General features: G+C 43.3%; 1 protein-coding gene across 5 annotated transcripts; it reads right to left on the bottom strand.

The window, feature by feature from the left end:
* Positions 1-25217: 25217 nt before the first annotated feature.
* On the bottom strand, positions 25218-120133 carry SHLD1 (shieldin complex subunit 1). Of its 5 annotated transcripts, none has more exons than XM_030821952.1 (4): positions 120072-120112; positions 119497-119753; positions 96966-97147; positions 25218-26592 (listed from the first exon to the last, which is right to left on the bottom strand). In XM_030821952.1, exons 3-4 carry the CDS (start codon positions 97141-97143, stop codon positions 26153-26155), a joined length of 618 nt encoding a protein of 205 aa, XP_030677812.1. In that variant the 5' UTR covers positions 97144-97147; positions 119497-119753; positions 120072-120112; the 3' UTR covers positions 25218-26152. The 5 variants fall into 5 exon arrangements, with proteins under 5 accessions (XP_030677812.1, XP_030677811.1, XP_030677810.1 ...); XM_030821951.1 differs by having other exon boundaries at positions 120010-120098; XM_030821950.1 differs by lacking the exon at positions 119497-119753 and having other exon boundaries at positions 120072-120133.
* Between the last annotated feature and the right edge of the window lie 24046 nt (positions 120134-144179).

The following is a 144179-nucleotide window of genomic DNA, read 5'->3' as shown; positions in this document are numbered from 1 at the left end:
GGGAGAAATTAAAATTAAATTTTCCTTCTAGTCTAAAAGGACCACTCATTTTGATATAACAAGCATGAGTTGATTGTTATATGATGTGTATAATTAGATATAGATGTGCATGCAAAGTTTAGACCCCGTAGATATGGATGATGTAGATGGAGTGGATGGTGTCGATGGAGTTGACATAGATATTATAGATGCTGTAGAGGTAGCTGTCGATTACGTAGATGCCAATGTAGAGTGGATGGTGTGGATATATACACAGATGTAGACAGAGTAGATGCAACTATAGATGCAGAAGTGCCTGGCATAGCTGTAAATATGGATGCAGATGAGGTAGGTGACATAGGTTAGGGCTTCTCAACCTCAGCACTATTGATATTTTAGGCCGGATATATCTTTGTTTTCAAGGACTATCCTGTGCGTTGCAGGGTTTTGCAGTATCCCTGGGATTTAGCAGCATCTCTGGCTTAGATGCTGAGGGCATTTCTTCTCCCAACCCTGAGCTGTAACAATAAGAAGTCTTTCTGGAAGTTGCCAAATGTCCCTGGGCAAAGTTGCTCCAGTTGAGAACCACTGGTACAGATGGTACAGATGGTACAGATAAAAATGTTGATGTAGATATTGATGTAATATAAGCATAGGTATAGGTGGTGCAGATAGTAAAGATGAAAATGTAGCTGTAGATGATAAAGCTGTGAACACAGATGTAGGCAGAGTATGTGTAAATGTAGAGGCAAATGATGTCATAAGATACAGCTTATAGATAAATGATATAGCTGTAAATATAGACATAGATGACACATTTGATATAAATAAGGTAGATGTTATGAACTTTATGATCTGGGCAGAAAAATATAGGTGCTGATAATGCAGATGGCATTTCTTTGACCCCTCTTTTGTTTTGTCTTGTTTTGTTTTGTTTTGAGATGGAGTCTCGCTCTGTGCCCAGGCTGGAGTGCAATGGCGCGATCTCGGCTCACTGCAACCTCTGCCTCCCGGGTTCAAGCGATTCTCCTGCCTCAGCCTCCCAATTAGCCAGACTAGCCTGCTAATTTTTGTATTTTTAGTAGAGATGGGGTTTCATCATGTTGGCCAGCCTGGTCAGGCTGCCGTGAGCCACTGCACCCAGCCTGACCCCACTTTTGGAAAAATTTCCAGACCGTGGATAAGCAGCGCCCTGTTAGGAATAGTTTAAGCATGGTATAGCCTGGAGACCGAGAGACTGCCCAGGTGACCTATTAAGGTTCTTTTTGATGAAACCACCTGATCCTGAGATATCACAATTTCTATTAAAGGCTGATACTCAGGGTGAAAAAGAAAAAAAATAAATGATGAAAACCAGCAAGACATGACACTCAAAGATATCCTTTTATTAATATAAGATCACATGGCAAACCTCAGATGGTCTTTCAATTCCTTCAGTAAATCTTAGTAGGATGTTCATACACCAGACAAAACTAAGCAAGTGTTTCTGCTTTCACCACAATCCCAGCCTCGCAGACATCCCCAAGTTGCCAGCTCACAGCTAGCTGACCCACAGTTTAAGCAAATTCTATCCATAGTCCTGAAGGAACCCGACCTATGTCCCAGAGAAGAGAAACATTCATTCTCCCAAGGTCTTGGTTCTCTACCAATCCCAGACTCAACACATTTAGCGAATTGTAAACCTCTCCAAATCATTTTTCAGGACTTGCTGAAAGTGCATTTGCTGTGAACTGTGGCATTTCCAAATATCCAGGACATTTGCTGAATAGAAGGAAACGAGAGTTAGTCAATGAGTCAGCATTTATTCAGTTATGCCAGGGCTGCGGTCAGGGTCCATGGGCTGCTGATGGTTTTCTGGCAGGGTTGAAAGAAGATTAAACTCGAGTGACTCTGTAACATGGGTGGAGAGTTATTGAGCAGCAAATAGTGAAATAAGCCACCTGTACCAATTAGGAATCTGGTGGAGCATGTGCACCTCCTGATTGATTCTGGGAAGAATTTTTTTTTTTTTTTGAGATGGAGTTTGTTGCCCAGGCCGGAGTGTGATGGTGCGATATTGGCTCACCGCAACCTCTGCCTCCTGGGTTCAAGCGATTCTCCTGCCTCAGCCTCCTGAGTAGCTGGGATTACAGGCATGCACGACCAAGCCAGGCTAATTTTGTGTTTTTAGTAGAGACAGGATTTCTTCATGTTGGTCAGGCTGGTCTTGAACTCCCGACCTCAGGTGATCCACCTGCCTTGGCCTCCCAAAGTGCTAGGATTACAGGCATGAGCTACCATGCCCGGATGATTCTGGGAAGATTTATGCTGGGCTTTGAATGAGTGATGAACAGGAAGTTTGTCCACAAGTCTGGAGGATGAGAGTGGACACAGTACAGCAGATGCTTTGGGTGCCCTGCCCATGCCCCTCGGGCCTTAGCATTTTGTGCCATGGCACCTGACTTTCAACTGCCAGCATCTGCCTCTTTGCCTGAGGGCTTTGTCTGGTGGCCAGAGCTTGCTTTGCCCATTCACACAGCAAGCTGGAAGCACTGGGAAATTAGTGCCCTCCCAGTTTCAGCCTTCAACCAAAGATAGACGGGGACTGGTGTTTAAATACCCCAGCTGCCTTACTCCTTTTGCAGGATAACCTTGAAGCTTACAGTCTGCACTGGCTCCAGTAGGATTAAGTTCCAGGTGCCCACAGTGGTAACTTGCTTGCTAATGTACCTTTTACTGCTTCTTTCCCGCTCCCGTCTCAGTTCCTTGCTTTCCCACTCAAATAAACTACTTGCACTTGAATTTGTGCCTGAGAATCTATTTCTGGGGGGAACCTAAAACACACAGGCCGTGGATAGATTCTCTGAAGGTCCTTCTGGCTCCTTATTTTCTATCTTGTAATCCGTTAAGGCAAACAGAAAGCAGAGAAGGCAGGATCTGCCAAACTTTCTTACCTCAGCCCCGAAAATTCAAGGACATCTTTTCCTGGCAATGAAGAAACTCTGTGCCTTTGGGAGCAGCTGCCACAGTGTCAGCTCTGGCCTCATGTTACTTAACCACAGACATCAGCACCTCCCCTTATGGAATTTGAGAGGCATCAGAAATACACTGAAAGAACAATGGCAGAATCCTGGCTGTCACCTCAACACATCTCTCGTGTTCCAGTTCATCTCTGTCCCAGCCTGATACGTGGCAGCATGACATTAAAATGCACATCTAATCACTAATGGAACCCTTGGAGAGGAAGTTTCCATGCCCCTGGAAGCTAAAGTGCTGCACACTGAGCATCTGAGCAAAAGTCAAGTGGACAGATTGATCTTTGGTTTTCCCCCAGACATTGGGCCAGAAGGAGGCAATCGGTGAACTAGCGAGACAGAAGAAGAAATTCTTTCCCCTTCGGTGAGGTTAAAGCCCTTTGCAAACTCAGCACTTAGAACAGTGCTTTTTGTGGGGGGTGTAACTCATTTGAGGAGTGATAGGAAATTCCTCCATGTTTTGTAGTAATAAAGTAACTGCGAGGCACAGTGGCTCATACCTCTAATCCTAGAATTTGGGGAGGCCGAGGTAGGAGAATTGCTTGAGCCCAGGAGTTCAAGACCAGGCTGGGCAACACTGCAAGAGCTCGTCTCTAGAAGAAATTAAAAAATAAAAAACTAGCCAAGCATAGTGGCTCATGCGTGCAGTCCCAGGTACTCAGGAGGCTGAGGCTGGAGGGTTGCTTGTTCCCAGAAGGTCAGAGGCTGCAGTGAGCTGTGATAATGCCACTGCCCTCTAGCCTGGGTGACAGAGTGAGACCCTGTCTCAAGAAAAAAACAAAACTGTTGGTGATGTCTATATGCTCACAGAAGTCCAAATGGGGAGGTGAAATAGTCATTTGTGGTTGTGGGGGTTACTTAGCATCCTAATGCCCTTCCCTCTGTGATGAGGTCATGAAGGCAGGCAGGATCTACTTCCTACTACAGAAGGGAGCTGAGCCAGATGCCCTTTCCCTGGTCCCTGGCCACTAGAGGACGGTCATATTATCTAGTCTCAGCCAATCAAATGCTCTCACCCAGGATGAAGGGGTGGCCTGCCCCTCCACACCGGTGGGTATATCTTGTCAAGTGGGACGAGAGACTGAGGAAAGAAATAAGACACAGAGACAAAGTATAAAGAACAGTGGGCCCAGGGGACTGGCGCTCAGCATACAGAGGACCAGCACCAGCACTGGTCTCTGAGTTCCCTCAGTTTTTATTGATTACTATTTTCACTATCTCAGCAAGAGGAATGCGGTAGGAGAGCAGGGTGATAATAGTGAGAAGGTCAGCAAGAAAACCTGAGCAAAGGAATCTGTGTCACAAAGAAGTTCAAGGGGAGGTGCTATGCCTGGATGTGCACGTAAGCCAGATTTATGCTTTTCTCCACCCAAACATCTCAGCGGAGTAAAGAATAACAGAGCAGCATTGCTGCCAACATGTCTCGCCTCCCGCCACAGGGCGGTTTTCCTCCTGTCTCAGAATAGAACAAATGTACAATCGGGTTTTATACCGATACCTTCAGTTCCCAGGGGCAGGCAGGAGACAGTGGCCTTCCTCTTTCTCAACTGCAAGAGGCTTTCCTCTTCTACTAATCCTCCTCAGCACAGACCCTTCACGGGTGTCGGGCTGGGGGACAGTCAGATCTTTCCCATCCCATGAGGCCATATTTCAGACTATTACATGGAGAGAAACCTTGGACAATACCCTGCTTTCCTGGGCAGAGGTCCCTGCGGCTTTCCGCAGTGCATGTGCCCCTGGTTTATCGAGACTGGAGAATGGCGATGACTTTTACCAAGCATACGGCCTGTAAACGTTTTGTTAACAAGGCATGTCCTGCACAGCCCTAGATCCCTTAAACCTTGATTCCATACAACACATGCTTCTGTGAGCTCAAGGTTGGGGCAAAGTTACAGATTAACAGCATCTCAGGGCAAAGCAATTGTTCAGGGTACAGGTCAAAACGGAGTTTCTTATGTCTTCCCTTTCTACGTAGACACAGGAGCAGTCTGATCTCTCTTTCTTTTGCCTACACCAGGACTTTTAATTTAGACTCAGGGATAGTTTAGAATTTCAAGCAGCAGTGGCATCTGGCTCCTGTGTTCAGTTGTGTTGATGTCCAGCAGCCAGAGTGGCAGCAGAGCCACAGTTAGGGACACATCCTACCCAGACTGCCCCCGAAGCATGGTCTAGGCTGTGTCCTTGCTGCCCGACCTCCCTCAGAGCCTACCTGATTTCAAAACCTGGTTACCCATCCTGTCAATTCTGTTAGCCACCTACTATCCTTCTATTAAAGTCAGCCAGAATCCTCTTCTGTTATGTGCAACTGAGAACCCTGAGTGGCATAGAAATTGATATCCCATATACACAGAGCTTCCTCTGGAGGTCAGAGACCTGGGCCCTTGTCCAGGAGGCATCTAGATAGCTGTGGGGGCCTTCGTCTCCATCCCTTCAGGGGGCTTGACTGCAGAGTTGCTGAGATTATTTTTCTGTTCTATGATTTTTCTATGATTCTTCCTAAAATGTTGGCCAGTGAAGACCCAAAGCTACCTGAGCTTCTGTAGCCTTAGAGGTGAGGGGTATGGAAAAAGATGTCATTGTGTGACAGCCACAGATGGGTCTGGTCCAAATCAAGTCACTTGAGTATCTCAAGCCATATTCAGTTCCTCACTTTCCCACTATGCCCACTATATGTCTGTATAGGTCCCCAAAGAAATGAATGTACCTGGTAAACACTGCTTTGGCATATCAAGGGCAAGAACATCCATGGTTCATTTAATAGTATTCACAGATATCTGCTCAATGAATGGGCCCACTGGAGACAAAGAGAACCAGAGATGATGAGACCGTGAGAGTGACTGGCACTTTTTGAATACATGGTAATCTAAATAGTTCTGGCACCCCAGCAAAAAGTCTGGGTAATGTAAATGTGCCTCTAATAGGCATAGATTATGGGTATTTTTAGGGGGAAGAAGTAATTTGTTTTTAAGCCACAGTCACACTGTGGCATAAAGCAAATGCATGCAAAAACCGCTTGAAGCAATATGGGTCAGGAAACCTTTTATAGTTAATGGTAAACCAATCTATTTGGAGAGTGGCTTAAAAACAGCTTTTAAAGGAGAGACAGACTACTATAGTTTGGCTTAAAAGCTATGTCAACCAAATGCAAAGTCCTTGTTTGAATCCTGATTCAAACAAACCAACTGTAAGAAGGCATTTTTGAGACAATGGGGAAAATTGAATATGGACTAAATATTAGATGATGTTCAGGAATTATTGATTATTTTCTTGGGAGTATTATATTCTGGTTGTTTTTAAAAAGTACAAGGCTGGGCACCATGGCTGACGCCTATAATCCCAGCACTTTGGGAGGCCGAGGCGGGCAGATCGCTTGAGCTCAAGAGTTCCAGACCAGCCTGGGCAACATGGTGAAATGCTTTCTCCACCAAAAATACAAAAAATTAGCCGGGTGTGGTGGTGCATACCTATAGTCTCAGCTACTCGGGAGGCTGAGGCGGGAGGATCACTTGAGCCTGGGAGGCAGAGGCTACAGTGAGCCAAGATCACACCACTGCACTCCAGCCTGGGTGACAGAGCAACAACAACAAAAACATACTTATCCGTTGGAGATACATGCTGAATTTGCAGTTGCAATAAAAACGCCTTAGATTTGATTTTAAAATACTCTAGTGCAGTACTACTCAAAGTCTGAGGACTGGGGCCAGTTTGCAAATTGCGTGCTCTTGGTCTGTAGTAACAAGTGCAGAAATTGACAACAAGTATTTAGAAATGGCTATAGTACTTTGACATTGCCATGGCATCCAAGTAGTGATTGGTGGACTCTAATGAGAATAGAACTTAGTCTGGGTGTTGTTGAACCTGCATGGTGTGTTATGTGTGGCTTGGGTGTGAGCTGATTGGTCGATGGCAGATCGGAAATCTAACAAAAGAGTCCTTAGCTTGAGGAGCAGTGTCTTGGCGCGTGCGCGCACACACACACACACACACACACACACACACACACAGAGGGAGGTAGTGGTGGGATCTGCTGAAAAAGAATGGCAGAAAGCTGATGGCTGTTGAAGGTAGGTGATCAGTACATGGAGTTCATAATACAATTCTCTATATTTTTGTGTATATTTGAAAATCTACATTATTTGGTATATTGAAAAGTTTTAAGAATCAGCCTGTTGATGGAGATATTTAAAATATATACATTTTAAATGCATATATTTACACTGAAACATACTGTGTGTGTGTATTTCAAATAAAATAACATAGAAATGACACATAGAACACACAGCTCCCGGGGGTATTATACGTAATGATTCAAGTAAAACTTTCTTATTTTACAAAAGAAGGCTTAGGCAAACAAACTATGTCATTTGCCAGATCATGAGCTTGGTGAGCTTTTATTATATAATAAACTCTAATTACATAATAAACTTTTTTTGAAGCTATGGATCTGGTGAGATACAACTTCTGTGTCTCCATAGCACTCCACCCATGATACTGCAGAATAAATAGTGCCTATTAAACATTGGTTGATAAACAAACTCAGGAAATGAACTGTTATGGACAGCAGTTTAATTCGTGCAATAACTCCACACTGCTCAATTAATTTGAAAATTAGTTTCCCGAATCCGCCCTCTTAGAGATTTGTCACAGAATGTTTAAGCCTGAGGGGGACTGGGAGCTTTGTTAATGTCCTCATTTGCAGACACGGAAATGAAGTTCAGAGGAGGTAGATGAGCCTCACTGGACACCCTGCTTGTTAATGGAAGTGCTTTAGCCTCTCACGCCTGCAACTGGGCTCTTCCTTCGGCCATGATGTCTTTCAGAAGGTACGAACCCATCTCCCACACTGGCCCCTTGCTCTTGGTTTTAAAATTATAGTTTCAGTTGTAGGAAAGAGAAAGATGTTGTCAGGATGGCTCCACCAGGAAGCTGAAAAGGAAGTATGAATACAGAAAAAAATTATGTCTTGGTTGGTATTTACCCAGCACTAGTCTGTGCCTGGTATGGGTGGTATAAGCTCTCCAGCCTTCAAGAACTTTCTGCCTGTTCAAGGAAGGCAGATGTACACATGTTAACAGTTAAAGGACAGTCCTGCTATGTAGCAGTTAAAGTGCAAATGAGTAGTTGGGTAGAGCCGTGGGAGCTAGAGAAGGAAAGGAATGTTTTGGCGGGTCCAGTCTCAGAAATGTGGAGAGGGCAGAACATCTGGGTTTGATCAATGTGGACCTGTGGTGGGGTTTCCTTTTGTTGGCATTAAGGAGTTTTCTGTGGGGGATGAGATAGGATCCCCTCAGTGATTTGGGAAAATCAACGTGGTAGCAACAGTGCATGGAAGAGGCTGAAAAGGGGAGAACTGGCAGCAGGGAGAACCTTGAGGAGGTCCTTAAGGAGATGAAAATGATGCAGGTGATGGTGTTGGGAAGAAAAAGACAAGGCTGGTGTAAGAGGTTGTGTGTGTGTGTGTGTGTGTGTGTGTGTGTGTGTGTGTGTGTGTGTTTGAGACAGGGTCTCACTCTGCCCCCCAGGCTGGAGTGCAATGGCACAATCATGGCTCACTGCAGCCTCTATCTCCCAGGTTCAGGTGATTCTCCTACCTCAGCCTCCCAAGTAGCTTGGACTACAGGCACACGCCTCCGAGCCCAGCTAATTTTTTGTATTTTTTGTAGAGTCAGGGTTTTGCCATGTTGCCCAGGCTGGTCTCAAGATCCTGACCTCAAGCAATCTGTGCACCTTGGCCTCCCAAAATGCTCTCTGGCTGGGTGCGGTGGCTCACGCCTGTAATCCCAGCACTTTGGGAGGCTGAGGCAGGCAGATCATCTGAGGTCAGGAGTTTGAGACCAGCCAGATCAACATGGAGAAACCCCGTTACTACTTAAAATACAAAATTAGCCGGGCATGGTGGCACACGCCTGTAATCCCAGCTACTGGGGAGGCTGAGGCAGGAGAATCACTTGAACCCGGGAGGCAGAGGTTGCGGTGAGCTGAGATCACGCCATTGCACTCCAGCCTGGGCAATAAGAGCAAAATTTCGTCACAAACAAATTAAAAAAAAACATTATATACTAGGTGCTGTTCTGAATACTATATAGATGTTCCTTGATTTAAGATGAGGTTATGGCCCGATAAATCCATCATAAATTGAAAATATCTTAAGTCGCTTGATTTAGAATATTTTCAATTTATGACAGGTTTATCAAATTGTAATCCCATCAAAAGTTGAGGAGTGTACTGAATGATTTCATGCCACTGTAACGATAAAAAACCTTAAGTTGAGCCATAAGTCAGGAACTGTCTGTAAAAATCTGAACTCATTTGTGCCTGCTGAACTAAGCACTATTGTTATTCCTGTTTTACAGTTGAGGAAACTGAGGCACAGTCAGGTTAAATAACATGCCCAAGGACATACACTAATAAATGGCCAAGTCAAAATTCACACCCAGGCAGGCCACCACCTGTGTCTCAGCTCTTAACCACCACTTCTTGCTGTATACAGTGAGACATTTAGAAGTAAAAGTCATAATGAATCCACACTTCGACAAGCCTGAGTGACTTAGAAAATGTTAGTGCCATGGACAGATTAGAGGCATCGAATGAGAATATTAACTTGTGGGAAAGAGGATACATTTGATTTCTATACATTTTCTTTAAAGTGACAAGGACACATATAAGTAGAATGTTCCATGGGAAATTAGAGTTACACAGGACAGAACCTTGGTAGCGACTTGAAAATTGGCAGATGGATAACAGCTGGAGTTTTGACAGAAGGTAAATTCAGAAGAATGATGATATGGTTCAGCTGTGTCCTCACCCAAATCTCGTCTTGAATTGTAGCTCCCGTAATTCCCACGTGTAGTGAGAGGGACCAGGTGGAGATAATTGAATCACGGGGGCAGTTTCCCCCTTACTGTTCTCATGGTAGTGAGTAAGTCTCATGAGCTCTGATGGTTTTATAAATGGGAGTTCCCCTGCACAAGCTTTCTTACCTGTCACCATGTAAGATGTGACTTTGCTCCTCATTTGCCTTCTGCCATGATTGTGAGGCCTCACCAGCCATGTGGAACTGTGAGTCAACTAAACCTCTTTTCTTTATAAATTACCCAGTCTCAAGTATGTCTTTATTAGCAGCTTGAGAACAGACTAATACAAACGGCAAGTGTGAAGTTGAAGACTATGGAATTGCTAGTTCTTGGCTATTTTGACCAACAAAAATAGTGGTTTCATACAGATTAAGCAGGGCTCAAGATTGTGCTTCAGGGAAAAATGAGAGGTTGAGGTCAGGAGGGAGAGGGACTGCTTGGGAGACAGACATTAAACAGGGATTGGGGAAGATTTAGATCACACCCTTTTAGATTATTCATTTTTAAATTACATTTTTGTTTATTTTTGAATAGGCAAGACCGACATATAGCTGATAATTCAAAAAGAGATTTTTATCCACTAGCATTACCACCTGCAGACAACTGAATCCACTGCTGTAGGGGTGAAGGGAATTTTTCTTCCCCCTGCTTCTGAAGGTTCAATAATTTGGGTCTATAAAACAAATGGACAATAGATTAATAGGAGAAAAAGCATATAAATTTATTTACATGCAAATGCACAGAAGCCGTACAAAATATGAGACTCAAAGAAGAGCCAGACGACTGAAGTTCTTATAATATATGGAAAGAAATAGGAGCTTGAGGCTCCTGGGGGTAGGTGGTAACAAGTTATGGGAGGGTGAGGGGAAGAAAAGCAAGTCAAGCAAAGCCGGTCTTACTATGCAGATGAAATCTCTCAGGTAGCAGTCCTGAGAACAAAATAGATGGCAGCCTGTGGTAAAGGTTTCTCTGTCAGACCTTTAAAAGTATCAGGCTGGGCATGGTGGCTCATGCCTGTAATCTCACTGCTTTGGGAGGCTGAGGTGGGAGGATTGCTTGAGCCCAGGAGTTCAAGGTTGCAGGGAGCCATGATCATGCCCCTGTACTCTAGCCTGGGTGAGGAAGTGAGACCCTAACTAAGATAAATAAATAAACAAAAACACAAGTGTCAGACCACCAGTCTCATTTTCCTGTGAGTTACTCTTTCCTAGATATGGATAAGAGAACCTCAGAGAAAGCCTGTGCCTGCATCTCCTGCTTGCTTTACTAATGTAGATAGATGTAAATTTCTTTTGCAAGAGGGTAGCTTTTTCAGAGCTATTCCCATCTGCAGCTTTTCTGAATAACCAACTTGAAATATGCCAAAGAAGTATATTTTGGGGTGGCATATTTTGGTTTCCCACACCACTCTAGCTAATTTAAGGAAGAGGGATTTGCTAGAAATGCACCAAAATGTTGAAAGGGCTAGAAGAATAAGCTATAGGCTGGGATTATATCAACAACTTTCCAGCTCACACCACAGAACTAGAATGGCAAGGGAGATATGGCTGCCTCTGACTTCTGTACGAGGCTTCCTTCACCCTGGTCAGGAAACCACCCTCACCCTCACCAAGCCCTGAATCACACCACCTCTGCCACAGTCAAGCTGTTGTTGCCACCCCTCCAGAAATATGCTATTTCCAATTGCCTCAGCTTCAACAAAATGGATGCCCAGATGCCCTGCCTGTTTCTTCATAGGTAATCTCTGAGCCTCACACTTGTGTCTGGTTGGCAGAGCCAAGTCCTGTGTATGCAGCGCACTGATTGACAAGGGAAGCTGGGAAAGGTGTATTTCCAAGGCTGGGAAATATCTAAATGTGGAAAGGTGTTTAAAAATATGTGAGCAGGCTGGGCGCAGTGGCTCATGCCTGTAATCCCAGCACTTTGGGAGGCCGAGGCGGGCAGATCACCTGAGGCTGGGAGTTCAGGACCAGTCTGTCCAACATGGCAAAACCCCATCTCTACTAAAAAATACAAAATTATCTGGGCGTGGTGGCAGGCACCTATAATACCAGCTACTCAGGAGGCTAAGGCAGGGAGAATTGCTTGAACCTGGGGGGTGGAGGTTGCAGTGAGCCGAGATCGTGCTACTGCACTCTAGCCTGGGTGACAGAGTGAGACTCCATCTCAAAAAAAAAAGAAAAGAAAGAAAGAGAGAGAGAGAAAGAAAGAAAGAAAAAGGAAGGAAGGAAAGAAAGAAGAAAGAAAGAAAGAGAAAGAAAGAAAGAAGAAAGAAAAATATTCTCACCCTTTGGGGGAGATCATTTTAGAAATGGCTGCCAATGAATCACGCTTCCTTGTGTTACGTGCCCGTGTGTAGTGCTTTCCCATAATGACTCTGAGTATGGCCATGTGACTTGCTTTGCCCAGTGGGGCATGTGATGTCAGCAGAGGCTTGAAGAGTGCTTGTGTGGTGGGATATGCCCTCTAGGAACTCTACCTCTATGTAATGCCCCAGTCAACACCAGCCCTAACTACCAGAAATGCAAACAAGGCCATGTAGGAGCATTCAGCACCAGGTGATATACCAGATGACTGAAGCTGCATGAGTGACCCCAACTGCTCAGATGAAACTGGCCCAACTTTTTGACCCTCAACATTCTACAATTAAACTTTTTATTTTGAGATAAATGTAGATAAATGTGCAGTTGTTAAAAACTGACAGCGATCCTATTTATCCTTTACCCAGTTTCCTTCAATGATATCATTATGCAAAACTGTAGTATAATATCTACAACCAGGATATTGCCGTTGATACTGATAGATCTTATGCCAGTTTCTCCATTTTGACTTGTACTCACTTGTGCATATTTAGTTCTATGCAATTTTGTCCCATGTGTAAGTTTATGTATCCACTATCATACAGAATAGTGATATCGGTGATTTTTAGCTTATTTTTGAAGAACCAGCTTTTGGTTTCATTGATTTTCTTTTCTTTTTTATTCTTCTTCTTATTTTTTTTTTTTTTGAGACAGAGTCTCACAGTCACCCAGGCTGGAGTATAGTGGTGCACATGTGGCTCACTGTAACCTTAACCTCTTGAGGTCAAGCAATCCTCCCTCCTCCGCCTCTTAAAGTGCAGAGATTACAGGTGTGAGCCATTTTGCCTGATTTCCTGTATTGTTTTCTTTTTCTCACATTTGGCGATTTCTGCTCTTATTTTTATTATTTCCTACTTTCTGCTTACTTTGGATCTATTTTGCTCTTCTTTTTCTAATTTCTTGAACTAAGAACTTAAATTTGAATTTGTTTTCCTAATTTCTAATGCAAGCATTTAGTGTTATAAATTTTCCACTCAGCACTACTTAAACTGCACCCTTCTTTAATGTGATGTATTTTTTCATTTTAATTCATTTCTGTGTGTCTCCCCCTCAACCCTTTCAGACTTTACCTTTGACTCATGGGTTTAGAAGTTTATTCATTTGTTTAGAAGTGTGTTGTTTAATTTCCAAGTGTTTGAAGACATTCCTGTTATATTCTGTTATTGATTTCTATTTTGATTCTGTTATGGTTGAGGAAAATCTCTGTATGATTTCAATGATTTTAAATTTATTGAGGTGTGTTTTATCATTCAGGTTATTGTCTATCTTGCTGAATGCTTTTTGAGGCTTGTACAGAATGTATATTCTGCTATTACTGGATAGAATATTCTATAAATATAAGTAAAATCTTGTTGATTGATGGTGTTGTTCATTTCTTCTATATATTTGCTAATTTTACGACAAGTAGTTATATTAATTGCTGAGAGTGGGGTGCTGAAGTTCCTAAACTATAATTGTGGAGTTCTGTTGTTTGGTGCATATGTATTTAAGATTGCTTTGTCAGATTGATAATTGTGTAATATGTTTTCTTTGTTTTGAAGTTCATTTTATGTGATATCAATGTAGTCACTCCTGCTTTTTATTTATTTATTTATTTAGAAATAGGATCTCAGTCTGTCACCCAGGCTGGATTGTGGTGGTGCAATCATAGCTCACTGTAGCCTTGAACTCCTGGGCCCAAACAACCTTCCACCTCAGCCTCCCTAGTAGCTGGGACTAACAGGCATGTGTCACTATGCCCAGCTAATTAAAAAATATATTTTTTAAGAGACAGGGTCTGGCTATGTTGCCCAGGCTAGTCTCAAACTCCTGGCCTCAAGCAATTCTCTCTTCTTGGCCCCCCAAAGCACCGGGATTACAGGCATCACTCCCACTTTTTTACAGTGAACCACTACTCCCATTGTTTTTTACAATTAATTAATGTTAGTGTAATATATATTTTTCCATTCTCTTCATTTAAACCTACCTGTTGTTATATTTGAAGTTAGTTTCTTTTAGACAGTATATAGTAGGGCCATGGTTTTTTGTTTTTTTGCGGGAGGGGAGTATTCTGACGATATCTACACTGTAATTTACGGATTTGGACTGTATACATTTAAAGTGATCATTGATATGTCAAGGCTTAAGTTTGTCATTTGAGTATTTCTTTAATGTGTTTTTTTATTTGCCTTTCTAGGAGTTACTTGAACATTTTTAAGGGTGTCACCTTGGTGTTTTATTTATATGTGTTTGAATAAATCATTTTGTGTAGTTTTTTTTAAGTTGTTGCTTGAGGTGTTAAAATATATACACATATCTTATTGCAGCCTAGTATATTGACATTTTATCACTCAGTGACATACTGAAACTCTACTTCCATTTAGGTCCCTTTACCTGTGTGTATGGGAGGAAAAAATAAACTGATGGCTTTCTCCTACTCCACTCTCATACTCAACACACTACACACTTTGTGATCAGATACAAGAATGTTTTTCCTTATACCAAGCAATCCTCCAGCAGACACTGAGTGTGCTACAATTTAACTCAATTCTGACACTATTTACCTAGAGATAGCATCAGATCCCACAGGTTAAGGGCCCAGTCACCCAACACTGACCCCCACTTCAGTCACCAATCTCATGCCCCACGTTGTCACATATACTTCTAGCTATGAATTGAGATTTCCAAAACCCCCTCTCTAGGTTTGATAGTTTGGCAGCATGGCTCATAGAACTCAAGGAAACACTTACATCTACTGGTTTATTATAAAGTATATGACAGACTGGGTGTGGTGGCTCATGCCTGTAAACCCCAGCACTTTGGGAGGCCGAGATGGGTGGATCACTTGAGGTCAGGAGTTTGAGACCAGCCTGGCCAACAAGGTGAAAATAAAATACAAAAATTAGCCAGGCGTGGCAGTGCATGCCTGTAATCCCAGGTACTTGAGAGGCTGAGGCAGGACAATCGCTTGAACCCAGGAGGCGGAGGCTGCAGTGAGCTGGGATCATGCCACTGCACTCCAGCCTGGGCGACAGAGCGATACTCCATCTCAAAAAAAAATTAAATTAAAATTAAAGTATATGATAGAGAATACAGATCAGCAGGCAGATAAGAGAATCACAGGGCAAAGTCTGTGGAAAGGGCTGCAGAGCTTCCCTGCCTGCTCTGGGTACATCATTTTCCTTGCCCCACCATGTGTTCAGCAGCCCAGAAACTCTCTGAACCCTGTAGTTCAGGGATTTTTATGGAAGCTTCATCATGTCTGCATGATCTATTATTAACCCAATCTCCAGCTCCCCTCCCCTTCCCAGAGAATGGGAGGTGGGGCTGAGAGTTTCAAGCTTCTACTTATGGCTGGGTCTTTCTGGTCACCAGCCTCCATCTAGGAATCCACCAAGAGTTGCCTCAATAGAACAAAAGACCCTCCCATCCCCCAGGAAACTCCAAGGTATTAGGAGCTCTGTGTCAGGACCTGGGCTTAAATACCAAATATTAGAACAAAAGATGCACTTACCATCTCTTTTGCTCAGGACTTTACAATGGTTTTAGCAGCTCTGTGCAAGAAACTAGAGCCAGAGACAAAATATGTATTTTTTATTACATCATAATATCGTAACCTGCCTCTCTTTTTAAGTATAATTACCTCAAGTACTTCCTCTGCATCTATTAAGCACCACAATAGATGTTATAATTTTTGCCTCAACTGTCAAATATGAGTTAAGAAACTCATAAGGAGAATAGTCTATTATATTTTCTTTTCTTTTTATCCATTCTGTTGTTCTTTCTTTTCGGAACTTCCAGCCTTCTTTTAGCATTTCTTTTCTGTTTGGAGAGCTTCCTTTCGCATTCTTTAAGGGTAGGACTGCTGGCCACACATTCTCTTATTTCTCCTTCATTCTTAAAATACAGTTTCACTGTATGTAGAATTCATGGTTGACAGTTCTTCTCTTTCAGCACTTGAAAAATGCGGAGCCACTTCATTCTAGCCTCCCTGGTTTCAGATGAAAAATCTGTTCTCATTCAAATTGATGTTTGCCTATGGATAATGCATTCCTCCTTGGTTGCTCTTAAGATTTTTTTCTTTCTTGGGAAGTTTTCAGCCCTTATGTTTTCAATACTTGTTTAGCCTTCAAATCTTTCTGGAGTCTTTCTGGGTTCTGAATGTTAGGTCTTCTGTTATTGTCTCGTAGTTCCTTCCTTCCTTCCCACCCTTTACCTCATCTGTCTTCTCTCTGTTGATCAAATTGAATAAATTCAATGGAATTGTCCTCAAGGTCAGTGACTTTATCTTTTGTAATCTCCATGCTACCAATGAGCCCACCCAATGAGTTTTTAAATTTTGTTGCTGCACGTTTCAATTCTGTGGTTTCCATTTGGTTCCTTTTTAACTTCTATTTCTTTGCTGAGGTTTTCTATTTTTTCATATGTTTCAAAGGATTTTATAATTGCTTACTGAAACTACGTTATGGCAGTTGCTTTAAAATCTTTGCCAGATAGTTCCACCATCTGATTCATTTCACTATCAATGTCAGCTGTTGCCTTTTCTCGCTCCAGTTGTGACTTTCCTGGTTCTTGGTGTGACAAGTCATTTTCAATTGTATCCTGGACATTTTGCAAGTTATGTTACGAGACTCTTATTCTATATAAATCTTCTATTTTAGCAGGCAGCCGCCCTGTTTAGGTTTATTGTGTCAGTTTTGCCTGCTTTTGTGGGCTATAGTTTTAATGACAGTTGTGTTTTCTGAGCCTTCGCAGTGCTATTCTGGTCTGCTTTGCTCTTGAGGGTCTGCTTAAGCTCCTACTGGGTTGCTACATATGGTGTCTACAGAGGCAGAAGGCACTTCTCTAGGTTGACTGGTGTCATTATGTGGGCGTGGGGGATGCCCTAGGTCACCTTCTGCCTGTGCATGAGTGGCTGAAAGATACCAGGCCTGCTGGCACTGCTTGTGCAAGTGAAGGAGCCTACCTGCCATCGCCTGGCGTGGAGCAGTAGATGACCTGGCCTGCATGGGTTTCACTGTTACCACGGATACGGGCAGATTGAGCCCCCTGCTGCTGGTGGGGATGGGATGTGAAGTGGGTTGGCCGGTTTGGATTCTTTTGTTGCCACTGCTGCAGGGGTACTGGCCTGCTGCTGTCTGTGGCTGTGGAGTAGGGGAGTGGTTGGAAACTCATTTCTGCTGGTGCTAGTGCTGTGAGGAGATTGGGTCCACCACTGCCACTGGCTGTGGATCTCCTTACTGAGTTCTCCTTTCCTGGTCCCTTAGCCAGAGGGAGAAGAACTCTCTTTCTCTCTGTGTGTGTGTGTCTGTCTCTCTCTCTTGCCTGCCTACCTTCCTCCCTTCCTTCCTTCTTTCCCCCTTCCGCCTTCCCCCTTTCGTCTCCTCTCCTCTCCTCCCCTCCCCTCCCCTTCTTTCCTTTCCTTCCTCCCTTCCTTCTCTTTCTCTCTCCTATGCCTGTCTGTGGTTTCAGGCTGGCTGGTGCCCAGGATATATGGAAGATAAAGAAAATCCAGAAAACCGGCCGGGCGCGGTGGCTCACGCTTGTAATCCCAGCACTTTGGGAGGCCGAGGCGGGCGGATCACGAGGTCAGGAGATCGAGACCACGGTGAAACCCCGTCTCTACTAAAAATACAAAAAATTAGCTGGGCGTGGTGGCGGGTGCCTGTAGTCCCAGCTACTCGGGAGGCTGAGGCAGGAGAATGGCGTGAACCCGGGAGGCAGAGGTTGCAGTGAGCCGAGATCGCGTCCCTGCACTCCAGCCTGGGCCACAGAGCGAGACTCCGTCTCAAAAAAAAAAAAAAAAAGAAAATCCAGAAAACCAACTGTTCTGTTATTCTTCGAGTCCTGAGTCCCTAGTCTGTCCATCTTCTTTCTGCCATTCAGAGTCCTTTTGTGATTGCTGAATTCTTTCCATGGTACTTGGTTGTGTTTAACAAGAAGCAGCCAGAAAAAGTGAGTCTGTAACATCTTCTCCTGAAACTGGAAGCTGCCTCAGGATTTTTACCAAATGCTTGTTGGTTGAAGCCAGGGGTTCCCAACCTGGGTCTTCCAAATTCCAGCAGCTTCTTGTGTTTTGGCTGTGGGTCTAGAAGGTGGTACCAAAGGGGAGAGGAGAAGCTGAACAGAAGTAAACCATGATTAAATCAAGTTTTTAAAAGTGCATAGATATGTGTGTGTGTACAATTTTCTTAAAATAATGAAGACCTTTAAATATATGGTGAAAAAGAGAGAGGAAAAAGGAGAGGGCTTGAGGATATGAGATAGTGGGAAAATAATGTGAAAATCAGGGCAGGGTTAGAAATTTTTGCATCCAGGGATTCTAACCAGAGCAACTGACAATTGCACACCTGACATCCTAATGGTCCTTATGCCTTCTAGAGAAACAATGTGACAATAATTAATCAGGATCCCAGGAGGAGCTTGTAAGGGCAACCAGAAAAGTCCCACAGTTTGAATACACATGAATTACCTTCTCATGAAATGATAATATGTGCTTAAGGCATCTGACATTCAGCTGCAAATGCTGAAGGAAGAAGAGGAGAAAATAACAGAGAGGGCAGGAATGCTAAACCGTTTGCCTTCGTCAATGCACTGCCTACTGAGACAGCAGATGGAAAGGATTCACCTGGGAGGATTTGGAGAACTCTTGGTTCGGTTGCTGGTAAAACTGCTATCTCTGATGCACAGCTTTCGGGGATTTAAGAAAAAGGCAATGAGAGAATAAGGCCTTTTGGGTGTTAAACAAGCAAACAGGCCTGGTTTGGTCCACAAGCATATTTGCAGAGAGAATCATCTATCCCAAAGGGGCCATTATTCAGATGGCCTTAATATGTTCTTTCTCTGACTGTGACCTTGCTCATGAGGACTGAGTTCTCAGATACACAGGGAGGGTGATTTTCCACTAGAGAAAGCAAGCAAAGTGAGAGAGAGCCATGTACTGTGAAGTGACCTGAGAGAATGAGAATGGAGAGGGGAAAAGGAATAAACAAGTATTTTGAGACAAAATGCATATGCCTGTAATCCCAGCACTGTGGGAGACCAAAGCAGGAAGATCACTTGAGGCCAGGAGTTCAAGACCAGCCAAGGCAACAAAGCAAGACCCTATCTCTCTCTCTATAAAAAAAAAAAAAAAAAAAAAAAATTAGCAGGGCATGGTCGCATGCACTTGTGGTCCCAGCTACTTGGGAGGCTGAGGCAGGAGGATTGCTTGGACTTGAGATCAAGGCTGTAGTGAGCCATGATCACGCCACTGCACTCCAGTCTGGGTAACAGAGTGAGACCTTGTCTCTAAATAAATAGTTTGAAAATTTCATACATAGAAAAGTGGAAAGAATAGTTAACCTTCATATACTCATCAGCTGGATGTGATAACTTGTTAACATTTTGTCATATCTGCTTTATCTTGTTTCTGTTGAAATATATTTAATTTACAGGTGTTAAGATATTTTAGTCTAAATATTTCAATATACATTTCTAAGAAATAAGGATATTTTCTCACAAAACCACAATGCTTTTATCACATGTTTATGATATCTTTCACTCTAAATTTTAAATTTGGCCAGGTGCAGTGGCTCAGAACTATAATCCCCACACTTGGGAGGCTGAAGCAGGAGAATCACTTGAGCCCAGGAGTTCAAGACCAGCCTGAGCAACACAGTGAGACCCTGATCTATTTTAAAAAATAAGTTTAAAATTTTTATGTAGTTAAAACTGTTAGGCGCGGTGGCTCACACTTGTGTAACCCCAGCACGTTGGGAGGCCGAGGCACGTGGATCACCTGAGGTCAAGAGTTCGAAACCAGCCTGACCAATATGATGAAACCCTGTCTGTACTAAAAAAAAAAAAAAAAAAAAAAAAAATGCAAAAATTAGCCAGATGTGGTGGTATGCGCCTGTAATCCCGGCTACTCAGGAGGCTGAGACAGGAGACTCAATTGAACCTGGGAGGCAGAAGTTGCAGTGAGCTGAGATCTTGCCACTGCACTCCAGCCTGGACAGCAAGAGCTAAACTGTCTCAAAAAACAAAAAACTGTCAATCTTTTATTATTTTGCATTGCTGTTGGTTTTAGGAAGGCCTTTCTCATGCAGGACTATAAAAACACTTAGGTATATTGTCATCTGTAACTTTTATAGTGTTATTTTTTACATTTAGATCCTTAATCCATCTGAAGTTTTTTCTCTGTCTATAATGTGAGGTAGGGATCTCACCATCTATTGGATATTTAGGTAATTCATCCTTTACCAGCACTTAAAAATGTTAGCCATAAATTTCCATGAATTTGAACACCTATCTTATTCTCTTGCTTAAAATCCTTAAATCACTTCACATTGTTCTTAGAACAAAATTCAAATTCTTTCCCTTGGCCTAAAAAACCATAGCCTGCTTCTGAAATTCATCTACCCCTCTGCCTCTGAGGGTTGTCCTTCAGCCACATGGGACTCCCTTTATCCAGACACTTCAGCTCATCCCAGGCTGAGTTTGCACTAACTTTGCACATATTGTTCCCTCTGACTGGATGCTCCAGCCATTGTCTGCCTGGCCTTGTGACTCCTGCAGCTGAAAGCTCAAATGCCACTTCTTCGGAGTCTTCCTCACACCAGTCTGTCCAGAGTGGCCACCCCAGGCACCACCGCGTCATTCTTTATTATCCCAGAGTGCTTCTCACTATTTGAAATGGACTTGCTTTTGTCCATCACCCCTCACTAGGAGATCTTCCAGGTCTGGTTCACTGCTGCAGCCCTAGCTGTAGTAGAGATTTGGTCGCAGTCCTGGGATGACTACATCTAATCTGTGCTTTCACATAGATTACATAGCACAAGCCTATATAAATATTTACAATTTAAAAGTGGACTAAATGAACAAAATTAAATTTATAATAGTGCATGTGACATACAGGTAAGTAAAAAAGTATAAAAGTGGTGTACCCCAAAATGACTAAAGCTTGGAATTCAGTGGGATGAATTACTGAGTCAAAGATATCCTTTTAGGCCAGATGCCGTGGCTCACGCCTGTAATCCCAATACTTTGGGAGGCGGAGGCGGGTGGATCACCTGAGGTCGGGAGTTTAAGACCAGCCTGGCCAACATGGGGAAACCCCATCTCTACTAAAAATACAAAAAATTAGCCAGGTTTGGTGGTGGGCACCTGTAGTCCCAGCTACTCAGGAGGCTGAGGCAGGAGAATCACTTGAACCTGGGAGGTGGAGGTTGCAGTAAACCAAGATTGCACCACTGCACTCCAGCCTGGGCGACAGAGCGAAACTCCGTCTCAAAAAAAAAAAAAAAAAAATCCTTTTATAATTTTGATAGAGGTTGCCATATTCTACTTAGAAAAGCCATAGCAATTTACCTTCCCACTGAGAGTTAATCAGAGCATTTGTCTCTCTGCATCGTGGCCAGCACTAGATTCCTTTTAACTTTTTATAGCCCTACAAAATGTAAGAATCAAGAAACAAAATGCAAAAACAAAGACTATCTCATTGGTGTTCAAAGTTGTAGTTCCTTATGTTTGAATGTAGTGGCACGTGATTTCATGATCATTTTACATATATATATATATGTTTTTTTAACCACCTGTTCATGTCTTTTGTCAATGTTTCCATTCAGTTGTTTTTCTAATGATTTGTACAACTTGTTTCTTGAAAAAGTTCTCTCTGTTAGACGTGTTCTAAGTATTTTTCCTAGTTTTGATCTTACATATGGTTAGGCAGTCGTTTTTATCAAATTTGTCCTTTATGATTTTTAGGCTTTGTGTCAGTCTTAGAAAAATCTTCCCTGTTCCAATATATCTATATATAGATATCTCTATTTATGTATCCATATCACCTGTGTTTTATTCTAACATTTTTGTGATTTTATTTTTTTATTTTGAGTCTTTAATCCATCTAATATTCATTTTGATATGAGAAATAAGGTGGGGAATCCAGCCTTTTTCACTCTCCCTCCCCCAATGTGGGGAGCCAGTGACTAAGAGCAGTTGCTAAAACCTCCACCTTTTCCTTATGGGTTTGCAATGCCACCTTCGCCATATACTCAATTTCCACAGGCATTTATATCTATTTACGGACTGTACTCTTTTCTTTTGTCTATGCCTTTTTTGCTGCTTTAATTACTATAGAATTAAAAATGTTTTCACATTTGAGAAGGCTAGCTCCTTCTTTTAAATTTTTTGGCTATTCATGCATGTTTAGCCTTTTAAAAGAATTTGCACTGTGGCTGCAGGGTAAAGAGAGGCAAAGGTAGATATGGATTGACCAGATGGAAGTTTCTTGCAGTATTCCAGAAGAGCAATGGTGGGAGACTAATGGGGTATGATGGATCACCTATCCCACTTGATGTGGTTTGGCTGTGTATCCACTCAAATCTCATCTTGAATTGTAGCTCCTGTAATTCCCATGTGTCATGGGAGGAACCAGGTGGGAGGTAATTGAATCATAGGGGTGGGTCTTTCTCATGCTGTTCTCATGATAGTGTTGAATAGGTCTTGCAAGATCTGATGGTTTTATAAAGCGGAGTTACTACACAAGCTCTCTTGCCTGGCACCATGCAAGACGAGACTTTGCTTCTCATTTGTTTTCAGCCATGATTGTGAGGCCTCCTCAGCCATGTGGAACTGTGAGTCAATTAAACATCTTTCCTTTATAAATTACCCAGTCTCGGGTATGTCTTTCTAAGCAGCATGAGAACAGATTAATACACCACTGAATTCCAAACCTTAGTCATTCTCAGGTATACCACTTTCATACAATTGGACATATATGTTACCTGCACTATTATTAATTTTTAAATTAATTCAGTCCACTTTTAAATTTCAAATACTTATATTAGGCTTGTCCTATGCAATACATCTGAAAGCATGGACTAGATGTAGGAGTTCTATTTTTCTAACATATTAAACTGAATAGATTACCAATTAAAATAAACATTGTTTTTCCACGTAGTATCTAAAATTATTTGTGCTACCAGCAGTTTGAGAAACACTGGTCACAGCAAACTGTTCTCATCGGTTCTCTACTTAAAAGGGGGCCTGGGCTGGTGGGTAATATCTGCTGCTTGATCAGGATGCTGGCTACACAGGCAGGTTGTTTGTGAAAATCATCAAGGTGTTCACTTGTATGATATATGCATGTTTCCGTGTAATTATTATTATCCAATACAAAGTTTTAAAAGCTTTAAAAAGTTTAAAAAGCTGGCCGGGCACAGTGGCTCACACATGTAATCCTAGCACTTTGGGAGGCCGATGTGGGAGGATTGCTTGAGGTCGAGTTCAAGATCAACCTGGCCAACACAGCAAGATCCCATCTCTATTTTGTCAAATAAATTATTTTAAAATAAAAAAGCATAGCTCTATTGCTTTGTGCCAATTACTGGTAATAAGATCTGTTACATGGGCCTTTATATAGGTTATGCAAAGAAATAGACTAATGAAATGAGTACTAGCACACGAATTTAAGACATCGGTAGGAGTTCTCTTCTTAAGTGTTCTGATGTTTCTGTGCTCTTAGTTCTGATGTCTCACAAAGACCTGAAAAGAGCCACAGATGATATCACAGGCCAGTCATAACATGCATGCGATGGTATAATGTTGGTGAATTTATCTGTAGGGTAGAATTAGACAATAATGCCAAAGGCCAAAGCCTCAATATCCTTATCTGTTAGCCTTTATTAAAGATTCACAGAAATAAATGGAAAATGCCATCCTAACCTCACAGAGATCAAATTAAGCAGTGAGTTTGCAGGGAATCAAATATCTTGTATTGACCTGTCACAAACACTTATTCAGATGCAAGTAAACACATACCACACTCCTTTTAAACCTAAGGTGATTCTGGCTTTGAGACTTCTAAATTCTCTACTTTTGGGTTATCCTCTCACTGGGCACTCTTGGCACACATATTAATAAAGGTTATGAAATGTTTGACACTAAAATCTCATTGCCAAATAGAAGCTGCTGCTTCCCAACATGAGGATTCAAATAACTCGTATTTTTTGTCCTTTTAAAAACATCATAAAATAATCCAGTTTCCTTCTGTAGGTAGCCATGGAGACTAACTGCAAACATTGCACTGACTGAGTCATACTAAAAATGATAGCATTCTTCAAGGACATCTATTAATATGCTTCTCATTAAAAAAACAATAACGCTAGCTACCTTAAAATTTAATTGTCAGGTTTTCAATTATAAGTCCCCCTGGCTTCACGATTATTTGGGGGCCAGTAGAATAGGAAATGCCCACGGAGAAAGAAGCAGATGATTGCTTGTCAGAGGAAAACCTGAAGTCTTGTTTTCTCCAGTGTCTCTCAAAGACCTGTTCATTTCCTATTTCTACCATTTGGGTCTCCTTCCAGGGGGTGCCTCTACACTTCAATCTGGAACACTGTTTCTTACATCTAATCTCCCCAGCACTGGAAGACTGAGTGTGAGTGTGTCATTCCTAACCTTTAAAAGGCTTCTCTCTCCATCCAAGAGTCCCTGGGAGACCTTCCTGAGATGGAACACTCACTCTCAATGTATACTTTCAGGCCAATCCATTTGCATAATCCGCTTTCTAGAAAGCTTTTGGAATCTTAGGCCAATTAAATTTCACCTCAAGTGTCTCAAAATCTAATTGCTCAGGGCTGCCAGCTTCTTTTGTTGTTCCCCCCAACCCAAAGGCAATATAACCCTTTCGCCAATGCAATTTGTTGAAAGTGCTGCTGAGATAGGGATTAGCGTAAGGCTTCCAATTGCAGTTTCAGAGATCCCGGTGCCAGGTGATGTAATTCTACCAACTGAGTCTCAAATGGGGGTTCAGGACATGACCCGCAGAGTGGAGCATCTGCCAGTGCAAACCTGCACTGGCTATTTAAAGAGCTCCCTGGTGAGGAAGGGCTCAGGCCTGGAGGACAGGGACAAGGTGGCCAAGTCCTGCTCTGGGCAAGGCTTTGCAAATGGAGCTCAGGGTGTTGGAGGCAAGGACAGGGCAGGGGTGAGGGGCCAACCGTTCACAAGGTGACAGAGGGTGCAGGCAGGCAGAATACAAGAGAAAGTAGGGCCCCACCTGGGCAAAGGATTATTTATTCTCTTCAAACACAACTTGACAAGGCCACATGGCATCAGCCTAGCGTATCATAATTGTGCTTACATATACTGTGGTGGGTCGTGCACATTTGTTATCTTCTCACCTTTCACATTTGCAATCTGATAAGAGACAAAGAGATTTTAAAAAGAACTGTGAATTTTAGCTGTTATTTTAGATTGTCCAAATGTTCCTTCCACACCCAGTTAGTATGATAAAACATGGATTTCTAGCTTTGGAGAGGAGGCAAGGGTGTGATCAAGATGTGATATAAGTTTCTAAACTGTATTTCAATCTTTATATTATTTTAGGACATGTATTCTCAATTACATGGTCTCAGTTTTACAACTTGATATGATTCCTTATACCTGAGATTCAGTGTAGAGCTTTGTATCCTTCTAAAACCTCATCTCACAGAAGCATGTTCTCTCAGGCTGGATTCTCCCAGAAGTATACTCTGAGTCAAGGATTCAGATATAAGAGGTTTATTAAGGAAAGGCTCCCAGAGACACCAGTAAATAAATGGGAGGAGGAAAGGGAAAGGGATTAAGCCCAGCAAGGGTGTGATTTCATGTAATGTCCCGGCCTCAGGCTGATCTCAAGGAAAGGGAGTGCTAGAGCATAAATTACTCCTCAGAGAATGTCCTTCCTTGAGGCAAGGGAGCTGGGCTTTTGACTCGTAGCCCTTGGCCAAGAGGACGGAGAACTCGCAGACCCTGCTGGCTCTCCATATGGGCGGACTGGCTCCAATACCAGGTCACAGGTGCCAGCCTTTAACCTCAAAGCACTTAATTGGGATTGGGCATGCAGAGCTGGCCAGAGACCCTAGGGGATCTGGGTGGCCACCAACAGTGCTGGCCATGGCGCAGCACCTCCATTACTACCCTGCACACCGCCCGGCACCAGTTACGGGTCTTTCATTACATTCTGCTGCAAGAGGAAATGAATAATATGTTTTGACAGTCCTGGGTTTGGCTTTTCCTCATCCAGAGATGTACTTCCTTCCTCCAGTGGGTAGAAGTGGGTGTCCCTGGAATGCCTCTGTAAGACTGAGCAGCCGTCCCGGTTGAAGATGACCCGGGCCATTTGAAAACTGCGGAGGGCATACTTTTGGCTCTCCTGGCCTCTTAGTTGAGTGATTTTCTGAGACAGGCACTTGCAGACAGATGCAGAGAGTGGGTTTGCAGAGCCTGGCTGTGGATGGCCAAACATTTCATAGAATCTATCCAGGGATTTCCGAAGGCCATCGTTCTCTTCCTTCTCTGACTGGCCTTTCACAGCAGGGTCAAGCCAGAAGTTCTCAGAGGTCCAGGAGTTATTTTGTTCTATATTTAAGTTACTGGTGTCTGCAAGACAAAACATATTCCAATACTCAAACACACAATCAAAAATATCAGAAAGCAAGCCAAGAGCAGATGATGCCTATTTTCAGTTCAACATGCTTACTGTTCCTGAGTAACTGGCAATGGGAATTATCAGCTGATTTCAAAATCTGTTCTCACCATCCTGAGGTTATGCCACTTGCTTGCTCACAACAAGAACATATTACTTGCGTGGACCAAGGATTCTTAGCCCGATGTCCCTGTATAGAAATTTAGGGTGCCTGTGAACTTGGATGGAAAAAATATACATATGTATTTATTTATTTTCACTAACCACAACCTGAAATTAAGCATTTCCTCCCATGATGAATGTAGGCAGCAAATCACAGTATTAATAGCAGTACCTGTAACTTTGTCACCAATAGATCTCAGCTGTTACAGGAAAAACTTGGGACTGTAGTACCCACCCCCAAACTGGGAAGGTGCTGAAAGACCAAACAGTAACTTGGACAAGTCCAGCTTGATGAGTAGTTGAGTTTATTAGGACTTATAACAGGGCATTCCCGGGTGGCAGCAGGATAGCTTAGAGATCCGTGCGTGTGCACAATGGGACTGTTTTCCTTGGTAGGTTCTCAGATTCTCTCCGGGATGTCTGGGTTCTCGAGGACACCTACTCCTCAGCTGGGCACCATGGCCTTGGCTCACTGCCCAGCCTTCAGGCTTCAAGCAGCAGACATACACTCTTAAGTCACCTGGTGGGGGACCCACTACACACTACAACAACTATTTTCATATCATATTATAGTATGTTGGAGGTATTTTAAATTTTTACGCTATCACTATGCTATGGACTGAATTGTGTCTGCACAAAATTCACGTGTTGAAGCTGTAACCCCTAACGTGACTATATTTGGAGTGAAGGCTTTTTAGGAGGTAATTAAAGTTAAATGAGGTCTATAGGTAGTATCCTAATCTGATAGGATTGATAACCTTATAAGAGGAGGAAGAGAAAAGGAGATCTCTTTTTTCTTTCTATTTGCAAGCACTAAGGAAAAGCCATGTGAGCACACAGTGAGAAGGTGGCTGTCTACAAGCCAGGAAAGGGGCCCTCACCAGAAGCTGACCAGGCAGGCACCCTGCTCTTGGACCTCCACGCCTGACCCTGATATAAGCTTTTATAAATCACTAGCTTTGACATTTCCCTGCCCCTACGAACTCAATCAGTAGCTATAATAAACACATCTGTACTTACCAATGCTGAAGTAAGGTGCATGGTGCAGTGGGTGGAGCTTTAGGAAAGGAGGTAGGATTTTGGTTTGGGCCCTAGTTTTGCTACTAGCTGGAAATGACATCTTGGACATGTCATACAACCTCTCTGGGCTTCAACTTTCTCAACTTTAAAATGAGGGTTTTACTAAACAATCTCTCTTCTAGAATGTCTATGGTAATGTAAAGATCAGAGAAAGAGATTACCCGAAAGTATCAGCACATTCTAAAAGAATATGGACATGTGTTCTTTGAGTCACACACAGGCCTACACATTGACAAGCATTCACCCATTCAACACATATTTATAGAAAGCTGATATTAAGGCAACTCATTACAAGTTGTTGAAGATATACAGATGGATGCTGAAGATCATGTCCCTCATCTAAGGTACCTGGAACCTAAGCAGGAAGAAGAGACATCATTACAGACATTAAACAACTGAAATATAGTCACAGGATGTACATAGATATGAAATGATGTAGTGACATTAACTGGGACACTGTGGACTCAGTGGAGACATGCAGTGCAAGGGTAGCAGAATGAGTGCATGCTCCCTCTTCAGAGGAGGTGACCTGCAATCTTATTCTGAAAGGACCATGGCAATGGAGAGGCAGGGTTGATGAACAGAAGGCAAGTGGCAAGAAGAAATAGAAACTAAATGGAGATGGCTGGTTCCAGTTCTCCTCCTCTGCCAACTGGCCTTTCTTCAGCAGCCTGAGACCCAGCCTGGAGGCTCAAGGAGAGAGAGAACTCAGAGTGGCCAGGGGGCACCCAAAACAGAGAACACGCTTTGTAAAGAATTCGATAGCAGGGATGGTATTTCCACTACACTAGTTTCCAGAAAGCTTAAAGCTATGTCCCAGGCCCGTCTTTTTTTTTTTTTTTTTTTTTTTAAAGGAATAGTAAAGAAATGTTCCTTGACCTTGCTATGCCCAGAGCTTTTACCCAAGTTCTTCCCAAGGACACTATCACTAGACTGAAGACTCCAGGATGGGTGGAAGGGGAGGGAGACAGATGCTGGTCTCTTTCTTGTTCTGATGGCATAGAAGCAGCAGGAGAGGGGTTCTTGGCCTGTACTCTTCAGAAGTGCCAGGTTTGTGAAAACCAAGGAAGGACTGAGTTACTGTCCCAGAATGAAGGAGGCTAAAACAGCCGTGACAGCCAAACGCAAAAAAACACTTTTTTTAAACTTCATCTTTTCATTGTAAAGCACATTACTGGGGCAACTGGAGAGCTGTGAATGGGGTCTGAGGATTAGATGGTAGTAATGCATCACTGTTAATTTCTTGATTTTGATGATTTTATTGTTTTAGAAGACAATGTCCTCATTTGTAGAAAAATCAGGATTGGTGGCCTTCAAGTGAGCAAATCTCAAATAATTCATGAAAAAGGGCTCTTTGTTTTAAAAAATTGTTGTAAAAAAATTAAAACAAACCTCTAGGGTGACAGATGTAAAAACTTCCTTTGCTGGCCTACTTTAATATCAAGCACCCAATAAGAAGCCTTAGCTTGGGTAACTGCCTAACAAATGATGTTGCTGTGAGAAAGCTGAAGGGAGGAGAGGGAATGGGGTCCCGTGATGGCAGGATGAAGGGTCCCTTCCTATCTTCTTCCCCACAGATGACCTTGTCCTGGGTAGGGGTTGGGGGGTGGTGGCTGGAAGACAGAAGCTGGGAAGGGCCAATGGGGTGGGTGGGAGAGAGCGGGGGATCCCCACCAGCAACACTGGGAAAGTTGAACCCTCAAAACTGTCCACTTTTAATAGAAAACGCCAAGCAACATGGCACGTACTTGGTAAGTAAATTGTCAATGTGCTTTGATATGCAGGATTTAAAATTTTCATCTGTGTTTCATTTAATTTAAAAATTTTGAAATCCAGTGTCCACAAAAGAGGCTAAAAGCTAGCTGTCTCCTATGTTTTTCATGCACATGTCAGGCAGTCTGCCAGTCGTCTTCAGAGAAACAACCCTTCCCCTTCAGAAGACCAATGACATACGGGTTGAGTCATTTACTATGTCAGTTCTTTTGAATGCTGCCTGCAGTCCATTTAAGTTTTTAATTTCCTTTTAAAATTTGCTTTACTACCAACTATAAAGCCTCCTCTCTAATCATAAGGCTGTTGTAGCTTTTTGGATGTCACCATTTCTTTGCCAGCAAATGCAGCTAATTGCTTTTCCTTTCCTGATGTGCCTATGTGTGGAAAGAATGATGGGTACTAGTCAGTTCCTGCTCAGTGATGCATCCTCACAGCTACGTTCAAACCCCACCTTATTCTCTCTGTTGGTATATTCCAACCTTGTAGAACTGTCAAAGGGGGATAGCAATGTCTTCAGGGAGAGTCTAGGGATGTTTCTGTGTCAGGGATTGCAAAGTGCTACTTGCATTTAGTGAGTGGGGTCAAGGATGTAAACATTCTACAGTGCACAGGACAAACAAAGAATGGTCCATCTCCCAAATACCAATAATGTCCCCCCGCCCCTCTCCCTTCCCCTGGGTCAAAGGATGGATCTTGAAAGGAGTGGGAACTCAATGTTGAATCCCGCTGCACTGTAGTATGTTGATTTGCCTTGAGCTCCCTAAGAGACTTTTGCTGTTGGTCGCCATTCCCTGCACAGCACCCTTCTTGCTGGTACCTATTCAAGTTATGCATTTTCCCTTCTCAGACCCTGAGATGGCTTTTTTACCCCACAACAATGGTTGAGGGGAAAAACCATTGGCCCTGGTCCCAATGATTCCAGTATTATTTAAAATGAATGGAACTTCCCTTTTTATTTCAGTATATTTTCCATCATGAATAGGATTTCTTTAGAAATTTACAAGAAGAAGAGGAGGGCAGGGCTTGATATCACAATGCTTTTGCATGCATCCAATTGTTAAATTTTCGCTTTGCCAACAAGAAAAGAGATAACATATAGATACTTCAGATTCCTTTTGAGGTGAAGTCTTACTCTGTCACCCAAGCTGGAGTGCAGTGGCATGATCTCAACTCACTGCAGCCTCCACCTCCTGGGCTCAAATGATCCTCTCACCTCAGCCACCCAAGTAGCTGGCCACAGGTGTGTGCCGCCATGCCTGGCTAATTTTTTGTATTTTTGGTAGAGATGGGGTTTTGCCATGTTGGCCAGGCTGGTCTCAAACTCCTGGCCTCAAGTGATTTGCTCACCTTGGACTTCCAAAGTGCTAGGATTATAGGCATGAGCCACCACGCTCAGCCTGATACTTGAGATTGTTATACACCTAAAAATATTTTTATATATTTAGGAGTTGTAGGTGCTTATTTGAATTCAGAAGACAGTCAACTGGCATAGAGCACTTGAGATTAATGGTTGTGTTCTGCGAGAGATGCCATTAGCCTTTAGAAACCCAGATATCCAATGAGGGATTCTTCCAGAGAACTTTCCATGGCTATTTCTGTGGTTCATAAATGCACAGCAGGGTTTCATCTCCGTGAAACATTTTTGCCTTCAACTGTAACAAGTTTCTACTAAATAGATTTGATATTTAGAATTCTGCCTTCTGCATGCATCTGAATCAATAGCCACCCACCCACCCTGCTTGATTGTCCAGAGTTTCTTTTACTAGCAATTGCTGATTAAGAGGACCTATGTATGGTTTCAAGGATGTTACAGAACTGAAAGAAATCTAAGACTTTTTTTTTTTTTTTGAGACGGAGTCTCACTCTGTCGTCCAGGCTGCAGTGCAGTGGCACGATCTTGGCTCACTGCAACCTCTGCCTCCGGGGTTCAAGTGATTCTCCTGCCTCAGCCTCCTGGCTAGCTGGTACCACAGGCACCCGCCACCATGCCTGGCTAGTTTTTTGTATTTTTAGTAGAGACTGGGTTTCACCGTGTTAGCCAGGATGGTCTCAAACCTCCTGACCTCGTGATCCACCTGCCTTGGCCTCCCAAAGTGTTAGAATTACAGGCATGAGCCAGGGTGCCTGGATTTTTTTTTTTTTTTTTTTTTTTTAGACAGGGTTTTGCTCTGTTGCCCCCAGGTTGGAGTGCCATGGCGCAACCACAGCTCACTGCCTGAGCCCACATCCTGGGCTCAGGCGATCCTCCCACCTCAGCCTTGAGTAGCTGGGTCTACAGGTGCATGCCACCACGTCTGGCTAACTTTTTTGTATTTTTTTATAGAGACGGGTTTCACCACATTGCCCAGGCTGGTCTCAAACTCCTTAGCTCAAGTAATCTGCCCGCTTTGGCCTCCCAAAGTGCTGGGATTATAGGTGTGAGACACAGCACCTGGCCAAGACTTAAGTTTTTTAAAACGAAAAGTATCAGGATTTAAGGAAAGAAGGAGTATGTGGCTTATTAGATTTCCTTCTATGCTGCTTGGATGGGAAGCCGTCCCTTTTTCAGGGCCCTGCATGGCACACTCCTAAGTTCCCAGGCCCTGCTTCCTTGGTTGGTCTGTTGGAGGCTCCCTGGGCTTGTGTGGCTCTAAAAATAGTCATGGGTCCCCTTTTAAACTGATGTTCATAATGGACTCATATGTTTAAAACATTTTAATTTGGCCGGGTATGGTGACTCAGCACTTTGGGAGGCCAAGGCAGGTGGATCACCTGAGGTCAGGAGCTAGAGACCAGCCTGGCCAACATGGCGAAACCCTGTCTCTACTAAAAATACAAAAATTAGCTGGGCGTGGTGGTGGGCGCCTGTAATCCCAGCTACTCGGGAGGCAGGAGAATCACTTGAACCTGGGAGGCAGAGGTTGCAGTGAGCCGAGATTGTACCACTGCACTCCAGCCTGGGCAACACAGTGAGACTCCGTCTCAAAAAAAATACACACACACACACACACACACACAAAAAAACCAGAAACAAAAACAAACAAACAAAACCTTTAATTTACAAATTAAATTGCAAATGGGAACATAAGATTTAGTTTAGACTTACGTGAGTGGCAATACCAGTAAACTTAAATTACGTAACTTTTTGCAACCACAAATCCTGTAATACACTGTACAGTAACAAGTATTGGCATTATCAGTTGAACTGTAAATATAAAATGCTTCTTCCAATTAAAAAATAAAATTGAAAGAAAAATTTTTTAAAGTCACAGGCATGAAAAGAACAAGGTGAACCGGGGAGTAGGGGGCAACGTTCTGGTCATCGATGATCACTTATCAGCAACTCTAGATGCACTATTAATCTTATGACAGAAGTCAGACTTCAGAAGCCTCACCATGCCCAGGAAAAGGTGCCTCCACGGGTGACACTACCATTTTTAGTATGCGAGGGGCCATGGGACATGGATCTGGGCTAGGCTGCATCTCCCTGCTCCATGCCTCACTTTTTTCTCCTTCATTCCTTTTTCTACCCCCTCACTACTGCCACCCATTCCATACTCCATGGAGGAAAGGAGGAGGGAACAGAATCATTGGGCGAACAAGATTCAGTCCCACCTCCAGCCCGGCCCTATGGGCTGCATGAGAGTCTGACTAGCACCTACCACTCTGTCTGTTTCACTGCGTCCTTCGTAAATCTGGCTTCTTTCCTGAGCCTTGAAACAAACTTCTCTTTAGAATCTTTGCACTTGCTATTGCTCTGCCATCGAACATGCTTGCTCCACAGATCACCCCTCTAGGTCTCTACCTGATCAGATGTTACTCAGTGAGGCCTTCTCAGTCAGAATGGGCCAGGTTATGCTGCCTAACAAGCAAGCCCCAAATCTCCAGGGCACGAAACAGCAAAGGGTTACTTCTCATTACCCAGAGATCTGTGTCATACTACAAATATACATATATACAAGTAGATCTGTTCATCCCAACAGACCAGCTACTATCTCAACATTGCCTAGTGACTGTAGCAGAGGAAAAAGAGTATGGGGAAGCCAGCAGTGACTGGGAAAGCTCTATTACTTCTGTTCGTATTTCACTGGCTAACGTGAAGTCATATGGCCGAGCCTGATTTCAAAACGATGAGGATGAAAGATTATCCTGTAGGGAGAGGCAGAGAATATTGGTGAACAATAATTCAGTTTACCATACATTTCCTGGGCACACTATTTCAAATTGCATTTCTCATATTCACATTAGCCAAGAGTTAGAAGCAACCCAGCTATCAACAGATAAATGGATAAATAAAATGTGGTTGGCAGGCCAGGTGCCGCAGCTCATGTCTATAATCCCAGCACTTTGGGGGGCCAAGGAAAGTGGATCTCTTGAGCCCAGGAGTTCAAGACCAGCCTGGGCAACATGATGAAACCCTGTATCTACTAAAAATACAAAAATTAGCCAGGCGTGGTGACGTGCACCTGTAGTCCCAGCTACTCGGGTGGCTGAGGCACAAGAATCTCTTGAATGCGGGAGGTGGAGGTTGCTGTGAGCCAAGATCATCCCACTGTACTCCAGCCTAGGTGACAGAGCAAGACTCCGTCTCAAAAATAAAACAAAATGTGTTGGTATGTGCACACAATGAAATATTATTCAGCCTTAAAAAGAAAGGACACTCTGACACACGCTACAACATGAATGAACCCTGAGAACATTATGCTAAGTGAAATAAGCCAGTCACAGTAGGAAAAATACTGTATGATTCCACTTAGATGAGGTACCTAAAGTGGTCAGATTTATAGAGACAGGGTTGGGTGGTATGGCTCACACCTGTAATCCCAGCACTTTAGGAGGCCAAGGCAGGAGGATCACTTGAAGCCAGGAGTTTGAGACCAACCTGGGCAACATAGCAAGATCCTGCCTCTACAAAAACATAAAAAATTTTGCCGGCCATGGTGGTGTGTGTCTGTAGTCCCAGCTACTTGGGAGGCTGAGGTGAGAGGATCACTTGAGTCCAGGAGATCAAGGCAGCAATGGATTGTGATCACACCACTGTCACTGGACTCCAGCCTGGGTGACTACACAAGACCTGTCTCTTAAAAAAAAAAAAAAAAAAGAGTCACAGAGACAGAAAGCAGAATGGTGGTTACCAGAAGCTGGGGAGAGGGGAAAAGGTGAAAATGCAGATTTAGTGTTTAATGGGTACAGAGTTTCAGTTTTACATGATGAGTTCTGGAGACTGGTTGACAATACAAATGAACTTAATACTACAGAACTATATGCTTCAAAATGATTAAGACTTCATGTTATGTGCATTTTATCATAATTTTTAAAAATTACATTTCTCCCACTCCCCTGAGTCTTGGCTACTGCTATCTCCCTTCCCTGCCTTATATTTCTTACAAAGCTAATATCTAAAGTCCCACTCATAGCTTGATTGCCTTTCTTGGGTTTCTGTGTTCTGCTAGTTTAGAAGCCTTAGTAACTTAAAGAGGAATGCTTCTACCAAGGAACACAATTTTATCATAGCAGAAGTGGAGGCTGGGCGCTGTGGCTCACACCTGTAATCCCAGAACTTTGGGAGGTCAAGACGGACAAATCACGTGAGCTCAGGAGTTCAAGACCAGCTTGGGCAACATGGCGAAACCCTGTCTCTACTAAAAAAAATACTAAAAAACATAAGTCTGGGTGTGGTGGCTTACGCCTGTAATTCCAGCACTTTGGGAGGCTGAGGTGGGCGGATCACTGGAAGTCAGAAGTTTGACACAAGCCTGACCAACATGGTGAAACCCCGTCTCTACTAAAAATACAAAAATTAGCTGGGTGTGGTAGAACATGCCTGTAATCTCAACTTCTTGGGAAGCTGAGGCAGGAGAATCACTTGAACCCAGGAGGCGGAGGTTGCAGTGAGCTGAGATCACGCCATTGCACTCCAGCCTGGGCAACAAGAGCAAAACTCCATCTAAAAAAAAAAAAAAAAATTAACTGAGCATGGCAGTGAATGCCTATAGTCCCAGCTACTCGGGAGGCTGAGGCAGGAAGATTGCTTGAGCCTAGGAGGCAGAGGCCGCAGTGAGCAGTGGTCACACCATGCACTCCAGCCTGGGCGACAGAGCCAGACCCTATCTCCAAAAAAAAAAAAAAAAAAAAGTAGAAGTGGAGACTCTGCTACTATGAACAGGCAAATAAAAGGTGGTTGCGGTGCCGGGTGTTTATCAAAGATCGCCCTGAGCAACAGAGGCAGGGGCCATAGTGCAGGGAATCCCCAGGCAAACCTTCTGACACTAAGGGGCAGGTTAGTAGATGACAGCAGCCCAACCCTGGCCACACTACTGAGGGTATACTTACATCAGTAATAAACGTTTGAGCCGGGCACGGTGGCTCATGCCTGTAATCCCAGCACTTTGGGAGGCTGAGGTGGGCGGATCACGAGGTCAGGAGTTCGAGACCAGCCTGGCCAATATGGTGAAACCCCATCTCTACTATAAATACAAAAAGTTAGCCGGGTGTGGTGGCGCGTGCCTGTAGTCCCAGCTACTCAGGAGGCCGAAGCAGGAGAATCACTTGAACCCGGGAGGCAGAGGTTGCAGTGAGCCGAGATCGCGCCACTGTACTCTAGCCAGGGCAACAGAGTGAGACACTGTCTCAAAAAAAAAAAAAAAAAAATTGGATCACTCTGTCACCTAAACAACCCAATCAGTCAAAGCTTTAGATTAAGGAAAAAACAGATAACCGTGGCCTTGTAACTATTTTCATAAAAGGTCTTGAATGAAAAACAACAAACCTAATATCACCTAAATACACACACACACACACACGATTTGTTTATTATTTATTTATTTTTGAGATGGAGTCTCGCTCTGTCGCTCAGGCTGGAGTGCAGTGGAGCAATCTTGGCTCACTGCAAACTCTGCCTCCCAGGTTCAAGTGATTCTCCTGCCTCGGCCTCCCGAGTAGCTGGGACTGCAGGCATGCACCATCACACTCAGCTAATTTTTATATTTTTAGTAGAGATGGGGTTTCGCCATGTTGGCCAGGCTGGTCTTGAACCCTCAAGTGAGCCACCATGCCCAACCATTTGTTTATTTTCTATCTTCTCCTACTCAAGGATTTTTGTCTCTCTTGTTACCTGCTGTTTCCCCAGGGCCTAACACAGTATCTGGCACATGGTAGATACCCAGTATATTTAAAAATTTGTATGTTTTATTTGATGAGTTTTATTTTCACAGGCGTAATAAACCTTTAATACACAATAGACCTCTTTCCTGTATGTTTAATAATTCCAGAGCCCAGGAACTTGGTACATTTGTGGAATGAATAAACAAATGAATGAAACAAAGGTTAACCACTTCCGAATGAGAAACACAAGCAACAAAAGTTAAAAGTATGAGTAGCCAAACTCCTCTCTAGTCCCAACACACATACTACTCGGGGATATTTCCTAAAGACTGACATAGTTCAAGGATTTTTTAAAAAACTTTATAATAGCAATAAAAGTAAGGAAGTCTACACAGGCTAATGAAAGTGATTTGAGGCCAGATGCAGTGGCTCACGCCTGTAATCCCAGCACTTTGGGAGGCTGAGGTGGGCGGATCACTTGAGGTCAGGAGTTAGAGACCAGCCTGGCCAACATGGCAAAACCCTGTCTCTACTAAAAATACAAAAGTTAGCTGGGAGTGGTGGCATGTGCCTGTAATCCCAGCTACTCAGGAGGCTGAGGTGGGAGGTGGACGTTGCAGATCACACCACTGCACTTCAGCCTGGGTGACAGGGCAATACTCTGTCTCGAAAGAAAGAGAGAGAGAGAGAGAGAAGGAAGGAAGGGAGGGAGGGAGGGAGGGAGGAGGGAAGGAGGGAAAAAAGTGATTTGAGGAACAGGAAGGAGAAAAAGAAAGGTGATTTGAGCAACATAATGCATCTAGTGCATCTAGATCTGTGCTGTCCAATACAGCAGTCAGCCACTAGCCATATGTAGCATTGGGCACTTGAAATGCAGCCAGTCTGAATGGATCCATAAGCAGAAAATCACACCAGATTTCAAAAACTTAGGATGAAAAAATAATATTAGTCCATTCTTGTGTTGCTGTAAATAAATACCTGAGATTGAGTAATTTATAAAGAAAAGAGGTTTAATTGGCTCACTGTTCTGCAGGCTGTGCAAGCATGGCACTGGCATCTGCTAGGCTTCTAAGGAGGCCTCAGGGAGCTTTTATTAACAGTGGAAGGTGAAGCTGGAGCAGGCATGTCACACAGCCAAAGTAGGAGCAAGAGAGAGAGTGGGGTGTGAGAGGCTACACACTTAAACAGCCAGATCTCGTGAGAACTCACTCACTATTTCGAGGACAGCACCAAGCCATGAGGGATCCACCCTCATGGCCCAAACGCAATACTACTCAGGGATATTTCCTAAAGACGTTAATTAATTTAATTTTAATTAAATTAAAATTTAATTAAAAATTTAAAAACACCCCCCCCACCAGGCCCCACCTTCCAACACTGGGAATTACATTTCAACATGAGATTTAGAGGGGACAGACATCCAAATGATATCAAATATATATCTCAATAATTTAAAAATATCAATTACATGTTAAAATGAAAAGGCATTGGATATATTGAGATAAAACATATTATTAAAATTAATAGTTTAGGTTTCTATTTTTTCTTCTTTTTTATGTTTTAAACTGTAGCTACTAGAACATTTAAAATGACCTATGTAACTTACAAAATATTTTTATTGGACAATGGCTGGTGTAGACTTCTCTTTTCTTTCTTTCCTTTTTTTTTTTTTAGGAGACAGGGGTCTCACTCTATTACCTAAGCTAGAGTGCAGGGGCATGATCATAGCTCACTGTAGCCTCGCAGTCCTAGGTTCAAGGGATCCTCCCACCTCAACCTCCTGAGTAGGTAGAACTACAGGCATGCACCACCACGATGCCCAGCTAATATTTAAAATTGTTTTGTACAGATGGGGTCTCACTATGTTGGTCAGGCTGGCCTCAAACTCCCAGGCTTAAGTGATCCTCTGGCCTCAGGCTCCCAAGTAGCTGAGATTACAGATATGAGCCACCATGCTTGGCTAGACATTCTTTATAGTTGTGGTTTAAGAAAGCTTTGGTTCCAGTAATCTTTCCTGAAGTTTTGTGTTGAAGCTCCCAGAGATGAGGTGGCATTTGGATGGCAGCCATGTTGATTTATGCTGTGCTACAATGTCCCCCACGGTTAGAGAGGCATGAAATGTCCATACTGGTTGGTCTGTGTGCTGTATTGTCTTCCTTGGCCAGCTGCCCCTGGAGACCACTCCTGCAAAGAAGCAAGGACCAGCCTTCCACAGTGGCCCAGTTGTCCCTCCCTTTCATACTCAATAATTATGGAGCATCCACCAGCCAAGTTCCAGGAGGCAATGCAGAGTAAAGCCGGATGAGAGGTAAAGCTGGGACTGGGCACCGGGCACGGTGGCTCCCGCCTGTAATCCCAGCACTTTGGGAGGCCCAGGCAAGCAGATCACGAGGTCAGGAGTTCGAGACCATCCTGGCCAACATGGTGAAACCCCCGTCTCTACTAAAAATACAAAAATTAGCTGGGTGTGGTGGCACATGCCTGTAATCTCAGCTACTCGGGAGGCTGAGGCAGGAGAACTGCTCGAACCCAGGAGGTGGAGGTTGCAGCGAGCCTAGATCACACCACTGCACTCCCACTTGGGCGACAGAGCAAGATTCCATCTCAAAAAAAAAAAAAATTAAAATTAAAAAAAGCTGGGACTGGGAAGGCAAGTCATCCTCAGACAGACCAGGTCGAGGAAGAAAGCTGCTTCAGGGAGGGGAAGCCCAGTGCTAGGTGCAGACATGAGAATGCCCAAGAGCCTAGTGAGAGGTGGTCTGGAAGGTGCAGAGAATCCTTACAAGAGAGGAAGAAATGGGGTTAAGCTCTGGAGGGCGTGGGGGCTAGGCTAAGAAGCCAGGTAAACACTTCTGCTAACCTTTCAACTTCAGGCATTCCTTTCTATAAAAGTGTGCTCTTACTAGAGGGACTGGTACTCACTAGAGTGACTGGAAAGTTTGCCAAGGACAGTCCTGGTTTAGGCCTGTTGTCTCAGTTAATTATTATTAATTATTATTATTATTATTATTATTATAGAGACGGGGTCTTGCTATGTTGCCCAGGCTGGTCTTGAATTCCTGGGCTCAAGTGATCCTCCTGCTCTGGCCTCCCAAAATGTTGGGATTACAGGCATAAGCCATCACCCCAGCCTCAATGAATTATTAATGGCACCACTTTTCATTTCTAGAGGGCCCGTGATCACACAATTCATTACATGTATACATGTATTATGACACATTATGCAACCTGGTGCTGGAGGAGCGGGGCTGATATACCTGGGTTCACAGTGGAAAGTTCCTGCCACACAGTTATGTCCCCGAGGGCTGAGATTTGATGCTGGAAATCATCCCAGTCCATGTTATAAACAATAAGGTGTCCACAGACTTTTGTTTTTGGCTAAACCTTCATGGATTTGTCCTATGACACTCCAAGCCAATCCTCCTTTCCTTTTCCCTGTTTTCACTACTGGCATTTCTCCCACTTCCTAGCTGTACAAACCTTTTGGTTACTGTCCAGCAAGTGAATTGGCCCTGATTCACTCCGACCCATCGGCACCTCGCTTGAGTTCTCCTTCTGGTTTAGTCTGGCTTTTCCCTGCTGCGTCGTAACACCAGGGTTGGAGTTCTAGGGCACCTTACATCCTATCTCATTAATTACATAAAATTAGTGACAGAAAAACAATAAGCTTAAGCTTCCTTTTTCCTAATAGCAACCCTGCCATCCACGATTCATATATTTTAGAATTTGCAACTGTTCCTTTAAAGGACAAAACCACATCCTCACAAAGTGAGAGTGTGTGGATATCAAGATATTTAATACAAATTAACATTTCAAAGGGATGGGTGGTTTGGTCAGGTGCTTTTGAAACCCCAGTCTCCGTATTTGTTTATATCTGAAAGTTCAAACTGGATGAATCACCCAGAGGGCAAGTGGCATATGCTATGACCCTTCATCCTAATGACAAACAGATGCCATGAGCAGAGGGCGGGGCCCTCTAAGAGGCCACCATGGAGGAATAAAATGAATGCCGGAAAAAAAACAGAGACAGGTGTGTTTGGTGAATAGTCCTAAAAGTAGGTGCCAGGGCAATTTAATACGACCAATGTTCCGATTTGTAAGCAATCTTCTACTTTGGCATTTTATATTTTTCTTGAAAAATTAACAGAGAACTGTAGCATCCAAGCTCACACCACCCCAAACTGGCAATGAGCACATTGTCCTATTTGCTTCAAAACTTTCTTCTTATTATACACTTAAAGTTGGCTGTTTCTTCACAGATATTATAGGTTGGTGCAAAAGTAATTGCGGTTTTGACATTGACCAAAACCGCAATTACTTTTGCATGAGCCTAATAATTTGATTGCTTCTAGCCCCTCACCCCCGTTTTAAAAATTAATCTCGGCTCATTGCAATCTCCGCCTTCTGGATTCAAGTGATTCTTATGCCTCAGCCACCCAAGTAGTTGGCACCCAGCTAATTTTTGTATTTTTAGTAGAGAGGGGGTTTTGCCATGTTGGCCAGGCTGTTCTCAAACTCCTGGCCTCAAGTGGTCTGCCCGCCTCGGCCTCCCAAACTGCTGAGATTACAGGCATGAGCCACCGTGCCCAGCCCCCAGACCATTTTTTATCATATAAATATATACACACATACACACACATATATATATATATCCATATGCAAGAATGTTGCTTTGTGTGTGGTAGTCATTTTAACTTTCAATATGCAAAGTTTTGCGTTTTGTTTTCAAAATACAAAGTTTTGCATGCTACTTTATGATTTTTTACTTTTAGCCATTGTTGATTATGTAAAACTGCTTTATAGTATTCTAATATAGGAACATGCTGCATTATTTTTCATCCATTCTCTTCCTGATAGACAGGTAGGCTGTATTTAATTTTTCACTATCACAAATAAGGCCTCAGTGAGCCTCCTGATAAATACCACCTTGTGCACATGTATCAGGAGGAGACTTTCTCCGGAAATACGTCCAAAAGTAGAATTACGGAATCGAAGGGAATGTGCATTTTCAACTGGACTAGATCCTGCCAAATTGCTCTCCAAAGTGTTGCAGAATAACAATTACACCCCCACCAGCAGTATTTGGGTTTTCCTGTTTCTCCACATCTTTGCCAAATTCTGATACTGTCAGACATTAAAGTTGTATCTCCAATTTGGGTTTCCATTTCCCTGACAACTGGTGTAGCGGAGCTGCTTTTCATATAGTTAGGGGCCACTTGTGTTTCCTTTTCTGTGAACTGCTTATTCATATTCTTGACCATTTTCCTACTTTTTTTTCACTCTCTCTTTTTATCTTATTTCTTTTTAATGGCATACAAAATGAATTACACAGAAAACATTTTGTCTGATTTCTCTGATTAATCTCACAATTAGATTATTCCCGTCTCTTACATGGAAAGCGATAAAAAGAAGGTGAGGGTGAAACAAGGACCTCGGAGAAGCCACAGGGTTTGTTTTGTTTTCTCAAGCAAAACAACCCTCACGGCGTTGGCTTATCACTACCAAAAGGTGATACTGGTTTTCTATTCTATTTAATGAAGAAATCATGTACCAAGCTGGATCCAAGAGCAGGGAAAATATCCAGCTCTACTGTGTCTTATTTTCCAGTCACTGGAAGAAGGGGTTGGCAATTAGAACACAGAAAAGGTCTATCTGTTCATTAATTTTCTTCATTAATATGATCTTCATACCAAGATATGCAATAATTAACAACAAAGAAAAAAAAACCCTAATATGATCTTCATATGGCTATCATTTGACATCATTAGACCAGTGCTGGTGATGATGGGCCGAGCAGGGGAGTTTGAGGGCTTCCCTAAAGGATTCAGATAATAAAAATTTAGGAACTACTGGCTTACAGCATAAAAATGATTAATAATCCTCTGTCTTCTTTTCCATGAAACTGAGGCTTACCCCAAGGCTTGTTTTAAAACAGCGTGGTTTTGCATTTTGCAATAAACGAATAACCAAGTTAAAGGGTCAGAACCTAACACTTTATAGCTAGAAAAGCCATGGGGGATTATCTGGGTCAACTCTCCCACTTCCTGGACCTTGCAGCTTCAGCTGGAATAAAGCTATGGCTCCCCTGATCCCGTCCACGTGTGGGGAACAGCTCTCAGGAGGCAAAGCTGTCAGACAAGAGAACCAGGGAGGCAATTTCCTTCAGGAGCCATTTGGAGCCAGGAGCTTCACTGAAACACTTAAAACAATCATTCAAGGATGTTTTTCCCCAGTGGTTTTTCAACTTTCATTTCACACAGGAGGTTTCAGCAGATTTGTTTCATATCCTTGCCTAGATGGTAAGCAGCACTTGTGAGTAGAGAGGAAAAGCAATTGAGTTGGATCTTGGTTGCTATGGCAACATTGCTATTTTGATTACGACTGTTTACTGCAGCCGAGTTACATTAAATGTGAGCAGCTAATTAAGATGATGCTTCAAACGTCAACCTTACCGGTAAGAAAATTATAAGCGCTTTAAAAATGACACCAGAGTGTTGCTTGATACATATTCAGCAGAGAGATAATTCCCCATTTCCTGGGGAAGCAGAAACCTGATCCTTTTTCCTTCAAGAGGAGATTGTGGGCCTCCCACAATCTGTCCAAATCAACAAGTCAATATTTGGTAGTTCTAAGATTTAAAGAGAAACAGAACAAGATTTCTATCAAAACAGCCAGTTTCAGTGTTGACATTTGCAATAAGCCTTTCCCAGAGAAGGTAACATCTGTAACAGATGAGGAAAGTCTGGCGTTTTTCTATATGCCATAGAATTTTTGTTAGATGTGGATTTTTGTAAACAGATTTCACTCCATATCAAGTCGACATTAAGTATATCTATGAAGTCAGAGAATGGATTGTAAACAAACACACTAGAATGTACTGATACAGCCGAGCACTTCCCCTTTAAAGTAATCACCCCAAGGGCCGAGCTCTTATTCGTAAAATGACATCACTCAGAACCTGCTGGAGCCCCTTAGGAGTCTTCACTCCCTCTGGAAGCTTCTTATGAATGTCCTCATTGGTGACAAATCTCCATCCTCAGGGGACAGATTTCCTTTTTAGAAACTGTCAAGAGGCATGAGGAGTGAAATCTGTAAATAATGTAGGTGACCAGGCAGGATAACATGGCCTGGGGTGAAAAGCAAGGTTTGTCTACAAAAGAAAATTGATTTTCTTATGTTACACATGCTGCTTCTCAAAGCAGTTTTCGCAAAAGTATTCTAACGTCAGTTCTGTGCAATGCAGGCAACACAGTTTTACTTTCAAATATGTTACCTTGTCAGGTAGATTTAAGTTCTGGCCTTTGCGAAAGTTCATTGCCATAGATCAGAAATCTGGTTTTGTCCTAAGAGAAGAGATGTCTGTGAGCATGGACTTGGGAAGAAGCCTTGAGTTTGAGTCCTAGCAAGCCCTTTACTGGCTATGAGATCCTGGGCAAGTTACTTCACATCTCTGAATCTCCATGTGCTCATCCATAAGATGGGGATAATAACAGCTCCTACCTCACAGGACCCTTGTAAGGATTAAATGATTTATTAGCAGGAAGCCTAGCACATGGTAAGCGCTCAATAAATAAAAGATACTTTATAATTATTACCTTAGTAACAAGAATAGTACCCACAGAAGAGTTGTTAGAGTATTAAGGTACTTGTTCTTTAACATCTGGGATTTTTCAAAGTGAATAATGAATGCTTCTATTAATATATGTCTGGCCAGGCATGGTGGCTCATGCCTGTAAGCTCACCATTTTGGGAGGCTGAGGCAGGCGGATCACCTGAGGTCAGGAGTTCGAGACCAGCCTGGCCAGCATGGTGAAACCCCATCTCTACTAAAAATACAAAAAATATTAGCCAGGCGTGGTGGCGGGCACCTGTAGTCCCAGCTACTTGGGAGACTGAGGCACAAGAATCATTTGAATCCGGGAGGCGGAGGTTGCAGTGAGCCGAGCTTGCACTACTACACTCCAGCCTAGGTGACAGAGTGAGACTCAGCCTCAAAAAAATATATATATATATATATAGATATATGTCTACTACACAGTGATAGATATTATATCAAAAGGAAACTCCAGACAAAAAAGCATTTATTTGTAACTGGAAGGAACATCAACCTTACCAATAGCTACTGCCCCATCCTGGCATTAGAGTTGAAGGGATGAATCACAGTGAACATTGCACCCTCTGCAAAGTAAACATGATCCTAGTGTGGGCAGAAACAGCAGGTGCCTCAGTGTGTGGGAGTGTCAAACACAGAAGCCCAGGCTGGTAGAGCCCTCCAGCCATCCCCAAACACACCCCTCTAAAGGGGACCAGCACCAGGATGTGGGTGGGACTGAAATGACTCAACCTCCAGAGAGCCTGATGGTGGCAGTGGTTTTTGTAAGTTGATGACAGCTATGAATCAAGCAAAGAGCTTCAGGAAAAGTTTGAGTTAGTAAATACACTGAAGAAGAGAAACAGGCAGCATTAAATATAAAACAAAAAATTGTGAAAATAGGTGGAGAAGATCTAGAGTTCACAGAATGACTGCTGGCTGAGTCAGAATCGCAGCGCTGAATTAAACAGGCAAGACAAGAAGGAAACACCATGAGATCAGTTACAGGAGATCATTCTCAACACCCATGCCTCCCATTTACACTTGAATTTAAGGAGAGCAAAGCTTTGAGCCTTCTCTCCTGAAGCACATAACATTGGAGAACACAGAAAACTTAAAGAAGCTGGAAAAAAGCCACAAAATTCAAATTTTGCGTACTACAACTTATGCAGAAAAGGTATATGGACTGAAGACAAGTGAAAACTGAGGCTAAGTGACAGAGAAAGATGGGTTTGGGATGCATTTGTGTTGGGAAATTTTCTAACATGAGTTATTAAGGGCTAGAAGTGAGGAATATATGGAATTGAATTTCCACCTTCGCGAGGATACCTCTAGTGTGGTCACAGAAATAGTTACTTATTTTTGACAAAAGAATATGATAGACAAGATATTCTGAAAATCCTTCCTGTTGTTACCAAACATCTAAAAATGTTGGATAAAATATTTTTGAAAAATCTTTTAAAATGTGTGACTGAGCTGGTAACAAAGCAAGGAAAGCCTGTAGAGACCAAAAGCAAAATGAGAATAGAAGTTCTGAGAGGTCTGCAAACCCTGAGGTGGTGTCTAGACCTAGCATGTCAGCTTCAATGTCCACACAGGGTTCAGGACACAAAGCCCAGGGCCATGGCAAGGTGGGGGTGCTTAATAAGAAATCACCACATAAAGCTGAGAGCCCTGAAGTCACGCCACCAGAGAAAAAGTGAACTAGAGAAAAAAATACGCCTTGTAAAAGGTTATAGTAAAACAAAACAAACAAAAACTTGTCTTGGCCTTGGCTCTGGGTAGAGAGAGAGAGAGAAAAAAAGAAATATCTGCCCCAAGATTTAACCTGATAAAAGAAAATAAAAGGAAAAAAAAAAAGAAAAAAACAATTAATCATGCGCCAGAACTCACATGTGTTTGTGCTCAAATTGAAACTATTTTTGTGGTCTAAAAACCTCCAAGCCAGGTATTTATTTTAATACGGTTCCAGACTGACATGCCCTCATATGTCTAGTGAAAGCAAGTGTAAACCTTAGAGGGATGTACTTTCAACCAAACGTCAAAAGAAATCCTCCACACAGAGTTCCATTGAACATGAGCTCAAAATGCACAGGGAAAAAAAAATCTACTTTTACTGAGTGGGAGTAAGCAAAATTAGCCAGCAAACAAGACCCATAGTGGCTTCAGATATTGGCGTTAACACAATCAGGATATAAGGCAAATATGCTTAATATGTTAAAGAAATTAGGAAGTTGACAGTTTGAGTAAGGAACAAGAGACTACAAAAAATGAACAGGTAAATGAGAAAAACAAACAAAAAGCACAATGAGAAAATGTTAAGTTACAGAAAAAGAAAAAATATAGGAATTAGGTATTTATACCTCAGCAAATAGGTAAAACAAGACTAGAGTCCAGTGGAAAGATAATTAGAAAATAGAAATCAGAGTTGAAAATATTACTTATAATTTAGCATAGAGAGAGAGATAGAGAAAAAAAAAGAGATATGGAAGTCAAAGTGAGATGGTCCAACATGCATGTAATTGGAATTTCAGAAAGAGCTAACAGAGAGAACTAAGGAAAGGCAATGCACAATGAGACAACGAGTTAATGGGTGGGAATTTCTCAGAACTGATAAAGCACAAATCCTCAGATTTATTAATCACAATGTTCTGTAAGCAAGAAGGCAATGAAACAAGGCCTTCAAAGTTCCAAGAAAATAATTACCAACTTAGGGACGTGCAGGCAACGGTGAGGGAGTTAAGACATCAGTCTCTTAACTGGCCAGATCAACCAAAATAATAAATGTCATACCCAGATTGCCCTTATATCCAAAGCTCATTTTCTAAAACTGCTTGAAATAGACAATATTCACATCACTTAGGCTGATGTACAGAAATTTTATCTGAAGGTAGAGAAAGGAGCTACATAAAATTTGAAGGTTTTCTATTCCTTTAGTGACACATCTGCTTAATTCACCAAGGTAGTCCAGCTATCCTCGAAACAGTATTCCAATGCTAGACTTTGATCTCAAATCACACGTGATCATCTTAAAAGTATACAGTTCATCTCCACTCTATATTTTGTTTCTGAAAGTTTCATTCCATAATAAGCCAGTTATGCAAAATCATTCAACTTCAAAGTTGTTCTAGGTTGGTTTTATAAAAATTGTAAAGGCTATTAATGTTTTGTAGACAATGTTCTCTTTCTCCATAGTCAACTATTTCCATTTGCCTTTTAAGTAACTTTATCTTCCTAACTCAGCTCATGCATGCTGCTCTAACAGCTTCTGCATTGCAATACTGGGTGTGCAGCCACTGGCCCACAGACAAAGATATCTATTCCAAACACTCTTTTGGAAAAAAGGGAAAATAATTATTTCTACTCTTTCATGATATTCACTCTTTGAAGAGATCATGAGAAAGAAGCTGTTTAAGCTTCAAGAAAGCAGTTAAATGTTCTTCTAGTCAATAAATTATGCCAATCGTAAGATAAACAGAGGCAGAAATTATGAGTCATGGAGTTATTACTGATAACATTTACTGCCTTATTAACATTTTAGAATTTTCTGTTATCTAAGGTTCTCCTTAAATTTCATTTCACATATAAATTCATAAACCTAAAAAGGAATACAAATTTGAAGGATGCTATGAAGAAGAAAAAGAAACAGAAAAATAACCTAATTATAGTGGTCATTCTGGATGACTAAATTTTTTTGACCTCTAAGTGGCAAAACCTCAAATGCATTTGAAACTTTAGCTCCTAATGGGGCCCCCAAAACACCCATGCACACAATAAATCTTTCATGCAAATTTCTGTTTTTCTATATTTTGATCTAGGTAGTGGTTATGTGGGTATACACCCACATATATAAAAATTCACTAAACTGTAACACATAAGATTTATGTACTTTATGTAAATTGTATTCCAATTAAAAATACATTTATGTATACATATGCATGTGCACACACACACACACACACACACACTCGCTGTTTTCAGTAAGTTATGGATGTGGCATAGAAATTAAGTTTTTTCAAAAAGATTCCTAGATGGTTCTAATTGGTAACCACTATCCTAAGGCCACTGAAACATGCCTTGAATAGACAGTCACTAAATATTTGTTTCAGTGAATGAATAAATGAATGAATGAATGAACGAGGAAATTAATAAATATCTTTCATTTATGGTTGTAGGTGTTCCATTGACTAAGGCCAGAACAAGCCCTAAGAATATTAAGAAAAAAAAATTCAGATAATGTTCTAAGCACTTTAAATGCCTTACCTTATTACATCTCACAAAAGCCCTATTAGGTAAGTTGATTCTTCTGGGTTTTTAGTTACAACCAACATAAATCACTTTGGCTGCTTCAAGCAAAAAGACGTATTAAGGAACACATAGCTGACATCGTTAGGAGGGCTGCAGAAACGGACTTTAGGCCTAGCTTTTAGGAATTACTTCTTGAACCATTCAGCAGAACTGAACGGCCAAAGGGGCTGTTGCCTTGATCACCATTAAGAACCTAAAGAATTAGGAAGCTGCTGGTTCAGATGTTTCTCCAAACTAACAATCTGGAAGCTTCCCAATAAAAAAGCTGACTGTTAAATCAGGACGCTATCACTACAGCGACTAGTTCCAGAATGATGCTGCGTCTGCCACTATCCATACCAGCAAAAAATGAAGGTCCTATGTCCCATCTCTCATCCCACACAATCTAGGTCTGAATTCAAAGGTTTATGGAAATGCATTTAGTTAACAAACCCTGAACACTAGCTTCGAGGGATTCTGGAAATGGAAAGTTTCCATTCTCTGTCAGATGAAGAAAAAAATCAAGCTAAAAGGGGATTGGAATAGGTATTGAGTGGACTAATCAATAGATTCACAAATTATGAAACTGAGGCACAGAGATTAAGAAACTTGTTCAAAGGCATGCAGCTAGCTAGTTAAGTGGCAGAGCCAGGATTCAAACTCAAGAAGTATGGCTCCAAAGACTAATAACGCATGTAAGAAAATAACAATATGGTGAACAGGCAAGCTCATGGGGATGAAGTCTCTAGTCATATATACTTTTGCTCATAAATAGCAACTTCTAATTTACTGTACTCAATTATCCTGCTATTACCTCTAGGAATTAAAAGTCTCACAGTTTCTCATCTTCAAAATGCAAACAGATGTCATTAATTTACTTGAGCATTTTATTCTGGTCTAGAAAGTGTTCTCAAGTGTTGTGGGGGTGCAGGGACAACCGGAAAAAGGTTCTTCCACCAAACAGTGACTGGAGACATCCATTCCCAGGCTTCGATAACCACCTCCAACTGCCAGCTCCTCACATTAGTTCCATGGCACAAATGAAAAGAATACATAAAAGTATCCTGAAGTTATTTTAGGAGTTTCTAATGGAACATCTTACTAATCCTACATCAACAAAGTTTGGGAAGCTATGTTGGATGCAATAGAATGACAGTTATTTAGCCTCTGCTTTAGAAAGCTGACCATTCTATAAGCTTTTATGGTCTAGGGAGCTTGAGACTAAAGCTTGTAGTGTATTCTCTGTTATCTGAACATGTACTTCCACACATCTGTGGTATACTTTGGTTTGCTTTTCTGTCTGTCTCTATCTATCTATCTATCTATCTATCTATCTATCTATCTATCTATCTTCTAACTTATCCATTCATCCATCTCTCCATTTACACATTCATCTCTCTGTGACCCAGATATAAGAATAAAAACATTAAGCTGTATCCAAAATAAGTATATCAATATGTATAGGCTAAAGCTGGAGAGGAGTGAGAAGGGTCAGTTTCAAATCACAGGATAGAAATGTTGAATATTCCCCACAAAGGAGAATGTGTCAGCTATTTTTTAAAAGATAATTTTGAGCAGAAATCCTTCTGGGGCAAAGAAGAGAAAATATTTCATTTGACATGACAAGTTATAAAATGCAAATCTGCCAGTTTCGGAAGGATAAATATTTGCTGAAGATTAAGTACATGACAAAGGTACGTCATTAAATCTAAAGAAATTAAAGAGCTCAATTTAATATCACATGCATCTAGTCCATTTTTAAAAAGCATACAACCTCAACAAGCATGAGCCACAGTCCAATCTATCTCCATGGTGTAGGAGGAAATGATAAATATCTTCAGCATGACTTCCAGCAAGGTGAGTCTGAGTTAATTACTCCAGGAGCAAGTTAAAATGGATTTAGTTAAACAAATGAGCCTGACAAGGATGTGAGCCACATGCTGGACAAAATTTAATATTAATCAAATGTACATCAAACTATCAGTGACATGTACACAGAAGCAGGGCTGCTTAAAATTTATCTTTTATATTTATTTATTTATTTATTTATTTATTTTTGAGACGGAGTCTCGCTCTGTCCCCCAGGCTGGAGTGCAGTGGCACCATCTCAGCTCACTGCAACCTCTGCCTCACTGCAACTTCCACCTCACAGACTCAAGCAATTCTCCTGCCTCAGCCTCCCGAGTAGCTGGGATTACGGGTGCCTGCCAACACGCCTGGCTAATTTTTGTAGTTTTAGTAGAGATGGGGTTTTGCCATGTTGGTGAGGCTGGTCTTGAACTCCTGACCTCAGGTGATCCGCCTGCCTCGGCCTCCCAAAGTGTTGGGATTACAGGCATGAGCCACTGCACCCTGCCAAAATTTATCTTTTAATTCATAACTAATTTTTATTTTTATCTACATAATATATACTCATAGCTTTTAAAAGTCAGATGAGACTAAAAGTCTTACAATGAAAAAGAATAGTTTTCTATTCCTTCCATTTTCCTTTCCATTCCCCAGAATTCACTACTCCAACTTACTATTCCTTTTGGCTTTTAAAATCTTTTTTTTTTTTTTGAGACAGAGTCTCGCTCTGTCGCCCAGGCTGGAGTGCAGTGGCGCGATCTCGGCTCACTGCAAGCTCCGCCTCCCAGGTTCACGCCATTCTCCTGCCTCAGCCTCTCCGAGTAGCTGGGACTACAGGCGCCCGCCACCACGCTCAGCTAATTTTTTGTATTTTTAGTAGAGACGGGGTTTCACCGTGGTCTCGATCTCCTGACCTCGTGATCCGCCCGCCTCGGCCTCCCAAAGTGCTGGGATTACAAGCGTGAGCCACCGCGCCCAGCTAAAATCTTTATCTGTCTAATTATATGCTTATATATGGTAATGTATCAGCTTTAGACATTATGTGTCGATGTCCAATTACAGCAGGTAAGAATATAAGTCTCAGGCACACACATGCACACAAACTCATATATGCACAGATACGCAGATGCTTCCCTTGCCCCATTCTCTAAATATGCTCATATCCAATTTTTGTTCGGGCAATATTCAGTGTTTATACTATTATAACTATACAAAGATCGATCACTATGTTTCATTTACCGTACAATGTTATTGTTTCTGTGATAAGTAGGTATTTTTTGCCTGCTTTGTTTTGTAACTACAGCTGATCCTTGAACAAGGTGGGTTTGAACTGTGCAGGTCCACTTATATGAGAATTCTTTTCAATAAATATATTGGAAAATGTTTTGGAGATTTGCAACAATTCGAAAAAACTTGCAGACAAATTGCGCAGCCTAAAAATATCAAAAAACTTAAGAATGTCATGAATGTGTAAAATATATGTAGATACTAATCTATTTATGTTGTTAATCCACTGTTCATATGATCTGTAAGGCTTCTGGTCAACAGTAGGCTATTAGTAGTTAAAGTTTTGGGGAGTCAATGCAGCCATAAAAAGGAATGAGATCATGTCCTTTGCAGGGACATAGATAGAACTGGAAGCCATCATCCTCAGCAAACTAACGCAGGAACAGAAAACCAAACACCGCATGTTCTCACGTATAAGAGGGAGCTGAATGATGAGAACACATGGGCACATGGAGGGGAACAACACGCCGCGGGGCCTGTTGGAGGTGGGGGGTATGTGGGGGGAGGGAGAGCATCAGGAAGAATAGCTAATGGACGCTGGGCGTCATACCTAGGTGATGGGATGATGTGTGCAGCAAACCACCACGGCACACGTTTACCTATGTAACAAACTTGCACATCCTGCACATGTAACCCTGAGCTTACAATAAAAGCAAAAGAAAAAAAAGGTTTTGGAGAGTCAAAAATTATGCAGGTGGTGGGCGGAGGGGAGGCCAATACTCCTAACCCCTGCGTTGTTCCAGAGTCAACTGTATCCTGATTTTACCCATACCCTCCAATAGCCTCTCAATACAAATTTCCACATGTCAGCCTGTTGGGATAGCTCCTCAGGACCCCAGCCCTCCCGGAGAATCTTCTGTCCTATTGCTCCAGTTGGCCTGGCTGCCCTCCAGGCCTGCTCCATAGTCGCTGACCGGGGCCCCACTCAGTTCCACTCCTATATTTCTTGTATGATTTCTAGGATGCTTTCCTCTGCCCCATTGCCCCATTTTCTGTTTTTTTGTTCGTTTTGTTTTGTTGCAGATTTCTCCCGCTCCATCCTTGTCTCTGTTTCTTTCAAGTTCTTTATTTATTAGTCTTGGTCTCTATATTTTGTAATGGAGGATTTCCTTAAATAGCTGGTGATTTTTGGCTGTGAGTTCAAATCTAAGGGTGAGGCATTAAAATGCTCATTGGAAGCTCTTGCTATGGGTAGGGCTTATGGTCTGGGGAGTTTCATATAGGATGACTGAACTGTTTTTCCAGAGAGGGATCCTCCCACGTCCTGACTGGCCAATGAGAAGTAAGCATGGTGTTTTAGACAGGAAGGTCCAGGAGGAGAAAGTGGCATTGAATCAGAGACATAAATGCAAGGAGGGAGTGAGCAATGCGAATATCCGGGGCAGGCAGGTTGCAGGCAGAGGAAATGGCAAAGACCATGAGATGGGAACAGCTTTGCGAGGATGGGAGGCCACTGTGGCTTGAGCCGTGGGAGCAGGGGGAAGTGCAGGAAGGAGGACGTGCACTTCTGGTATATGGAAACAACTTTCACACAGACCTTGTCAGGGACATTAAAAAGCCAAATATTAAAATATTCCATGATGCTGTGTAAAAATGAATCGGAATCATTTTTTACAGTATTTGACATCAGACATGGAAAATCACCACTGATTTGCCTTTGTTTGGTTAATCAGGCAGGCTAACAGTTTTGTGCAATTATCTACTCTGTTCAACACTGAAGATTCTGAAAAATAAAAAATTGGTATCTCATAAACATTTACACTAGAGACTCTCTGAATAAGATATAAATCTGTACACATGTCTCAGCTCAACCAAAGGAGGCAGCTCATGTTGTTGAGAAAAATCAAAAGCTTAAAAAAAAAAAAACAGTTGTCAAGGCAACGAGAAAAAAAAATAGACAGAAAATAGTTTCTATCTCAACCACTGTTACACAGTGAAGCTGAATAACTCCTGGCCCTGCTTTGGAAGTTTTATTTAACCTCTGACCAGTCATTTTAGTAGATTGAGGCATGAATGGAGAATCCAGGGGCAACTTGCTAGCATAAAGCCACTTAGGAAAAATGTGAGCTCTGTGGTTTACAGGTGAAGACAGGAGAATGGTTTTCTTTCTCTAACAATTTTTCTGCAACTTTTCCTGTATAACACAATTTCGCAGAGAATTTCCATTTATCAGCTAGATACCAAATGGTTATTGAGAGACCAGAAGGTCAAATAACTTGTTGGAGGACTTCCAGATCCTTCTCTTCGAATTTCTGTAATTTCAGAGAGTGACTCAGAGTTGACTTTAAAGGCCATCTGTGCTCCTCCGCCAGCTCCCCCTGCTGAAAGCCCTGGCACTCACATGCTGCCAAACACATTCTCAACTCTCCGCTTCCCAGTTTTCTTCACCTGGAGGACTCCACTGCTCCCTGGGGACGCTGTGCCCATCCCCTCCCCTAGGAAGCCTTCCCCAGTTCCCCAGGTAGAGCTGGCCAGCCCCCACCCCAGCCTCTGCAGTGCTCAGTAGATGGTACTTGGCGGGTCTTACCTGCCATTGAATATCTGTGTTTGTCTGTTTTCTTATGGCACGGGGACTTCGCAGAGGCAGGGACCCTGTTCTAGCTATGGTCTCCTGGCACAGCGTGATGGTGGATATTTTTTAGTGAATGAGAATGAATGAATTAGTGTATAGCCCTAGCTTTGAATGTGAAAGAACAATCCCAAATCACCATCAACACAACTAGTGGGAAGAATCTGGAAAGCTAGATAGTACAAAGGGGAGGCAAATGTGTCTGTTCCCAGCTCAACCCCTAGCCAGCAGTGTAGAGCTAGACTTCTGTTATTTCCCAAACCGTGTCTACAGAATACCACCTATGTTCTCAGAGATGGTTGTGGGGGTTCCATGAAAAAAAGAGACTCCATTTTTCTAATAAGTTTGAGAAGCGTGGCCTGCTATCATCTGAATGTGTTCCCCCATTCATATGTTGAAATCCTAACCTCCAAGGTGATAGTATTAAGAGGTAGGGCCATTGGGAGGTGATTAGGTCATGAAGGAGGAGCCCTCATGAATGGAACTCATAAAGGAGACCCCAGAAAGCCCCCCTGCCCCTTCCACCATGTAAAGGCACAACTAGAAGGTGCCCTCCGTGAACCAGGAAGTGGTCTTCACCAGATGCTGAATCTGTTAGCACCTTGATCTTGGACTTCCCAGCCTCTAGAACTGTAAGAAATAATATTCTATTGCTTATAAGCCACATAGTCTACAGTATTTTGTTATAGAAGCCCAAATAGACTAAGACACAGGGTGAAAAACATTAAACAGATCTTTACCAAAGACCTTTGCACAACAGTATCTAGCCCACAGAACTGTAAGAGGATGGGATGAGGCAATCCAGGCAAAGTGCTACTAAGCTTGATTAATACTAACTACTGTTTTCATTACCATTACTCTTCTCAAACATCTGTACTTCTGTAGATTGTTTTTTCACATTGAGGACAAGTACTTTTAATTAAAAAAACAAAAAAAGAATGCTACTTGACTCAGCTCATTAGTCAAATTAGAATGCAACCCAGCTGGATGAGTTTGTAACATTTTTTTGCCTATATTATTATACAAATAATCTCTTTCCTAAGTTCTTCTGCAGAAAAGTCACACATGCTAATTTCTCTATTGAAAAAAATTAACTTGGAAAAGTTATGTTTGAAGAGAAGGACTCACAGGATAGGAGAGCCCACTCCTAGAGGCAGGAAGACTCTTCCGTAAACCTTTCTCATGGAGGCAGGGAGCTCTGTTCCCTGCTGCGTCCTGACACCCTCCTCCAGGAGAAGGCTCAGACAGGAATGGTAGCTCCTGATCTGCTTTCCCCAAAATTGAGCACTGTTCACTGACAATCAGCAGAACATAAATATCACATCTACAAAGTAGGCAGATATCTGGATCCTAAGGGTCACAAAGCTGAAGGGAATCAAATGTAAATACCACTTGAAGTTTCGTCTCCTCAATGCCAATGACAGAAGTATTATCTGAGATGAATGGGGTTCCAGGAGAGAGGGTTATAGGACCACTTTAGGTAACTGAATGTAGGCTAAGCGTTAGACCAATGGAAATGACAAAGATGTGAATCTAAATTATGTTTCTTTTCTCTTTTCTGGACAACTATTCCACCCCTCACCTGCCCCCCCCCTTTTTCTCCCTATCTCTGTCTAGACATGAATCCAAATTATGTTTCTTTTCTCTTTTCTAGAAAACTATTTTCTCTCTCTCTCTGTTTCTCCCTGTCTCTGTCTCTCTCTCTGTCTCTCCCTGTCTCTGTCTCTCTCATTCTGTCTCTCTCTGTTTCTCTCTGTCTCTGTCTCTCTCTATCTCCCTCTTCCTACAGGCAGCAGGACACTCAGTTAGATGGACTCTGTTCAGGACAGACAGTAATTTATAGCAACATAATTAAGCAGAGGCCTAGAGAGATAATGCAAATGTCACATTGCCCTCAACCAGGGCAGAGCGGAACAAACAAAACAAGGTACCCATTAAGGTCTTTTAAAGGTCAGGAGAAACAGTCTGTCAGGGTTGCAGGAGTGATTTTTCTTCTTACCAATGAACAACTTCATTTAAATGAGTATTATTTCAATATTTCGGTAGTCCGAAATAATCTGTACACCAAACCCCTGAGTCATGAGTTTACCTATATAATAAACCTGCACGTGTACCCCTCAACCTAAAATAAAAGTTAAGATATTAAAAAACGAACAAATATTTCAGGAGTCTAAAGCAAAGCTAGGCACAAGCTCAGAGGAGTCTGGTGGAAAAAAAGTCAAAAAGGAGAGAAGCTGAGGAGTCTATTTTAGGACTGTTTTAGGAGTCTATTTTTAGGAGGAAAGCACAAGAGTACTAGCACTGTATGGTGCATGCACCAGGAGCACAGCAGCCCGGGAGCTTCAGGTCAGGAGAAGGAGGGCACGTCAGCCATGCAACACTGGCCAGTCGCCGCATGGTTCCAGAAATGTAAGCAACAGCACAGCCTTGCACAAGTGCTCAGATACCCTCTACCTGGAAAAGCAAATCTTCTGTTATAATTCTCAGGAGAGGACCAGGATTAATGGGATTTTAAGGTCTAAAATATGTTGGATACCTGCTTGTTTCCCTATTTATTTATTTATTATTATTTTGATTTCCAGCTTTTAAGTTCAGGGGTACACATGCAGGGTGAGCAGGTTTCTACGATCCCGGCTTTCAGGATGAGACTGAGGATGATTATATTAGTAGACTGCATGGTTTTACCCCGGAAGAATACTTTTTTTTCGTGATTTGGAGCATAAGGTATATACTAGCCAAACTAATCTTAAAAATTTAAGCAGTAGCTGGGTGTGATGACACATGCCTATAGTCCCAGCTATTCAGGTGACTGAGGCAGGTGGATCACTTGAACCCAGGAGTTTGAGACCAACCCAGGCAACATAGCAAGATCCTGTCTCTAAAAAAGAAAATTAAATAAATAAAATTTAAGTGGTGAATAAGAGGAGTTGAGTTACAAATTATGGCTTACTATTTTCCAGCAAGACATGAAAGCCCCGATCTTAATCCAAGTTACACCTTTGTATTTGGAGTAAAGAAAACCAAAGTGGCAACACGTGCAGTTCCACTCTGCCCGAGGAGCTTTTAACGATGTGGAGAAGTCTGCCTCCTGGTTTCACTTCCATTATTCTCAAGAAATGAAGAGAAACCCAGCGCAGAGGCTCATGCTTGTAATCCCAGCACTTTGGGAAGCCAAGGTGGGCAGATCACTTGAGGCCAGGAGTTTGAGACCAGCCTGGCCAACATGGTGAAACCCCATGTCTATTGAAAGTACAAAAATTTGCCGGGCGCAGTGGTTCACGCTTGTGATCCCAGCTACTTGCGAGGCTGAGGTGGGAGGACCACTTGAACCAGGTAGGCGGAGGTGGCCAAGATAGCTCCACTGCATTCCAGCCTGGGCAAAAGAGCAAGGCTCCGTCTCAAAGAAAGAAATGAAAAGAAAGGGTGGGGAACACGGGGCAGAGAGCATGAAAGCACATGTATTATAGGAAAAGCCAAAGAAGGAAAAAAAAAAATACAACAAAATAGTAAGAGCTTCCCTCTGTAGAAGGATTATGAGTGTTTACTTTTTTCTTCTTTGTGCTTTTTTCACATTTCCTAATCTTTTACAATGAACAAGTAAGCAAGAAAATTGAGAGAGAGAGCGAGAGCAAAGGGATTTGGAAAGTCAAATGGAGACAACTCCAGGGAAGCAACACAACTACTGCCACTTAAAAGCAAATCTTTGCTGCTGCCTCAGGTAGGGCTTCTGTTCATCTTCCTATTTCTTCAAGGCCACAGTCCATCGCTTGTCCAGTATTTATTAAATGTTTGCCAAATCTTTTTTTTGTTTGTTTGTTTGTTTTTCTTGGTTCAAAAAGTATCTTTTTTTTTTTTAATTATACTTTAGGTTTTAGGGTACATGTGCACAATGTGCAGGTTTGTTACATATGTATCCATGTGCCATGTTGGTGTGCTGCACCCATTAACTCGTCATTTAGCATTAGGTATATCTCCTAATGCTGTCCCTCCCCCATCCCCCCACCCCACAACAGTCCCCGGAGTGTGATGTTCCCCTTCCTGTGTCCATGAGTTCTCATTGTTCAATTCCCACCTATGAGTGAGAACATGCAGTGTTTGGTTTTTTGTCCTTGCGATAGTTTACTGAGAATGATGTTTTCCAGTTTCATCCATGGCCCTACAAAGGACACGAACTCATCATTTTTTATGGCTGCATAGTATTCCATGGTGTATATGTGCCACATTTTCTTAATCCAGTCTATCGTTGTTGCCAAATCATTTAATAAATGTTTGCCAAATCTGGCCAGTCACTGCATTGTTCCAGAAATGTAAGCAACAGCACAGCCTTTCATGTCTCCTGAATGGAGATATGAAAGGTAGGCTGTTGGCTTCAACAAACTTGTGGTCAAGGAATATTCAAAAGAAACAAAATACCTAAAGTAGTATTAACTGCTAAGATATGCTCTTTTGATGGTGGCTGTAAATCAGAGCTTACAGAGAACAGAAGCTAGAGGTGCTATAAAGACTTCACCAAGCCAGGAAACCTGAGTTGACCCCCAAAGGAGGTGGGGAGTTGGATAAATGCTTATGGTTCTTCAGAAAAAGACCATGGCTAGGCTGAAGTATCTCCACAGTTTCTTTTGGTAGGTAATAAAGTTCTGCTTAAAGACAATTAAATACTTGTGTGAACCTTTAACCTTGGATCACTGTAATTTTCAATGGTCTGCACTGCTGTGGTGTTCTTTATCTCATAAGTCAGCACGAAGCACCCACCTAGAGGTGGAGCACAGAAGGATGGTGACCAACTCTTCCTTAAATTATTGCAATGCCTTATTTTCAAACTGATTTTTTTTTACCTTTTATTAAATTATAACATGCATATATCAAAGTGCCTAATGCATAATGTAGTCCCTAAAAAAATAAATAAATAAATAAAATTTAAGCGGTAATAAGAGGAGCTGAGTTACAAATCATGGTATATAATATTCATGGTATACTAAATCATAAGCTCTATTAACTTTCACAAACTGAATATACCCAGTATAATCAGCACTGAGATCAAGAAACAGAACAGCACCAGAACCCCAGAAGCCCCAGAAGGCCTCCTTTTGCCTCCTTTCAAGTATTACCTTCTAAGACTTACCACCATTCTAACACCTACATTGCTTTTTTTTTTTTTTTTTTTTAAGACGGAGTTTCACTCTTGTTGCCCAGGCTGGAGTGCAATGGTGCAATCTCGGCTCACTGCAACCTCTGCCTCCTGGGTTCAAGCAATTCTCCTGCCTCAGCCTCCCAAGTAGCTGAGATTACAGGCATGTGCCACTACGCCTAGCTAATTTTGTATTTTTAGTAGAGACAGGGTTGGTCATGTTGGTCCATGTTGGTCAGGCTGGTCTAGAACTCCCGACCTTAGGTGATCTGCCTACTTCGGCCTCCCAAAGTGCTGGGAGTACAGGCGTGAGCCACCGCACCTGGCCACATTGCTTTGTCTTTTATACTTTATATAAATGGAATCATGCAGTATGTACTCTTTGCTATCTGGCTTCTTTCACTCAACCTTATATGCATACAGTGGCAGTTCGTTCATTTTCAATGACGAATAGTATTCTGTGATGTGAACACACCACCATTTATTTATCTGATGAAGGGCATGTATAGAGTTTCTAATTAGGGCCATTATAATGAGTGTTGCTGTGACTATTTCAGTGCATGTCTCTCCATGAACATATGGATGCATTTCTCTTAGGTACTTACCTGGGAGTAGAACTGTATACGTATGCTCACTTTTGAAGATACTGCAAGTAGGTATAACAGCTTATCTGAAAACTGAGTGCCCAGTTCTGCTTTTGCCTGCTTTTAGTCCTAATGATGGGGTTCTATACCAGATCTATACCAAATCTGATCTTCTATCACCCAAGACTGAAAGACTCCCAAACCATTCTATTGCATCTACCTTAAAAATACTATCTTCACAGATATTGCCTATGTTTTTTTTTTCCTAAAGAAGAGGCTGTTAACCAAGAAGGGTAGAATAAATTATATTGTAGTTCAAGGCAAATTCTATTATAAAGGACAAGCTGCCTAGCAAAACACAACTTATAATTACATTTAGCTTCAAAATAAATCAAATTATTCATACAAACCCAACCACTCACTGGTAAATTAATGAAAAACATGACAGTATTGAGCTTTGAATTGCTTCTATGCAAACCCGCAAACTTAAATTTAGGTTATTAAGGCCGAAAAGAGGCAATTAATTTGCAACAAATGCGTCCGTAAAAACCTGTTACAACATGGCTGCAGCCTTAATCTTCTCTAAGTTTATAAAGACCATCTGCCCAATTTTTTTGCAGGTTTTCCTTTAGACAATGCTATTTAGACAGTCCCTCCAAACTAATTGCTTTCTTGCTTTTTGAGGGGAGAGGAAGATTAGTATCTTTTTCCAATATCTCCAGTATATAAGCTTCATAAGAGCTCTGTTATCTCAAATGTTGAGTTTAATTTCCTTTCCAGAACATATTTGTCAGAATGTTAAACCTCAAATAAAAAGATTAGTGAGTAATAGTAGGGCTTAAATAAATTAAGGCTTGTAGGCTATGTTGCTACTTTCTGTTTCCAAAAGATAATCTTTTTTCATGTTATTAAACATCATTTGTGACCTTTAAAAAGAACTCCCTGAACTCATTAATTAATAATAAAATCTGGGGCTGGGCATGATGGCTCACATCTGTAATCCCAGCACTTTGGGAGGCCAAGGCGGGCAGATAGATTGAGCCCAGGAGTTGAGACCAGCCTGGGCAACATAGTGAGACCCTGTCTCTACAAAAATAATTCAAAAAATGAGCCAGGCATGGTGGTGCATGCCTGTAGTCTCAGCTACTCGGGAGGCTGAGGTGGGAGAATCACCTGAGCCTGGGGATGTTGAGGCTGCAATGAGCCAACATTGCACCACTGTACTCCAGCCTGGGTAACAAAGAGAGACCCTATCTCAAAACAATAATAATAATAATAACAATAATAATAGAATCTGGCTAGACTATCACATTAGTGAAATGATATAAAATGACATAAAATCATGCCAATTTTCAATTTTAAGACCTGATAATGCCAATTACACATTTTCAAAATTACTAAATCGATTTGAAATGGTACAAACTACAATCAAATATATTTTACTTGGCACCATCAATTTAAGAAACTGCAAATCAGCACAATAAGGACAGTGAAATGAGAAGCAAAAGAATTGCAGAAAAAGAATAATTCCCCCAATATTACTATATTCCTTATGGTGACAGAAGGAAAAGGAAATTTGTTCTTCTTGGTACAAGACCTACTTCCATGCAGGTGGAACCGGTGGCTGCTCTAATGATGGCAGAATGGAGTCATCAAGAAATGACTCCTTCCAGCAGTAGGAAGTGGTTTGAGGGGTGTGGAAAGGAACCTCATAGGCCCTTCCATGGCACCTAGAGTCCCCACTCTGCAGGCCTTTAAGGTTACGATATGTTATAATGTATTATGACCAACATATTTATTCATTCAACAAACAGCTATGAAAGACCTATTATGTACTATACACTGTTCTAAGGTCTGGAGACTCTGTGATGACTAACACAGATATGGCCCCTGCCCTTATGGAGTTAAAGATCTAGAGGAGGAGGTAGAACCCAGGATAAATAATTACACAGATAAATTCTAATAAGTGACACAAAGGGTGTCCTCAGAGGAGACGGCAGTGACTAAATCTAGATGTATGTTGGGGGAGGCATGTCAGGGAGTGACTTGGTTACATACAACATGCAATGTAGTTAATCAGTGTTAAATATGCTGAATCTACTTTTTATAACTAACACCACCTTTAACCAAGTAAATGATATTCATCGTATCTTTGCATCAGTCATTTCAATGCAACTAATTTTTTGAGCACTTGTTTTTATTTCAACTACTTGGAGGTACCACAAAGGAATGCAGAGATAGCCATGGTGTAGTTTCTACCCACAAAGAGTGAATGATCTGGTCTATAGAGGAAGCGGTCCACAAATAACCGGCAAGACCACGGCATGAAGTGCACCCTAGTGAAGTACGCACTGTAATGAAGTACGCGTCGAATCAGCCGTAAGGGAAGCTAACTGGAGGCAAGGGAAATCTGCAGAGAGTAAGGGGATTCGGGCTGGATCCTAAGACTATGTAGCATTTCTCCAGGCCTAGGAGGGAAGGGCACTCCTGGGAAAGGGAAGAGGCGTGAAAAGTTGAAAAGAAGTGCAAAGGTCATTGTGTATTTGGTGAGCAGGCTGCAGACTGGCAGAATGGCAGGGGAGGAGGGTATGGGGGTGAAGGCAGGTGGGCCAGACTGCGGGGGCCCATGACCCCAGGCTGAGTGGGGGCTGCAGACCGGAGGTGCCATAGGGCACTGTGCAGAGCTCTTCCACTTGACCTCCGGTCTGTATCTGCTCTCCCCGTCTCCACCCTGCTCTGCCCTTGGGAGACGGACTACATGGACTGCGGCTGATGGCTGCCCTTGCCCTCCTGGCAGGAGGTGGAAGGAGGGAGGAGGCAAGGTTGGACTATTTACGTCCTTGGATCCCTTCCTGGGCTGGCGGCATCCCTCCAGCAGGCCCACAGTTCCCATCAGGCAGCCCCTCCACACAGCTGCTGCGAGTACACGCTCTCGTGGTGGCGGGCCCCAGGCTTTGTGCTTTCCCTGTGGGTGCCCACACCCATCGATGCCTTTGTACATAAGCTCTTCATTAAGCTCTCCTCACTTTACCTGGTTGGACTGTTTTATCTCTTCTCCACCAGGATTTGAGCTGATACAGTCAAGCAGCAAGGAAATGGGGTGGGAGTGGGGGCTACTGAAGGCATTAGGGGCAAATGCAGAGAGGGAGGGTCTGGGAGAAAGAGGGGACTGGGGGATGGTAGGTGGTGATGTGGTGAAGGGGGGGATATGAGGGAGGGGCGATGACAGACTAGCCACAGACCACAGCACTTACGTGAAACCTATGTGTGCCAGGCACTCTTCCCCAGGCTTTCACAGAATTCATTTAACCAATGAAGATTCTGTATGAGGCATCCTATTTAACAGATGAGGAAACTGAGGCACAGAGAGGCCAAGTGACTTGGTCAACCTCCCAAACTAGTAAGTGATGAAGCTCAGATTCAAACCCAGGAGAGTCTGGTACCAGAGTCGTATTCTCAACTACTGCACTGAACTGACTACTCTGATTGAGGTCAAGGAGGAGGACCTCAGAGCTGGAGATGTTGGGGGAGGCAAGGGGACTGTGATGGCAACTCCCAGGAAAGCCATCTGTGAGGACTGTCAAAGGAAAGCCACTTGGAGAAGATCTTGCTATCCTATACAAACTGCCTCAATGACAATGCATAATCTTTTTCTTTTTTTTTTTGACAGTGCATAATTTTGTACAGGTATCAGAATGGCAGTAATCCACAATGATTTGGATCTTTGTATTCAAATACATTACAATTAGCTCTGCTATAATAACTATGTTCCTAAGAACCTCACATTATAAAAAAATCATATAAATAACTATTTCAATATGGGAAATGGAGGGTTGTGGTTACAGAGTTGATAAAACTAGATAATTTTTTCCTACAGGAGCTTCAACAACAAACAACTTAATTATATTTTGTTACCATCTGCAAATAATAAACGGCTTGATCAGACCAACAAAAGAGAAATAAAAGCAAAACCTGAACAGCACAGAAAAATAACCTGCAGTCATATTCACACCCACTGATGGTAGAGAACAGTGCTTGATGCCAGCTGGGCTCCCACCACTCATACAGCACCTCAGTGTGGCCCTATACCCATGTGCAGCCCTTCCTTCCTGTGGGCCAAGGGACTCTCCAATGGCACTCACATCCCAACCCTGAGTGGTCCAGAAAATTCAAGCCCCACTCCCCATGTAGTCAGTTGCATAATACTCAGTTCTGAGAATGAAAACTTACACTGTCAGGAAAATATTGATCAATATCATTTAAGGTCTCTTGCAGCAGATAAGATCATAAAAACAACCATGCTCTGGAGAATAAGGAGTGGTTTATAAATGTAACAATAGCACAGCGCACCCTATTACTTTTTTCTTTTAGAGACAGGGTTCTGCCCTGTCACCCAGGCAGGAGCGCAATGGCACAATCATAGCTCACCACAGCCTTGATCTCCTGGGCTTAAGCCCAGACTCCCGCCTTGGCCTCCCAAAGCATTGGGATTACAGGCATAAGCCACTGTGCTGGCCTTGTTATTTTAAGCGGCATATCACCATCTTCACTCAGGTTGTCTTACAGCCACATGTCAACATGGCTATTAACGTCAGAAACTTCACAGCAATCACCTTCCTCTCTTTACGCAAAAAGACAGAAAGGGAAAATGCTCCCTAGTCAGACCTATGTATTTTTCATTTGCACTGCGGGCTGTTAAATGTGCTAGCTTAACCAAGACTGTAATGAGGACTCCATTAACCAGCTCTTAGAAACGTGGTCAGCTAGGAGCCTCCAGCCACCTGGTGGGCGTTCAATAACAGCTACCGACTGTATTGACTGGCCTCGACCCGATTCTGCTGTTTCTGAATAGCCTCATGCTGGGTCCCACATATGTAAAGACAGGATGAGACAGAATGGTCCATTTCTGAAGCTGTTCACTCTGCGGCAAAGGCAGGTTGCCGCGATTATACGTATGCTCATTTTTTACGTGCAAGAGAAGGCAGTTAGCCGACGACACTTGTTAATCAATGATGTTCCATACCTTCATAGCCAGAGAAACCAACAAAGGCTGAATCTATTTTGAACTATTTATTCTTTCAGGTTCCAACTGCTAATAAAGGAGTACATCTTCTCTTTGGGGTATAACAGGAGGGACTCAGTAAAGTAGTTTGGAAAGGACGTGGTTTAGCTAAGCTATCCTGTGGTTTTGAAAAGGAAGCTTTGAGTGACCGTAGCAGTCAAAGTACGTACAGAAGTCACAAGAATTCATCCACAACTTTAGATCTGAAAAACAATCTGAATGTTAGGATTTGGAAAAAGCAGTATGAATTTTAGGATCTTCGAATAAAACTGGGAAGACACAAACTTCAATCCACGTTACAGAAAATTGGAGATTTTGTCATAAAATTGTTCCTTAGGTATATTTTTTTCCCTTAAAAATGCAACCTTTATTTTTCAGCATTTTTAAGGGGCTCATTTAATGCAATCCAACAAGCTCATCTGCTAAGGAGAGAAAGCAGCTCAATTCTCCCCCAGGGCCGCTGTCTCTCAGGCATGAATGGCTTCTGGAACCACAGAAACCCCCAAAGAACATAAGTGATGAAAAAGAACACTGGAGCAAATTCTGGATGTTTCCTTCCAATCCTCTGGTGTTGTGTGTCATTAGAAAAAGTAATTTTGGGGCTGGGCGCAGTGGTTCATGACTGTAATCCCAGCAATTTGGGAGGCCAAGGTGGGCAGATCTCTTGAGCCCAGGAGTTCGAGACCAGCATGGGCAACATGATGAAACCCATCTCTACAAAAAATTAGTGGGTGTGGTGGCATGCGCCTGTGGTACCAGCTACTCAGGAGGCTGAGATGAGAGGATCACTTGAGCCTGGGAGGTAGAGGTTGCAGTGAGCTAAGGAAATTGCACCACTGCACTGCAGCCTGGGTGACAGAGTGAGACCCTATCTCAAAAAAAAAAAAAAAAAAAAAGAAGAAGAAGAAAAAGAAAAAGTAATTTTGGAAATAAAGAACTTACCTGAAAGGGTGTTAGCAATTTTACCTCAAAAGTTAAAATCTAGCTGAAAGTAGACAAGTCATTCATCTTTTTCAACTTTGGAATTATGTTAAAGAATTAATTCAATTCTATAGGGACTGTACTCGGAAGAATTTTAAATTCTAGAACACTTAACAAAAAATATACGGATATTCCTAAATAAGCCACCACTGAGTGGTCAATATTTTTCTTTAAGATTCTTGGGTCCCATAAGACAATTTCACAGATGAAGTTTACTTTTGCCAGTGTGAGTAAATATTTAACACTTTCAAAGATGCTTCCTGGATTGATACCCAGGCAGCCATAAAGGAAAAGCAGTAATAACAGGTGTTTTGAGGGGCCGGGCACGGTGGCTCATGCATATAATCCCAGCACTTTGGGAGGCCAAAGTGGGTGGATCGCTTGAGCTCAGGAGTTCAAGACCAGCCTTGGCAACATGGAGAAACCCCGTCTCTACAAAAAAATACAAAAATTAGCCGGGCATGGTGGCACACACTTGTAGTCCCAGCTACTCTAAGGCTGAGGTAGGAGAATTGCTTGAACCAGGGAGGCGGAGTTTGCAGTGAGCTGAGACTGTGCCACTGCACTCCAGCGTGGGAGAAAGAGTGAGACCCCTTCTCAAAAAAAAAAAAAAAAAAAAAAGAAAGGAAGAAAAAGAAAAAGGTGTTTGAGAAAAGCAGGCTCGTGTCTTAGTTTAAAAGCCACTTAATTCAGTTTTTTGTTTGTTTCATTGTTGCTCTATAAATGGAGGAAATAGTGCCATAAGTATGTTACTATTTCTCTTGCTCTTTTCCAATATTTGCATTTTCTCCTCTTCCACAGAAAGGTAATAGAAGAGGCACTTCATCAGAGAATTAACTTTATAAGCAAAAGAAAAATGTATTAATTTACTCCTTTAATACCAAAATTCTTCCAGACTGTACACACACATCGCCTTATCAGAGAGGCCTATTCAGGCCACCATATTTTAATCACACCCTTCATCTCTAACACTGCTTTCCTTTCTTCACAGCACCAGCTGATACAGATTTCTTTTAGTGTCTATATACCCCTTCTGCCCCTTCCAACCATGATCCTAAGAACTAGAATTATTTATTTATTTATTTAGAGACAAAGTCTCTCTCTGTCACCCAAGCTGGAGTGCAGTGGCACAATCTCGGCTCACTGCAACCTCCAACTCCCGGGTTCAAACAATTCTCCTGCCTCAGCCTCCCGAGTAGCTGGGACTACAGGCACGTGCCACCATGCCTGGCTAATTTTTTTGTATTTTTAGTAGAGACATGGTTTCACCATGTTGGTCAGGCTGGTTTTGAACTCCTTAGCTCAGGTAATTCGCCTGCCTCGGCCTCCCAAAATGCTGGGATTACAGACGTGAGCCACAGCACCCAGCCAAAGAACTAGAATTTAAAAAGCCCTTTAAAGACCAGGCATGGTGACTCACCCCTGTAATCCCAGCACTTTGGGAGGCCGAGGCGAGTGGATCACTTGAGCCCAGAAGTTCGAGACCAGCTGGGGCAACATGGTGAAACCCCATCTCTACTAAAAATAGAAAAAAATAGCCAGGCATGGTGGCACACACCTGTGGTTCCAGCTACTCAGGAGACTGAGGTAGGAGTGTCACCTGAGCCTGGGAGGTTGAGGCTGTGGTAAGCCATGATTATATCACTGCATTCCAGCCTGGGTGACAGAGTGAGACCCCGTCTCAATAAAAAAAATAAAATAAAAAGCCCCTTAAAGAAAGGCAGAGCCTTTGTCTATTTTGTTCACTGTGTATCTCCAACCCTAGGAACAGGGCCTGCAGCATAGTAGATACACAATAAGCATTTCGCTAATGACTGAATGGATAACATTCACAACCTTTCAAAGAAGCTAGTCATCGGGGTTCAGGTGAACAATCTAATATAATATGGAGAAAACAGAAAAGAACTCTGCATTTGGTGAGGCATAATAGCTGGTGAAAGTAATACACATGGCAAAGCTACTTCTCATTCATGATGATTTATCTGATAAAGCAAAGACACAATTGTACTGAGCTCCTGAGGACTTGTGGCTCTGTTGTCTCACAAGAGACCACTCGTTCACTTGTTCAAAAATTGTCGGAATTTTTAGAGATGGAAAGAAGGACTCTAAAGTTTCATATATCAAAACCTCTAAGTGTCTGTTATTAATAATATCTCTTACCATCTTCCAGTTGCCTGTTAAGCACTGAGCACAGTAATGTGCATTGTATGCTAGATACATAAAAGTTTTCCAAGCAGTGGCCTATGGACTCATGCTAGGCCATGATGAAACCCTATAGTCCATGGATACATGAGAAAAAAACACTAGGGACTACAGAAAACTGATCATTATTTTGGGATTAGGTCCTTCTTTCATTTTGAATGTTAAAATATCCTTTCTTTTATGAAATGCTAATAGATTTGTGGAGATAGTAGTGTAGGTCGTTTTTAAGATTTTTGCTTGGCAAAATAAAAGGTTGGGTCCTCAAAAAAAAAAAAAGAAGAAGAAGAAGAAGAAGAAGAAGAAGAAGAAGAAAAACAAGTTCCTAGGCTAGGCTTCACAGATACATATTATCCCACTTACGCTTCATAGCAATCCTATGAACTAAGTATTAGTAATCCCCATTTTACAGATGAGAAAATTAAGGCTTAAGAGAAAGTAACTCGCCTTGGGTCATACAGTAGGCAGTAGTGGAGATGGGATTTAATGCAGGTGTTCAACTTCATTTTTTTTTTTTTTTTCGGAGACTCGGTTTCACATTGTTGCCCAGGCTGGAGTGCAGTGGCACGGTCATGGCTCACTGCAGCCCCGACCTCCTGGGCTCAAGTGCTCCTCCCACCTCAGTCTCCCAAATAGTTGGGACCAAAGGTGTGCACCACCACACCTGGCTAATTTTCAAATTTTTTTGTGGAGACACAGTCTCACTATGTTCCCCAGGCTGGTCTTGAACTCCGGGGCTCAAGCAATCCTCCCTCCTTGGTCTCCCAAAGTGCTGGTTTTCCAGGCGTGAGCCACCACACCCAGCCTCAGGTCTCCAGCTTCAAAGCACATGTTTTTTTGTCTACCATTCTACTGCCAGAAGAGACCAGTCTGGCCCTAATACACTTAATGTCAGAGATACATTATTTAGAGAACTGGAAGAGAAGGGAATTAAAAAGCTGTCCTTTTTAATTAAAACTCCTGAGGTTTGTGTCTATTTTGTGAGATTCCACCTTTCTGGCACATGTTTTCTAATCTGATAAGTAAAGTTTCCAATCTCAGTTGCTGGCTGTGGCTCTCCTGTCCTATGACTTGGCAAGATCACAGAAGAAAGGTGCTCTCTCCAAGAATTTAGGGAGTCCTGGAAACATCTGTCCTGGAACTGTCACTTATGGAGTCATATGACCTGGGACATCTCTCTGAGCTGTGGTTTCTGCTACATAATTTGGAGAGAATAAGCCTTTTCCTGCCTGGCTTCAGGATTACTATATGGATCAAATACTTGGCAGCGATCAGCCCTCAGTAAATGTCTGATCAAAAGTAGATGTATGAATGAACTAATGCTGTATATTATTGTTGCTGGAAAATGAAGTGTCACATGTGATATATTATTATTAGGTCATCAGCACTTCTCAGCATTGGATGATCATACAGGATGATCTTAAAGCCAGGACATCTGCAGAGTTAACAAAAGATTATGTAACAGAATTATGTCTTTTTTTTTTTTTTTTCTGAGACAGTCTCACTCTGGAGTGCAGTGGCATGACATCTGCTCACTGTAACCTCCACCTTCTGGGTTCAAGCGATTCTCCTGCCTCAGCCACCCAAGTAGCTGGGATGTCGTTACAGGCATGCACCACCATGCCTGGCTGATCTTTGTATTTTTTGTGGAGACATGGTTTCACCACGTTGGCCAGTCTGGTCTCAAACTCTTGATCTCAAGTGATCTGCTGACCTCAGCCTCCCAAAGTGCTGGGATTATAGGCGTGAGCCATCATGCCAGGCCTACAGAAATATGTCTATTGGTAGGGGAAACAGAAAGAATCAATGGAACACCTGTATGTACCTACTGTTCATCCTTATCCCACTTAAAAAATATATGTGCAATGGCAGAGTAATGGAATATTTTAAGACTCAGAAAGACTCTAGGCAACTTAGGCAAATGCTCTCATTTCACAAAAGATAATTAAATGGCTCGGAAGGTCCCATAGCTAATTAGAGGCAATAATGAGATTAGAACACCTATCTCCTAATTGCCACCTAGCCTAATGCTAATATCACTCTACCACAATGTCAGTCCCCTTAGTTACTCGATGTCTAAAGTGGTCCATTATTGAACAATACAATTTTTTTTTTTTTTTTCTGAGACAGAGTCTCACTCTGTCACCCAGGCTGGAGTGCAGTGGCACAATCTCGGCTCACTGCAACCTCCACCACCCGAGTTCAAGCAATTCTCCTCCCTCAGCCTCCTGAGTAGCTGGGATTACAGGCACGCACCACCACACCTGGCTAATTTTTGTATTTTTAGTAGAGATGGGGTTTCACCATGTTGGCCAGGCTGGTCTCAAACTCCTGACTTCATGATCTGCCTGCCTCGGCCTCCCAAAGTGCTAGGATTACAGGCATGAGCCCTGCGCCTGGCTGAACAATCCAATTTTTGACAAAGGTGTAGTATGTGATAAACTAGATATGCCAGAAAACTGAAATAACAATGAGACCTCAGTATGTGACATCTCCGTGTACAGCAGGGTTTCATACCCTCAGCACTATCGGGCTAGATAATTCTTTGTTGGGTGGGGGAACTATTCTGTGCATTGCAGGATATTTAGAAGCATCCCTGGCCTCTCCCGACTAGATGCCAGTAGCATCCTATGGCTTTAACAACCAAAAATGTCTCTAAACTACACCAAATGTCCCCTGGTGGTGGCAGCATGGGGCAATTGCCGCTGGTTGAGAACCAGTGGTATAGAGGAAATATTTAAGTTGTCTATACAACTGAGGAAGGATGGATGCAGTTGTACAATGTGGGGTAACAGTGGTTAGAAGATAATTCATCCAGCTAGAGCTGGAGCTGCTAAGCTTTGACTGTATGGGGTTGTTTTCGGTGGCAGAGTGACAATAACCTCTGGAGCAAGCTGGACTACAGAACTGGGGACCCACCTCATGGGAGGCAGCCGGCTTTTCCTTTCAGGATGCTGCTAATCAGACACTTGGCGGTAGGGTGTGACATAAGGGGAAATGAGGATTTAACTGTAAGCTCAGAGCAAATACATCTAATTCTAAGGGTCTATTTAAGGAGAGCCATATCTATGAATGCTGTCAAGATTCACTGTAAACCATAGTTAGTATTTGTTTCATGGAATTAAAATGAGTTTCTTATTTTTGTGCAAACATGTACGTTAAGATCCTTTCAACTATTTAGTCATACACTTAGTTCTTTGGTGATTTTTAAAAGCTGTCCTTTTCATCACTTATGAGCATGGTTTTAGAAAGAAAAATCCACCCCCATCATTTCTCACCTCCTCTTATGAGAAATTATTCTTTTTTAGTTCTACCTCTGGAAGTACATTCTCATGATGTATGTGCCACAACTCTGTAGCTGCCACTATGGAAACTCATAAAAAATGCCACCCCCTTAAATTCCTTCATGGCATATTAATTTGATGTTCTAAAACAAACATTTTACTGTGAATTAACTCCTAACCGATAATATTAACCCAACTAAACTGGCTTCTGTAACACTTTCACCATCTGTAAGTATGTTTCTTGTGCAAATAAAGGTGATCTTTTGTTACTTAGCCATTAAATTTCATTAAAATATTTTCTGCTAAAATCTACTAAATCACTAATATTCAAAATACAACAATATAGTTACCAACTTTGACTCCATGAATGAGAATATTCATTCACCAAACGCATTAGGTAAGCTGTGTAAGAGGAGATTCCCCGCAAGATTGTTTGTGAGTAAAAACATGGGTCAATCTAAGCATCCATCAATAGACATCTCGTTAAATAAATTATGATCCAATCATACAATGGGATATTATGCAGACATTAAAAATATGAGAGAGCTACATGGACCAACATGGTGAGTTGCCTTATTATAGCAATAAGTGAAAAAAGGGCAAGATACAAGATAATATTATGGTAAAATTCCATTGGTATTTAGAAAAAAAGATACACGTGCTGTTTGTGTGTGTACAATATACACATGTATATGTGTATGTGTGTCTATGTATATAGATCTGTAGGTATGTATATGGAAGGATACACAAAAGTTACCTACAATAATTACCTCTGGGGAGAAGCATGAAGACCTAGGACTTTTTTTTTTTTTTTTTTTTTTTGAGACGGAGTCTTGCTCTGTCGCCCAGGCTGGAGTGCAGTGGCGCGATCTCGGCTCACTGCAAGCTCCGCCTCCCGGGTTCACGCCATTCTCCTGCTTCAGCCTCCCGCATAGCTGGGACTACAGGTGCCCGCCACCTCGCCCGGCTAATTTTTTGTAGAGACGGGGTTTCACCGTGTTAGCCAGGATGGTCTCGATCTCCTGACCTCGTGATCCGCCCGCCTCAGCCTCCCAAAGTGCTGGGATTACAGGCGTGAGCCACTGCACCCGGCCGACCTAGGACTTTTATGTTTCTTTTTTTTTTTTTTTTGAGATAGAGTCTTGCTCTGTCACCCAGGCTGGAGTGCAGTGGCGTGATCTTGACTCACTGCAACCTCTGTGTCCCAGGTTCAAGGGATTCTCCTGCCTCAGCCTCTCGAGTGGCTGGAATTACAGGTGTGTGCCACCATGCCCAGCTAATTTTTATATTTTTAGTAAAGACAGGGTTTCACAATGTTGGCAAAGCTGGTCCCGAACTCCTGGCCTTGCAATCTGCCCGCCCTGGCCTTCCAAAGTGCTGGGATTACAGGCGTGAGCCACTGCGCCCGGCCTTACGTTTCATTTTATACTCTTTTGTACTATTTATATTTATAATGATTTTTTAAAAGAAAAGGATGATTAGTGCTTTAACATTAAAAATAGGCTAACCGTATCACAAGTGTCACAACAATGATACATATACCCAACTGGGGACCTTCATCCAAAGACTGGTAGCAGTAAGTCTACAAAAAGAAGAGAGATTTCCTCTTTCTAGCTCATTGCTTGAAATCACTTCTGGTTTCTAGGGAGCATAAATTCTCAGGCTACATTCTCCAAAAGGAAGTTGAAGGGGTACCTCTTTTCCAACAACGTTAAAGTCATTCTAGGGTTAATGTTTTGCCAAATTGGGAGATTCCACAGAAATATGTCCCAGTGACTCAGGAGGCTGAGGTGGGAGATCACTTTAGCCTGGAAGTTTGCAACCAGCCTGGGCAACATGACGAGACCTCAACTCTATGAAAAAATGTAAAAACTTAGCCAAGCATGGTGGAACACACCTGTAGTCCCAGCTACACAGGAGGCTGAGGCAGGAGGATGGCTTGAGCCCAGGAGTTCAAGGCTGCAGTGAGATATGATCACATTACCAAAAGACAGCAAGATCCCCAATTCAAAAAAAAGGATAAAAGAGAAAGAGGAAGAAAGAGAGAGAAAGAAAAGAAGGAAAGAAGGAAGGAAAGGAAGGAAGGAAGAAGGAAGGAATGAGAAGAAAGGAAGGAAAAAATAAATAGGGTTCTGTAACTTATGAAACTGCTTTGAAAACTGGGATGGGTATTATGAGAAATTTTCAGAAGTTAGGAATTAATACTACATTTTCAGGTTTTTTTTTAATTAGGATGATATAATTGTGCCAATTTTGAATCACAATTTGAGCATAATCATACATAACCAAGAGTTGCCCTCAGCCCAGCACAAGAGAGGTGTACCAGGCAAAGGCCACCCAGGAGGGCAAAGCCCTGCAGGGCTCCTGTTGAAAGCAGTGGGCATGGGCCTAGCTCACAGCTACCAGCCAGCTGATTTCAAAGCCAGTGCATTGAGGAATAAAATGAGAATTCAAGGCCAAGACTGCAGGTACAGGTTACACAACCACTCACTCAAGTCCTTCAGTGGAAATACATAATACATGGCATTCTAGTGGAGAGGGTGGTGACAGAGGGCTGGCAACCATCACTGCCACCACTCTGTTCACATCCCTTGGGTGCACAGAAACAACAACACAGGATGTAAATAAGAAATGTTGGTATCTTAACTGATCAGCACGTCACGGGCAGCCAAGGTGGTTAACAAAGCCACCTCTCCCTTCATTCTGTAATGACATGGTGATGCTGAATCTCTCTGTCCACGGCCAGAAGCCGGCGCCACTGCCCTCAACAGCTCCTGGGACAACACTGCAGGCCTCTGCTCCACTTCTATCAAAATTCTATTGTTTGGTTTATTTTAGGTTCAGCCTAATTCCTTCAGAACTTGGGAGGCAGTTTATCAAAACTGCATGCCTGACTGGTAGGAAAGGAAATGAACACAAGGCATTTATTGCAGGTAATCCACTTCCCCACAGTAATATAGGAAAATGATCAGTGCTTCAAAACCATCACAAAGGATGGGGTAAGTGATAGAGGGAAGGGAGATAAGCAAATGTTCTAGTTTTCAAATGGAAGGAAGAAGACACAATCCACAAATCCATATACTGTGGACGATTAGCATGATGCTTAAGCACCAGTTTTAAAGTTTGTGGGTGGAGATTCTCACTTACGTCAGCTACTATGTGCTGGGACTGGGACTATATGGGACTTTACACACATTCTTCTTCTTCTTTGAGATGGAGTCTAGCTCTGTCACAGACTGGAGTGCAGTGGTGTGTTCATAGCTCACTTGCAGCCTTGACCTCCAAGACTCGAGCAATCCTCCCACCTCAGCCTCCTGAGTAGCTGGGACTACAGGCACACGTCGCCATGCCCAGCTAATTTTATGTTTTGTAGAGACGGGGTCTGACTATGTTGCCCAGGCTGATCTTGAACTCCAGAGCTCAAGCCATCCTCCTACCTCAGGCTCCCAAAGTGTTGGGATTACAGGCATGAGGCACTGTGCCCAGCTTACATACATTATTCTTAATCCTCACAAGAGTATAAAATGTAAGCATACTAATCACTCCCTTGCTCCCCTCTCCCTCTTTCCTTTCCTAGCTCCTTTCCTTCCCCCTTTTGTTTTTCCTTATTTTATCAAGAAGAGTAGTTTTAAATTTTTAAAATCACAGCATCCATTGTTAGATGAATAAATCTTCCTATCATTACTTTGGAGCAAAAAATAGAATCCAGAGCTCTGTGTCTGTTTTTCTTCTAATTCTTCCTAATATGCTGAGAGATATTCAATAATACTTCTCATTTTTCCTGGCTTGTTACAAACTTCAGCTTCTCATGCCTGTTGAAAATTGAGTTAATATTTGAAAAGTGATATGCCGATTTACAGTCTAAAACTGTAGACTGTAAAACTGCAGCCAATTATCCTTTAACTCACCTCTCCACCTTTTTTTTTTTTTTTTTTCTGAGACAGAGTCTTGTCCTGTTGTCCAGGCTGGAGGGCAGTGGCGCAATTATGGCTCACTGCAACCTCCGCCTCTTGGGCTCAAGCAATCCTTCCACCTCAGCCTCCAGAGTAGCTGGCACTATATGCGCATGCCACTCTGCCTGGCTAACTTTTCGTATTTTTTTGTAGAGACGGAGTTTCTCCATGTTGCTCAGGCTGGTCTCAAACTCCTAGACTCAAGTGATCCACCCGCCTTAGCCTCCCAAAGAGCTGGAATTACAGGCATGAGCCACTGTGCCCAGCCTCATCTCCCCCTTTCTAACTCACCCTGAAAATCTTTCAAATTCAAATTTATTATTTGAATTAGCTATGGGTTTTAAAGCAGAGATAAAGCAATGAAAAACCATAGGGTGCCTTTCATATAGCCACAAAAGAAAAAACTCTAGAGGGGCAACTCAAATCATAGTTTAGCAATTATCTGTTTCTTATTATGATTTCTCTATGCCTTTCTATAATAATATATTAATAACATTAATATATTAATAATCATTAATGAATGATTAAATAAATAACATTGAGACAACTGGCTTCCATTTGGAAAACAATAAAGCTATCATCTTGTTTCATACTTTACCCTAAAATAAAGACTTCAAAGTTGAAAATTAAACTTTTAAAAAATACTAAGAAATGGAGGTGCCTATTTATATAATCTTGGAAAGCAAGAATAGTTTTCCTAATATTATGCTAAAGCAGAAGCACTGATTGATAAACTTGACTATATAGGAATCTAAAATCTCTATACATCAAAAAAACCCACAACATGAGCCACTGTGCCTGGCCTAATGTGGAATTTTAAAAGGCAAGTTGCAGAACAGCACGTTTTTGTTACAGGTTTTTTGTTGTTAAAATCTATGCATAAACAAATGTACTAAAATACATAAATTTACATGTACATATTTATCCACACTAAAATATATTTATGGGTACATCAAAAAAGAATACATACAGACCTCCAAATAGCAAAAACAATTCCGAGGAAAAAAGGTTGGAGGACTCACACTTCCTGATTTCAAAACATAGCTACAGTAATCAAAACAGTGTGGCACTGTCATAAAGACAGACATACGGACCAATGGAACAGGACAAAAACCCAGAAATAAACCCTCACGTATATGCTCAAATGATCTTTGACAAGGGTGCCAAGACTACTCAATAGGGAAAAGAGGGTCTCTCCAACAAATGGTGAGGGGAAAACTGCATATCCACATGCAAACGAACAAAGTCGAGGCCAGGCGTGGTGGCTCACGCCTGTAATCTCAGCACTTTGGGAGGCCGAGGTGGGCAGATCACTTGACATCAGGAGTTCGAGACCAGCCTAGCCAACATGGTGAAACCCCATCTCTACTAAAAATACTAAAAATCAGCCAGGCACATTGGCACACACCTGCAATCCCAGCTACTCGGGAGGCTGAGGCCCGTGAATCTCTTGAACCCAGGAGCCAGGGGCTACAGTGAGCCAGGATCACGCCACTGCACTCCAGCCTGGGCAACAGACCAAGACTTTTTTTTTTTTTTTTTTTTTTAAAAGAGCAGATCACCTGAGGTCAGGAGTTCGAGACCAGCCTGGCCAACGTGGTGAAACTCTGTCTCTACTAAAAATTCAAAAATTAGTCAGGCGTGGTGGTACACACCTGTAATCCCAGCTATTTGGGGGACTAAGGCATGAGAATCGCTTGAACCCAGGAAGCAGAGGTTGCAGTAAGCCGAGATCATGCCACTGTACTTCAGCCTGAGGGATAGAGTGAGACTCTGTCTCAAAAAAACAAAAACAAACAAACAAAAAGATAAAAAGAACAAACTTAAAACCTTATCTTACACAATATACAAAGATTAATTCAAAAATGGATTAAAGACCTAAACATAAGCCCTAAAACTATAAAACTCCTAGATGAAACCACAGAGGAAAAGCTTCATGACATTAGACTTGGCAATGATTTCTTAGATATGACACCAAAAGTACAGGAAACAAAAGCAAAAATGGACAAACAGTACAACATCAAACCCAAAAACCTTTGCGCATCAAAGGACACAATCAACAGAGTGAAAAAGCCATCTACAAAAAGGAAGAAAATATTTGCAAATCACATATCTGATAAGAAGTTAGTATCTAGAATACGTAAAGAACTCCTACAACTCAATAAAAAAAAATCAACCCAATTTTAAAAATAGGCAAAGGATTTCAATAGATGTTTCTTCAAAGATGGTATGCAAATGGCCAATCAACATGTGGAAAATATGTTCAATGTTACCAATCATCAGAAAAATGCAAGTCAAAACCACAGTGAGATATCACCTCACACCCATTAGGATGGTCACTATCAAAAAAGTAGAAAATAACAAGTGCTTCCAAGGATGTGGAGAAACTGAATTGTGTATTGACCTGTAAAAGTGAATTGCATTTTTTTTTGAGAGCTGAGTTTTGAGAGTTCTTTACATATCGTAGAAACTAGTTCTTTGTCAGGTACGGGATTTGCAAATATTTTCTCCCAGTCTGTGGCCTGTCTTTTCATTCTCTTCACATGGGCTTTCACAAAGCAAAAGTTTTTAATTTTTATGAGGTCCAATTTGTCAATGTTTGGCTATCATATTTTTCAGCTCTATCATTTATATCATTTCCTTTGCTTTTTTTTTTTTTTTTTTTGAGACAGGGTCTTGCTTTGTGGTCCACGCTGGAGTGCAGTGGTGCAATTATGGCTCACTGCAGCCTCGACCTCCAGGACAATAGCGACCCTCCCAGCTCAGTTACCAAAGTAGCTGGGACTACGTGAGTGCACCACCACACCCAGCTAATTTTTGTATTTTTTGCAGAGGCGAGGTTTCGCCATGTTACCCAGACTGGTCTTGAACTCCTGGGCTCAAGCGATCTACTGCCTCGGCCTCCCAGAGTGCTAGGATTACAGGTGGGAGCCACTGTGCCCAGCTGACTTGCTTCTTTTTATAACTTTTATTTATTTGCTAAGATTTTCTGTTTTTTTCATTGTTTCAAGAGAACTTATAATTGATTGTTGAGGCATTTTTATAATGGCTGCTTTAAAATCCTTGTCAAATAAGGCATTTCTCTGTTGCTCAAGATGGAGTGTAAGTGGCACAATCACAGCCCACTGCAGCTTTGAACTCCTGGGCTCAGGCAATTCTCTTGCCTCAGCCTTCCAAGTAGCTAGGACTAAAAGTATGTGCCACCCTGCCTGGCAAATTGTTTTATTTTTTGTAGAGACAGGGTCTTTCTATATCGTCCAACGTGGTCTCAAACTCCTGGCCTCAAGTGATCCACTCACCTCAGCCTCCCAAAGTGCTGGGAGTACAGGCATGAGCCACTGCACCCAGCCGTGACTGTCTTTCTTCATTCAAGTTGTAATTTTTTGGTTCTTGGTATGACAAGTGATCTTTAGTTGTATCTAAACATTTTGTCTATTACATTTAGAGAATTTTGGTCCTACTGAAATCCTTTATTTTGGCCAGGCATGGTGGCTCACACCTGTAATCCCAGCACTTTGGGAGGCCAAGGTGGGTGGGTCACCTGAGGTCAGGAGTTCAAGACCAGCCTGGCCAACACAGTGAAACCCCGTCTCTACTAAAAATGCAAAAAAATAGCCGGGCATGGAAGCAGGTGTCTGTAATCCCAGCTTCTCGGGAGGCTGAGGTGGGAGAATAGCTTGAACCCAGGGGCGGAGTTTGCAGCTAGCTGAGATCGTGCCATTGCACTCCAGCCTCCATGACAGAGTGAGACTCCATCTCAAAAAAAAAAAGAAAGAAATCCTTTATGTTAGCATGCAGGTCCTGGCCTACTTTTGTGATTGTGGTTTCAATGAAAGTTTAATTTTCAGTGTTTATGCTGCTTCTTTTGATCTGTTTGATTTATCTGGAACTGCTGAGGTTTCCACAGGCCCCTGCTGGTGCTGCCTGAAGGAATGGAAGATGTTTTCCCAGGCCTCATCCTCAGGGTATGGGAATCTCTTGGGGAGGAAGGAAGTTTCAAGCTCCCTGGGAGGAAGAAGGTCCCTGGGTTGGGCTGTCTGATGTAGTGGGATCCCCTCTGCCAGTGCCCCCCAGCTCCCCAGTGAATGTAGGCAGGGGAGGGAGGCTCTGGCCCAAGGGAACAAAGAGGCTTCCCAGGCCAGATCATTTCTTGAACTGGCAGAATCCTGCCACATGTGCGTGCTTGCCATAGAGCTATCACTCAGCAGGGGGAGGAAGTCCCAGGCCCTCTGAAGGTGAGCACTTCCTCTGGCTACTTAGTGGTCTCCTATTAATCTCCCCCTCCCGGGGGCTGGGCTTTCCTGGTCATGTCGGATAGATAACCTGTCAGTCCTGGGGAGAAGGTACCGGGCCACCTTCTTGTTGCTCGGTTGCAGGTTAGGATGCACTGGGTCTGGGTTGCCTTCTTCAGTTGGGTAGGAGGACAGAAGACACTCGGACACCATATTGTTCCTCCAGTCCTGGGTCCCCAAACCAATTCACCTTCTTACTAAATCTCCAAGTTCTCCTTTGGTTGCCTCTTGCATTTCCAGGGTTCATAGTTGCTTAGCAGGGAAGAACAAGGAGAAATAGTTCCATGCCATCTTATTAGATTACAAGTCCTAAAAGCTTGTTTTTCTTTCAATTTTGTGATTACTGTTTTTTGTTTTGTTTTTTTTAAATCAAGTTTTGCTCTTGTCACCCAGGCTGGAGTGCAATGGCACAGTCTCAACTCACTGCAACCTCTGCCTCCTGGGTTCAAGCGATTCTCCTGCCTCAGCCTCCCTAGTAGCTGGGATTACAGGTGCCCACCACCACGCCCAGCTAATTTTTGTATTTTTAGTAGAGACAGGGCTTCACCATGTTGGCCAGGCTGGTCTCAAACTCTTGACCTTAGGTGATCTGCCCACCTTGGCCTCCCAAAGTGTTGGGATTACAGGTGTGAGCCACTGCACCTGGCCAATTATCCTTTAATGGTACTATAATTTCATCAAAAAAGTAAAATTTAAATTCCTTGGTCTTGTCTTTGCCAAAAAAAAAGCACAACTTTTATTGGCAAATGTATAAAGAAAAATCAGACGTCACTTTTTCTTTTCTTTTTTTTTTTTTTTTTGAGACAGTCTCACTGTCTCCCAGGCTGGAGTGCAGTGGCTCGATCTCAGCTCACTGCAATCTTCACCTCCTGGGTTCAAGTGAATCTCATGCCTCAGCCTCCCAAGTAACTGGGATTACAGGTGCATGCCACTATGCCCAGCTAATTTTTTGTATTTTTAGTAGAGACAGGGTTTTTTATACCATGTTGGCCAAACTGGTCTCGATCTCCTGATCTCAAGTGATCCACCTGCCTCAGCCTCCCAAAGTGCTGGGATTACAGGCGTGAGCCACTGAGCCAAGCCAAAAAATTAGACATCACTATTCATGTGTGTGTTCTAGCCGGAAATCAACCCAGCTGGATAAATGAAAAAAGATCTCAAATTATATAATTCATGTGCAGTGAATATACCTAACAGTGGTGACCTTAAGAGAAATTACCTTCTTGGATTTCAGTTGAGTAAAATAATCTCTGAGAACTTTTAATTCTACCTGGAGTAGGCACAGAACTCTGCAAAGAATAAATGAGAAAGGTTTAACAAACATCTGGTACGTTTAAATTCTTTTTCTCAGTAAGGCTCAGGAAAGTGTAAAAAGTAGCCACCAGAGGGCAGTAGACTCAAACACTGCCTGATAGCAAGAAATTGCCAGGCACCACCTCCCGGCCTAGGCTCAGAGCAGCTCTCTGGGTATTATTGGCTAAAAACATGCAACATTATTTTAACCAATTTTTCCTCAAACTCTACTTCTAAAATGGTGTTAGTCTGTGGGTCACATCCTCATCTTATTTATACTGCGCTTAACAATCCCTAATATTTTCCAAGAGTTCTTTGTAAAAGAAAATTCTGGACAAAACAACAACTACTGAATATATTATGAAGAAATAGGGGTACACCTCTGTTTGTTTTTTTTTTATAATTTATTTAAATTTGCCCCTCAATTGTATTATTTTTAAGAAGGAAAAAACCTCACATGCTTAAAATATGGAATAGAGTTTTCTTAAGAAAATAGCTTTGAAAGCAATTTAGGGGTATCCTTAAAGCCATAATTGCATACATGGTTATTACAGAAATATTTGCTAAAAAAGAAACAACTCCACTAGGAACATGCTTTCTTCATGATGGGGAAATGTAGGAATAATATTCTATTCTCAGTAGCATTATATCTCCTTACAGCTGTTCATTTCTCTACTGTTTTCTTTCCAAGGAAAAAAAGCCAGGGGCTTTTAAGACAGACTAGTTGACTTTCCAGTCAAGAGTTAAACAAATCTGCAGGGCTTATGTGATAATATATGCTTTTAACTTAGAAATGTTAGATTATCCTACACAGATCACACAGAGCTTTCAATTTTATGATAGTGCTACAAATGGATGAGCAAGGCACTGTGATAAATACTTAATGTCCATTTTTAAACCTTATCAAGTTTCATTTATATGTGTTTTTCATTTATTCATTCACCAGCCTTTACTGAGCACCTACCATGTGCCAGGAACTGACCGACCCTTATTCCCCACTCACACCAGGGTCTAGGTGTAGCAGGCAGACGCTGCAGGCATTGTGTGATTAGGCCAGGCAGAGGGCAAAATATGAACCTGGTCAGTCAAACATGGGGGACCCAGGAATTAACATAAAAGCCTTTATCCTTAAAAGTTATGTTCTAATAAGCTGGGTTTTTGTAACTTCAAGCATGTTACCAAAAGCCAACTATCAAAAACTCCAGGGAGCTAAAAGGTTGGCCAAGGGCAGCCACTCAGCAGACAAACAGCAATTTCAAGGGCAATGAGTCAAGAATAAGAAGAGTTCTGGCACCAGACGAGAAAATTTCTTCTGGGTAGAAAAAGTGATCAAGGGCTTCATTTATTCCAGCAAAGGGAGTTAAAATTCCTGACTTGTTTTCTTCCCTGGGTTTTCACATAAGAAGTTGGATCCTACCCGGTGTGAGAAATTGAACTGAGAAGGCGATGCCTTTGTGGAGACCAAGGCCCTTGGCCCCCTGGAGGTTTGTTGAAAATCACTGACATGAGGCAGATTGATTGATGGGAGAAAGGCATACAAATTTATTTAATGTGTGTACACCGAAGGCTTCAGAATGCAAACCCAAAGATACAGGGGAAATTGTCCCTTTTTATGCTTAGGTTCAATAAACTATGGACTTTGTTGTAGAAATATGACTTTCATATTTCTACAACAGCAAAATAGCAGTGTGGCCAGGAGGCACACATGAGAGGATCCTGCCAATTCAACAAATGATCTGGCTTGAGAAGCCTTTTTGTCTTCCTGGGCCAGAGATTCCCCTTCCCTGCCCACATTCACTGGGGCAGATGGGGGGCACTGGCAAAGGGGACCCCACTACATCAAAGTGTAGAAATATGATTGAACATAAAAGGTAAGATCTAATGTTAATAGATTCAGTGGGGAGCCCAGCAAGGCCTGTCTGTCTAGATTCTTCTTGGCCTCTCTGAGCAGCACTCCTTCCTTCGAGGCATGGGACAGGACCTGCTCTGAAATGGGGGTCTTATCACCTACAGTCAAACAAGGTAGGTCAGATAACTTTTCTTTCTTTTTTTTTTTTAATGTAAAAGAGATGAGGTCTCATTCTGTCACTCAGGTTAAAGTGCAGTGGCACGACTGTAGCTTACTGTAGCCCCAACCTCCTGGGCTCAAGCAGTCCTCCCACCTCAGCCTCCTAAGTACCTGGGACTACAGGTGCATGCTACCATGCCCAGTTAATTTATTTGTAGAGGCGAGGTCTTGCTATATTGGCCAGGCTGGTCTCGAACTCCTGACTTCAAGCGAACCTCCCGTCTTGGCTTCCCAAAGTGCTGGGATCACAAGGGTGAGCCACTGCACCCAGCCAGATAATTTCTTTATGGCCAAGTTTTACCCAGAAAGGCAGAGGGAAAATTAGAGTAATATTTTTAGGTTCTATGGCTGGTTTGGAGAAAGGGGGTTCTGGTTTCTATGACCCGCCTTGGGGAAGAGGGATTCTAGCTTCTACGGCTGGCCTTGGGTGGAGAATGAGACTGAGACAAGAGGGCAGACCAAGGTTAAAGGAAAACTTTTGCTTCTGAGGCTGCTGCAGAGACCTTCCTTTTGGGGTACTGCTTTCTGAGCCCCAACACCTTCTCTCCAATTAGTGCACAAGTAGTTCGAGCTTCTTCCACAACAGGAAGATGGGAGAAATGGAAAGGAGAGCTCAGTGGACAGTGGACACAATGCTGGTCCAGTGGACCAGGAGTCACAGTCACCCTGACAAGGTACCAATGTCGGCTTGAAGATACTGACTTAGTAGAAAGATGCTAGCTCAGACTTAAAGAAGTAACTGCAAATATTTAAAGCTTATTCTTTTTTTTTTTTTTGGAGACGGAGTCTTACTCTGTTACCCAGGCTACAGTGCAGTGGCACGATCTCGGCACACTGCAACCTCTGTCTCCCGGGTTCAAGCAATTCTCCTGTCTCAGCCTCCCGAGTAGCTGAGACTACAGGCGTGCGCCACCATGCCCGATTAATTTTTGTATTTTTAGTAGAGACGGGGTTTCATTGTGTTGGCCAGGCTGGTCTCGAACTCCTGACCTCAGGTGATCCGCCCACTTTGGCCTCCCAAAGTGCTGGGATTACAGGCGTGAGACATCGTGCCTGGCCTAAAGCTTAATTCTTAACGCATAGTATGTAATCATACCTAGATGTCTGCATTTCTTTAAAGTTCTGCCTTTGCAGTCAACCTGACCCGGGTTTGAGTCTCAGATTTCCACCCGTCTGTGGGTAACATTAATATGAAACGAGCCTCTCTAAAACTCTGTTTCCTCATGAGTGACAAGGAGATCATAATAGGATTTACTTCTTGGGTGTGGCTGTGAGAATCAAAAGAACAATGTGTGTAAAATGCATAGCACAATGCCTGAAATGTAAGTGCACAACAAATGGAAAAACCATCCATCTTTTGGTCTTCCCTTGTGTATAGTCTTTATCTTATAAATACATAAGAATGAATGAAACTAGTGACGGTGTCTGTTTGAAATGGGAGTCTTATGGCCTACAGTCTTTGAGATTGACTATTGTAATCAAGTTGTTTCCTTGTATTTTAAGAAGATACAGCTGAGTAAAAAGTCAGATGAATGCTTACTTGAAGAAGCCCTTGAGGGGAGCTATCAGGCCAGAACATGAGGTCACACTGCTGTGCACCTGGACTCGGCAGATAAGTGCCCTGGAGGTGTGGCTTGAGACAGTAACACGGCCAGTTTTTCAACTCAGTTGGGATTTCTTTTTAAAACTGTGACTGCAGGCAAAGTACACAGAAGTAAATAAGCCTCTTCCCCCATAGCACGTGCCCTTGAAACTTAAAAGTGAGGAACAACAAGAGATGTCACAGGTGGCAAATAACATTCTTGAGCTTTTAAAAATAATTCTGGGCTGGGCGCGGTGGCTCACGCCTGTAATCCCAGCACTTTGGGAGGCTGAGGCGGGCGGATCACAAGGTCAGGCAATCAAGACCATCCTGGCTAACACAGTGAAACACCGTTCTACTAAAAATAAAAAAAATTAGCCGGGCATGGTGGCAGGGGCCAGTAGTCCCAACTACTCGGGAGGCTGAGGCAAGAGAATGGTGTGAACCCGGGAGGCGGAGCTTGCAGTGAGCCGAGATCGCGCCACTGCACTCCAGCCTGGGCGGCAGAGGAGACTCCGACTCAAAAATAAAAAAAAAATTAAAAAAAAATAAAATAATTTTATTATTATCCTCTCCAATGACTATTTAATGTGACACATAATTTAGCAGTACATATCGAAAGTTATAGAGAACTATACTTTTTTCGTTTTAAAGAAGGGATAGAGAAGTTACAGTTAGTCTGCACAGAGGGTCATCCAGAAAATAGGAGTTGCCAGGTTACTACATGGCCTTGGGTGATTTTCTTCATTATCCTGGGATTCAACTTTCCCATGTGGAAAATGAGAGGATTAGCTGAGCTCTGTGCTTTTCTTTTTTCTTTCTTTTTTTTTTTTTTTTAAGACAGTCTCACTTTGTCGCCCAGGCTGGAGTGCCCATGGCGCGATCTCAGCTCACTGCAACCTCCGCCTCTCGGGTTCAACAATTCTCCTGCCTCAGCCTCCTGAGTAGCTGGAATTACAGGCTCACACCACCAACCTGGCTAATTTTTGTATTTTTAGTAGAGACGGGGTTTTGCCTTGTTGACCAGGATGGTCTCGAACTCCTGGCCTCAAGTGATCCACCAGCCTCGGCCTCCCAAAGTGCTAGGATAACAGGCGTGAGCCACCGCACCCGGCCACTTAGTGGTTTTCGAACTCCTCCTGGTCCTGGCACCCTTTCTTTGGATGAATGCCTGCCTGGATGCATAAGGTAGAGCATCCAGGGCCCCACAAGCCCATGACCCCACTCAATCTCAAACTTGTAGTTCCTAAAGAGCTGTGCAGATCCACCAGCTCAGAGACCGTAACCTTCTCTAACTCTGTGAGCCTTAGTCATATACGCTTATGGTTTATCCTTCACACCTCAGGCCATACAATTAAAATTCACTGCTGCCTTCTAACAGCAGCATGCAAAGAGCTCAAAATCCAATTTTGGAGCTGAAAATTCAGTCTAGATAGCTGGATCTGCATAACTCAATCTAGGAGGCCGGGCATGGTGGCTCTCGCCTATAATCCCAGCACTTTGGGAGGCCAAGGTAGATGGATCAACTGAGGTCAGGGGTTTGAGACCAGCCTGGCCAACATGGTGAAACCTTGTCTCTACTAAAAATACAAAAATTAGCAGGGTGTGGTGGCGGGCTCCTGTAGTCCCAGCTACTCGGGAGGTTGAGGCAGGTGAATCCTTGAAACTGGGAGGCAGAGGTTGCAGTGAGCCGAGATCTCGCCACTGCACTGCAGCCTGGGTGATGGAGTGAGACTCTATCTCAAAACAACAACAACAAAAAACCCCAAATCTAGGAAGAGGCAACAAAAGCAGAGAAGCACTGCCACACAGAATATCCAAACCTTCCGAATAAAGCCCATCTACTTGGTATCTGATAAAATGTACCCAACTGTGTCCTCAGTTATTTCTCAGAGAATTGGTTCAATACCCATTGTTCCCTTCTTTCCTTTCCTCTCCGTACTCTCTGTATCTCAGGTCCAGTCTAGTGACTGGGTATTAGCCACTAGGTTGGATATCACTTACTGCACCGATAAAATGTCTTTAGCATTATATATATATCTAAAATATGCCCTGACTCCTATTTTAAAACTACAGCAACAACACATCAAGAATTTGACAACTAGTATATAAATTTTGAGTTTTTTTATCTAAGAGCTTATAATTCATTCCTTTTAGAAATAAAATTTTATAGAATTCCAAAGAAATATGAATTACAGAGAGGAAGACAACAAACATTTTTTTACTCTTAAATACTAAATTCCTTGGATGAAATGCCTAAATACACAAGTTACAAAATGGGCTTTGAAGAGTGGGATGTTGACAGATTCCCAGAATAAGACTAAAGGTGCATTAAATCACTATTTACTCTAAACTTATAACTGCCTGCCAGCTACGGCCTTTAATCATCAAAGACTTATTGTGTTTAACATTCAATTTGCTGTCTACATGCAACCGATTTCCCCGACACTGCTCTTAGGCAGAGGTTCAAGTTTGAGGAAACGGCTGATATTTCCTACATCTGTATTGTTAACGTCTAACAACGACTTCAGAGAAACTCCTTGTCCTATATTAGAAAGTACCTTGGATGCTCTCCAGGACAAAGGTTCCAGAGGGCGCAGGCGAGATACGCCACACGAGCTACCCGGAGTTTATCAAGCTCCAGCAGTACACATGGGACTGGGCCTTCGGGTGACCTTTGTGATCTTGCTTTTGAGAGGTTTAACCAAGATCATCTGTCTTTTAACTCAGCTCTTCCATTCTGTATACTCTATGCTTCCCTTGAGCCAAGCAGCAAACGAGAAAGAAAACAAGTATCTAACAGGCATTCAATTCGGCCATCGCTGGAGTGGACTGGAGTTGACCAGGGAGGAGAGGCACATTCCAGAGAGGGGAACAATGCAGCTAAGACATTAACAGTTGGCTCAGCCTAAAAGCAAACCCGACAGGACTGGCAGGCCTATGTTAACGTGCAGCTGGACAGCAGCAGGGGCCTCTATTCAGCTCGCATGCACCTGTACAGCCGTGCCAGTTGTTGAAACATTGCAATACTGCTGCGTTGGTTATTAAATATTTTGAACAAATATTCCAGGCAGCAGATTACACAGAGTCCTGAAAACAAGGCAGAGGAGCTTTTTGACTGGAGCTGGAAGGAAAGAAGTAGCGTAAGATTGGCGGGTGTGGTAGCTCACACCTGTAATCTGAACACATCGGGAGGCCAAGGTGGATGGATGACTTGAGGTCAGGAGTTCAAGGCCAGCCTGGCCAACATGGTGAAACCCTGTCTCTACTAAAAATACAAAAAATAGCTGGGCAAGGTGGTGGGTGCCTGTAATCCCAGCTACTCAGGAGGCTGAGGCAGGAGAATCGCTTGAACCCAGGAGGCGGAGGTTGCAGTGAGCTGAGATTGCACCACTGCACTCCAGCCTGGACAACAGAGCGAGACTCAGTCTAAAGACAAAAGTAGTGTAATATGACATCTCAAAGGGTCCTAAACAGAAGAATGTTATGGAAAAGGTGTTCCAGGAACACTCTATATTTTTCTTTCTTTAGAAAGAGGGTCTCACTCTGTCCCCCAGGCTAGAGTGCAGTGGTATGATCATAGCTCACTGTAGCCTCGAATTCCTGGGCTCAAGGAATCCTCCCACCTTGACCTCCCAAAGTGCTGGGATTATAGGCATGAGCCTCTGCACCTGCCCTCAGGAAGCCCTGTTTGGCAGCAGCAGGTCTTCTGCTATATCTCACTAGGAAGGGCTGAGGGGAGGATTTTATAATCCAGCACCTGCCTTAAGTGAAAAGTTGTTTATTTTACCATCATTTCATGAGGAATGGCTGGGTGGGAACTTCAGGCCAGATGGACTCTGTCTTTATTGGACATATATAGCCTAGTTTTACCCGTCTTTACATACTCAGACTGGAATCACTGGAATGACTGGAATGACCGGCTTTTGAGGTTTTTCTGACACTCTCAGATTCTTATCAGCCCAATAGTTTTCTGGAAAGTGCTCTTAAGTCGCATGTCCTTGCTACTAATCGCTCCTCCAGGGTATGAACAGTGATGCGGCAGTTGGGCACAAAGCATAAGGACAGAGAAGCGTCCATCCGGTTTGGCTCCTAGGGAAGATCACTGGCATCTGAGTAAGGGCGGGCTTAGTCCAGAGGGGAATGGAGGTAGAGGCCATGTGCCCGGGAATGAGGAGCAATCCTGAGATGAAGAAGTGAGGAGGAAGGCAGGCAGCCCCTTCAAAAAGCCTGGCTGGGAAAAGCAGGGCAGGGATAGGCCCATGGTCAGGGGCAGCTGCAAGGTGAAGTTAACACAAGTTAAACACAAGTTAAGCCGAAGCCTGGGCCCGTGTTCTCGTAACTGGGTTTTGCAGTGGTCCTTGCTGCATCCTAAATCTGAGGTCATCCTTCCTTGGCCTGCTACTCTTCCAGGGGTTAGAACTGTGATGCTGACTCCAACCTGGAAGCTGGGACCTTGCTACCCACTGAGAAGGTGACTGCACACTGCCTGCCACTGCCTGGATTTCTGGGTATTCTCTCCAGCGTGCCTGTTGCTGGCTTGTGCTGTGCCACCAGAAGACTACACCACGCCTCCACTGTGAACCCCAACCCCTTGCCAACTCTGTGTCTGGATTTTGACTGAAGAATTTGACAACAGATGATATGACTGAACTCTTACGGTCAAGCCAGGTGCACTGGCTCACACCTGTAATTCAGCACTTTGGGAGGCTGAGGTGGGCAAATCACTTGAGGCCGGGAGTTTGAGACCAGCCTGGCCAACATGGCAAAACCTTGTCTCCACTAAAAGTACAAAAATTAGCTGGGTGTGGTGGTGCACACCTGTAATCCCAGCTACTAGGGAGCTTGAGGCATGAGAATCGCTTGAGCCTGGGAAGCAGAAGTTGCAGCGAGCTGAGATTGCACCACTGCACTCCAGCCTGGGTGACCGAGCAAGACTCTGTCTCCAAAAAAAAAAAAAAAAAAAAAAAAAAACACCAGAAATTGTAAAAACTATGCCAAGTTAATAATGAATCCTAATGATCAAAGCTTGGCTCTATTTCACCCAGTAGCTGGGGGAGTCAGGTCCCAGGTTCACCCTTAGACCCCCATTCAGCTGTAAACAACCTGCCATACTCTGCCAGTTCTTGAGATAGTCACCTCTATTTTGAGCCAAGCACAAGCTACATGAAGGTAGCCAACAGTGTGTGCCTCACTGAGTAAATACCAGGATGGGCAGAGACCAATGGTGAGTCACCCTGAATGACCCTCCAACTGGAAACCTTGGCTATATTTAACAATCCCTGGAAGATCAACTTCCTTACAACACATAACAGCAAGTAAGCAAACCAAGAATATCAAACTGGCTTGGGAACTGGAGGTGTTAAGAATCTGAGATAGAATGGTGGCCATCAGTACCCCAGTAGAGATTAGTGTAAAGGTGGGCATGTCTCTGAGCAAACAATAGATCCAGAGTTATCAGAATTAGATTAAAATGTCGGCAAGAGCCTCCTGAAGGTCCATGGGGAGAGAACCCATAACTACAGCTACCTATGAACAAGAGGCATGGAAAAGAAAATGGACTCAACTTATAAATGAAAAACCCAGGCCCCTGGACAATTCTGAAACTTAAGGTGGAAAATGGTCAGGTCGGAGTAAACCAGGTTGGGCTGTTAGGGCAGTGACCTCCTTCAGAGTTTAAAGCTGTCACCTCAAGTTCATTGCTTGGTAATGGCCAGATTACCAGTGATAACCTCTCCTAACTGACTTTTTTTTTTTTTTTTTTTTTAGACAGAGTCTCACTCTGTTGCCCAGACTAGAGTGCAGTAGTGTCTTCTTGGCTCACTGCAGCCTCCACCTCCCAGGTTCAAGTGATTCTCATGCCTCAGCCTCCCAGTAGCTGGGATTACAGGCGCCCACCACCATGCCTGGCTGAGTTTTGTATTTTTAGTAGAGATGGGATTTCACCATGTTGTCCAGGCTGGTCTTGAATTTCTGGCCTCAAGTGATACACCTGCTTCACCCTCCCAAAGTGCTGGGATTACAGGCATGAGCCAGTGCATCCGGCCTCCTAACTGACTTTTGTAGATAATTTCTCACAAAAGGTCGCTCTGGAATGTTTACAGAAAAATCAACAGCCTTCCATGCTGTGTAGAAGTCTCCTAGTGATGTTAAAATGAAGTTCTCTTTGTGATAGATAAACCCGAGCATGTTTATTTCTGCTTAGGGTGATCTACTAGAGATGGTGTTATTAAATAACAGAATGGCTGGGCTTCCATTTGATTCTAGTGTATTCCCTGCTCCTGTCATGGCTGAAAGATACCATTCTCACTTAGTTCTTGGGAAGCTCTGGGTGATCTGGTCCTTTTTTTTTTGACAAGGTCGTGCTCTGTCGCCCAGGTTGGAGTGCAGTAGCACGATCATGGCTTACTGCAACCTCCACCTCCCAGGCTCAAGTGATTCTCCCACCTCAGCCTCCAGAGTAGCTGGAACCACAGGTGTGTACTACCACACCTGGCTAATTTAAAAATTTTTTTTTAGTAGAGACAGGGTTTTGCCATGTTGTCCAGGCTGGTCTCAAACTCCTGAACTCAAGGGATCCTCTCGGGCAGATCACGAGGTCAGGAGATCAAGACCATCCTGGCTAACATGGTGAGACCCCATCTCTACTAAAAATACAAAAAAAAAAAAAAACATTAGCCGGGCATGGTGGCGGGCACCTGTAGTCCTAGCTACTTGGGAGGCTGACGCAGGAGAATGGCATGAACCCAGGAGGCGGAGCTTGTAGTGAGCCGAGATCGTGCCACTGCACTCCAGCCTGGGCGACAGAACGAGACTCTGTCTCAAAAAAAAAAAAAAAAAAAAAGGGATCCTCCTGCCTCAGCCTCATAATATGCCAGATATGCCAGATAACAGGCATGAGCCACCACTCACAGCCCTGGTCCTTTTTAAAAACAAACCTGGCCGGGCGTGGTGGCTCACGCTTGTAATCCCAGCACTTTGGGAGGCCGAGGCGGGCGGATCACAAGGTCAGGAGATCGAGACCACGGTGAAACCCCGTCTCTACTAAAAATACAAAAAATTAGCCGGGCGCGGTGGCGGGCGCCTGTAGTCCCAGCTACTCGGAGAGGCTGAGGCAGGAGAATGGCGTGAACCCGGGAGGCGGAGCTTGCAGTGAGCCGAGATTGCACCACTGCACTCCAGCCTGGGCGACAGAGCGAGACTCCATCTCAAAAAAATAAAATAAATAAATAAATAAATAAATAAATAAAAACAAACCTAGTAGGTATTGTGGCAAAACATATAAAAGTACTACAGAATTGCAGAGTGCACAGCAAAATAAAAATCGTTTTAAAATGTTTAAGTTTGAATAAAATAGTATCAAAAAGTTAATATTCCTCCCTAAAACTCTTTCCACCTCTCCAAAATGTTTGTTCTATCAAGTTAACAAAACTTGCCTAAATTTATTTGCAGCAGTTCCTTGTCTCAGTGGTATCATCCTCTTGGTCACTTCCCAGGTTAGAAAAAGCTTTCTTTTTTTCCCAATAACAATGTGATTTTAGCTGGGTGTGGTGGCTCATGCCTGTAATCCCAACACTGAGAGGTTGAGGCGGGAGGATCACTTGAGCCCAGGAGTTCAAGACCAGCCTGGGCAACATAGTGAGATCCCATCTCTAAACAAAAAAAAAAAAAAATTTTTTTTTTTAATTAGCTAGGCAGGATAACACATGCCTATAGTCTTAACTACTTCAGAGGCTGAGAAGGGAAGATTGCTTGAGTCCAGGAGAACCACAATACTGCACTTCAGCCTAGGCAACAAAGCAAGATCATACCTCAAAAAAGAAAAAAAAAAGTGAAACATTTCCTTTGGATTCAGTCAGCTCTGTCATTTGCTAAGTGACACTGGGAAAGTTTCCCAACTTTTCCAAGTTTGTTTCCTCACTTATTAAATGGGAATGATTTCCACTTCTCAGGTTTGTGATAAGAATTAAAAGTGGTGATGTTTGGGCCGGGTGTGGTGGCTCACGCCTGTAATCCCAGCACTTTGGGAGGCTGAGGCAGGTGGATCACTTGAGGTCAGGAGTTCAAGACCAGCCTTGCCAACATGGTGAAACCCCGTCTCTACTAAAAATAAAAAATTAGCTGGGCATGGTGGTGCATGCCTGTAATCCCAGCTACTCAGGAGGCTGAGGCAGGAGAATTGCTTTAACCAGGGAGGTGGAGGTTGCAGTGAGCTGAGATTGTGCCACTGCACTCAGCCTGGGCAACAGAGTGAGACTCTGTCTCGAAAAGAAAAAAAAAAAGTGATAATGTTTGTGAAATATTTAGCATGGAGCCTGACAATACAAAACCTGACAAGTAGTAAATGCTCAATAAATGGAAGTGATCGCTACTAATGTGCCCTAAAACACTGCAGTGTGGAGTATGCAGAGAGCAATAATTACACCCAGAGCCTTCCACAGGGTAGGATGAGTAAACCAATGTGAATGTTTTATTTTTTTATGTTTATTTATTTATTATTATTATTATTATTTTTGAGTCGGAGTCTTGCTCTGTTGCCCGGGCTGGAGTGCAATGGTGCAGTCTTCGCTCACTACAACCTCCACCTCCTGGGTTCAAGTGATTCTCCTGCCTCAGCCCCCTGAGTAGCTGGGATTACAGGCGCCTGCCACCACGCCTGGCTAATTTTTATATTTTTATTAGAGACGGGGTTTTACCATGTTGGCCAGGCTGGTCTAGAACTCCTGACCTCAGGTGATCCACCTGCCTCGGCTTCCCAAAGTGCTGGGATTACAGGCGTGAGCCACTGTGCCCAGCTAGAGGTAATTAAGTTTTGAGGGTGGAAGCCTCATGATGGCATTAGTGCCCTTATAAGAGACATGAGAAAGAGGCTCTCCCTCTAGGCCATGTGAGGACACAGGAAGACGGTGGCTGTCTACAAATCAAGAACAGGGACAGCACCAGACACCAAATCTGCTGGCACCTTGACCTTAGACTTTCCAGCCTCTGGAGCTGTGAGGAGCCACCCAGTGTATGGTATTTGTGATAAAAGCCTGAGCTGGCTGGGCGCAGTGGCTCATGCCTGTAATCCCAGAGCAGTGGCTCATGCCTGGGATGACCACTGTGGGTGGATCACTTGAGGTCAGGAGTTCGAGACCAGCCTGGCCAACATGGTGAACCCCATCTCTACTAAAAACACAAAAATTAGCCAGGTGTGGTTGCGCTCACCTGTAATTCCAGCTACTTGGGAGGCTGAGACAGGAGAATCGCTTGAACCTGGGAGGCGGAGGTTGCAGTGAGCCGAGATCACGCCACTGTGCTCTAGGTGACAGAGTGAGACTCCATCTCAAAAAAAAAAAAACAAAAAAATCCTGAGCTGACCAGACAGTACTGTAGTGTGCTGAGCACCCCAGCTGATGAGGAATTGGATGTCCTGAGAGTCCACTCCCTGCCACACACTATGCCTCATGCACTACCTTGTACAACCTTATAACCTCCCCAACAAGGAGGTGCTGTTATCATCTCTATTTTACAAATGAGGAGACAGGTACAGAGGGGCTAAGTGGCTCGCCCAAAGTCAAACCAGGGCAAGAAGCAGAACCAGAATTCCAACCAGACTGTCTAACCCAGCACGACCACCACTAATACCACGTAAAATGGTTGTCTTAGCATTTGAGTACCCCTTCCCATGTTTAGACATGGGTTCCCCAAACAACCTTTCTGGCATAAGATATCCATATTTTTAACAAATACCCCTACATAAATATTTCAACATCCTCCTTATTTTGAGAGCTCTCAACCAATTCCAATTAATAACAGTTGCTTTTCTACAGATTAGTCAACTAACAGGCAATAAGAAGTAAAAACTGAGTCCACACTGAATTCCCTAAGGGAATAGAGCCATTGCCTTGAAGTATTTCAACATGCTAATACTTCTAAAGTTCTGTTCAAACTGGATATGGTTGCTCACTCCCATTATCCCAGCACTTCAAGAGGCCATGGTGGGAGGATCACTTGAGGCCAAGAGTTCGAGACTTGCCTGGGCAACAAAGCAAGACCCTGTCTCTACAAAAAATTAAAAAAAAAAAAAGCCACGTATGGTGATGTGAGCCTGTAATCTCAGCTACTTGGGAGGCTGAGGCAGGAGGATAGCTTCAGCTCAGGAGTTCAAAGCTGCAGTGAGCTATGATGGCACCACAGTATGCCAGCCTAGGCACAGAGCAAAACCCTGTCTCTAAATAAATAAATACATACACACACAAAGTTCTGTTCAACTGCCTCCATTCACTCATTCTAAGAAATGCTGTTGCTACCCAGGGATGATGAACAAAATCAGTTTTAGGGATGGAAAGTCATGTAGAGGCAGCAGGATGGCAGGGAAAAAAGGGAAGGTTAAAGGAACTAAGATGTTAAGTCTAGAAAGGAAAAGGATAAAGAATTATCTAATTCTTGGTCAGTGATATGGTTTGGATTTGTGTCCCTGCCCAAATGTCATGTGGAATTGTCATCCCCAGTGTTGGAAGTGGGGCCTGGTGGGAGGTGATTTGTTCATGGGGCAGTTCCTCCTAATTGGTTTATAGCACCATCCCCTTGGTGCTGAGTTCTCATGAGATCTGGTTGTTTAAAAGTGTGTAGCACCTTCCCCCTCTCTTTCTTCCTCCCGCTTCAGCCATGTGAAGTGCCAGCTTCCCCTTCGCCTTCCGCCCTGATTGATGGCTAGCAGGTGCTGCTATGCTTCCTGTACAGCCACTGTGAGCCAAGTAAACCTCTTTTCTCTATAAATTACCCAGTCTCAGGTATCTCTTTATAGCAGTGTGAGAATGAACTAACACAGTCAGGTACAAATTAAACAGGAGACTTACTGATCCTGATTACTCTATGTCCTCAAAATCAGAAGAGAATCCCAAAGGAGTTACATATTTCTCCATAGAATTCTTGAAGGCAATGACAGTTACACATCCTACCTGTAGTCATCACTGAATTCATCATCATTAAAGCCTACATTTGCTTAGTACCCACAATGAGTTCTTTCTAAAAATATATATTTGGATTTGTTTTCTGTTGTTGTTTGTTTTTTGTTTTTTGTTTTGAGACAGAGTTTTGCTCTTTTTCTCAGACTGGAGTGAAGTGGCATGATCTCGGCTCACTGCAACCTCCACCTTCCGGGTTCAAGTAATGCTCCTGCTTCAGCCTCCCGAGTAGCTGGTATTACAGGCGCCCGCCACCACACCTGGCTAATTTTTGTATTTTTAGTAGAGACAGAGTTTTGCCATGTTGGCCAGGCTGGTCTTGAACTCCTGACCTTAGGTGATCCACTCGCCTCGGCCTCCCAAAGTGTTAGGATTACAGGTGTGAGCTACCACACCTGACCATTTGGATTTCTTAATTGCCAGAACAACAACATTGACTGAGCACCCATCGATGGCAGAAAAACCATGCTAAGTACCTTACAGGTTTACCTTAAGCTAAACCTGACTGGGTGGAGCAAGCGTTCTGATCGCCATTTTGTAGATGACTCTGGAGCTCAGAGGGGTTAAGGAACACGCCCCAAGTCACATAGCCAGTAAGTGGCAGAGCTGAACTTTAAATCCAGGTCTGTGTGATAAACCTAGGGGATTAACCAAAACTAACAAGAAATAAATGAATAAATAAATACATCCAGGTCTGCGGGCCTCCAGACTCAGATCAGGTAATTAATATGAAAGAGAGGGCTTTACCACTAAAGACGGTCACCACCTACATCAGGGAATTATCATTAGTTTAAATAATAGATGTTTCGGCAATCTAGTCAGGAAACCTTGCAGAAAGGCTGTTACTTAAATCCAGAGCATACTTCATACAAGGAATGCTAAAGTCTCTATTTTTATTACTCATCACACGTAACAGGCCCACATTGCTATTTTCTGAAGTTTTAAAAGAACAAAACAAAAAAACAATTCCACTCTCTCTTTGTTGAACCAAATATTCCCCTGCTTCTGAATTCATTTTGAGGGAGATTAGAAAGAGACCTGAGATTAACAGCAACAATAACAAAAAGACATCCAGGAAACAGCTCCTTGTCATTGCTGTGCCAGGGAAGCTGTCCTTTGAAGTTCCTCCTGATAGCTTTGCTTAGGTAAGATGTTTTTCTGCCTAAGACAATGAGGCATTCTCAGAGATCTGCTATTGAAAGAGAGAGAAACAAACTATCACACACCCGTATGTTGTTTTTAAGTTAGTTTTTTTTAAACTCTGCTTATTACCTGGATCCACATCAGAAGAATAAGGAAAAGAATGGAATTCCAAAGAACTGAAAGCCTCGCTGTTGGCTTCTTGGCTGGGTCTCTGCAGGACATAATCTCTTATGTCACACGCTGATGGCAGGTCCAAAGCACTGCTCTCCTCTGACAGGCTGCCTGAAGTGGCGTCCCTGGCTGCCATAGTCCTGCCATGGAAAAAAGAAAACAATTCAATACAAAAGGCACCACATAGCAGGATCCTTCATTGGAGACAGAGCTTGAAGAATTTTATTTGTTTTTTATTTTTATTTTTATTTTTATTTTTGTAGAGATCAGGTCTCACTAAGTTGCCCAGGCTGGTCTTGAACTCCTGGGCTCAAGCAATCCTCCCACCTCAGCCTCCCAAAGTGATGCGATTATAGGTGTGGGCCACCATACCCACCCCAAAAATTTTAAAGGTCAAACAACAGTGAGATCAGAATGATTTACAGTAGTCCCCCCTTATGTGCGATTTTGCTCTCTGCAGTTACAGTTAATCTCACCCAACCATGGTTCAAAAATATTACATGGAAAACCCCAGAAATAAACAATGGATAAATTTCAAATTGTGCACCATTCTGAGTATTGTGATGAAATCTCATGCTGTCCCACTCCATCCCACTTGGGACATTAATTACCCCTCTGCCCAGTGTATCTGAACTGTACATGCTACCTGCCCCTTAGTCATTCAGTAGCCTTTTCAGTTATCAGATGGACTGTTGTGGTATCACAGTGTTTGTGTTCAAGTAACCCTTATTTTACTTACTAATGGCCACAAAACACAAGAGTAGTGATGCCAGCAAGTCAGATATGCCAAAGATAGGCCACAAAATACTTTCTTTAGGCAAAAAGGTAAAAGTTGGCCGGGCGCACTGGCTCACACCTGTAATCCCAGCACTTTGGGAGGCTGAGGCAGGTGGATCACCTGAGGTCAGGAGTTCAAGACCAGCCTGGCCAACATGGTGAAACCCAGTCTCTACTAAAAATACAAAAATTTAGCCAGGCGTGGTGGTGGGTGCCTGTAATACCAGCTACTTGGGAGTCAGAGGCAAGAAAATCCCTTGAACTCACGAAGCAGAGGTTGCAGTGAGCCGAGACCGTGCCATTGCACTCCAGCCTGGGCAACAGGAGCAAAACTCCATCTCAAAAAAAAAAAAAAAAAAGTAAAAGTTCTCAACTCAATAAGCAAAGAAAAAAGTCATATGCCTAGGTCACTAAGATCTACCATAACAATGAATCTTCTATCCGTGAAATTGTGAAGAAGGAAAAAGAAATTCATGCTAGTCTTGCTGACACACCTCAAACTGCAAAAGTTATAGCCACACGGAGGTTGTAGTGAGCCAAGATCGCACCACTGCACTCCAGCCTGGGCTACAGAGCAAGACTCTGTCTCAAAAAAAAAAAAAAAAAAAAAAGTTATGGAGTTATGGCCACAGTTCATAAGTGCTTAGTTAAGATGGAAAAGGCATTACATTTGTGGGTGGAAGATATGAACAGAAAGGTGTTCTGATAGCAATGTGTTGTACCAGAAAGCACAGAACCTACACAAAGACATCAGCAAGGATCCCCTGAAACAAGTGACACCAAGCCATTTACTGCAAGTAAGGGACAGTTACACAGATTCAAGAATAGGTTTGGGCTGAAAAGCATAAAAATTACTAAAGAAGTTGCATTTGCCAGTGAAGAAGCTGCTGCAACATTTTTAGCAGACTTGAAGAAGTAGATTAAGGAGAAAAGATACCATACACAGCAAGTCTTCAATTGGAATAAAACTGGCCTCTTCTGGAAGAAGATGACCAACAGAAACTACATTCATAAAAGTGCAAAGGAAGCACCAGGGCTTAAAGCATGGAAAGACAGATTAACTCTGGTACTCTGTGGCAATGCTGCAGGGCATATGATAAAGCTAAGCATGGTGTACAGAGCAAAGAACCCATGTGCCCTCAACAGCAAAACCAAAAATTATTTATGCTTGTGTTCTGGCCATATAATCAGAAAGTACGGGTGACAGCTGTCTTGTTTATAGAATGGTTCCACCAATGCATCAATGGTTCCCAGAAGTGAAAAAATATTTGAAAGAGGAAGGGTTGGAACTTAAGGACCTATTAATAATAGATAATGTACCTAACCATCCTGAATCTGTTTGCCATGAAAATGAAAATGCTGAGGCTGTATTTTTACCTGCAAATACAACCTCTTGCTTCAGCTGCTTGACTAGGACATCATTCATTTTCTCAAGGCCACATACATCTGCCTGGTATTTGATCACATTCAATCAGCAATTGATGCAGACCCTAAACTGGAAATAATGTAGTGCTGGAAATCATTCACTATTGCTGATGCAATAGCACTCATCAAGTTGCAATGGATGAATTAAACCACAAACTAAATGCCTGCTGGAAGGACTGATGGAGTGGAAGTTGTGAATGATTTTAAAGGCTTCCCTGAAATTGATAGAGGAGTTAGGAAAATCATCCATGCAACAAGACAAGTTGATGGAGAAGGATTTGCTGATATGCTTGATGAAGTAGAAGGACACATTGAAGGCCCTTGAGAAGTGTTAACAAATGAGGAATTGGAAGAACTTGTCATGTCCTCTACAGAGGAAGAGGAAGATGAAGAAGAAACTAAAGCAGAACCAGCCATGTGGACATTACTGAAATTTCCTGAAGTGTTTCAAATTGCACAGACATTAAAGCACAAAATTATGGCATTGATCCTCAGATGGAATGCAGCATTAAAATGGCCCGTGTGATCACAGATAGTCTACAACTTCGCAGCAACACTTCTATGAGTTACAGAGAAACACAACAACCTCTGATTACAATGTTCTTCCAAAAGTTTTCAGCAAAAAACACTATCAAGGATCCCCAAGCATTGAGATCTTCATGGCTCAATGATCCAGGATTGCCCGAAGCGAGGATCCTCCTTCTGATGTAACCTCAGAAAGTCAATAGTAGCCGAACACTAACAGTGCCTGTGCCATTCACCTCCCTTCATCTCATCACATAGGTATTTCCTTTTTTTTTTTTTTTTTTTTTTTTTTTTTGAGATGGAGTTTCATTCTTGTTGCCCAGGCTGGAGTGCAATGGCGCGATCTCGGCTCATTGCAACCTCTGCCTCCCGGGTTCAAGTGATTCTCCTGCCTCAGCCTCCCAAGTAGCTGGGATTACAGGCATGCGCCACCATGCCTGGCTAATTTTTGTATTTTTAGTAGAGACGGAGTTTTGCCATGTTGGCCAGGCTGGTCTCGAACCCCTGACCTCAGATGATCCACCCGTCTCAGCCTCCCAAAGTGCTGGGATTACAGGTGTGAGCCACCGTGCCTGGCCACGTAGGCATTTCATCATCTCACATCACCACAAAAAGAAGGGTGAATATAGTACAATAAGATATTTTGAAAGAGACCACATTCACATAACTTATATTACGGTATATTCTAATAACTGTTCCATTTTATTATTAGTTTTATTGTTCATCTCGTGCTGTGCCTAATTTATAAATTAACCTGTATCATAGGCATGTATGTATGCATAGGAAAAACATGGTACATATTGGGTTCAGTACAGTCTGCCGTTTCAGGCATCCCCTGGGGGGGTCCATAGTCCACCTCAACGGTAAGGCAGGACTGCTGTACTTTTCCCTGCTATTGATGGTCTTTAACTCAGTATTTGTTTACTCTGTTTTCTTTATCATGAGAAAGAAATGCTCTCAGCAGAAAAGAAACATTAATAATTTCAGATGGAAAATAAACTACATGTCTGAAAAGGGAAGGGTTCCATCAGAGAGCACTCTCTCAATGAAATACTACATAGCACCATAATTCAAGGCCTACAGGAATATTTGATAAGGCTGGGGGCAATGGCTCACACCTGTAATTCCAGCACTTTGAGAGGCTGAGGCAGAAGCATCACTTGAGCCCAGGAGTTGAAGACCAGCCTCGGCAACATAGCAAGACTCCATTTTTACAAAAGAGTTTAAAAATTAGCCAAGTATGGTGGCATGTACCTGTAGTCCCAGCCACTCAGGAGGCAGAGTTGGGAGGATCACTTGAGCCTGGAGCCTGGGAGGTCAAGGCTGCAGTGAGCTGTAATTGTGCCAATGCACTCCAGCCCGAGCGAGAGTGAGACCTGTGTCTCATCAAAAAAAAAAAAAAAAAAAAAAAGATTAGATGAGAAGGGGAACTCTCCATGATAACGTTAAATGTGGTGAGCATAGCTGCCTTCCAAGCATTTGACCTGGGTTTGATTCCTGGCCAATGTGCCCACGTGCATACACATACACAATATATTAAATGTAAAAAGGTTCTAAAACATTAAGTAGGGTTTGATCCAGATTATATAAAATAAAATGCCATGTGTAGGTTTTATGTGTGAGAAATATAGATAGATAAAGCTAGGAGGAAAAATGTCTAGAAGGGCATATCCAGTGAATTAATTTCACTAGTTATCTGGGTAATAGGATTACAGGTGATTTGCAGTTTCCTCTATGGACCACTCAAACATGCAGTCAGTCAATTATTTAATATGCCAGGCCTGGTGCCAGGCACTGGGAACACAAAGGTGAATGTCATAGACCCTTTCCTCCTAGTTTGGAGTGATCCAAACACAGACACATATCTTGTTAACACAGTGAGTCAAGACAGAAGAGCCCAGAAGGGGCAGGAGGCTTTCTGGAAGAGATTCTCCCCAAGCATGGGGCAGGCCAGCCATGGCTAGGGGAAAGTGTGCACTCAGGAAGAACCAGCTCGGACAAGCACAGTGCCACACAGGGTATCAGGGGTTTAAAGTGAGTGTCAAGAATTGGCTGGGCGTTGTGGCTCAAGTGCTGTAATCCCAGCAGTTTGGGAGGCCAAGGCAGGCGGGTCACCTGAGGTCAGGAGTTCGAGACCACTCTGGCCAACATGGTGAAACTCCGTCTCTACTAAAAATATAAAATTAGCTGGGCATGGTGGCATGCACCTGTAATCCCAGCTACTTGGGAGGTTGAGGCCCAAGAATCGCTTGAACCCAGGAGGCAGAGGTTGCAGTGAGCCGAGATCACACCACTGCACTCCAGCCTGGGTGAAAGAGCAAGACTCTGTCTCAAAAAAAAAAAAAAAAAAAGAACTGGTCACTCAGTGAGTAAATGGGAAAGGACAAACTCTGTGGTCTCAGCTGGATGGCTACAGAGCCCTTCTCCTGTAGCCAGCTCTGGGAAGGCCTGGCTGCTATCAGCAACTTGGATACAAAGACTCTTTAGTTGAGCTCTGGACACCTCCATTTGGACATTTCACTAGGTGTTCCCTACCCCTCCATTACTCTCTGACTCATAAGTTGCTGTCATCAATAACTCTTATGATAGCTGGCACCAGGTGTCATGACTGCCATGGGCCACCGTGCACATGCAGAGCAGTTATCAGGTCAGATTTGCAGATTTGGCAGCTGGGTAGCAGGTGGACTTGTCGCATTTAAGCCTGGTGGCAGGCAATCTCATGAACAAGAATTCATTCACCTGCAGTGGTCCAGGTGGGAGAGGAAGAGCACATGAATGGGGTCAGGGCCCCATGGGTCAAGAATAGATTAAGGGAGATTAAGAATAGATTTACTAACTGAAATGAGAGTAGAACTTAATAAGTGAGTAAAGAGGCTGGGCGCGATGGCTGATACCTGTAATCCTACCACTTTGGGAGGCTGAAGTGGGAGGATTGCTGCTCAAGAATTTGAGACCAGCCTGGGCAACATAGCAAGACCTTGTATCTACTAAAAGTTTAAAAAATATATGTTAGCTGGGCAGAGTGGTGCATGCCTGTAGTCCCAGCTACTCAGGAGGCTGAGATGGAAGATCTCTTGAGCCAGGCGGTCGGGGATACAGTGATGCAAGATTGTGCCACTGCACTCCAGCTTGGGTGACAGAGCGAGACTCTGTCTCAAAAAGAAAAAAAAAAGAAAAAGTGAATGGAGAAATGTGTCAAAGAGGAGCTGAGAGTCAACAAGGAGAGACAGTTTCAGTGACTGGGCTTTTTTATTAACTGGGTTAGAGGTGACAGGAAAATAAATAGTTTTCAGAGGAGGCAATATCCAAATTATGGCATCCTATGCAGCTGTTAAAATGACAGAACTTCAAAGCTCTCAAAAACATATGTTTGAATGAAAGAAGTAATTTCAGGCTGGGCGTGGTGGCTCAAGCCTGTAATCCTAGCACTTTGGGAGGCAGAAGTGGGATGACTTCTTGAGGCCAAGAGTTCAAGACCAACCTGGCCAACATAGCCAGACCCCAGCTCTATGAGAAAAAATATAATTAATTTTAAAAAGAAGTAATTTCAGAATAACATGAGCAGTGTAATCATACGAGTAGTTCCCATTTATTGAATGCTTGTTAGAGGCCATGCATTGTGCTAAGAGTTTCATCTGTCACAACCCTATGAGGCAGGTAATCCCTCAGTAACAGTCAGACCCAGACACAGAGAGAAGTAAAGTCACTTGCCCAGGGAAACACATCTCGAAAGCAGCCAAGCTAGGATGAACGCAGCCAAAAGTCCTCCCAGCATCCTGTGTCTGCATAGCCCCAGTGTTGCAGCCTGAACTACCACACGATTAGGCAAAGATAGGAGGCATATTAAAACAAATCAACAGTGAAACCTGGCAAGATCTTTTTGTTTGAGGACACCCAGTCACATGCTGTTGTGCACATTCGCTCAGGCCGAGAGTGAGCCAAGCTACCAGCTGATCGCTCTTGAAAGGAATGGAGTGATCAAGTTTCCTAAAGAAGCAAGAACATCCTGTCTTTTCACAGGTTCTATATTAGCCAACCAAGCCTGAAGCTTCAGCAAACACCTCTGCACCAGGCAACTTTGTCCTCCCCCTTCTCCCTTCATGCTACCTAACACTCTGCTCTGGAGGCTTCTGGAAGGGAATAAACGGGTCAATGAATGATGCTGGCATATCCTGCCTGCCTGCAAAGGTGCCTTGAAATCAACCATCAACTGAGAGCGTCATCAGCAATATGAAATGAATGGAATCCTTTTTGAAAACAAATAGCACATTGATGTGATACCTATATTTTCTTTGTTTTCAGAATCACTTAAATGCCAAGTACATCACAAACTGGGAACTGGATCACAGAAAGAAGATACGTCAGCTGCGCACAGTAGCTGACGTCTGTAATCCCAGCACTTTGGGACCCCGAGATGGGTGGATCACATGAGGTCACGAGTTTGAGACCAGCCTGGCCAACATGGTGAAACCTTATCTCCACTAAAAATAAAAATAAAAATAAAAATAAAAAATTAGCTGGGTGTGGTGGTGCACCCATGTAGTCCCAGCTACTTGGGAGGCTAAGGCAGGAGAATCACTTGAATCCGGGAGGCAGAAGTTGCACTGAACCAAGATTGCGCCACTGCACTCCAGCCTGTATGACAGAACAAGACTCTGTCTCAAAAAAAAAAAAGTGACCAGGCACGGTGGCTGACACCTGTAATCCCAGCACTTTGGGAGGCTGAGGCAAGCAGATCACCCGAGGTCAGAATTTTGAGACCAGCCTGGCCAACATGGTGAAACCCTGTCTCTACTTAAAAAAAAAAAAAAAAAAAAAAAAGGATTTGTGCATATAAAATACATTATTTGGGACACAGTGAATTTGTACAGAAGTAAAAAACAAGCAGTGGAGGCAGATTAAACCCTTCTTGTGGTGTGAACAACCTTGGGCCGGCAAGTAGAATGTAATGATTATCCTTTGTCCCAAACCTTTTGATAATGTGGTTCAACTTCCTTCTCTAGAAGTGCTTATTTTCCTCTCTTAAGTGTGATTTAATTACGTGGCCTGGCATGGTGGCTCACACTTGTAATCCCAGCACTTTGGGAGGCTAAGGTGGGTGGATCACAAGGTCAGAAGCTTGAGACCGCCCTGGCCCATATGGGTGAAACCCCATCTCTACTGAAAATACAAAAAATATTAGCTGGGTGTGGTGACGTGCACCTGTAGTCCCAGCTACTTGGGAGGCTGAGGCAGAAGAATCACTTGAACCTGGGAGGCAGAGGTTGCAGTGAGCTGAGATTGTGCCACTGTACTCCAGCCTGGGTGACAGAGTGAGACTCTGTCTCAAAAAATAAATAAATAAACAATATGAAAAAAAGTTATTGAACTATGCAATCTAAACATTCTTTTTTTTTCTGGGCACAGTGGCTCACACCTGTAGTCCCAGCACTTTGGGAGGCCAAGTTGGGAGGATCGCTTGAGGCCAGGAGTTCAAGACCAGCCTTGGCAACATAGCAAGACCTTGTCTGTAAAAAAAAATTAAAATAGTAAATAAATAAACACTCTTTTTCAATACTGGAGAGTCTATGGTGCCCTGGGTTGCAGGACCAAGAAGTCTCTAAGTATAGTGCATAAAAACCTGTTTACCAGGAGGAGACAGCCATTCTTCTATTACTCTACAGATTCTTACAGACCTACAAATACAAGTCAATCAAGGTACAAACAAGAAGTGATTTAACTTCACTTATTTTTCTTCCATTCAGCCACTTCCCTCCAAATATTTTGCATGAAAAGTTTCAAACATCCATAGAGCTACCCCCAGACTCTTACTATGATTTGCTTCATCACACGACGCTCCATCTATCTAACTTTCTACCCACTCATCAATTTATCATATTTTTAAAACACATTATTTCATTTATATCTTAATAAAAGCTCTGATGCCCAGGCTGGAGTGCAGTGGTGTGATCATAGCTCACTACAGCCTCAACCTCCTGGGCTCAAGTGATCCTCCTATCTCGGCTTCCTGAATAGTTGGGACTGCAGGCATGAGACACCACACTTGGCTAATTTTTTTTTTTTTTTTTTTTGAGACAAGGTCTCACTATATTGCCCAGGCTGGTCTTGAATTCCTGGGCTCAGGCCAGCCATCTTCCCACTCTGGCTCCCCAAAGTGCTGAAATTACAGGCATAAGCCACCTCACCTGGCCTTTACAATCTGCATTTTTGAACACTCACTCTGTTAGCTGAAGGAAGCATGAATTAGAGTATCATACTCATTTGTGGAGTTAAAGAGAATGGGTTTGAACCCCTGCTGTCACTTTTTAGCTGTGTTACTTTGGACAAGTCACCTAACCTGTTCTATAAATAGACAAAGAAATGTGTGTGTAGATATATATATATATATTTTTTTTTTTTTTTTTTTTTTTTTTTGAGACAGAGCCTTGCTCTGTCACCCAGGCTGGAGGGCAGTGGCACAGTCTCGGCTCACAGCAGCCTCCGCCTCCTGGGTTTAAGCAATTATCCTGCCTCAGCCTCCCGAGGAGCTGGGATTACAGGTGCATGCCACCATGACCAGCTGATTTTTCTATTTTTTTTTTTTAGTAAAGACGGGGTTTCACCATGTTGGCCAGGCTGGTCTTGAACTCCTGACCTCAAGTGATCCATCAACCTCAGCCTCTCAAAGTGCTGGGATTACAGGCATGAGCCATTGCGCCTGGCCAGTTTCCCTGTCTATAAAATGGCTTAATGATGTAAACCAAAAAGTATCTGAGACAGGTCTCAATCAGTTTAGAAGTTTATTTTGCTGACTTTAAGGAAATGCCCAGAAGAAATAAACACAGAATCACAGAAACTGTCTGTGGTCTGTGTCTTTTTCCAAAGATGAATTTGAGAGCTTCAATATTTAAAGGGGAAAAGTGGGCTTGGGGAAAGAGGAAGAGTATGGTCATCCATGTGTCACAAGAGAAAAGGAGCAGGCAGGAGAATTGTCAATTACACATTGGTCTCATGATCAGTAAATGGGCACTTTACAGAAGATAAGATGAACATACAGTAGCTACCTGTGGAGATATTTAACCTTTTACCTGTAGTATTCTACTTAGGAACAAAAGGAATGATGGCTTCTTGCATAACTCAGCTTTCAGCTTAATTTGTTCCTTCTGGCAGAGTGAACTGGGGTCCCGAGTTTGTACAATGATAATACTTATCTTACAGGCACAGTTTTTTCTTTTTTTTTTTTGAGATGGAGTTTCGCTCTTGTTGCCCAGGCTGGAGTGCAATGGCGCAACCTCCGCCTCCTGGGTTCAAGCAATTCTCCTGCCTCAACCTTCCTGGTAGCTGGGATTACAGGCATGCGCCACTACGCCTGGCTAATTTTGTGTTTTTTAGTAGAGACGGGGTTTTTGTGTGTTGGTCAGGCTGGTCTCAAACTCCCAACCTCAGGTGATCCGCCTGCCTCGGCCTCCCAAAGTGCTGGGATTATAGGTGTGAGCCACTGTGCCCAGCCACAGACACACTTCTTCGTGGCAATTAGGTGCTATTTTTTTTTTTTTTTTTTTTTTTTTTTTTTGAGACAGAGGCTCACTCTGTCACCAGGCTGGAGTGCAATGGCGCCATCTTGGCTCACTGCAACCTCCGCCTCCCGGGTTCAAACAATTCCCCTGCCTCAGCCTCCCAAGTAGCTGGGACTACAGGCACGCGCTACCACATCCGGCTAATTTTTTTGTATTTTAGTAGAGACTGAGTTTCACCATGTTGGCCAGGATGGTCTCTATCTCCTGACCTCGTGACCCACCCGCCTCGGCCTCCCAAAGTGCTGGGATTACAGACGTGAGCCACCGAGCCTGGCCTGTGGTGCTATTTTTACTTTCTCTTTCGCAGTCTGCTGCCTTCATATGGCAGGTAATGACAAGTGCCTCCCCCACAATAGCCAAGGGACTCAGCAAGTACCCAAAAAGTGTTGAGCAGGCACTGGTCCCCAAATCCTGCAGGTGAGAAAGACTAACATTTTTGTTATTAAATGTACCTGCTGGTTTGCTCACTTTTATTTCTGCCATTGGCCAAATGCTCACCCCTCTACATCATTACCCACTCAGAGAGTATGGCTGGACTCCCAGATCCAGTGGGGTTAATTCAGGCTAGGGTGAGTTTAGAAGTGACTTAGGCATCAGCTTGTTATTTATTTATTTCTAATTCCCTTCCCTTAAATGCATGTTGTGAAAAATCTAAAGAGAGAAGGTATTTCTAAACCAAAACAGGTGTCAATAAATAAAAGAATTTTTTTTTTTTTTTTTTTTTTTCTGAGACAGAGTCTCACTCTGTCACCCAGGCTGTTGTGCAATCTTGGCTCACTGCAACCTCTGCCTCCCAGGTTCAAGCAATTCTCTTGCCCCAGCCTCCCAAGTAGCTGGGATTACAGGTGCTCACCACCACACCCAGCTAAATTTTATATTTTTAGTAGAGATGAGATTTCACCATGTTGGTCAGGCTGGTCTTGAACTCCTGACCTCAGGTGATCTACCCACCTCAGCCTCCCAAAGTGCTAGGATTACAGGTGTGAGCCACCTGTAATTTTTAGTGGAAAAAAAAAAATACTTACCTTCTAGAGATGTCATAAGAATTTTATGAAATTAATACATGAGGCTGGGTGCAGTGGCTCATGCCTATAATCTCAGCACTTTGGTAGGCCGAGGCAGGCGGATCACTTGAGGTCAGTAGTTCGAGACCAGCCTGGCCAACATGGTAAAACCCCATCTCTACTAAAAATACAAAAATTAGCCAGGCATGGTGGTGTGTACCTGTAATCCCAGCTACTTGGGAGGCTGAGGCAGTAGAATCACGTGAACCTGGGAAGCAGAGGTTGCAGTGAGCCGATATCACACCACTGCACTCCAGCCTGGGCAACAAAGTGAGACTCTGTCTCAAAAAAAAAAGAAGTTAATACATGAAAAATATTTAGCACAGTATCTGTGGCTCACTAATGGCTAACTCTGATAAGTAAAATAGTAATCATTAAGAAACAAATTACAGGCTCGTATCTTCTCAGCCTGCCTCTAGTTCACTTGCTCCTCTGTTTCCCATCCAGGGGCCATTTTGTTTCTTTCATCCTTTTTTGTTTGTTTGTTTGTTTTTTTTAATTTTACTTTAAGTCCTGGGATACATGTGCAGAAGGTGCATGTTTGTTATGTAGGTATACATGTGCCATGGTGGTTTACTGCACCTATCAACCCATTATCTAGGTTTTAAGCCCTGCATGCATTAGATGTTTGTCTTAATGCTCTCTTTCCCCTTGACCCCAACCCCTAACAGGCCCCGGTGTGGGATATTCCCCTCCCTGTGTCCCTGTGTTCTCATTGTTCAACTCCCACTTATGAGTGAGAACATGTGGTGTTTGGTTTTCTGTTCCTGTGTTAGTTTACTGAGAATGATGGCTTCCAGCTTCATCCATGTCCCTGCAAAGGACATGAACTCATTGTTTTTTATGGCTGCAGCTTCTTTCATCCTTATCCAGTATGTTCTATGAACCATAATCTTGTTAATGTCCTAAACTTCCTTCCCCCTCCCCATTTTGTCTTTTCATCACACCCCTTTGGCAAAACCCCAGCCTAGATGAACTCAACCACCTCCCCACTCTCCATGTGAGTCACCAAACAGGGCAGATTGGCTGTGCTCTAGATGAATAAGTGTCAACCCGAAACAGGCTGTCTCACTAAATGAATACTAAAATGCTTATCTCATAACTGTCTCTTCTCCTCTCCTTGACCACTTCATGTTTTCTCCACTCTTCTTCAATGCAGACCCTCCTCCAACACTCACACATCTTCCTCCTCTTTTTCATAATCACCTTGATTTTTTATTTTATTATTATTTTTAGACACAGTCTTGCTCTGTCACCCAGGCTGGAGTGCAGTGGCATGATCTCGGCTCACTGCAACCTCCTCCTCCCAGGCTCAAGCAATTCTCCTGCCTCAGCCTCCCAGGTAGCCGGGACTACAGGTGTACGCCACCATGCCCGGCTAATTTTTGTATTTTTAGTAGAGACAGGGTTTTGCCATGTTGGTCAGGCTGTTCTTGAACTCCTGACCTTAGGTGATCCACCCGTCTCAGCCTCCCAAAGTGTTGGGATTACAGGTGTGAGCCACCAAGCCCAGCCTCATCTTGGTTCTTAATTCACACACACACACAAAAGCCAGCAGAGAGGCACTTCCTAAACTCCCCTATCAAACATAACAAAGGCTCCCACACCTGCACTCCACTTCACCTCTCCTTGCAACTGCGGAGCTGACCCTCCCCTAGCAAAGGCCCCCTCACACACACACACCTGGGTTTTACATCCCACTCTCTAGACCTTTCCAGAAGCCTTCAGCAACAACAATCCCTTCTCTCTTTTCTGTTCAACTGGACCTTTCACTTAAATGCTTCAACATACCCAACTCTCTCCCATTTTCAACAAAAAAGATGTTCATTGGAAATGCCACTTAAATATTTAAAGATAAGGAGACATGATGTCTGCAATATACTGTCAAATATAGACTGTGTGTGTGTGTGTGTGTGTGTGTGTGTAAAAATACAGAGACAGAGAATGATAAAGTAAATGGTTAAATGGTGCAAGAGTAGATAACTGGTGAATCTGGAAAACATTATTTGGGAATTCTTTGTACTAGTCTTGCATTTTTTTTAAGATATAAAATTATATCAAAATAAAAAGTTGGCTGGGCACAGTGGCTAATGCCTGCGATCCCAGCAATTTGGGAAGCCAAGGCAGGTAGATTGCTTGAGCCCAATAATTTGAGACCAGCCTGGGTAACATGGTGAAACCCCATCTCTACAAAAAAAAAGAAAGAAAGAAAAAACAATTAGCAAGTCGTGGTGGCATGTACCGGTGCTCCCAGCTACTCAGGAGGCTGAGGTGGGAGGATCACTTGAGCTCAGGAGGTCGAGGCTACAGTCAGCTGTGATTATGCCACTGCACTCCAGCCTGAGCAGCAGAGCTAGACCCTGTCTAAAAAATTTTTAGACCATAATCCCAGCACTTTAGGAGGCCAAGGTGGGTGGATCACTTGGGGCCAGAAGTTCGAGACCAGCCTTGCCAACATGGCGAAATCCCACCTCTAGTAAAAATACAAAAAATTATCTGGGCGTGGTTGTGCACACCAATAATCCCAGCTACTGGAGAGGCTGAGGCATGAGAATCGCTTGAAGCCAGGAGGCAGAGGTTGCAGTGAGCTAAGATTGCACCACTGCACTCCAGCCTGGGCAATAGAGCGAGACTCTTTCAAAAAAAAAAAATTAATTAAAAAAAGTTGTTGGCCGGGCACGGTGGCTCATGCCTGTAATCCCAGCACTCTGGGAGGCCGACGTGGGCGGATCACGAGGTCAGGAGTTTGAGACCAGCCTGGCCAACATAATGGAACCCCGTCTCCACTAAAAATACAAAAAGTTAGCTGGGCGTGGTGGCGGGTGCCTGTAATCCCAGCTACTTGGGAGGCTGAGGCAGGAGAATCACTTGAAGCCAGGAGGCAGAGGTTGCAGTGAGCCGAGATCGCGCCATTGCACTCCAGCCCGGTGGACAGCGTGAAACTCCATCTCAAAAAAAAAAAAAACAAAAAAAAAACAAACAAAAAAAACTTGTCAAGAAAGAAAGATGAGAAAAAAAAACAAAAATCACATTTGACATCTGCTCTCCTCATAGCCAGTCTCCTCTCCCCTGCACAAACTTCTCAAAAGACCCCACAGTTGGCTCATTTCCTCAACTCATAACTTGTAGGTACTTCTTTTCTTTTCAGGATGACCTTCCCAAACCGTCCTCCCACCACTTTGCCTGTTTCTATCCTCCATCTCAAAATGGACTTCCTTAAGACTTGGCCCAAGGCCAGGTGCAGTGGCTCACACCTGTAATCCCAGCACTTTGGGGGGTCGAAGTTGGTGGATCACGAGGTCAGCAGTTCGAGACCAGCCTGACCAACATGGTGAAACCTCGTCTCTACTAAAAATACAAAAATTAGCCGGGCGTGATGACGGACACCTGTAATCCCAGCTACTCAGGAGGCTGAGGCAGGAGAATCGCTTGAACCTAGGGGGTGGAGGTTGCAGTGAGCCGAGATCGTGCCATTGCACTCCAGCCTGGGCAACAGAGCAAGACTCCATCTCAAAAAAAAAATTAAAAAACAAACAAACAAACAAACAAAATACTTGGCCCAAAGCTCCTTTCCTTCCCTTCCCTTCCCTTCCCTTCCCTTCCCTTCCCTTTCCTTCCCTTCCCTCTCTTCCCCCTCCCCCCCTCCCCTCTCCTCTCCTTTCCTTTCCTTCTCTGAGACATTAATTACCACCAAGAAACATCTCTAGCCCAAATCCCCCCGCCTTAGCTTGTACCTTGGGCCCCCTCACTGTCCCTGCATCTGACATAATGGATTTCCTTCAGGTTCTCCAATATACCCTGCTTCCTCCCACTGCACTTGTCCTTCCTTCCAGCAGAGGTGCATCTCCCTCTCCTGGATAATGCTTCTAACACATGGAAGAGGAGGAAACGCTTCTCAATTCACTCTATGCATCCTGTATTACCCTGACATCAAAACCAGGTAAAGATAACGCAAGAAATCAAATCTAGCAACATATAAGAGGATCATACTCTATGACTATATGGACCTAATCCCAGGAATTCAAAGTTGTTTTAACATTTGAAAATAATTGATGTGGACTGGGCACGGTGGCTCATGCCTGTAATCCCAGTACTTTGGGAGGCTGAGGCGGGTGGATCACCTGAGGTCAGGAGTTCAAGACCAGTCTGGCCAACATGGTGAAACCCCATCTCTACTAAAAATACAAAAATTAGCCAGGTGTGGTGGTGGGCGCCTGTAATCCCAGCTACTCGGGGGGCTGAGGCAGGAGAATTGCTTGAACCTGGGAGGCGGAGGTTGCAGTGAGCAGAGATGGTGCCACTGCACTCCAGCCTAGGCAACAAGAGTGAAACTCCATCTCAAAAAAAGAAAAGAAAAGAATTGCTGTAATATGCTACATTAGTAGAATAAAGGACAAAACCCAAAACAGATACACACACACACACACACACACACACGTTTTTGACAAAGTCAAACACCCTTTCATGATTAAAACACTCCACAAAGTTAGAACAGAAATAAACTTCCTCAACCTGATAAAGGGCATTTTTGAAAAACCCATAGTTTATCAAGTAGGTTGCTAAGTAAAAAAATAAAAAATAAAGAGAGAAAAAGGCTGGGCATAGTGGCTTACACCTGGCACTTTGGGAGGCCAAGGTGGACAGACTGCTTGAGGCCAGGAATTCGAGACCAGCCTGGCCAACATGGTGAAATCCCATCTCTACTAAAAATACAAAAAGTAGCTGGGCGTGGTGGTGTACTTTGTAATCCCAGCTACCCTGTAACTCTCCTGCTGAGGCAGAAGAATCACTTGAACCCAGGAGGCAGAGGTTGTAGTGAGCCGAGATTGCACCACTGCACTCCAGCCTGGGTGACAGAGCAACTCTGTCTCAAAAAAAAAAAAAAAAAAAGGAAAGAAAGAAAGGAAGAAAGACCCATAATTAATACCATACTTCATGGTAAAAGACTGAATGCTTTTCCCTCAAAGATTAGGAACAAGATAAGGATGTCTACTCTTATCACTTCTATTCAATATTGTACTAGAAGCCTTAGCCAGGGCAATTAGGCAGGGACATTCAGATTGGAGAGGGAGCAGTAAAACTATCTCTATTAGCAGATATGATCTTACATATAGAAAATCCTAGGCCAGATGTGGTGGCTCACGCCTGTAATCCCAACACTTTGGGAGGCTGATGGAAGATGGAGGTTGCAGTGAGCCAAGATTGTCATTGTACTCCAGCCTGGGCTACAAGAGTGAGACTCCATCTCAAAAAAAAAAAAAGAAAGAAAGAAAGAAAGAAAATCCTGAGGAATCCACTAAAAACATCTCATAGAATTAATAAAGTTAAACAAGGTCACATGATACAAGATCAATACAGAAAAATCATTCATATTTATGTATGCTAGCAATAAATGATCTAAACACAAAATTAAGAACACAATTCCATTTACAATGGCATAGAAAAGAATAAAATCCTAGAAATATGTTACAGAAGTGTAAGATGTATACTGAAAACTATTTTTAAATGTTGGAAGAAATGAAAGATCTAAAGGAACGGAAAGCTATCCCATGTTCATGGATCAAAAGACTTAGTATTTTAAGATGGCAATATCCCCCAAATAGAAATATCTTTGATATTTAGGTCACTAAAGATCAATATAATTTTTAAAATTGTTTTAATTTTTTTTTTGTAAAGATGGGGATCTCACTATATTGCCCAGGCTGATCTCAAACTCCTGGGCTCAAGCAATCCTCCCACCTTGGCCTGCCAAAGTGCTGGGATTACAGACATGAGCCACAAGAAAACCTGAAAAACTAGTTCAGGCCATGATGGAAAGGGGGGTCAGAGATTTCTTCTTATACTTTTCTCTCTTTGAAGTGTAGGCACAACTGACCAGCCTTAACATTAAAATAGAGATCATAAGAGTGACAAAATAGATTCTTCATAGCAATAAGATACGCAACTCCAACCTGACTCTGGTATAGCATCACATGACAGCAGGCCCTGAAGGAAATCAAAGGATTTTACCCCAAAATATATTTTCTTTGTCATAGTTTGAAATGGCTCTGCAAAGCCATCTTTTGAGGGGACATTTGCATTCTATCAAAATGTTTTTCCTGCCGGGCGTAGTGGCTCATGCCTGTAATCCCAGCACTCCAGGAAGCTGAGGCAGGCAGATCACTTGAGGTTGTGAGTTTGAGACCACCCTGACCAACATGGAGAAACCCCATCTCTACTAAAAATACAAAATTAGCCAGGTGTGGTGGTGCATGCCTGTAATCCCAGCTACTTGGGAGGCTGAGGCAGGAGAATTGCTTGAACCTGGGAGGTGGAGGTTGTGGTGAGTCTAGATGATGCCATTCCACTCCAGCCTGGGCAACAAGAGTGAAACTCCGTCTCAAAAAAAAAAGAAAGAAAAAGAAAATGTTCTTCCCTTACTACAGCACCCCCAACCTTTGTGACACCAGGGACCAGTTTCATGGAAGACAATTTTTCCATGGACTGGGGGTGGGGGGACGGTTTTGGGATGAAACTGTTCTACTTCCGATCATCAGGCATTAAACTCTCATAAGGAATGCACAACCTAGATCCCTCGAATGTGCAGTTCACAATAGGGTTCACACTCATATGAGAATCTAATACCACCACTGATCTAACAGGAGGCAGAACTCAGAGAGTAATGCTAGTTCGCCTGCCACTTACCTCCAAACTGGTGCTGGTCTGTGGCCCGGGGATTGAGGATCCCTGTCTTAGTAGGTCTCATCCAGAAGACTCTTTTAAGGCCTCATAAGAGATATTTAGTACCTATTCTCTCTAAAGCCTGCTACTTAGAGGCTTCATCTATACAATAAGAACCTTGGCTCCCACAACCCCCCTTAACTCAAGCATTTCTTTTCTTTTCTTTTTTGAGACAGGGTCTTGCTCTGTTGCCCAGGCTGGAGTGCAGTGGCACGATCTTGGCTCACTGCAACCTCCACCTCCCAGGTTCAACCGATTCTCCTGCCTCAGCCTCCCGAGTAGCTGGAATTACAGGCATGCGCCACCACGCCCAGCTAATTTTTTTATTTTTAGTAGAGATGGGGTTTCACCATGTTGGCCAGGCTGGTCTTGAACTTTTGACCTCAGGTGATCCACCTGCCTCGGCCTCTCAAAGTTCTGGGATTACAGGCGTGAGTCACCGCGCCCAGCCCAATTCAAGCATTTCTTTATGCTGATTTCAACACTTCAGGCAAAGCAACCAATTGCCAGTCAGTTTGAATTCACCTATAACCTGAAACCCTCTCCCCAAACATTTATACATTTTGAGGCCTAAAATGTATAAAACCAAGCTGTAATCTAACTACCTTGGGCACAAGTTCTCAGGACCTCCTGATGCTGTGCTACGGACCATGGTCACTCATATTTGGCTCAGAATAAACCTCTTTAAATATTTTACAGAGTTTGGCTTTTTTCATCAACAATGGGGAAAGGAGGTCAGACATACCTTGTTATAACCACCTCTTTTTGGAGTTCAGGCACAACTGACCAGCATTAATGTTAAAATAGAGATCACGGCCAGGTGCAGGGGCTGACACCTGTAGTCCCAGCACTTTGGGAGGCTGAGGCAAGAAGATCACTCAAGCCCAGGAGTTCAAGACCAGCCTGTGCAACATGGTGAAAACCCAACTCTACAAAAAATACAAAAACTAGCCAGGCATGGTGGTGCCTGCCTGTAGTCCTAGCTACTCAGAAAGCTGAGATGGGAGGATTGCTTGAGCCCAGGAGGTTGAGGCTGCAGTGAGCTGAGATGACACCACTGCATTCCAGCCTGCGTGACAGAGCAAGACCCTGTCTCAAGAAAAAAAAAAGAGATCATATGACTGACAAAACAGACTCTGTGGCAATAAGATACCAAATTATGGCTAGGTGTGGTGGCTCATGCCTGTAATCCCAGCACTTCTGAAGCGGTGTCGTTTGTCTGGGGTAATACCCAAGGTTCACTGTCTCATGACAAGGAAGTCAAAGACGCTAACACACAAGGAGTGTGTTTAAGAGAGGGAAGTTTAACAGGGAAAAGAGAAAAGCTCTCCCATGCAGAGGGTGGGGGTTCCGAACGGATCTCCCCCATTTGGGGCAAGATGAGGTTGGTTTATAGATGAGCTTGAGGAGCCAGTGTCTGACTTACGCAGGGCACAGAGGGTTGGTTGGACCAGATGTGCCTTTAACAAAGCATGCGTGCAGGCTGGCCATCCCACCCTAATCTTCTATTATACAAATAGAGTTTTAACCTGGCCAGTGCCATGTTGCTTGTACACGTGGCGACAAAGGGAAGAGGAAACCTCTATGTTGAATATACCTGGCTTCCAGAAATCCCTTTTCTATTGGCACAGCTGCCGGCATTTACCTATGCAAGCTTCCAGCTCGCTTATCTATGCTTGCAGCTTGATTTTTCAGGCTGCTTTTTGTTAGAAATGATTTGGGGCTGCTTTTTATTAAAAGGAAAACTTTACCGAGGACTCCCTAACCCTCGCTAACTGCCTAATTAATTTCTTTTTAGCTTCTGTACCACTTTGGGAGGCCAAGGTGGGAGGATCATTTGAGACCAGGAGTTCGACATCAGCCTGGGCCACATGGCAAGACCCTGTCTCTATGTTTTATATTTATATATATTGTTTAAAAAGATACCAAATTATAAACAAGACCTAGGCCATGCAAGACATAGGTTAGGATACACCCTACAGACCACAAAATCTTGTTAAACGGGATTTTTTTTTTATTAACCTGGTATAATGTGGCTTATCTTCCAACCTGACACTGGTATAGCATCACATGACAGATAGCAAACCCTGAAGGAAATAAAAATATTTTATGTCAGCCAGGTGCGGTGGCTCACGCCTGTAATCCCAGCACTTTGGGAGGCAGAGGCACGTGGATCACTTGAGGTCAGGAGTTTGAGACCAGCCTGGCTAACATGGTGAAACCCCACCATCTCTACTGAAAATACAAAAAATTAGCCAGGCATGGCGATGCGTGCCTGTAATCCCAGCTACTCGGTAGGCTGAGGCAGGAGAATTGCTTGAACCCAGGATGTGGAGGCTACAGTAAGCTGAGATTGCGCCACTGCATTACAGCCTAGGTGACAGGGCAAGACTCCATCTCAAACAAACAAACAAAATACAAAAATTAGTCAGGTGTAGTGGTGCGCACCTGTAATCCCAGCTGCTCTAGAAACTGAGGTGGAGAACTGCTTAAACCTGGGAAGCAGAGGTTGCAGTGAGCTGAGATCACACTACTGCACTCCAGTTTGGGTGACAGAACAAGACTCTGTCTCAAAAAAAAACCCAAAATATATTTCTTTGACATATTTTAAAATGGCCCTACAAAGCTACAAAGCTGTCTTTTGTAACAGAAATTTGCATCTGTAGAGAATCTCCATTAATGCAGCCAGGATTTCCTTTCCTAGGCCTTTCCCAGATCCAGGAAAGATTAATTCTGACACCTAAATTTCCAAAAAGAGACATTTAGCATCTATTCTCTCTCTTTTTTTGTTTTTTTTTTTTTTTTTTTTGAGATGGAGTCTCACTCTGTCATCCAGGCTAGAGTGCAGTAGCACGATCTTGGCTCACCGTAACCTTTGTCTCCTGGGTTCAAGCAATTCTTGTGCCTCAGCCTCCCAAGTAGCTGGGATTACAGGTGCATGCCACCGTTCCTGGCTAATTTTTTTTATTTTTAGTAGAGACGGTGTTTCATCACGTTGGCCAGGCTGGTCTTGAACTCCTGACCTCAAGTGATCTGCCTGCCACGGCCTCACAAAGTGTTGAGATTACAGGTGTGAGCCATGGAGCCCAGCCCATCTATTCATGGCGCCTGGCCCATCTATTCTCTGAGGCTGCTACTCACGCTTCATGTACGTAACAAGGACCTTGAACCACACAACTCCCTTATCTTAGTTCAAGCATTATTTTCTACTGACTTCAAGTCTTTAGACAAAGCTTAACTCTCTCAAGCAATTGTCAGCTAAAGAATCCCTAAAATCCACGTAAGACTTCTAAGACCATCCTTTGAGATATCTGCCTTTTTGGGTCTAACCAATGTATACCTTCCATGTATTGATTTATGTCTTTGCCTGTAACTCCTGTCTCCCTAAAATGTAAAAAAACAAACTATAACCCAACTGCCTTGGGATCACTTACTCAAGGCTTTTTGGGTTTGTGTTTTCTCTCTGGGCCATGGTCACTCATACTGGCTCAGAATAAACTGCTTTAAAATAGTTTATGGAGTTTTATTTATCTGCTAACAGTCTGACACATGCTACAAAGACAAGCTTTGAAAATAAGTCGGCCGGGTGTGGTGGCTCACACCTGTAATCTCAGCACTTTGGGAGGCTGAAGCAGGTTGATCAAGAGCTGAGGAGTTCAAGACCAGCCTGGCCAAGATGGTGAAACCCCATCTCTACTAAAAATACAAAAATTAGCCGAACGTGGTGGCAGGCGCCTGTAGTCCCAGTTACTCGGGAGGCTGAGGCAGGAGACTAGCTTGAACCCGAGCGGCAGAGGTTGCAGTGAGCCAAGATTGTGCCGTGTCTTTTTTAAAGACAAGGTCTAGCTCTGTTGCCCAGGCTGGAGTGCAGTGGCAAGAACGTGGCTAACTGCAGCCTTGACCTCTCAGGCTCAATTAAACAAATTTTTTTTAATTAGCCAGGCATGGTGGCACATGCCTGTAGGCCCAGGTAGTTGGGGGGCTGAGGTGGGAGAATTGCTTGAGCCTGAGAGGTCAAGGCTGCAGTTAGCCACGTTCTTGCCACTGCAGTCCAGCCTGGGCAACAGAGTGAGACTGATGAGACTTCGTTTCAAAAAAAAAAAAAAAAAGTCATGAAAGAAGCTAGTCACAAAAACGTTGACATTATACTTAATAAAAGAAGCCAGTCATACTGTATGATTTCATTTATATCAAATGTACGAATTGGCAAGGCTATACAGACAGAAAGTATACTAGCAATTATCTAGAACTTGGGGCAGAGTGGACGTGGTCAATGTAGAATGACTGCTACTGGAGGCAGGATTTTTCTTTGGAGTGATGAAAGTATTCTAAAATGAGATCACAGTAATAGAAGCACAATTCTGTCAACAGCAACAAAAAAAAAACCCTTAATGTTACACGTTATTGTTTATTTTTAGTTACGTTGTCTTGCTCTGTCTCCCAGGCTGGAGTGCAGTGGCACGATCTCGGCTCACGGCAGCCTGGAACTCCGGGGCACAAGCGATTCTCCCAGCTCAGTCTCCTGAGCAGCTGGGACTACAGGCGAATGCCACTATGCTCGGCTTGATAGTTTTTTTACGCTTTAAGTGGGCAAATTTTACGTGGTAGGTGAATAGAAATTTCCCAAGAAAGCTGTTTTTTTGTTTTTTTTCAGCAGAACCTCCTGAAGTGGCAGGTCACTGAAAAAATTAAAAAAAAACAAAAAAACAAAAAAAAAAAAACCGAAGCTTATCCATACTCACTACCCACAATTTCCCAAAATTCCGCAAAGCAGAGGCTGCAGACACCTTGTTTTGGGGCGGAAGGGGCGGGGAGCTAGCAGGAAATCCTGACATGCCAAGGAAAGCCTCCATAACATCCTAATTGAGAGAGAACGATCAGATGCATTGCTGTGACCCCCGCCACCACCACTCCGACCCCCCACCCCGCGCTTACCTCTCTCCAAAGCGCTCCAGAAAACTGACGAGAATAGCCGCCAAGCCCCCCAACACACTCACCATCCGCAACCGGAACGCGGAAGCAATGGCGCCATCTTTTTTACGGGAAATGTGAGTTTCGAAGGAAGTCACGGGAGCCATCCTTACTGCGGGCAGTGAAGGGCCATGGAAGCCAGTCGCGGCCATGTTGACTGAGGCTTTTCTCCTGTCAGTGAGGCTTGCCACATTTGGCTATTTTGGGCAGTTTCCTGAGGAGGCTTGTCGATAAATGTGCTTGGTAAACGCTAAGGGAACAGAAAAAATATTCAAAAATTTAAATGTTGGCCGGGCGCGGTGGCTCACGCCTGTAGTCCCAGCACTTTGGGAGGCTGAGACGGATCACTTGAGGCCAGGAGTTTGAGACCAGCCTGGGCAACATAGGGAGACAGTGTCTCTATAAAAAAAAATTTTTTTTTAAATTAGCCAGGCATGGTGGCACATGCCTGTAGGCCCAGGTAGTTGAGGGGCTGAGGTGGGAGAATTGCTTGAGCCTGAGAGGTCAAGGCTGCAGTTAGCCATGTTCTTGCCACTGCAGTCCAGCCTGGGCAACAGAGCTAGACCTTGTCTTTTTTAAAAAAAAAATGTGTCTGGGCTCGGTGGCTCACGCCTGTAATCCCAACACTTTGGTAGGCCGAGGCAGGAGGATCACCTGAGGTCGGGAGTTCGAGACCAGCCTGACCAACATAGAGAAACCCTGTCTCTACTAAAAATACAAAATTAGCTGGGCGTAGTGGTGCAGCCTGTAATCGCAGCTACTCGGGAGACTGAGGCAGGAGAATCGCTTGAACCCAGAAGGTGGAGATTGCAGTGAGCCGAGATCGTGCCATTGCACTCCAGCCTGGGCAACGAGAGCGAAACTCCGTCTCAAAAAAAAAAAAAAAAAAAAAATTCAATGTCTTGGAGAGGGTGGGGTGGTATGCCCCTGTAATCCCACTGCTTTGGGAGGCCAAGATGGGAGGATTACTTGAGGCAAGGAGTTCAAGACCCACCTGGGCAACACAGTAGAGACCTTGTCTCTACAAAATGGTTTTAATTAATAAATAAACTTAAATGTCTACATTTTAAAAATATGAAAAGTAGAAATTAAAGATGAGGATGAAAATATTATAATATTCTGATGCATGCAGATAACTACATAACTGCCACAACTGCAGGACCACAAAAAAGAGACAGTCTAAATGCAAAATTACAAAATTAAGATTTAGTTTAAAGATCTAATTGGCTTTTGTTTACAATTCTAGTATCAAGCAGCATCTCATTCTGTAAGATTGAATGTTCCAATGAGCTGAGCAGACAAGGTTGGCTTCATAGGCAGAAAAGGGGCTAAAGAATGCAGAGAGAACAAAAAGCAAATTGATCGTTCTTTTTTTTTTTTTTTTGAGACAGTCTTACTCTGTCGCCCAGGCTGGAGTGCCCTGGTGCGATCTCAACTTCCACCTCCTGAGTTAAAGCGATTCTTGTGTGTCAGCCTCCCTAGTACCTGGATCACAGGCATGCACCACCATGCCTGGCTAATTTTTGTATTTCTAGTAGAGACAGGGTTTTGCCATGTTGGCCAGACTAGTCTTGAACTCCTGGCCTCAAGTGATTTTCCCGCCTGGGCCTCCCAAAGTGCTGTGATTACAGCCGTGAGCCACCGCACCCGGCCCTGTAAATTGATCATTTCAAAGTTACTTTCCTTGTAGGGTTAAAACAGAGGAGACTTCCTTATTATATTTACTCAGATTGACTGGAATCTCCCGTTTTCTGGAAGATGGGCTTGTTTCAAAGTTCAATTTGATTACATGGCACTTAGCACAAGTAACTCAGTTCTGATTTGGCCTGGCCTGTTGGGGCCTAGTGGAGGAGGTCAGACCAAATCAATGGACTCCTATAAAATTTAACAAAACTCAGGGCTATTTTCCCCTTTCACCATTTTCTTGAAAGAGTAGTGTATACTCATAGCCTCCTATCGATGCCTACATTGGAATAATAACCCATAAAATTAGGAGCCCTGGACTTAAGATAAATATTTTACCTATACACTATTTTCCTTTCCTTTTTTTTTTTTTTTTGGAAATGGAGTCTCGCTCTGTCGCCCAGGCTGGAGTGCAGTGGCACAATCTTGGCTCACTGCAACCTCTGCCTCCCAGGTTCAAGCAATTCTCCTGCCTCAGCCTCCTGAGCAGCTGGGATTACAGGCATGTGCCACCATGCCCAGCTAATTTTTTTTATTTTTAGTAGAGTTGGGTTTTCACCATGTTGGTCAGGCTGGTCTCGAACTCCAGACCTCAGGTGATCCACCACCTTGGCCTCCCAAAGTGCTGGGATTACAGGTGTGAGCCACCATGCCTGGACTTTATTTTCCTTAAATACTCCATGCTTGCCCTCTCTCCTGAGCTTTTCCCCCATGCAATTTCTTCCCTTACGAACACTATTCTCTCTTCTTTGATGTTTATCTTCCTTACGATCTCAGCTTTAACCAGTTTTTCCTCCAGGAACCTTCTCTGACTTATCTGAAAAGAGTTAGTTGTCCTTTGCAAGAATAGCTTACTTTCCTCTGTTTACCCAGATTGCTCTGAACTCCTTTGTCCTTTCTGCTTTTCCCACCAAACTGTAAGTATCTCAAAGGCAAAGACCATGTTTATCTTTTTTCTGCTTGTATTTCGGAGCCCAGCTCAGTGACTCACATATAAGTACTCAGAAATCATTGTTATATGCACGAATAAATAAGTCTCTTCCCAGGTCTCCCCTGTTCCCCACTCCTCATTCACACCCCACTCAACTTTATACCCTCCAAGAAATCTCAGAAACATGACTTCTTCATGGCTTGTTATCAGTGAAATAAACCTTAAAGCCTTTGCTAGTGTCTACCTTTGCTTGAAAAAAAAGTCTGGGTATAAATTAACTCTTATTTATTCTGTTGTGGCTTTTCCATGATGAGCCTTATCTTTCTGTGGGCTTCTGGTGCAAATTTCTGAAGTCGATAGTGACTTTTTTTGCCATATAAGTGTAACCACCCAACGGGTTCTTCTCGCCCGTTGCCTAGACAGAGCCGATTTATCAAGGCATGGGAATTGCAACAGATAAAGAGTTTAACAAATGCAGAGCCAGCTGCACAGGAAACCAGAGTTTATTATTACTCAAATCAGTCACCCTGAAACTCAGGTATTGAGTTTTTTAAGGATAATTTGGTAGGTAGGGGGATCAGAAAGTGGGGAGTGCTGATTGATCAAGTCAGAGATGAAATCATAGGGAGTTGAATCTGTCCTGTTGCACTCAGTCAATTCCTGGGTGGGGGCCACAAGACCAGATGAGCCTGTTTATTGATCTGAGCAATGCCAGCTAATCTGTCAAGTGCAAGGTCTGGAAAACATCTCAAGCACTGGTCTTAGTTTGTTGTTGTTGTTGTTGTTGTTATGGAATCTTGCCTTGTCACCCGGGCTGGAGTGCACTGCTGCTATCTTGGCTCACTGCAACCTCCGCCTCAGGGGTTCAAGTGATTCTCCTGCCTCAGTCTCCCAAGTAGCTGGGACTACAGATGCATGCCACCACACCTGGCTAATTTTTGTATTTTTAGTAGAGATGGGGTTTCACCAGGTTTGCTAGGCTGGTCTTGAACTCCTGACCTCAAGTGACTCCCCCACTCCCTGCTGCCAGCCAGCTTCATGAATCCTAAACCATGATTTCTAACCTTGAGGCCTATTTACTAGTCCTGCAAAGGCAGTCTAGTCCCCAGGAAAGGGATTTGTTTTGGGGAAGGGTTGTTACTGTATTTGTTTCAAAGTTAAGCCGTAAACTCCCAAAGTTAGTGCAGCCTGCACCCAGGAATGAACAAGGACAGCTTGGAGGTTAGAAGCAAGATGGAGTCAGTTAGGTCAGATCTCTTTCACTGTCATAATTTTCTCAGTTGTAACTTTTGGAAAGGCAGTTTCATAAGCATGCCTCCGACCATACTGTCTTGCCACTTTTAGTTAGTCCATGCATAAGAAATGAAAACTAATTGAAATAAGCATCACAACAAAATCTTGCCAGAGAAAACAAAATAGTTTATTGCATTCCCAAAGTAAATTATAAATTGTTTTAGATTCCCTTCTGTTTTGCCATTGATTATATAATGACTGCATAAATTGGGTTATGCCACAATTTTATGACGCTCTTCATATTTTGTTGATTTTCTGCCATCAGCTGAGCCAGCTACTTCAGCCAAATCTCCTTCAACAGAAAAAAGTCATTTTAGTTGAACGACCAAAATAGCTCTTTCAAAGTAGGATGATGTTATTTGCAATTATCTTATCTCTCTTTGCCATTCTGAACCTTGATCTAATTACTTTTTCATCTAGGGATGTGGCTTTAGGAAAGGGGTAAGGAAACATCACAAAAGTTCAAGGGTGAACTTTTTTATTAATGAGTCTCAAGGCATTTTTTTTTTTTTTTTGAAACAGGGTCTGGCTCTGTTGCCGATGTTGGAGTGCAGTGGCACAATCTAGGCTCACTGCAATCTCCACCTCCTGTGCTTAAGCCATCCTTCCACTTCAGCCTTCCGAGTAGCTAGGACTACAGGTACACACCACCACATTCAGCTAACTTTTGTATTTTATGTAGAGATGGGGTTATACCAGGTGCAGTGGCTCATGCCTATAATCCCAGCACTTTGAGAGGCTGAGGCAGGTGGATCATTGAGGTCAGAAGTTCGAGACCAGTCTAGCCAACATGGTGAAACACCATCCCTACTAAAAATACAAAAATTAGTTGGGCATGGTGGTGGGCACCTGTAGTCCCAGCTACTTGGGAGGCTGAGGCAGGAGAATCACTTGAACCTGGGAGGTGGAGATCGCAGTGAGCTGACATCGTGCCACTGCACTCCAGCCTGGGTGGCAGAGCGAGACTCTGTCTCAAAAAAAAAAAAAAAAAAAAGAAAGAAAAAGAAAAAGGCCGGGCATGGTGGCTCATGCCTGTAATCTCAACACTTTGGGAGGCCAAGGCAGGCAGATCACAAGGTCAAGAGATTGAGACCATCCTGGCCAACATGGTGAAACCCTGTCTCTGCTAAAAATACAAAAATTAGCTGGGCGTGTTGGTGCACGCCTGTAGTCCCAGCTACTCGGGAGGCTGAGGCAGGAGAATCACTTGAACCCAGGAGGCAGAGGTTGCAATGAGCTGAGATCGTACCACTGCACTCCAGCCTGGCAACAGAGCAAAACTCCTTCTCAAAAAAAAAAAAAAAAAAAAAAAAAAGACATCTTAGTGCTTTTTCAATCATGCAATGGTCTAAAGGCATAATTAAACAGTAAGTTGACAGCCAAGGGAAAAAAATATCAGATGGACTGTAAACTCCCTATTTTTTTTTTTTTTTTTTTGAGACGGAGCCTTGCTCTGTTGCCCAGGCTGGAATGCAGTGGGGCAATCTTGGCTCACTGTAACCTCCGCCTCCTGGGTTCAACCTATTCTCCTGCCTCAGCCTCCCAAGTAGCTGGGATTACAGGCGCGTGCCACCATGCTCTGCTAATTTTTATATTTTTGGTAGAGACAGGGTTTCACCACATTGGCCAGGCTAGTCTCAAACTCCTGATTTCAACTGATTTGCCCGCCTTGGCCTTCCAAAGTGCTGGGATTACAGGCATGAGCCATCATGCCCTGTCTAGCACTTGCAGAGTGTCTCGCTCAGTAACTTCTTGTACATTTATAATGAACATAAATGAAGCCATCCTCACAAGGTTAAGAATTCTGGGCCGGGCTTGGTGGCTCATGCCTGTAACACTAACACTTTGGGAGGCCAAGTATTTGAAGCCAGGAGTTCAAGACCAGCCTGGGCATTTTTGTAGAGACATCATCTCTACAAAAACTGAAAAAAATTAGCCAGGCACAGTGGTTTGTGCCTGTAGTCCCAGCTAATCGGGAGGCTGAGGCAGGAGGATCACTTGAGCTCAGGAGGTCAAGGCTACAGTGAGCTATGAGTGCACACCACTGCATCCAGCCTGGATGACAGAGCAAGACCTTGTCTCAAAAAAAAAAAAAAAATTCTGGGCAGACATGTAGTTACAATAATTATGCATTAATCACTAGATACTGACCATTTGCAACCCCCATTGTTCCTACGGATAGGATTTCTGAGGTTAGAAGCATAAGACTTTTCTTTAAGATGGATGGGATCTCTGACATTAGAATCATAAGGCTTTTGTTTAAGATGTTTTTCAGATCCCAAATTCCAATGAAACCACTTATGCCTACCAATTTTAAGATCCCCCAACAGAGGAACCAAATAAGCATGAGAATACAGTTTCTTTTACTTTTTCTTTTATTTTTTTGAGACAGTGTCTCGCTCTGTTGCCCAGGCTAGAGTGCAGTGGCGCGATCTCAGCTCACTGCAACCTCCACCTCCTGGGTTTAGGCGATTCTTCTGCCTCAGTCTCCTGAGTAGCTGGGATTACAGGTGGGTACTACCACACCCCACTAATTTTTCTAGTTTTGGTAGAGACGGGGTTTCACTATGTTGGCCAGGCTGGTCTGGAGCTCCTGACCTCAGGTGATCTGCCCACCTTGGCCTCCCAAAGTGCTGAAATCACAGGCATGAGCTACCACGCCCGGCAGAGAATACAGTTTCTTTATCTCCCTGTCTGTGACTTCTTCCTACACTCTTCCACCAGTCAATGACTTCCACACTTTGGCCCACTTCAAAACCCTTATTAGTCTTATCCCCAAACTCCTCAGGGAGACAGAGTTGAAGTTCCCCTTCCATCTCCTCATTCGGCACCCTATAAACTTTTTTCTCTGCTACAACCTGGCATCTTGGTGTACTGACTTGCCATGTGCATCTGGTAATGAACCTATTACAGTTACGCAAGTGTGGACTGTAAGAACTAAAATCAGTATTAACACAATGCTAGGCAAGTCATAAAGACTTTATAAACACTACTTGGTGGATATTCCATGATGCTAGGAAAAAGAATCCATTTCTTGGCACCTCAAGTATGTGAAGGCTTAATAGAGAGCATGAGATTTCGTTACGCTAGGGACAGACATGACTGACTCATGGCCCAGAGCCACCCTCAACTATGGACATTCAAGAGTGAAGCAGCAAATGCCCCGAATGTGGAATTAGGAGGCCGAGCTTGAATCCTGGCTTTCTTATTAACCAATTGTATGACCGTAGCCATTTAACCTCTCTGAGCCTTAATTTTCTCATCTGTAAAAAGGGAACAATAAATGCTTTTCAGGACTATGAAAATAATATTGCTTGATGGAGTAAGTGACAGACTATTGGCCAGCAATTCTAAATTTATTTTCCTCCCAAATTAATTATTTGAACCATGCTAGAAATAATGAAAAGTATGGTATGTTAGCAGAAAACAGATGTAATTTGAGTATAATTTTTTTGTCAAAGAAACTGATGATGCTTCTGAATAGTAAAGAATAATTTGGGTCGGGCGCAGTGTCTCACACCTGTAATCCCAGCACTTTTGGAGGCCAAGGCAGGTGGATCATGAGGTCAGGAGTTCGAGAACAGCCTGGCCAACATGGTGAAACCCCGTCTCTACTAAAAATACAAAAATTAGCCAGGCTTGGTGGCATGTGCGTGTAATCCCAGCTACTTGGGAAGCTGAGGCAGGAGAATCGCTTGAACCCGGGAGGCAGAGGTTGCAGTGAACCAAGATAGCGCCACTGCACTCCAGCCTGGGTGACAGAGCGAGACTCCACTCAAAACAAAAGAATAATTTGATTCTTTTTGATTCTTATGTGTTTATTGAAATGTGCTATCTCATCTTAGGGGAACCACTGCAATGCTTAGAAATCAGTGTGTACAATATGGTGATAAAGACTTTTTTTTTTTTTTTAAGACGAAATTTTGCTCTTGTTGCCCAGGCTGGAGTGTAATGGCACAATCTCGGCTCACCACAACCTCCACCTTCCAGGTTCAAGCAATTCTCCTGCCTCAGCCTCCCTAGCAGCTGGGATTACAGGCATGCACCACAACGCCCGGCTAATTTTTTTTTTTTTTTTTTGAGACGGAGTCTTGCTTTGTCACCCAGGCTGGAGTGCAGTGGCCCACTCTCAGCTCACTGCAACCTCCGCCTCCTAGGTTCAAGCAATTCTCTGCCTCAGCCTCCCAAGTAGTTGGGATTACAGGTGCCCATGACCATGCCCAGCTAATTTTTGTATTTTTAGTAGAGACGGGGTTTCACCATATTGGCCAGGTAGTCTCAAACTCCTGACCTTATGATCCACCTGTCTCAGCCTCCCAAAGTACTGGGATTATGGGTGTGAGCCACTGTGCCTGGCCGGTGATAAAGATTTTTATGTGCTTATAATGCTGCCTATCTTCAAGTTTTTTTTTTTTTTTTCTTTTATTTTTTTAGCTAGAGTCTCATTCTGTCGTCCAGGCTGAAGTGCAGTGTACAATCTCGGCTCATTGCAACCTCCCCCTCCTGAGCTTCAAGCATTTCTCCTGTCTCAGCCTCCCTAATAGCTGGGATTACAGGTGCGTGCCACCATGCCCTGGTATTTTTTGTAGATTGTAGAGAGGGTGTTTCACCATGTTGGCCAGGCTGGTCCCAAACTCCTCACCTCTAGTGATCCACCTGCTTCAGCCTCTCAAAGTGCTGGGATTACAGGCACGAGCCACCACGCCTGGCCTGGGCAATGACTCTTTGAAGTGATTCCAAAAGCATGGGCAACAAAAGCAAAAATAGACAAATGGGATTACATCAACCTAAAAGCTTCTGCACAGCAAACCACAAAGTGAAGAGACAACCTACAGAATGGGAGAAGATATTTGCAAACTATGCATCTAATAAGGAGATAATATCCAAAACACATAAGGAATTCAAACAACTTAATGGCAAGGAAACAAATGACCTGATTTTAAAATGGGCAAAGGATCAGAATAGACATTTCTCAAAAGAAGACATACAAATGGCCAATAGATGTATGAAAAAAGTTCAACAGCGTTAATAATCAAGGAAAAGCAAATTAAAACCACAGTGAGATATTACCTCACACCGGTTAGAATACTTGTTATCAAAAAGACAAACTGTAGGCCAGGCTGGCACGGTGGCTCACGCCTGTAATCCCAGCACTTTGGGAGGCATAGGTGGGTGGATCACATGAGGTCAGGAGTTTGAGACCAGCCTGGCCAACATGGTGAAGCCCCATCTCTACTAAAAATACAAAAATTAGCCAGGAGTGGTGACGGGCACCTGTAATCTCATCTGCTCAGGAGGCTGAGGCAGGAGAATTGCTTGAACCCAGGAGGCTGAGGTTGAAGTGAGCCAAGATCATGCCATTGCACTCCAGCCTGGGCAACAACAGCAAGACTCCGTCTCAAAAAAAATAAAAAATAAAAAAAAGACAAAAAAAGACAAGAGGTAATAAGTGCTGGTGAGGATGGAAAAGGGAACCCTTGTACTTGTTGGTGAGAATGTAAAGTAGTATAGTCATTTTGGAAAACATTATAGAAAATCCTCAAAAAATTAAAAGTAGAACTATCATAAGATCCAGCAATCCCACTACCAGGTATATATCCGAAGGAAAAGAAATCACTACCTCATAAAGATATCTGCACTCCCGTGTTCTTTGCAGCACTAGTCACAATAGCCAAGACATGAAATTGACCAGGCTGGGCACGGTGGCTCACACCTGTAATCCCAACACTCTGGGAGGCCACGGTGGATGGAACACTTGAGGTCAGGAGTTTGAGACCAGCCCGGCCAACATGGTGAAACCCTGTCTGTACTAAAAATACAAAAATTAGCAGAGTGTGTTGGTGCACACCTGTAATCCCAGCTACTCAAGAGGCTGAGGTGGGAGAATCACTTGAACCTGGGAGGTGGAGGTTGTAGGGAGCCAAGATCACGTCTCTGCACTCCAGCCTGGGCAACAGAGTGAGACTCTGTCTCAAAAAAAAAAAAAAAGAAAGAAAGAAAGAAAGAAAGAAAGAAAGAAAGAAAGAAGTCAGTCAGTCTAAGTGTCCATCAATGGATAAACTGATAAAGAAAATGTGGTATATACAAACAATGGAATACTATTTAGCCATAAAAGAAAACTCCTGGCATTTGCAACAACATGCAGTGAACCTAGAGGACATTATGTTAAGTGAAATAAGCCAGTCACAGAAAGACAAACACTGTGTGATCTCACTTAAATGTAGAAACCAAAACAGTTGATCTTGTAGAGGTGGAGAGTAAAATGGTGGCCGGGCATGGGGGCTCATGCCTGTAATCCCAGCACTTTGGGAGGCTGAAGCGGGCGGATCACCTGAAGTCTGGAGTTGGAGACCAGCCTGGCCAACATGGTGAAACCCTCTCTACTAAAAATACAAAAATTAGCTGGTCATGGTGGCACGCACCTGTAATCCCAGCTACTTGGGAGGGTGAGGCAGGAGAATCACTTGAACCTGGGAGGCGGAGGCTGCAGTGAGCCAAGATTGTGCCACTGCACTCCAGCCTGGGTGACAGAGCTACACTCCGTCTCAAAAAAATAAAAATAAAAAAAAAGAGAGAGAAAGTAAAATGGTGGTTACCAGGAGATGCGGTGGTTGTGAGGAGGACAGTCTGGAGAGATGATGGCCAAAATTCCAGTTAAATAGGAGGAATAACTTCAAGAGATCTGTTATACATTATGGTGGTGATAGTCAATAATACATTGTATTCTTGGAAAATGCTAAGAGGGCAGATGTGAAGTGTTCTTACCACAAAAGTGAAAACTATGCAAGGCAATGCCTATGTTAATTAGCTAGATTTAGTCATTCCATAATGTATGTGTATTTTAAAACATCATGTACATGGTAAATACATACAACTTTATCTTTCAACTTAAAAAGCATATTAATAGAAACATCTCACTGTCAAAGATATAACAATCACTCAGTTTTTTTTCTCTTTTTGAATATCCATTTTTTTTTGGACAAATACCTTTGAGTGGATTTTTTTTTTCCAGATAGGGTCTCACTCTGTTGCCCAGGCTGGAATGCAGTGGCATGATTACAGCTCACTGCAGCCTCAATCTCCTGGGCTCAAGTGATCTATTACCTAACACACCTGAGCAGCTAGGATTACAGGAGTACATCACCATGCCCAGCTGATTTTTTTTTTTTTTCATTTTTTGTAGTGACGAGGTCTCACTATGTTGCCTAGGCTAGTTTTGAACTCCTGGGCTCAAGCAATCCTCCTGCCTCAGCCTCCCAAAATGATGGGATTACAGGCCACCACACCCGACCTCTTCGTTTTCCAATCCTGGCAAGTGTATTTCTCAATGCTCCTGATGGCAAAGGTCTTTAAAAGCATTAGACAAAACCCAGTAGGTCTAAGGAAAAGAAGGAGGGTTTAACTACATAATAATGTGAAAGACGCTCTAAACACATACTGGAGCCACATACAAATCAGGCAAGGTCAGATCATACCCATATTATGTAAAGAGGTGCTTCCCGCAGAGCTGCTGTGGAGAGATGTCATGGTCAATTTGTTAGATGGGACAGGCAAAGTTCTAAGACATTGCATGAATATGCCTGGAAAGACTGTGGTCCAAATACAGTGGTTATCTCCAGAAAGCAGGATTGGGTGGGGCTGGGTCAAGAGAGGACGCTATCATTTCTTACTTTATAAACCTCTATGTTTTGGATTGTTTTGAAATTTTTTTTTTTTTTTTTTTGAGACAGGGTCTCATTCTGTCACCCAGGCTGGAGTGCAGTGGCTTGATCTTGGCTCATTGCAACCTCTGCCTCTTGGGTTCAACCTATTTTCTAGCCTCAGCCCCTGAGTAGCTGGTATTACAGGTGCGCACCACCATGCCTGGCTCATTTTTTTGTATTTCTTAGTAGAGAGGGTTTCAGCATGTTGGCCAGGCCAGGCTGGTCTCGAACTCCTGACCTCAAATGATCATCTTGCCTCAGCCTCCCAAAGTGCTAGGATTACAAGCATGAGCCACAGTGCCTTGCCTTTTATTTTTTCTTTTTTTTGTGGGAGACAGAGTCTTACTCTGTTACCCAGGTCGGAGTGCAGTGGCACGATCTCGGCTCACTGCAACCTCTGTCTCCCAGGCTCAAGTGATCTTCTCACCTCAGCCTCCCGAGAAGCTGGGACTACAGGCACACACCACTATGCACAGCTAATTTTTGTATTTTTTGTTGAGATGGGGTTTCACCATGTTGTCCAGGCTGTTCTCGAACTCCTGAGCTCAGCGATCCAACTGAGTATCCCAAAGTGCTGGGATTACAGGCATGAGCCACTACACTCGGCCTGAACTTTTTTTTTTTTAATGACAAGCACATACTAATTTTGTAGTTCAAAACAATTATAATAATGTTAATAATAGCTAAACTTGGTAGAGTGTTCCAGAACTGTAGTAAGAGCATGATTTACATGAATTTCTTTATTTACTCTTCACTACAATGCTGTGATTAAGATATTGTTATTCCCTGGGTTCATTCCCCAGCACCTCTTAAAAAAAAGACACTATTATTATGTCCCTTTTACAGATGAAGAAACTAAGGCACAGAATATATTAATAGATAAGCCGTGACAGAGCTCACATGTGGCAGAGCTGGCTAAAAAGATATTAAAATACTAAAACTGCAAAGAGCTGGGTGCGGTGGCTCACACCTGTATTCCCAGCACTTTGGGAGGCCGAGATGGGCGGATCATGAGGTCAGGAGATCGAGACCATCCTGGCTAACACGGTGAAACCCCATCTCCGCTAAAAATACAAAAAATTAGCCTGGCATGGTGGCACGTGCCTATACTCCCAGCTACTTGGGAGGCTGAGGCAGGAGAATTGCTTGAACCCGGGAGGTGGAGGTTGGAGTGAGCCAAGATAATGCCACTGCACTCCAGCCTGGCTGACAGAGCAAGACTCTGTCTCGAAAAAAAAAAAAACTGCGAAGAGTGCTATTATCTCAAAAGGAATAACAAGTACTATTCCCAATCTGAGAAAATAATTTGAAAGTTAGTATTAATTGAAGAAAAAAATTGAACCAGAGCATGTTGAACTCATGAATTATTAAATCATTAAAATAGATACAGCAGACAAGCCTGTACTGGATAGCTGTGACCCAAATCCTCTGTGTGTTTTAGAAACATCTTTCATGTGTGTTATAACAACCCCAGTGTCAGAGTGCCTCGTTGCTGAAGTGGCTTTCTTAAAGGCCAAGCCATGGAAAATCACTAATAAAAGCATAAATGAAAGAAAAATGTGTAATTAAGAAACTCAGATGCCCCAACTCAATTGAAGTAGAAAATAAAAATCTGAAGACATTGCTTTCCTTAGGCTTGTTATCTTTAATTGGCTTCCTCCTTTGTTGTGGATGGCCATATAGACTCAGGAGAGAGGCAAAGTGCTAACTTCATGTCTCCTGCAGGCCACAGCACCAGCTCCTGGGGCTCCTGTTCTATAAAAAGGAGGGAGCCAGGTATGGTGGCTCACGCCTGTAATCCCAGCACTTTGGGAGGCCGAGTTGGGTGGATCACCTGAGGTCAGGAGTTTGAGGCCAGCCTGGCCAGCATGGTGAAACCTGGTCTCTACCAAAAATACAAAAATGAGCTGGGTGTGATGGCAGGTGCCTGTAATCCCAGCTACTCAAGAGGCTGAGGCAGGAGAATTGCTTGAACCTGAGAGGTGGAGGTTGCAGTGAGCCAACACCATGCCACAACACTCCAGCCTGGGTAACAGAGTAAGACCCTGTCTCAAAAAAAAAAAAAAAAAAGGAGGTAATAAGACCTTTTCTCTGAAAGAGAAAAGCACTTAACCTGCTGTCCACTAATAGTGTCTAGGTGTAAATACTCATTATCAGTAAGTCCTTGCAACTGACTGAAGTCAGCATACTTTTCAGAAAAATGGTGAGCCAGATGTTTCTAAAGTTCCAAAGGGCAGAGCCAACCTCTCAAAAGGATGAAGTGGATGGCTACCCACTAATACCCACAAATTACCTGATGCCTATTTAACAGGCAATTTGAACAGCGCAGGGTAGAACATCCTGCCGAAAGTATCTTTTTCACTCTACGTATTTGCAGTTCCACCATTAGAAATGCATTCCTGGCCAGATGTGGTGGCTCACGCCTGCAATCCCAGCACTTTGGGAGGCCAAGGCAGGTGGATCACTTGAGGCCAGAAGTTGGAGACCAGCCTGGCCAACATGGTGAAACCCTATCTCTACCAAAAAATACAAAAAGTTAGCCAGGCATGGTGGCACACGCCTGTAGTCCCAGCTACTCAGGAGGCTGAGGCAGAAGAATTGCTTCAACCTGGGAGGCGGAGGTTGTAGTGAGCCTAGATTGTGCCACTGCACTCCAGCCTGGGTAACAGAGTGAGACTATTTTAAAACAAAACAAAATGCATTTCTTTGAGTCCTGTGGAGTCCCCCTTCAAAATGCAAATACTTTCACATCAGCTCTCTGCATGGGCAGTAGGTTTGAAGCTGGGTTATTAGAATGATGCCTTGAAGTCTCTCCCAGAATCAGGGGGTATCGGAGGCTTCTCAGGAGGGAGACACAGACCTTCTTGCCTAGAACCAGCCCTATGGATCTAATGGCTGGAAGACTTCCAGGTCAACATAACTCACAGAAACAAGCCCAGGCTGACAATCTATCTTCCAACAGCAAGGAAATCTCAACTCTGGCTGGGTTCCCCCTGACATCACGTCCTTCCCTACCTGAAAACAGCAGTTTCCCAACAAACAGCAGCTACCCATCAAAGCAGACCAGTGACTCCATAGCAGCTTTTCGGTCTTCTGGTGCACAGCCCTGCAGACCCACAGAGCTGGGGCTCTGGCAGTACTTAGATGCACACATAGTTTTCCAGGCAGGACACCTGAGAATTTTCCTTCCTCTGAACCCCAGAGGACTGGCTTTTTTTTTTTCTTTTTAATAATACTGTTGTTACAGATTTGCTAATCTTTTCTATGGAGCATGAGTCAGTATTCTGCTCTCATTAAGGATGCCAAGGTCCTAATGCCTTTTCCCCTTTACAAAATAACTGAGCCATGTTCACATTCTCTTAACATGTAATCTACCATCCCCTAAGGCCCAAGGCCATTCTTATGAGCCCTGGGCATGAGGAGATTTTCTTTTTTTTTTTTGGGATGGAGTCTCGCCCTGTTGCCCAGGCTGAAGGGCAATGGCGTGATCTCAGTCATGGTGTGAGCCGCTGCACCCGGCCGAGGAGATTTTCATAACAGGAAACGATTCATGTGTATTTAATCTGCAGATTGCACGGAGTGGGGGTGGGGTTGTGGCAAAGAAGGAACAAACAAATTGCAAATGTTTAGATATCTTCTGCACCCACAGCCACTTCAGACATAGACAATCTGCATCCTGCCCTCTTCAGAGAATCATCTCAGAGATTAATAGCATTAGGACTTTGAACTCTGAGCAAGGGCTTAGTCACCCAACCATGTTACAAAAAGTAGTGAGAGTGTCCTCTGAATTAAGGTGATAAGAAAAACTTACCACCAGTCTTCCCCTAACAGTTGTCCGTAATGTCCCTTTCAGAAACTTCTGAGTTTTTCCACCTCTCTCTGTGTCTGGTGTTGCTTACTTGTTTTACTTGACAAACTTAGTGAATTGAACATACTTTTAAAATTTGTATTTACTTATTTTGAGACAGGATTTCACTGTGTCACCCAGGCTGGAGTGCAGTGGCACGATCATGGCTCACTGCAGCCTTGACCTCCCAGGATCAAGTGATCTTCCTGCCTTAGCAGTCCAACCTACTCTCCCTCCCCACTCCCCACTAAGTAGCTGGGACTGCAAGGCATGTACCACCATGCCTAGCTACACAGGGAGTTTCATTGTGTTGTCCAGACTGGTCTTGAACTCCTGTGCTCAAGCAGTCCTCCCACCTCAGGCTCCCACAGTGCTGGGATTACAGGCATAAACCACCATGCCTTGTCTATGCTTTTTTTTTTTTTTTTTAAGATGGAGTCTCGATCTGTTGCCCAGGCCGGAGTGCAGTGGCATGATCTCAGCTTACTGCCACCTCTGCCTACCAGGTTCAAGTTATTCTCCTGCCTAGGCCTCTCTAATAGCTGGAATTACAGGTGCATATGCCACTGAGACCAGCTAATTTTTATATTTTTAGTAGAGACAGGATTTTGCCATGTTGGCCAGGATGGTCACGAACTCCTGACCTCAAGTGATCCACCCACCTCAGCCTCCCAAAGTGCTAGGATTATAGTTGTGAGCCACCACACCCGGCCTATGCTATTTTTAGTAGTAATTAAACTGCTTTTTGCTGACCATCCCTTCATTTCTTTCTTCCTTATGGATCTGTAGGGAAAAAGTTCCCATAATGACAAAGTCAAATTAGAAGGGACTCCTTTACATGAGAAGACAATAAAAAGTCAAATAACTCTATTCTCAAGAACTGCCGGGGAAAAGTCACTCGTAGGGACAACAGCTCCTTTGTAAATTCATCCTCACCAGCTGCACTCACTGAACAGAGTCTGGTCTTTTAGCCAAATACAGGCTCCTCCCCGCCACCAGGATTATTTTAAATTTCCCTCTTCTCCTTCGCAGCTGCTGACTTGCTTCCTCATGCAATTAAACATCCAAACCCATCCAGATCTGGGCCACCTGCTCCTCCTTCCCTTCATTTAGCACCAAAGTTGATGACAGTCCCTTTTTGTCTTCCTATGCCCTATCCTCTGTCCCAGTATGTTCACAGGATACTCACGCTGTTCATTTTGACTGTGGATACCCCTGGTGAGCTCACACTCCCTTCTTTTGTCTAGGTACCAATTCTTCACTAAGTTTACATTGCAATTCATTTCCCCTATCTAATTAATGAGATTATATTCAATTTCTGTTCAGAAACTTGTGTTATGTAAGAGTCAGTGTTTGGTGACACAAAAAAGTAGTAAAGAATCAAGGAACATCCAGGGTCTTTGGAAACTGCTGACACATCAGATATCAGTGGCATTTCTGAGCCTGCTACCTGCTTATTCCTGGAAGTCTCTGCAGGGTTGCCGGCCAGAGGTATCATTTTCTCTCTGACCTCCTGTCTCTCCTGAAGCTTTTGTTCCATGTTGATCACATTACTGGGGTGTTCTATTTTAAGGCTAACCTTAAATGACTTGAATTCTTTTGCAAAAGCAGAGTTGAACAATTGGTTTCCTTCCAGCAGGACTTCTGATTTATCTGTCCCATCAATGGAGTGGACTGTCAAAAGGATGACCACAGCGTATGGTGGGAAAGTGGACAAGACCCCTCCATTTTCAGGACAGGCAGCTATGTCCCAGCTTGTGCACAGCAAATCCTTGTGCCCCCAAAATCTGCACCTAGAGTAGTTTAACTTATTATTATTGTTATCATTATTGGAGATGGGGGTCTCACTATGCTGCCCAGGCAGGTCTTGAACTCTTGGCGTAAAGCAGTCCTCCTGCCTTGGCCTCTCAAAGTGCTAAGATTACAGGTGCGAGCCACCATGCCTGGCCCATGGTGTAGTTTTTTTGTTTTGTTTTGTTTGTGTTTTTTGTTTTCTTTTGTTTTTAGAGACAGAGTCTCACTTTGTAGCCCAGGCTGGAGTACAGTGGAGCAATCTCAGTTCACTGCAGCCTCAATCTCCTGAGCCACCATATCCAGATAATTTTTTTGTATTTTTATTTTTTTTTTGTAGAGATGGGTTTTCACTATGTAACCCAGTCTGGTCTCAAAGTCCTGGGCTCAAGCAATCTGTACAACTCAGCCTCCCAAAGTGCTAGGATTACAGGCATGAGCCACTGTCATGGTGTAGTTTCAAATGGCTGCACATTTTCAATTTACTGAGTGGAGGCCAGGCAAAATATTATCTGACTTGGAGTAACTGTCATCAAGAAAGGAGTGAGCTACTCTTGCAGCTCAGCCACATGAGGGATGCAGTCTCCAACTCCCAATCCCCCTTGAGCTTCTCTCAACAGCCTTAGGATATCTGGCTTCACAATCTCTCTGTCCCTTCATCTTTTCTCCACTGTTCTCTAAGCACTCTATGGATTGGATGCCATCCACTTGCACACAGCCTTCTAACATCCATGCCACCTCTGCTTTTCTAGACACACGTGTTAGCACTTAGGCGTAGGAATCCCCGTGAAACTGCAGTCTGAAGAGAGGGTAGAGAGATTTGCTCAGCAACATTTCCTGTGCTGTTCCCTTTTCCCACATAAGTACTTCAAAATTTTTCTAGTGGGGAAAATATTTAGTCCCAAACTCTTTGGTCAAGGTAAAATCTTTTTTTTTTTTTTAGGACAATAGTTTGAATTCTGGGTGTGGTGGCTCACGCCTGTAATCCCAGCACTTCGGGAGGCTGAGGAGGGCAGATCACCTGAGGTCAGGAGTTCGAGACCAGCCTGGCCAACATGGTGAAACCCTATCTCTACTAAAAATACAAAAATTACCTGGGCATGGTGACTCACGCCTGTAGTCCCAGCTATTCGGGAGGCTGAGGCATGAGAATAGCTTGAATCCAGGAGATGGAGGTTGCAGTGAGCCGAGATCACGCCACTGCACCCCAGTCTGGAAACAGAGTGAGACTCGGTCTCAAAAACAAAACAAAACAAAATCAGTAAATCGATTCAGCTGGGCACAACGGCTCATGCCTATAATCCCAGCACTTTGGGAGGCTGAGGCAGGAGAATCACTTGAGCCCAGGAGCTGGAGACCAGCCTGGGCAACATAGTGAGACCCCATCTTTACAAAGCATAATAATAATAAATTAGCCAGGTGTGGTGGTGCACGCTTGTAGTCCTAACTACTTGGGAGGCTGAGATGGGATAATCACTTGAGCCCAGAAGTTCAAGGATGCAGTGAGCTATGATCATGCCACTATACTCCAACCTGGGTGACAGAGAGAGACCCTGTCTTTAAAAATAAATTTAAAAAAATTAATTGATTCAAACATATTTTGAGTAAAATGTGCCCAAATCATGATTTTTCAATAAATGCTATGCAACCAACCACACATGATATTTGCTATTATATAATACCATATGTAATAGATAACATAAAGTTATTGTGGTAGATTGAGAGCCCATGGATTATAAACCAACAATAAAAGAGCCGGGACTGAGGGATGACAAGATGCCAAGGAGTAAAAAGTCAATAACGTTTCAATTTCCTAAACCTTCACATTTTTTAGGCTTCCTGGGATGGTTCGGCTGTGGAGATAGATTAACCCACGAATAATGTACCAGCGTGGAGCATTCTTCCAGCTTTCCAGCAGGGATGCAGCCAACAACTGTAACATCACCTGTGTCACTGATAAGGTAACTGATAGAGATGAGGCAGAACACCTACGGTTTTATCCCGTAAGTAAAGGATTCAAACCAAGTGGCATCCAATACTCAGAAGGATGTGCCAGGTGTACCTTCTGTGAATTGGTAGCCTTGCAATATTCTGAATGTGACCCTTCTTTTTCTCATATTCTAATGCTAATGCAACTCTCTGTTTTTCAAGGTTTTGTTCCCCAAAGACTAAAGTTCTGAACACAAAATAAACACATAAACCTCACAAGGTAAAGAATTTTACTGGGTATGGTTGCTCATGCCTGTAATCACAGCACTTTTGGAGGCTGAGGCAGGAGGATTGCTTGACACCAGGAGTTCAAGACCAGTCTGGTGGCAACATAAAGAGAACCCCATCTCTACAAAAAGAAAACAAAAATAACTGGGTCCAGGAATTGAAGGCTGCAGTGAGCTATGATCAGGTCACTGCACTCCAGCCTGGGTGACAGAGTGAGACTGTCTCTTAAAAAACAAACCAAGGGCCGGGCGCGGTGGCTCACGCCTGTAATCCCAGCACTTTGGGAGGCCGAGGCGGGCGGATCACGAGGTCAGGAGATCGAGACCATCCTGGCTAACACGGTGAAACCCCGTCTCTACTAAAAATACAAAAAATTAGCCGGGCGAGGTGGCAGGCGCCTGTAGTCCCAGCTACGCGGGAGGCTGAGGCAGGAGAATGGCGTGAACCCTGGGGGGCGGAGCCTGCAGTGAGCCGAGATCACGCCACTGCACTCCAGCCTGGGTGAAAGAGCGAGACTCCGTCTCAAAAAAAAAAAAAAAACCAAGGTGGTGGCTTACGCCTGTAATCCCAGCACTTTGGGAGGCCAAGGCAGGAAGATCGCTTGAGCCCAGGAGTTCAAGACCAGATTGGCCAACATGGTCTGTGTCCTGATGTGAACTACCCTAAGCACATTGTGTATTGATGAAGGACATGCATGCACATACTTTTTAAGCCGGTTTTTTGTTACTATGTCCTGCCGCAGAATTTGAAAGCAGAAAAATAATGGAAATCCAGCCATTCCCATCTGACCCATGAGTCTGCGTGTGCTGCCCAAGGATGCCCAGGGCGCTCCCACACACGGCCACAGCCTGAGAGTCACAGCATCCCTATCCCCACCAGATCAGGGTCTACACTCTTTCTTCAAATCAGGAACTTGAAAATAGGCACCTTTTAGCTTTATTACACACTGGGTCAACAGTCTCCCTTAGGTACAATGAGCCGCAAAGCCAGCTGAAAGAAGTGACTGGGTTTGACAGCAGGTGAAAAAGAAACCGGAAATTAAAAAAAAAAAAACAAGAAGTGACTGGGAGTGGTTACGGAACAGGAGCTCTGCAGCAGACCTGGGTTCAAAACCTTCCTCTATCACTTAGTAGCCATGGGACACTGGACAACTTACTTGATTGCTCAAAGATGCTAACCTGAATTCCGCTAGAAGCAGATCCTGAGGCAAGGATTCACATGTGAGTAGTTTATTTAGCAGATGATCCAGAAAACATTAACAGGGGAGTAGAGAAAATGAGATCAGAAAGGGAAGGCAGACGACAGAGGAGAGGGCATATTACCAAGCAAGTCACCACTGCAGACCACTGGAGCACTCTGTAACTTTGTGTTTTTGTTTGTTTGTTTGTTTGTTTGTTTAATAGAGATGGGAGCCTCACCATGTTGCCCAGGCTGGTCTCAAACTCCTGGGCTTAAGCGATCCTCCCGCCTCAGCCTCCCAAAGTGCTGGGGTTACAGGCATGAACCACCGCTCCCTGCCTCCACTGGGGAACTCTAGAAGACTGTGTATAACACACACCTAGGAGTTTTCTCAGCAAAGGGCGGGGGAGTTGGGTCATTATCAGCCATCTATTAACAGCTGCTTGGGGCAGAGAGGAGGACTAATTCCTTGGCACTTGTCATCTGCCTCCCGGGGGGCAAGTTCAGCTCTGGCAGCCAGAGAAGGCCCTCAGGCAGATAGTTATAACTGTGGGCAGTTGAAAACCTGGCCAGGGAGCTCAGAAATACTAAGGGCAAGGATAACAGCACGGTCTGCATCTGCTACACCCATGCACTTTCTGTCATTTCTAAACCCCCTCATAGGGCTAGCACATAGCAGCCCCTCAGTCAATGGAAGCTGCTATCATTTCAGCCAAAATAGAGCAGAAATTTTTTCTTTTCTTTTCTTTTCTTCTTTTCTTTTCTTTTCTTTTCTGAGACAGGCTCTGTGTCACCCAGGCTGGAGCGTAGTAGCACGAGTGCAGTTCACTGCAGCCTTGACCTCCTGGGCTCAAGCAATTCTCCCACTTCAGCCTCTGGAGTAACTGGGACCACATGTGCACTCCACTATGTCCAGCTAATTTTTATATTTTTTTGTGAGATGAGATCTCGCCATGCTGCCCAGGCTAGTCTTGAACCCCTGGACTCAAGCAATCTGCTCGCCTCAGCCTCCCAAAGTGTTGGGATTACAGACGTGAGCCACTGTGCCCAGCCTAGAGCGGGGAAATTGAAGGAAGATGTGGTGAACTGAGTAATGTCCTCTTTCCCAAACAAGACCACATCCTAATCCTCAGAATCTGTGGGCATGACCTTACCAGGACAAAAGTGACTGCCAATGTGATCAAATTAAAGATTTGAGATGGGAAGATTATTCCGAATTATCCAGGTGGGTACAATGTCATCACATGGGTCCTTACAGGAGCCAAGCAGGAGGATCAGAGCCAGAAAAGGAGATGTGATGATGGAAACAGAGGTCAGAGTAAAGTGGGGCCATGAACCAAGGAACACAGGTGGCCTCTAGAAGCTGCAAAAGGCAAGAAAACAATTTTCCACTAGAGCCTCCAGTAGGAATGCAGCCCTGCTGACCCATTTGAAATATCTGACCTCCAGAACTGTAAGATAAATTTGTAGTTTTTTGTTGTTTGTGTGTGTGTGTGTGTGTGTGTGTATGAGATGGAGTCTCACTCTGTCGCCCAGGCTGGAGTGCAGTGGCACGATCTCGGCTCACTGCAACCTCCGCCTCCCGACCTCCGCCTCCCGAGTTCAAGCAATCCTCCTGCCTCAGCCTCCCAAGTAGCTGGAACTACAGGCAGGCATCACTATGCCCAGCTAATTTTTGTATTTTTAGTAGAGACAAGGTTTCACCATGTTGGCCAGAATGGTCTTGATCTCCTGACCTTGTGATCTGCCTGCCTCGGCCTCCCAGAGTGCTGGGATTACAGGCATGAGCCACTGCACCTGGCCAAATCTGTGTTGTTTTAAGTCACTAAGCTTGTGGTAATTTGTCACAGCAGCAATAGGAAACGAATACAGAAAACTGGTCAGGAATAAGAATTGCTACCACATAATATTTCCTATGAGCCAGCACTAAGCACTTTAAGAATCTCAGGTCAGGCACGGTCACGTCTATAATCCCAGCACTTTGGGAGGTTGAGGTGGGAAGCTCACTTGAGCTGAGGAGTTTGGGACCAGCCTGGGGAACATAGTGAGACCCCATTGCATTAAAAAAAATACAAAAATTAGCAGGGCATGGTGGTGTGCACCTGTAATCCCAGCTACTTGGGAGGCTGAGGTGGGAGATCCCTCAATAACAGGAGTTTGAATCTGAAATGAGCCATGATTGCATCACTACACTCCAGCCTGAGCAACAGAGCAAGACCCTATCTTAAAAAAAAAAAAAATTAAAAGAAAAAAGCATCTTAATTGCTTTAATCCTTACACTGACTATAGTTATATTTGCTATGTGGCCTTGAACTCATCTTGCCATTTTGAATGTCCATTTATACTTCCTCTGTGCTATAGCTACGTGATAAAAAGCTTTTAATTAATTTTATTATTGCAGTTTCACTAAGCAAATAAACAGTTCTCCTGTGGAAAAACATCTGATGCCAAAAGCTTCCCTTCCTGCCAATAAAAGAGTGAAGGCCGATGCAGTTTCACTTGAAGCAGGTTGAATAAAAACTGGACTCGGCCCCTTTAAGTCCAGCTGATGACAAATGGGTGCTTTTTATCTTTTGTTGTTGCTCTGGCTCAGTACAGCCATTTAATTATTCATAGGAAGGCTCTTTGGTATTTTCACTGTAGAAGTCACATCTAAGACTTAAATCTTACTTCCACCAACTCCAGTGATGAAGTTTCCAGACTAATGAAAACGTCAGTGCTGTGACGTTTCCGGAACCCATTCTCTTATAGACTTGGGCTTTCCATTGTTGGAGCATAAATTTCCTCACTCACCAAAGCGGCATCAGCAGGAAAATCCACCAGACACTTGAAGCTACTGATTACACTGATGTGAATATAAACTTACCACGAATATAACAATGAAAGTTTTTGTATCCTTGGAAAAATCCTGGAGTGTGGAGAAAGCATCTCAATTACCTCGCAGGTCAGTGTGCAATTATATTAGGCTTGCTCCCTCTTCGCTTCCCATTTCTTTCTAAATAGCACTAGATACAAGGGGGAAAGGCAACTGGGCTATTACTTCATTTAAGAAAGAAAGGATGGTTACTTTTTCTTTTTTTTTAAATTGTTGTTAGGATTCTTCTTTTTTTTTTTTTTTTTTTTTTTTTTGGTAGAGACGGGAGTCTCATTGTGTTACTCAGGCTGATCTCAAACTCCTGACCTCAAGTGATCCTCCCACCTGGGCCTCCCGAAGTACTGGGATCACAGGTGTAAGCCACTGCACCCAGCCGTTTTTTAAAAAAATCATTTTAATCACGGCTGTAATCCTGGCACTTTAGGAGGTCGAGGCGGCTGGATCACCTGAGGTTGGGAGTTTGAGACCAGCCTGACCAACATGGAGAAACCCCGTCTCTACTAAAAATACAAAATTAGCCAGGCGTGATGGCACATGCCTGTAATTCCAGCTACTCCGGAGGCTGAGGCAGGAGAACCACTTGAACCTGGGAGGTGGAGGTTGTGGTTAGCCAAG

This window comes from Nomascus leucogenys, chromosome 11, assembly GCF_006542625.1.
Source record: "Nomascus leucogenys isolate Asia chromosome 11, Asia_NLE_v1, whole genome shotgun sequence".
Lineage (NCBI taxonomy): Eukaryota > Metazoa > Chordata > Mammalia > Primates > Hylobatidae > Nomascus > Nomascus leucogenys.
The sequence above is the reverse complement of the archived record's forward strand: the minus strand, read 5'-3'. Positions and strand labels throughout refer to the sequence as shown.

Excerpts from the sequence above, each read along its gene's own strand:
- SHLD1 (XM_003252363.4), bottom strand. The coding sequence starts at position 120,074 with ATGGTGAGTGTGTTGGGGGGCTTGGCGGCTATTCTCGTCAGTTTTCTG. Across the intron at positions 97,148-120,009 it reads CTGGAGCGCTTTGGAGAGAG|GACTATGGCAGCCAGGGACG; the intron begins GTAAGCGCGGGG and ends TTTCCATGGCAG. Across the intron at positions 26,593-96,965 it reads TTCTTCTGATGTGGATCCAG|ACACCAGTAACTTAAATATA; the intron begins GTAATAAGCAGA and ends TTTGTCTTGCAG.